This window comes from Peromyscus eremicus, chromosome 10 (assembly GCF_949786415.1).
Source record: "Peromyscus eremicus chromosome 10, PerEre_H2_v1, whole genome shotgun sequence".
NCBI lineage: Eukaryota > Metazoa > Chordata > Mammalia > Rodentia > Cricetidae > Peromyscus > Peromyscus eremicus.
The window spans coordinates 30,277,471-30,396,446 of NC_081426.1; the positions used below are offsets into that span (position 1 = coordinate 30,277,471).

General features: G+C 49.2%; 1 protein-coding gene across 4 annotated transcripts; it reads left to right on the forward strand.

Annotated features, from left to right (window-relative positions):
• Positions 1-6,427: 6,427 nt before the first annotated feature.
• Positions 6,428-118,231, forward strand: Afap1 (actin filament associated protein 1). 4 transcript variants are annotated; one of them, XM_059275757.1, is made up of 19 exons: positions 6,428-6,600; positions 19,687-19,924; positions 50,077-50,205; positions 50,558-50,652; positions 57,563-57,671; positions 62,282-62,493; positions 64,918-65,097; positions 78,332-78,433; positions 78,934-79,015; positions 84,616-84,765; positions 91,245-91,456; positions 96,453-96,598; positions 103,838-103,955; positions 106,661-106,927; positions 108,972-109,086; positions 112,736-112,900; positions 114,252-114,442; positions 115,778-115,942; positions 118,017-118,231. In XM_059275757.1, the coding sequence occupies exons 2-19, from the start codon at positions 19,891-19,893 to the stop codon at positions 118,041-118,043; spliced, it is 2,499 nt and encodes an 832-aa protein (XP_059131740.1). In that variant the 5' UTR covers positions 6,428-6,600; positions 19,687-19,890; the 3' UTR covers positions 118,044-118,231. The 4 variants fall into 4 exon arrangements, with proteins under 4 accessions (XP_059131740.1, XP_059131742.1, XP_059131743.1 ...); XM_059275759.1 differs by having other exon boundaries at positions 106,661-106,714; XM_059275760.1 differs by lacking the exon at positions 106,661-106,927.
• Positions 118,232-118,976: the final 745 nt, after the last annotated feature.

Genomic DNA, 118,976 nt, shown 5'->3' on the forward strand with positions numbered 1-118,976 from the left:
GCAGCACTGATCTACGTATAAACACAACTATTTAGAAGGCAGCTTGACACCATACACATTTCACAAAGCAACAGTAGCTGGTTCTCACAGGGCCTAAGACCTCGCCAAACATGGGCTCCTGACCAGTTTGCAGCACCAAGCCTGAGTTCTCCACCTTATTTTTTAAGATAGGCTCTCTCACCAGGACTGGGGTTCACCGCTTAGGCTATAGTGGCTGGCTAGTGAGCACTGGGGAATCCTTCTGTCTCTTCCTCTCCGGTGCTAGGATTACAGCTTACTGCCATTCCTTTTTTTGTTTGTTTTTAAAATGGGTGCTGGGATGAAACACAGGCCCTCATAGGGCCTCATTTTTGCAGAGCAAGTACCTTTTGGAGCTCCTACACCCCCTGGAGGCACTTCATCAGTTCACTGACTGCATCCCTCCATTCAGCCCTAAGTCCGCAGGGGCAGACTTGCACATCACTAGCCCGATACACATAACGACTGTTCTAGGGTGTTTTATGACCAGATTGGCACCAAGCCACATCCTGTGCCCACTCCAAACTGTCACAAGGAATGGTGCTGCTAGACCAGCATGGTCCCCATTCTCCTGTGTGGTGATGGGAGTGTTCTAGAGCCATGCTGTCTGCCCTGCCACCTATCAATATGAAATATGACCATCGTGGCTTAATTTTAAATGACAATCAGCGTGAAGCTGAGTAGCCACATGTGGGCAGAGGATTCATAGTTCCACTGCCCTTACTTGGGCCAGGGCTCCTGCCCTTTCTGTTTAGCAGGAAGTATTTGCACAGCTGGTCCTCTGAGGGACAGAGATTGGCTGTCTAGGCAGCAGTCCTGAGTCGCTGAGGCCATGCCGGAGAGAGGGTGCTCATGAGAGCAGGAGCGGAGTAGGAGGATGCAGAACTGGAGAAGCCAGGAGAGCCAGAGCACAAGCCGGGGCAATCTCGGTGTTTGGTTCCTGTGCTCCTCACAGAGCCTGCTGCTGTGGAGCCAGCAGGGAAAGGAAACACTGAGGTGGAGGATGAACCAGGGACAATGGCTGCCAGGGTTCCCATTGCACCCACCCTGTGCTGGTGAGTTTTTTGTCAACCTGACACAAGGTAGAGTCATTCTGGGAAGAGGGAACCTCAACTGAGAAAATGCCTCCATACAATTGACTTCTAGGTAAGCTTATGGGGCATTTTCTTGATGATTGATTGACACAGGAGGGCCCAGCCCACTGGGGGTGGTGCCACCCCTGGATAGGTGGTCCTGGAGTACATAAACAATTTAGCTGAACAAGCCATGGGGAGCAAACCAGTAAGCACCTTCCTCCATGGTCTGTGCTTCAGTTCCTGCCTCCAAGTTTCTGCTTGCTCCTGCTCTGACTCCCTCAGTGACAGACTGTGACCAGGACATACTACCCATTCTCACCTCAAAGCTGGACCCGCCCCACCTGGGTAGATCTCGGTGAACCTGTTTGTTAGTTCACCTAAGGTTGTGTCTCCAGGACCAGGATGTGACCTGGCCTAGTGTATCATGCCATGTGGCTTGCCTCCTCCTCATTCCCTCTCAGGGGAAATGGGGTCCTCATAGGGACCTGAGAAAGGCACCACACACACACCTAGGGGTACCTAGCTGAGTATGTTGAAGAGATGCCTGTCCCCTCCTGAGCAGAGCCTGTCCTGTCGGTCACCCTTAGGCTGGCTATGGCTCCTGGATCTTTATATCACCTGCTAGAGAAGAACTTCATTTGCCTGGGTAGCAGGTCGTAGGAGGGGCTGGACATGTCCTGCAAGGCCACATCTTTCAAGATGCATGAGAAGGTGTCCTCACTTCCTACCAGAAGGTGACTTGGGTGAGGCTGGATTCTGGACTGCAGTTGTAGGGACATGTGGACATACCTAACAAGGGTGATGTCTATGTTCTGGGTGTCCAATGACATTTCTTCCAGGGAGCCCTGCCGTGGGGTCCTGAGCCTGCTTTGTTATGCGATTTTTTAAAACCTGAGATGACTCCAGTCCCAAAGGACACAATCATCTCTGAGGCTTCTTACAGCCATGCCTCTGTTGGGTGGATAGCCCCCTGGTCTTGAGCCCAGCTTCATCCTTCCCTGCCTCCATCCAAAGCTGCTGACCCTACCTTCACTCCAAGCCCCGCAGGCAGTCCTCTCATCCCTGTGTGTTCTGGCTTCTGGGAGCTGTTCTGGATCAGGTCTGCTCCCAGCTCTACTGACCTTTCAGGCTCCCTGGCTGCCTCTTCAGAGGTGAGGAAGACCACAGATCACACTCCCTCAGCTTCAGGCAAATTACATCAGTTGTGGATCCTTCCAGAAGCTAGGCTTTTCCTCCCAAAGCAGACAGAATTCTGGGGCGGGGAGATCTGCTCTCCTGTTCTGTTCAAGGGCTGAGTGGGGGCTGCCTGGTGCAGTCCCAGCTGAGAAGCCTGTTCCCAGCACAAGGGCACATCTGACCAAAAGAGGGAGGTTCGTGTGTCCCTGGGCACCCATGACTGAACCGGGCTTCAGGAATGACAGAGGTCACCTGCTTTCTTTCCTGAGCTGAACACCTACTAATGCCCCTCAAAACGAGTATGTTATGTGTATGGTATGCACACACGTGCGAGTGTGAGTGTGGCTGTGCATGTGTGGAGGCCAGAGGTCAACTTTGGATGTCATTACTTGTTTTTTGTTTTGTTTTGTTTTTTTTAGATTTACTTACTTTTGTGTCTGTATCTTGCCTGCATGTATGTCTGTGCAGCATCCGCATGCCTGGTGCCTGGTGCCTGTGTAGGTCAGAAGAGGCATTGATCACATGGCACCAGGGCTGCAGATGGTTATGAGCTGCTATGTGGGTGCTGGTAACCAAACCTGGGTCCTCTGCAAGAGCGAGCAGCCAATGTTCTTAACCACCCCACCACCTCTCTGCATCCTTGCCTTGGTTTTTGTTGTCGTTGAGACAAGGTCTCTCATTATCCTGAGGCTCACTGATTAGGCTAGGTCAGCTGACCAGTGTGCACATGGAATCCTCCTGCTTCTGCTTCCTCAGTGCTGAGATTACAAGTAAGATATATCTCATAACTATCTCTATAGACTGTTGTATTAGCTATGTACCATGAGGAAAGCCTTCACGTGTGCTTCTGTGCAAGTGCTCATGGAGTCCAGAAGAGGGCACTGAAGCGCTTGGAGCTAGAGTAGTGGTTCTCAAGTTGTGGGCCTTGACCCCTTCAGGGATCGCATATTGGAAATCCTGGGTATCAGATATTTACATTAAGATCCATAACAGTAGCAAAATCACAGTAATGAAGTACCAACAAAAATAATTTTATGGTTGAGGGTCACCACAACATGAGGAACTGTATTAAAGGGTTGTAGCATTAGGAAGGTTGAGAACCTCAGAGCTGGAGTTACAGGTATTTGTAAGTTAGTTACTGCAACTGAGCTCTGAACGCTGATCCTCTGTTAGAACATTCTTAACCACTGAGCCATCTCTCTAGCCCCTGGGGGAATCACTAAACTCTGAAAAATGGAAGTGGAATTGTATAAATGAACACAGCACACACATATTGCTTTAATTAGACAGTCATTTGCTGCATTGTCCCTGGGAGCAGCGAAGCATGACGTCATGGTTTTGCTAGCGTTCTCAGGAGTCCTGTTGTATTTGGGGTTGTGTCATATGAAATGTAATTAGAGAAGGGCAATATTCACAGGGCATTGGAATCTGAACTGACAATGCTATCTTCAAGAAACTAAGCTGGGCATGGTGGGTCACACCTCTGTCGCCTCTAATCCTGGCTCTTGGGAGGCTAAGGCAGAAGGATTGGGAGTTCAAGGTTATCCCTGATAAATGCAGAGTTCAAAGCCAGTTTGAGGTACACAGGGGAACCTGTTTCAAAAAAAAAAAAAAAAAGAAAAAGAAGCTGTGTTGGCCAGCATATAAGAGGCTGAGGCAGTTGACTGGTGAGATGTTGCAGCTTAGGGGAGTCATGAGACTCAAGCTGGGACTTGGGATCTCTAAGCCCTGCCCTCAGTTCCTGGCATTCTCCTCTTCTCTACCTTCCACAAGTCAAAGTCAGCAACACAGCATGTGGTGTGGCCATCGTTAGAGGTGGGTGGTGGGGAACAGCCAAAAGTAAACAATAGTTAGCACAAGTGTTTGTGTGCTGGTCAAGCAGCATAGCTCACCACTAATGCCAGGTCAACTTTGGCCAAATGTGTGTTTGGAAGGATGAAGAGCTTAACAGAGGAAGGATGGAGAATTTAACTGAGATCATCATGGTCCTCAGGGAAGCCAAGGCACAGGCATGGGCGGGGCCTCAGAGGCCTTCTTGTCCCTGGCTCGGGTTGTGAAGGAGGGAGCCTGAGCATGAAGGAGAAAGAGGTGACCTGCTCCCAGAGCCAGGACAGAGATTAATTAACGCCCTCCACCCTCAGTACGGCACAGACCAGAGTCAGTGCAGAGGGCTCAAACAGAAATGAGTAAAGGCATTTTGCATGAACTGTGACCCACTCTAGAAGGAAATATCTGCACTTAGGTTTGGAGCCTGGGGCACGGTCCACATCTGCATTGTATTGCTGTGGAGTGAGCTGGCCAGAAACCTGTGCAGATGTCAACCCCATCTGTCCTCTTAGAAAGAGTCATTCTGAAACTTAGGTTGCACTGCTTCAACTTCAGACAAAGTAGTGCGCGACGTTCTGGAGGACTCCTTCATAGCCAACCCTTTCTTGACTCCAGCCTGAACCAGCACCCCCACCCCCACCCTCCCTAGACTCCTGTCAGCTCACACAAAGCAGGCCTGAAGCCACTGGAGGACAGAACACCTCTTGATGACAGGATGATAGGCTAACACAGACTGGGTTGACTGGCTGTAGACATTCCCACACTTAAAATGTTCCAGGCCATAACAGCCACCTTTCCTGTCTCACGGCCACCCTGCCCTCTCTTCCCCTCCCTCAACTCCCTTTATCCCCCACCCCGCCACCCCGTTGTTCCCAAACATAGCTGCCCCCATTCTTGAGCCTAACAATTCAGCACTTTGCTGCTCTGTCCCAGCCCAGGCCCTTATAGCAGGAGGCTGTCCCCAAGTGTCACAGTTATTTTTCTAGTGCTGTGACAAAATATCCAGACAAAAGCAATCTAGGGAAGATAGGCTTGTTTGGGTCCACAGCTGGAGGGTTCAGCCCGTCGCTGTGGGGAAGTCACAGAGGCATCTGGTCACATCATACCCACCATCAGGAAGCAGAGGCTAATGAATACCTGAGCTCAGACAGTTCTCTCCAGGACCCGAGCCCAGTGAGTGGTGCTACCCACATTTAGTGTCGGTCTTCCCACCTCAACCATATCTTGGTACAGGTATGCCCAGAGATGAAATAAACCCTTCACAGGTCGTCCCATCAAATTGACAGTTAGCACCTACCACACCAATCAAACCCATCCCCAAGGATAGCTTTTCTTTTCTCAGAAGGGACTGTACTTAGAGGCCCCAGGGCCTGGTAAGCAGATCACCTGTTGATTGGTGGAGTCGGACAGGAGGACTGAGGCTCTACCTGGACTCCTGTATTCTGAAGAGGCAGCTCACCAAATAGGGGAAGCTGTTTTGGCAGTAAGCGGTTTTGATTTTTTGTGCAGTCCAGCTGGTGTCTGGTGGAGGTCACTGCTGGCTGGATTGGATCGCAGTGACCATGTATGTGGAAGGGGCTCCTGATCAGTGTATCCTACCAAGAGAAGGACGCTGGTTGCAGCCCTGGTAGCCCTGCTGTGTGTCAGAGGCAGAGGGGAAATCCTGGAGTTTGTGAGGTAGAGGGAAACCCACGATGTTTTAGGGATACCTTCCAGAAGAATCCTTTAAGGCTTACGCGAGTTTTAAAGACATGGGTAAATGGGGATGGTAAGTGGAGAGGGGTCATGCCTGGCAAGGGATTGCAAAACCCAAAGCTCTGAAGGGAAGGGACGAGATTAACGCTGGGCTCTTGAAGCATGGCAAAGAAACGGACCTGCTTGGCACAGCTCCTAAAGGGAGGACCCAAGTTCGCTTTCTTTCCACTCTTAACGATATCGACACCCTTCAAAATGTTTGCTGAGTGATCAGAAGATGACAAAGCTATGAGGATCGTAATACCAATGACAGGAGATCTTGCTCCCTGAGCCTCAGTTTTCCTTTCTGTCAAGCAGGCCTGTCTCTGGCTCTCAGCTTTAGAAACCAGAATTCTAGGTTTGGGATGAGCACTGAACGCAGCTGAGCCGAGTCCACGTGGGCGCTGAGTCCAGCGGCAAAAGCAGGTCAGCGAAGGGTCCTGGACGCTGGCCCTGACTCGCGGCCCCGCCCAACCTCTCTTTGTTCCTCAAGGCCCCGCCCACTCTGCGTAGCTCCTTCTTTATTGGCTAGAGGGCGGGGTCTAGAGGCTCAGAGGGGCGGGGCTCTGGCAGTGGGCGGGGCCTAGCGCGCCTGCGCAGAGTCCTCCGGCCACAGCTCGCACCGGCTGTCTCTGCGCCGGGCTCCGACAGGGAGGCGAGCACTGAGCCGCGCAGGGCCCCGCCCCGGGCTCCATTGTTGAGGCAGCCGGCTCTCCGCGGGCTGCGCTCCTCTCGGCCGCCCTGAGCGCACGAGCCACTAGATCCTGAGGTGAGGCGGCGGCGGCTTTGAACCCAAAAGGAGCCAGGTGTCCCAGGGTGTCCCTCGTCAAGGTCCCCAGGCAGGGCGCCCCAGACCGGGCAAGGTCCCTAGACAGGACTAGGTAGGGTCTTCATGGACGGGTAGGGTCCCCGAGGCCCTTCAGGGTGCTAGACAGGGCTGACCAGGGTCTCCTGACAGGGCAACGTCTCCGGACAGGGCAAGGTCCCTATACAGGACTACACAGGGTCTCCGGGGCCAAATAGGGTCCCTGGACAGGACAGAGTCCCCAGGGCCAGGTTGGGTCCCCGAGGCCCTGTAGGGTCCTCAGATAAGGCTGGGCAGGGTCGGCGGCCAGGGGTGGTTTTTTAGGGACTGGGCAAAAATCCTGGCATCGGAGACCTAAAGGGGCAGACCACGTCTTCGGACTCAGGGCAGTCGCTAGGCTGAACTGTGGTCTCTGGCTCGGCGGTCGGCCAAAGTCGGTCAGAGCGTGAGCTGCCGGGGTTGTGGCAGCTGCCTCGCGCTTCAGAGGGACAGGGACCCCTAGGGGACTAGACCAGATGGACCTGAGTACTCGCGAGTCCATGCGCCCTGGCATTGTCTCGCTGCCGGGTGGCACCCAGGGCTCCCATGTGTAGAGCTGGTTGACTGTCACCGAGAGGGACTTGGGAGGGACTCTTGTGTGAGGCCTCTCCTTCCTAGTCCCCTATGTGATGGGTGGCTCCGGAGGTAACTACGTGGACTTAGTGTATGGGGAAGCTTGTGGATGGGGAAGGCTGTTTCTGTCCTGTATTGATACGACTGATTCTTCGTGTGTCATTGAGGGTGACAGCGTGGACACGCACGCGTGGGATCCTGGTCCCCCCGCTAGTGTGTGGAGGTCTTTCCTGTGTCCCATGGCTTGTCCGCCCAGGCTTTGCCCACCCAGTCCCAGCCCCTGCTTTTGGGTGCGCACTGGACACTGGTGTTTCGGTGATAGGAGCCAAGCCCTGTGCGTGCTGGGCGCAGTTGGCCTAAAGTGGACCATGGCCACCGGGTCTTCAATGTATTGGTATTGTCCTTGCCCAGTGAGCTGAAGCGCCGCGGGGTGGGGGGGGGACAATGGTGGGGGCCGGGGGTGGGGTGGGTGGGGAGAGACACGCTGCTGCAGCGGGCTCCCGAGTAACCTGCCCACGGATCCCTGTCCTTCACCCTGAGGGTCCTGGGATGGGGCTGTCACTGTGCTGGGAGCCGCGAGTCCAGCCTTGGAGTTTCTTTACTCCAGCCCTAGGCTTGGCGACCCAGGAGCCCTGCTGATTGGAGGGAGTAGCGCCTCTCTGCCCTCTGCTTCTTGATTTCTTCCGTTGGGAAGGGAAAAAAAAAAAAGTCTGGAAAGCCAGAGTTGACTTTGTAGCTCCCAGCCAGCGCCTGGCAAGTGGAGGAAACTCTCCCAAGAACTTGGCGGGCTGCAGAGTGTGTTTGAATCAAGAAAACCCACACCCAGGGAACCAGGCCAAAGCAGTTACAGTTGGAGATCAGATTTATGAAGGCAGCCCTGGGGTGAGGTCTAGGATGCTGCCCCTCAGGCTGGGCCCTCCTCAGCTACTAACTAAAGTGGAAACCATTCATTAGTTACCGATTCTTCCAGTGCTTTAAAATCCGTTTGTCACGTCTCAGGGATGATTTGTGTGTGTGTGTGAGTGTGAGTGTGTGTGAGTGTGTGTGTGTGTGTGTGTGAGCGTGTGTGTGTGTTGAAATCAGGACAATGGTTTTCTAGGGTGTAGAGGGCAGGTGGCAGTTGGAGCAAGAAGTTTCAATAAGCAACCTGCAATGTATTCTTAAAGATAACCCATGTCTAACAGCAGGGGCACAATGCAAAACTGAGCTGCTAACCATCATGGTCTCCTTATAAGAGTCACACTTAGTCTCTGCTCTCACCTGCCTCTACCCTTCTACCAGCTCATCTCTGGGTGCTCAGCTGCAGTCAGCCCCTGCCTCTCAGTACTTTCTCTCTGAGACTTCCTGCGTTAGTCCTGTCCTTCAGGACCTAGCCTGTGAACTAAAGGGACATTGTGAGTTTGGACCAAAAGTGGTTTCCTGGCATAGCTTGCAACATGCTCTGATAGACACAGACCCGGTTTGTACCCAGAGCAGGCAGGAGGTGGGGCCAAATGAGAGGCCCTTTGTCTACACCACGAATCCAGGTATTTTCATGTTGTTTTAAAGCTACAAAGCCTTGACTCTCCAAAGTCGTTTAAATTTTTTTTTTTTCCTGTCTGACTGGGGTTTGTTTTATGGTGTAGAGTACTTGAACAGGTTTATTGAGTCTAATTTTGGCCCTGAAGTTGATTTACTGTCTGTTCCTGGGTAGTTTCTTCTTTATGTTTTAGCCTTCTCACCTTTAAGGGGCTTAAACTAGACAACTTTTAAGAACATTCTTGGCCCTTAAACCCTTCATTCTTTTAACCAAATATAGCAGAGGGAAGTTGGCCTATGGCAAAGGTATAAATAAAGGAGCTATTTGAAAAATGTAGTCTAAAGAGCAAGTTACTTCCTTGCTTTCCAGTTTCTTTTTACAAAGGTTGTACAAGGGCCAAGAGAGGCTCATGGTCAAGGGTGCTGGCTGCTCTTGCAGAGGACTGGGTGTGAGGTGAGTCCCTATACCCACATGGTCTAGCTCTAGGGTATCCAACGCCATCTCTGGCCTCTGTGGGCACTGCATGCATGTGGCACACAGACACACAGAGGCAAAACGCCCAGAAACATTAAGTAAAATAAATAAAAATAATTTTTTAAGGTGTTGGGTGTCTTGCACTTTAAGGTGATGGATTTTCTAAGGTGATGGAAGCTTGCACTTTTTGGTATTGTCTTGCATACTTTTTTAAAAATTAAAATTAAATTTTATTTTATTTTTGGCCTTTTTAAAGACTTACACACATACACTTCTGTGTGTGTGTGTGCACATGCTGGAATGTTTTCGGAGGTCAGAAGAGGGCATCAGATCCCCTGGATCTGGAATTGCAGGCAGATGTGAGCCTCCTGATGTGGGTGCTGGAAACCAAATTCTGTCCACCGGAAGAGCAGCAAGCACCGCTGACCATGAGCTGCCGCCTCTCAGTCACTGCTCCACTCTCCTCCCCAGCATCACTCCAGCCCTCTGCAAACCCTTTATTCTCGTGTTTTGTTGGCATCTTCACTGTATCACATTCCCCCCTTAATGAAGTCGTGGGGTGCAGCTCTGTTTCCTAGAGCATCTGCTCGTCTGTTGTCATATGAAGTCTGCCAACTGTGTGCATTTCCAGGTCCCAATTTATAGCTGAGATTGTATTTGGGAGACTCTGAAACAAATGGAATTTTGAGAGTACCCTGAGTGGATATCCCGAGCTCTGTCTAGATGTTGAAAACCTCATTTGATCCTAATGCATGTAAGATCAAATGACGAAGGGGTTCTAAGGAGCAGAAACCAGCCCTTCAATGCTAGTTCGTGTGTCTATGTGGTGAGGTGGGAATTCAATGTGCAGTGTTTCTTCTGGCTTGGTGTCGGTCTATAGAGAGGACATAGTTCTCTCTGCTGTTTAGACAATGACAGGGATTGAAAGTAATCATGGCAATTCTGTCCAAGGGTGATGCTCCTCACTGCAACATTTACTCAGGATACATATCTCCTTTTAATTTGAATTTCTTTGATCTGCTCAGTACTCCACATGATTTGCTGTGCTGGGCAAGTTTACTTTATGAGGCGTCTTTAAAGTCCACTGGATTTTCTCTGTGGTTTTCTTTTCTTTCTTCCTTTTTTAATATTTAGCTTAACTCTAGCCTTCTGAGGCCCATTGCAATGAGTACTTTCCATTCACAGCCGCCTTGATTTCTGTACAGAGAAAGCGATAGGGGTCTCTGTGGAGAGATTGTGCAGGGACAGGGGTAGATTTTGACTGTTTCGTTATTGTCCTTTGCCCATGTTCACCCATCACCTGAACATACCACGTGGGTTAGGTGCCATCTGTCCACACAATGTCTGGGAGATTTCTGGGGCTGCCAGGAGGGTTTTAAACCGTGATGTCACTTCCCTTTTTCTGTAGTTTGATACCTCTGTAATCACCATATATCCCTCACATAACAGCGGAGGAGTGATTTTTCTCAGACTGTATGTCTAAGTCACTACCACCCAGAGTTTCCCGGGTTACCTTTTCCATCATTAGGTTCCGGTGTCTGTTATTGTAGTTGGTCCCAGAAACTTCCTGTGTGTTGACAGGATGTAGATGTCAGTGGTGTTAAGGATAGCTTCCTGTAGTTCTCCAGGAGGAGACTTAAGTTAGATTTCGGCCCTAACAAGGCTTTTACAGTCAGGTTCTCTCAGCTTCAGTTCCTTGATCTGTGCAAGTGCATTAGGTCTTAGTAATGCCTTAAAAATAAACAAACAACAAGGAGTTTATTTGGATTATTCGGAAGATTCAATGCAATTATACATATAAAGGATATTTTAAGGTTGTAGAATACTACGTTGCCAAAGTTATAAAAGTATGCTGCACTAAGGATTGAATTCCTCTGCTTTTCTGTACATGCAGTGTCCTAGATGCGGTGTCAGGAAACTTAGCTTAGCATTGTTTTACATCCTGAATGATCAGTACCATTTGAGAGACATTTTGAGGAAATCATCAAGATTGAATTCCAATTTTATATGGCTCATATGAAAACGTGTGTGTGTGTGTGTGTGTGTGTGTGTGTGAGAGAGAGAGAGAGAGAGAGAGAGAGAGAGAGAGAGAGAGAGAGAGGCTGAGCTTTGATTGTTTCTACAAGCACATTTCTTTCTTTTTCTTCCCTCCCTCCCTCCCTCCCTCCTTTCTTTCTTTCTTTCTTTCTTTTTCTTTCTTTCTTCTTTCTTTCTTTGTTGAAACAGGGCTTCTCTGTGTAGTCCTGACTGTCTTGGAACTCACTCTATAGGCCTGGTTGACAGAGAACTCAAGAGATCCGCTTGCCTCTGCCTTCCAAGTGCTGAGGTTAAAGGCGTGTACCACCACCTGGTTTACAAGCATCTTCTTTTAATGGCTGATTTCTTCCTTCCTTCCTTCCTTCCTTCCTTCCTTCCTTCCTTCCTTCCTTCCTTCCTTCTTTCCTTCTTTCCTTCTTCCTTCCTTCTTTTTTTCCCTCCCTCCCTCCCTCCCTCCTTCCCTCCTTCCCCCCTCCCTCCCTTCCTTTCTTTTTTTCGAGACAGGGTTTCTCTGTGTAGCTTTGCGCCTTTCCTGGATCTCGCTCTGTAGACCAGGCTGGCCTCGAACTCACAGAGATCTGCCTGTCTCTGCTTCCCGAGTGCTGGGATTAAAGGCCTGAGCCACCACTGCCCCTCTGATTTATTTCTTGATGTTTTGGTTCCTAAGGGACCTTACTGGAGACTGGGGAAGGCAAAGGTCAGGGCAGTCAAAGGCCAAGGCCAGGAAAGTAGCCACTTGTTGCAACTCAGTATCCCACTAGTGAGGAGCAAGTGCCAGGGTGAGTCCAGCTCTTGTAACAGGTTTGCTTGGAGCAAGCCATCTTGGAAGGCATACAGTGTCTGAGGCCCAGCTGTGGGGCCTGTCCCCATTTCTTCACCGACTTCAAATGAACACTTTTGGGAATCTAGTGTTGCAACAGGAGAACACAGAGGCTCACAAACTCAGCAGTGGGCTTCAAATATTTCTGTTTAAAAATGCAAATATTAACATACACCATCCTGTGTGGCATCAACAGACACACAGAATTTCTGCGGTGTGTGGAAGCACAGTGCTGGGGCTCAGTACTGCGACCAGTCATTCAGACAGGAAGAACCAGGTTCAGTTCAGCAGGAGAGCAGACCTGGACTCCAGCAGAGCACGGCCAGCGTTTCCTATGGGGATTGATGCTTCAATTTCCCAGGAACACTGGTAATGCTGGACTTACAGGGTAAAGGAAAGGCAGTGCATTATGGGAAACTTAAAGTTTGTAATGCTCTAGGCAAATCAGAATTCCAGAAATCTGTGATGATAGGGAAGACTGAGATTTGTTGTTCTGGGTGGAATATTGCCATTCCTCCCTTTTGTGGTGTGTGTGTGTGTGTGTGTGTGTGTGTGTGTGTGTGTGTGTGTGCCTGAAGCTGAACCCAGGACTTTGGGCTTGCTAGGCAAGTGCTTTGCTGTTAAATGAAATCCTAGCCCCCAGCCCTGCCTCTAGCTTTAAGGAAGTTACTGAATACCACACTGCTGGATGCTCTAGTTATTTCACAACTGATATCACTGGATTAGTTTCCTGTTGCTGCTCTGACTACCACACAGTTAACCACGTCAACTAACACACACACACACACAGTCTCACACTGTTCCTGCAGAAGTTGGCAGGGTAGCGCTGCTCAGCCCCACAAGAGTTGCTGGAGCTCAGTGTGTTGTTGGCCCTTAGGTGTTTCTTGAAACCATAGGAGTAGGTTCCCATTTCTCCCGCCAGCTCTGAAAAGCCCTTCCTTCCTTCCTTCCTTCCTTCCTTCCTTCCTTCCTTCCTTCCTTCCTTCCTTCCCTGCCACATGTGACCTTCAGATCAGACTGTGGCTTCCTGTCAAAGATGTGTGATATTCCTTATGCACATTGGTCTTCTACCCAGAGAAAGTTCCAAAGTCGATTTGAAGGCTGATGTGTTTAGATTGACCACCTAGATAATCCAGGAAGAGTCCGTTTGCCTTGTATTGTGACAGTCACAGTTTCCAGGGTTTGGGCATGGGTGACTGTAGCAGTTAGACCACTGAAGTCTCCTGGTCCTCTGACTGCAGCAGCCTGTAAGATTGCTTTGTTACTCACCATTCACAGACATGTAAACTGAGGCACCAACACTTTAAACAAATTGTCAAGGACACAGAGATTCCATTGTGTTTGTATGTATGAGTGTATGTGTGTGTGTGTGTGTGTGTGTGTGTGTGTGTGTGTGTGTCTGTATCTGTGTCTGTGTATGCATGAGGACAACTTTCCGGAGTTGGTTTGCCCTTCCCATGCTGGGATCTGAGGATCAAACTCGGGTTGTCAGGCTTTTGTAGCAAGGCTTTTTACCCTGGAGGCAGAGGCAGGATGTCGTGAGTTCCAGGCCCCCTGGGCTACATTGAGAGTTTGAGGCCAGGTTACATAGGGAGACCCTGTTTTGAAAACAAAGACATATTGTTCTGACTTTCTGTGGAGGTTTACAGTATTGGAGATAGATCAGCCATGTTCAGCTTGGGTTTGTTTTGGAGCACTGATGTGGCCTGCTGAGATCGGAGTTTTGCCAAGAAGTCCTTAGAGAGATTCTGTTGGAAGAAACACCCAGGTGGGGAATTTGGGACCTTGCCTGCTTGCGGTTTAGATGGAGGACCCTTGTTTCTGGAATGGACTCAGCTTAGTCAGCTCAGCTGTCGGTCACACTCCAAGGGTCGGTCGGCATGTCCGCTGTTTCAAGGTGGAAGGGAAGCCCGGTAAATAATGCCTGGGTCTCCTTAATGGGAGGGAGTCAGTGTGTCTCTGGGCAAGGGGGCACTCGAGAGGACCACCAAGTGTAAGACCAAGCATGGCCCTTTTGATTGTTTCTCATATATCCAGTTCCTTGCCCACTCCTGTCTCTGTGTAGTAAAGGACAGCTCTGCTCTGAAAGGAATTTTAGGAGGAACCAGAATCAACCGGAATCTGGGCTGGGGTGTAGCTCAGCAGTGCAATGCTTGCCTAGGGTACACGATGCCCTGGGTCTCACCCTCACCTCTGTAAGGAAGAAAAAAAAGAATAGCAATAATAAAAAGAGCCCAGACCCTTTAATTTTAAGATAGAACCCAAGCTTCATGGACTGAGGAATGCCCTGAACTCCTGTGCAGATGTTTTGCGTGTGGGCGTGTGTTTCCTGGGAGAGGATTTACAGCTTTCCACATGTCTTCAAAGTGGCTGGGCTCCCTAAAGTTTAGGAATGCACACTTAGTACTATCATCTTGTCGGTCAAGTCTCAGATTTTTGTTTAAACATCAAATACCCATTTTAAACACAGTTACACAAGCGCACAGTTTTAAGAGTCAAAAGTTCTTCAAAGCTTAAAACAAAAACATAGCAGTCAACCCTACCCTTGTCCACCCCAGCTCTGATCCCTAGGGGCTATCGCTTTGAATGTTTTAGCAGAGCAGGGCAGGGAAAGAGAGGAGAGGCAGAAGGGAGAGAGGAGAAGAGAAGAAGGGGGACAGCGGAGAGAGGAGAGGGAGGAGAGAAGCAGGGAGTGGGAGCAGAGAGAGAGGAGGAGAGCATGTGAGAATGTGACCCTGGAAGGGGAGGGTTGGGGCTACCCCCTATGTCCCCAACCCCCGATGCCTACTTCTTTGCCCCGCATCCTCCTAAGTATAGTTCTATGGAGTAAGAAATCCGGACTTGGATCTTGTTTTGGTTCTTGGTTCTGAGCGATGGAGGTGATAGGAACATCTTCTTCTAATACCCCATCTCAGTGCCCGGAGCATCCAAGGCCCTTGGCATTACTGGAGCGATAGGATTGCATAACAGGGAGATTGGCGGCTTCAGGCTCAGGGCTGGCTGCCAGGAGCTTCGGGGCAGGATGAGGGTGGAGAATCTCAGCCCCACCCCCAGCCTCTGGGGAGCACGGGCTAGAGGCTGAGCTGCTCAGCAATGACCAGTGCTGTAACTAGTCAGCCTCCATGATGGAACCTCTACAAATGCCCCAACAATGGACTTGCCAAGCTCGAGCTCGCCTGCTGTAGATGTCTGGGGATAACAGGGAGGCAGCTGCGCCCAAGGAGTCCTTGGAGCACTGTGAATTCCTTTTTAGGAAGATCTTCTCAACTTTTCCTCTAGATCCTTGTGTGAAATGTTTACCATTATGTTTTAAATTTCAAAAACTCCTATAGTCCTCGTAGGGGGAAGATATGTGGTATATGCGTACACATGTACACGCACAGGCACACGCACAGGCATACACACACATACCATCCTGGCTTCAAAGATACAGTCAGGTTCCTTAAAAGCTACTTTATTTTCTATTTGCATGTAAAATGTCTGCACTTTTAAATTTTTATGTGTCAGCCTTAGTATGGTCCGCTCCTCAGTGCAACTCCTTTGCTGACTTTCGTTGTTGTTACAAAGATTTCTGTGAAGTGTGTGACTTGGAAGGGTTCTTCCTGATGTGTCTGTCAACTGGGACTCAGTGATGCTGGAAACAGAACACAGTGTTCTGCGGGGCTGGCGAGACAGCTTAGTGGTGAAGAGCACTTGCTGCTCCTGCAGAGGCTGGAGTTCAGTTCCCAGCACACACATGATGCACTTGCAACCCTCTGTAACTCTGCTTCTAGGGGACCCAGTATCCTCTTCCGGCCCCTGCCAGTACCAGGCACAAACATGACACACAGACAAACCATGCAGGCAGTTTTAGTACTTTCCATTGCTGTGATAAAGCACCATGAACAAGGCAACTTACAGAACAGCGCTTCTCAATCTTCCTAATGCTGCGACCCTTTAATACAGTCCCTCGTGTTGTGGTGACCTCAGCCATAAAATTATTTTCATTGCTACTTCATAACTGTGATTTTGCCCCTGTTATGAATCCTGGTGTAAATGTCTGATAGGCAAGATATCTGATATGTGACCCCTATGAAAGGATCATTCAACCCAAAGTGGTCACGACCCACAAGTTGAGAACCAATGTTATAGAAGACAATGTTTGTTTGGACTTAAAGTTCCAGAGGGATAAGAAACTATTATAGTAGGGAAATGTGGCACTAAGTGGCAGGAATGGGGGCTGGAGTAGGAGGCTGACAGCTCACGTCTTCAACTGCAAGAGTGAAGCAAAGTGTGAACTGGAAGAGGCATGAGGCTTTAGATCTCAAAACCCGCTTTCAGTGACATACTTCCTCCAGCAAGGCTGTTCCACTTAATGATCCCAAACAGTGCCACCAACTGAGGACCAGGTGTTCAAATGCCCAAGACTATTTCAGGGGACATTTCTCATTCAAATTGCTACACAGGCAAAATCTCATACACATAAAAATGAAAATAAAATAATTTAAAAAAGAACATAGACACTCTGACACAGTGGAATTACGAGAAGGCAATTGTGTGGCCGGTAGTGATATTGGTTTGTGACTAACTTCTTTTTTTGTTTGAGTCAGGGTCTTGTAGAACCCAGGATGGCCTCTAGCTTATTTTGTAGCCCAAGCTGGCCTTATTCCTGATATTCCTGTCTCTACTTCCCAAGTGGGGGTGTAGTGGGCATGTGCTACCATGCCAGGCTGACATTTCATTTATCTCTGACTCCAAATCTTCTCAGACATTTATCATTGATTGGCTCTTGTATGTCATCAGATAATAAAGGGATCAGTGTGTTGTTCACTTACAGGCACATTATTTTTTTTATTCCTTTTTTTTTTTTTTTTTTTTTAGGCATTATTGAAAGGAGGGAACTGGCCCTTGTGCTCTCTCCCATGCTAATGATGAATCCCTAACGCCAGTGTAGTGAATGTTACTAGCAGGTGGGGGCTCTGCTAATCACGGGCTAGATGAGATGGGGAGGCGTTTCTGATGAGGTCGGTTCCCTGATGGGAAGAGACTCAAGAGAGCATTCTTTGCCTCCATACATCCAGGCTTCCAGATGCTGAGAAATATATTTCTGTTGTTCAGCCACCCGGAGTGTGAGATTTTGTTATGGCAGCTGGTAGACAGATATAGACACGGTTCTAGAATATTGATAGTGCCCTAAAAATAGATACAGCTTTACATTCTTTTGTCTATAAAGATGGCAGAGTGAAACCAGGCTCTCTGCATCAGACAGCTTCCTGTCTTCTCTTTTCCTATTGATGATCTACAGCTAAGTCATACGTGATGTGTGTGTGTGTGTGTGTGTCTAGCATCCCTCAGTCTTTTCCACTGTTGAGGTGCAGGGTAGAGTTGCAAGCCTGCTTCAAGGCTCATAATCTGGGTGTAGACTCCAAGTTAGCATTCAGCTTCTTAGTCACCATCATCAACTCATAGTCAAGCCAGTAGCTTCAACCTTTTTCTAAAGCACTTAGTGGCTCGTGCTTTTCAGTGCCCCTGTCCTGGCATGTGCTGCTTCTGCCCTTTCATCCTTTATCACCGTTCATGCCTTTACCACCATTCAACATTGCTCTGTGATGTCCCAGTCAGAGCTGCCTCTGAGCGTGCCGCGTCCTTAAGCCTTCAACTGTGCCTCTTTGGACAGCACTTACCTGTGAGCTGGACTAGTGTAGTGCTTCTGCCTGTGAGGCAGTATTAGATTCTGTCATTATGATAAAGCACTGACTCTTGTGTCAAATGCCTTGACTCTAAGCAGCGTAGCAGCAGTCTCAAGGCCTTTCTGGGCTGCTCTGGAATCCTTGCTGCTTCCTTTTGAATGCATCCAGGAGGCTATATTCAGCTGAGCATCCGTGGAGGAGTGTGTTCATTCATTGTGTTACTGTAGAGTTGCATGGTCTCCCTGGACCATCCCTGGAAAGGTCATTCCCATTCTTCTGGAATAAGAGGCTGTGCTATGCTGCTCCTAGTTCTCATGAATTAATGGCTATGTCTGTGGACTGAATTCCTAGGGGTGGAATCCAAGGATGCACACATGCACAATTTTGATTGGCACGGGCAGATTCCCTTTATCAGGTTCTGTTTTATTCTCAGAATGTGGGACTGCCTGTTTCCTATCCCTTGACCAAATGTTTTATTCTTTGCCATGTTATAGGTGGAAAATTAGAGAACACAATAATTTTATGGGTCTTGTAGTGTGTGTTAGACTAGGACCTGAGTTTGTCTTATAATTTCAGAACTTGTTTGCCTCCTGAATGCTGCTGTGAAACGAATATATTGCCCTGATGGGTCAATAACTGGTGAATTTAGGTGTGTGTGTGTGTGTGTGTGTGTGTGTGTGTGTGTGTGTGTGTGTGTATGTGTGTGTGTGCATGCGTGTACATGTGGAGATCAGAGGTCAACCCCAGGTGTTTCTTAGAAGCCTTTCAATTTATCTTTGGAGACCAGGTCTCTCATTGAACCTGGAGCCCACTGACTTGGCCAGTCTGTCTGGCCTTTGAGCCCCAAGGATCCTCCTGGCTCTACCCCCATGTGCTGGGATTTTAAGAGTGTGCCATCACCTGGCTCTTTTATGTTGTTGCTGGAGATGGAGCTGTGTCCTGTCCTCCTGCTTTCATGGTTACTGAATGAGCTGTTTCCCATCTTCTCTTCTAGAGTGCAAACATTTTTTTTTTTTTCTAAAAGGTAATTTCAGATTTAGAGAATTAAAAAAAAATAAAAAAACATTAGGTACAGACTTGAAAATGCACATCTGATAACTAGACAGTAGGGCTGAGACACCTGTCAGTGCATGCAGACCAGTGCCTGGGGCTCCCCAGCTCTGAGAAGTCTTTCTGAAACATTGCGATTTACCCTGCCTGTACTAGTGGCCACCGCTTGCCCTGCAGGCTTCATGGGGCAGCCCCTGTATGAAATGCATGACATCAGTTTTTGCTACTGAGTATTTACAGTAGCTGGAGCCTCCTCCGTGGGTCACTTTTGTGCTGTGGTTTCCTGGAGGAAATTGTCTGCGGCTCTCCTGTCCAAACCACATAGCCTATGTCAAGGTGTTGCTGATTTTTGCACACTGTCAAAGAGGTGGCCTAGGTAGGTGAAGTTGGTTGTGAGGAGGTCCTGCCATGGTAGGATGGGTGATTGGTGATCAAGAAGTCATGGACGGGTGTTGTGAAGGCAGTTGTCCCTCAACCCACTCTCTCTCCTCCCAAACCATCTCTTCCCATGCTTTAAAAAACACTTTTTTTTCCTTGAATTAAAATCAAACAACCATTTGGCTGTTTTGTATGCTCTTCTTTGCTGATTATCTGAACAGAAAGTGTGGAAGCTTCTGTGTGGCTCCAGTTAAGACACAAACTGCTCTTAACTAAGACACTGACACAATCACCCTGCCTTGTCATCCTCCCTGCCAGGCTTCCAGTCCACCTGAGGCAAGGGGCATTTATCCTGATAGCAATGAGACAGTATACCCTTGTGGTTAAAGGAACTTCCCAGCCCCATGGTCCACAAGTAGCACAGTAGACGAAACACAGAAGGGTGGAATCTGATAGGTCTTGATCCCAAATGGACTCTTTCACCCATGCAGGTGGGGCTTGACTGACTGTGAGGTACCAGCATTTGGAGGCAGGCTGGAGTGAAATATGCACATCACACCTGACAGGAGAGAACTGCGTACTGGTCACTGCCTTCCTCTGACCTTTTCTTCTTTGATGTTGACACCAAGCCGCTCTATCTTTAGAGAGTGTGAAGCACCTGACCAAATGTTCAGGGTTCAGCTGCACAGTGTGTAATGCAGAGACACAACCTTCTGGAAGCAGCTCATGGTGATGACTTCTGTGGATTAAGTGGGAAATTAAACCCTAATAAATACACATGTTTGTTAAGAGAATACAAGGGCAGATACATCCTGGAAGAAAAAAATGCAAATAGTATATTGAATAGAGGATTAGTATATCTAGTACATAAAGAATCCCCAAAATTCAACAGTGAAACAAACCATTCAATTAGAAAATGTAAAAAAATAAAAACAAAAAATAGAGAGATAGTTCACCAAAGAGGATGTGCAGGTAACCAGTAAGCACACAAAAGACAACCATCGTGGGCTGGGGATATGTCTCAGTGGGAGAGTCCTTGCCTAGTACGTGTGAGGCTCTGGGTTTAAAACTTCAGAAAAACAAAACCCACAACAACAATACCAAAACTCTCCACAGTTAGCTATCACTAAAATAAAAAATAGTAATAGTAAATGCTGTGTGAAGTTGGGTCACAGGTGCTGGTAGGAAAGGAAAGTGGGGCGGCTCTCCAGAGACATGTTGGCAGTCTCCTTGAAAGCGAAATCGGGAGTTGTGTGAATGGGCAGCTGCACTTGAGGCCATTTATCTCAGAGAAGAAAAGATATGGTCACTCAAAACCTGTTCATGTGTATGCACAGTAGTTTTATTCTGGAAGCATCTGGATACCATTCAAGGGCAATGGTGAGACAAAACAACCGTGGTCCGTGTGCGTGGTGGATGGGAGACGGGTCGAGTCCTCCTGTCTTTCAAACCTCTGGCACTCTTTTTTTTTTTTTAAAGATGATTTAGTTTCAATCATGCACGTGTGTGTGTGTGCGTGTGTGTGCGTGTGTGTGTGTGTGTGTGTGTGTGCGCACACGTGTGCACATGTAAGTGTGTATGTGCATGTGAGTATGTTGTCTGAGGAGGCCAGAGCTGTCAGATGCCCTGGAGCTGGAGTTAAAGGTGGTTATGAGTGACCTGACATGGGTGCTGGGAACGGAACTCAGGTCCTCTTTAAGAACAGTATGTGCTTTTCACCTCTCAGCCATCTCACCAGAAGCCGCATTGTTTTTTCTCCCCCTTCTCATGTCTGTGTTTGATTGGACTTCGTGTTACCTTTCCTCAAATACATCTTTTTAGGGATGCATGTGGCTGTGACAGCTGATGCCACTTTTTGTCTCTCTACCTCAGCAAAAACCTCACAGTCGTCCCCCACCCCCCACCCCACTGCGTTAGGACAGTCTGTCTAAGACACAAAGGAAGGAACCTTGGAAAGTTATGAACTTTTCCAAATACAGTTGGAAATTCATAAATTGCTTTCTGTGAGGAAGCTGTGAGAGATTTCTGTTTGCAGTTTTAAAGTCAGGAAAGACTCCCAGCCCCACAGGGATTGTGTGGCACAAAGTATTGGCTCTAGAGTCAAAAGATCTTTATGTCTTGCTTCTAACAAGAGGGGGTATTCTTGGAAAACTCACTGAATTTTTGTGAATTTGGTGTTTTTATTTTATTTTAAACTATGTGTGTGTGTGTGTGGGGGGGAGGTTATTGCATGTGAGTGCAAAGTCTTCAGAGGTAAGAAGAGGGTGTTGGGTCCCCCTGGAGCCAGAGTTCCAAGCAGTTGTGAGATGTCGCATGTGGGTGCTGGGAACCAAACTTGGGTCTTCTACAAGAGCAGGAAGTGCTCTTAACTGCTGAGCCCTTTCTCATCCTCTTGGTTTTGTTCTCAATGAAACTGGAGCTAATGAAGCAGTGTGTCCCTTGAGATCACAGGAACAGCAGGTGAGATACACCGTGACACTGCTCTGCAGCCTGTAAGGCACCGCATCTATGGGGAATACAGCTGTGTAAACAACTTTCCCGGAACTTGAAGAAAGCACATCACTGCCTGAAGACCTGAAAGGTACGAGGTGGTCTTGCCTGTGACCCCCTGGGTGAAGTCCAGCCTGAGACAGCCCACTTAGGTCTTCGTGGCAAGCTGCACTGACCTCAGACACCTGCCCCACAGTACAGCCTGTGTGTGGTGGGGTGCCTCGAGTGGGGCGGGGCAGGCATGCACATTGTGCCTTGCAGATAAAGGCCCTCTCAATCTCCCTGCTCTCCAGGCAGTCTGCACTCCTAGGAAGGAGGACAGGAGAGAGGAGTCAATTTCTGGTAACCTGCCAAAGCCTTCCTCAGCCAGTCTGCTCACAGAGTGACCCGCATGACAAGTAGAAGACTGTGAGAGGCAGATGGATCATGTCAGCTCAGTGCTTTGTGGCTTTTGTGGCCTCAGAGCAGTCAGTGACAGGGCTGCCAGCTTGTTAGCTTTCCGGGGAATGCTGGGTCAGCCAAGAGGCTGAGAACTGAAGGGAACACAGGTGCCAGGGGGTGGGGTGGGGTGGCATCCAGGGGGACACCAGAGCCCTCTCTTCTTATATTAATACATGTCTTAGCCAGCCCAGGCCTCATCTGTGGCAGTCCCTGACAGCAAAGGGCCTCTAGAAAGATTAGTGATGCAGGAGAAGGTGTGAGGTTTGCAAGAAATGAAGGCTTGCATTATTATTTGTGGAACACATGCAGGTGTGAAACACCTTAAATGTTCCCTCAGCTGGTGTGTGTGTGTGTGTGTGTGTGTGTGTGTGTGTGTGTGTGTGTGTGTGTGTGTCCACTTCCCTTTCCATCTCCTAAGAACGGAGAAAGTGACTCCTCACTTACTTCCTGGTCGGTGGCTGGAATTCCTTCAGTAGCCCCTCTGTTCTGAGTTAGACTCTGCAGCTACAGTACCATCAGCATTTCTGTTTTGTGCCCTCCTTTGTCTGTCCCCGGGGCTCAGACCAGAGCCAGGACTCACACCGAGGGAGTAGAGTGAGCAGAGCTGTCTCGTTTTGTGCCGCTCTGCCCTCCATATCCACCCTGTTTAACACGTAGATCTGAACTGTTGCTGTGCTTTGGGATGTGTGTAGGCAGTGTACTTTCCCTGTGGTTCAGACATGAATTTCCTCTCAGAATTCCTCAGGCTCAGTTAGTCCCCAGGCTTCTGGCAGGGAGCAACAGGAAGTATTTTGTGTAGAAGCCTACACTCAAATCTCTCTTCACCTGCGAGTTTATTTGGTTTGGACTGGAATAAATCGAAGACCCTGGTTTCTTTATCCCAAAGAAGAGAGCAAACACTCATGAGGCTGCCTTGTCTGAGCCATTCTCTAGTGCTCAGAATCTCAATGAGCATGTTGAGCTGGGCCAAGTGTGTGAGCGCCTGGGATGAGGGCTTGTAACCCTGGCTTCATCTGGGGGTTTCTGAGAAAAGCACTCTTGCCTATATGGCAGGCCAGGGGAGGTAGAATCTTTGAATGTGGAGTGTAGGGAGCTGTTGCTTTTAGGGTCTCTAGATGGTTCCTGTGTATACCAGAGGCTGAGAACACTTGGTCTGAGGTGAGCTGGTGTCACAGGTAAAGGCATTGCTACTGCCTTTCCCCAGCTGTTCCTTGCCTCAAGTGATGCCAGCATTATGCAGACAACGTGGGAACAGCTTACCACTCTATTCTGCTGGAATCTTCTCTGAGCACACTCACTGACTTTCACTCTGTTCTGACCCCTCTCCCCTCTTTCCACAGAGGAGAAAGTTGTTCATTTTGCAGGACCACCATGCATCCCACTTCAATGGTGCAGGATAGCCCTGAGTATGAAGTGCTCAGCAGATGTTTACTGCACTCCTGTCCCCCCAGCACTGTGTGGGACAGTTTATAAACAACAGTACTGCCTTAGCAAGCACTGGTCCTCAGCCTCGCCAAATGCCGTGTAATTTTAGGTTTAAGCTTGTCTACACCTCATTGCTTCATCTATGAAATGGGTAACGGGCCGTGGCTGTCCAACAGGCTTGTCTGAGGCCTTTCCTGCAAATGTGTATAAACCACTCAACTCAGTGCCAGCCCCGGAAGCACTCAGTGAGGGTGTCGTGGCCCCACCACCCTACTCATCCTTGTCATTTTCCAACATAAATACTGAGAATTTGTTTTAGTTTTCTTTCTGTTGCTGTGATGAACACCAGGAGCCAAAGCAACCTGAGGAAGAAAAGGGTTTGTTTGGCTTACGCTTCCAGGTTCAAGTCCATCACTGAGGGAAGTCAGGGTAGGAGCGCAGGCAGGAACCTAGAACAGGAAGCGTGGAGGAATGCTGCCTGCTAGCTCGCTCACTGGCTCACAATCAGCTTCCTTTCTTACACAGCCCAGACACACCTGCCTAGGGGTGGTGCTACCCACAGTGTGCTGGGCCCTCCCATATCCATCTCAAACCAAGACAGCCTCTCCCAGACACAACAATAAACCAATTGGATTGAGGCAATCAATGAGGTTCCTTCTTCCTAGGTGACTCTAGGTTGTGTAAAGTTGGCGATAAAACCAAACAGGTCAGAGGAAATAAACTTGTTAAAGATAACACATCCTTAGCTCTTGAACCGTATTTTTATTTTAAATTTTAGCTGGTAGCTTGGTTTACTACTAAAATATTGTACTCTAGAATACTTGAATTTTTAAACAAATATATCTGAAGGATTTTATAATTGGGCAATTGCTACTAAAAGCTGATTTTAACCTTCATGAGTGAGCAGCCTGACATTTGGTTCATTGCTTTGCTTTCTTCTCCTGAACTATGTGCTGTGAGCTCCTTGACTAATGTCTTTGTTGATGTTATATTTCTGTGAAGAGACACCATGACCATGATAACTCTTTTTTTTGGGGGGGGGTCTGAGTGAGACAGGGTTCCTCTGTGTAGGTTTGGAGCCTGTCCTGGAACTCGCTTTGTAGACCAGGATGACCAGATCTGCCTGCCTCTGCCTCCTGAGTGCTAGGATTAAAGATGTGTGCCACCTGGCTAGTCTTATAAAGGAAAATATTAATTGGGGCGTGTTTACAGTTTCAGAGGCTTAGTCCATTATCGTCATGGTGGGAAGCATGGTGACATGCAGGCAGACATGGTGCTGGAGAGGTAACTGAAAATTCTACATCTGATTGGGCAGGTGTCAGGAAGAAAGAGAGATGCTGGGATTGGCTTGAGCATTTGAAACTTCAAAGCCCACCCTCAGTGACACACTTCCTCCAACAAGGCCACACCTTCTAATCCCTATCAAGTAGCACCACTCCCTAATGACCGAGCATTCAAATTTATGAACCTATGGGGGCCATTCCTCTTTAAATCACCACAACCATGAATCCTGGAACATTGTGTGTTCATGAAGGAGTTCGTGAAGAGAGCGCAGGAGAGGCTATTGGTGAAAGAGCAAGCCAGTAAGCAGCACACCTCCATGACCTGTGCATCAGCTCCTGTCTCTTGCCCTGAGTGCCTGCCCTGCCCTGACTTCCTCCCCATGAAGGACTGTGATCAGGACATGTAAGCTGAAATAAACCCTTTCCTCCCCAAGTTGCTTTTGGTCACTGTTTTATCACAGCAACGGAAATCCTCACTAAGACACTGTGGAAGCCTGAAGAGGTTATCAGTTCTCCTGGAACTGGAGTTACAGATGGTTGTGAGCCTCCAGGTGTGGGTGCTGGGAACTGAACCTGAGTCCTCTGCAAGAGCAGCAAATGCCCTTTAGTATTGAGCCATCTTTCCAGAGCTCTCTGTGTGTTTTTGTTTTGTTTTGACTGAGACTCATGTCTGTCCCCCTCAGGAGAGGACAAAGGACATGATAGCCAGAGAATTGTTTTCTGCATTTACTTCCCGAACTTGGCAGCCTGTGTCAGGGCGAGATCATCTTCAGTGAGCCGGAGGCAGGTGTTGGTGGTATGCAGTTGCACTGAGGTGCCTGGTGTCTGTTAGGAGTGTTCTGAAGAGGGCAGTTGAATGGGGTTGTCTGGAAAGGAGAGGCACACTGTGGCAGCTTACACCCAGTGCATCGGAAGTGAAGTCACTATGTCTTTTTTTTTTTTTTTTTGGTAGATTTTTTTTTTAAGGATTCCAGCCCTGTATTTCTCTGGGTTGTGCTCAGGAAATTTAATGCCATCATGTGACATCTTTGACCTTTGCTAAGAGCATGTGCACAGGCTAACTAAAGCATTTAATGGTGGAAAACATCTAATTGCTTCACTGTGTGCTAAGTTTGGGTGACATTGTGGGAAATAATAACAAATTTAAGAGACTCGTGAAATGAAGCAATTTTTAGTACACCATTCTGCAGAAAGAGAAATCAGCTGAGAGAAAAGGGCAAAAATGGCCAGTGTGCTGATATGGTGCAAGTCCTGCCTCTTCCTCCACAGGCCGGACTTGCCCTAGCCCCAGATTCTCCATCCTATTGGCTCAGAACACAGCCTTATCTTATGAATAACGTGGGGCTCACGACTCCTCTGATCCTGGGCTCAGTCAGTTGTACCTTTCCATCCTCAGAGTCCTGAGACAAGCAGCCGCCAAACACAGGGGAGGGACCCAGTGCCTCTTGTTTATCTGTGGCTCTGATGAACTCTAAGTGCACCCCATGCTGAAAATGCGCTATAACCATCTGCTTCTTATAACATCAAAACCATCAGAAAAAGATGCCTCTTCCATTGAACCCTCATTTCTGAGTGAGCACTTGGAGGGATAAATCAATGGGAGGAGGTGGGTGTTGGCGTCACCCAGGCTTCTTATAGACCACCATGCTTGGCTACGTGCATGGTTACATGCTACTTTCCTTTGTTGGGGAGGAAAATGCTCTGATCTCATCTCACCCTGTTGCTATTAATGGCAATGGTGATTTCTTACAGACTTTTAAAACCCAAGATCTTATCTCCTGCCCCAAGGAGTTCTGTGAGAAGGACAGGACAGGCCTCCTCCTCCTTTCTACATGGTTTTCCTATGGCTCACAGAAGCTGCCGGCCTAGGGTCCTGGTGGAGCTTGGAATAGGACTGGAATTTGGCCTGAAATTCCTAGGGCCCCAAATTCTTAGAGCCAAAACAGGTATTGCTGTAAGCCAGTGGTTCTTAACCTTCCTAATGCTGTGAACCTCAACCATAAAATTATTTTGTTACTACTTCATAACTGTAATTTTGCTACTGTTACCTGTCATAATGTAAATACCTGATATGCAGGATATCTGATACATGACCCCTGTGAAAGGGTCATTCGACCAAAAGGGGGTCGTGACTCCTGTGGGTTGATTGCACCTGAGTGATGCATCCCTACCCAATCCTCCCTTGTGAAGTGTCAGCTGCTGTAGTCATCTGCATTGCTGTAGTGCCTGGCTTTGTCCCACCAAAGTGTATATGTCATCAGAATGTGCTGTCTTGTGAGTCAGATAAGACATTCGACCCAGAAAAACTAAACCAAGCCAACCAACCAACTAACCAACCAACCAAACCAAACCAACCAACCAACCAACCAACCAAACCAACCAACCAACCAACCAACCAACCAAACCAAACCAACCAATCAACCAACCAATCAACCAACCAACCAACCAACCAACCAACCAAACCAAACCAACCAATCAACCAACCAATCAACCAACCAACCAACCAACCAACCAACCAAACCAAACCAACCAATCAACCAAGCAACCAGAAAACCCAGTTAAAGGAATCTTTACATGGGACATTTTCTTTTTTAAATCTCTTTCCATTAGTTGATCTGTTTGTCCCTTGCAATTCAGTTTCAGCTCAGAAGAGCAGCTGTGTGCCCAGAGGGCTTTGGGACTTGAGCCTCTGAGAGATGAACTTAATTTGTTGCTGTGTGAGTGTGCTTTCCTTCTGTGGTTTTCTCAGACCTTCCTTCCAAGTGGAGTAGATGGTTCTGTAAAAGCCACACTGTCTTCTTGAAAAGGGTGACACTAGTTTTATGGGATGATCTCTCAAAAGATGACCTGCTAGTGGTCGAGCATGGTGCTCCAGGCACCCACCTCGGATTCCTGCCTTGGCAGTCCAGGAGAGAGGCCTCTGAGGGCTGTGAATGAAGCGGTTGGGTTCTGCGGGCCCGTGGCTCTAGGTCATTATTCTGAGTCTAGGTCGCCGTTTCTCCTGATGTTTAGGAGTAAAACTGGTGTGAGGCTAGAGTGCGGGAGAAAGACGGTAACTCCCTGCCTGCCAGTAAGTCACAGGGTCTCCAGGCCCCCTGTCTTCATCGTGCTGTCTTAGGAGAGGTGTTCCAAGGGTCAAAAAGATAACGTCTGCGACAGGGCTTTGTACTTTTCATTCTGGAAAATTCCAAACCTGCTTGTGCTTTTGAAGCCTTTTTAGGTGCAATCGAGCCCCACACCGTGATGTCTGAACTGATTTAATGTCACTCTAGGCCATGAGAACCATACCCTGCTGTGATTAGCCTTGTTTTGCAGATAAGGAACGGGAGGCACAGCAGAGTTAGGCACCTTGCCTAAGGCCACAGAACACTTTGCAAACAATTATGTATTCATTTATTTTGACCTTTTTGAGACCGAGTGTCATCTGGCCCAGTCTGGCCTCTAACTTGCTAAGAAGCTAAGGCTGGCCTTGATCCTCCTGCCTCTACCTCTCAAGTTTTGGGATCACAGGCATGGTCCACCACACCAGGCCTTCCATTTTATTTGTAATGGACACATAGTAATTATAGTTACATGTGGAGCAAGGTGACGTTGCAGCACGTGTGTCTAATATTCAGACCTGCATGACCAGCTCGTCTGTCACCATGGATGTACCATTTCTTTGTGTTGGGAACATTCAAAGCCCTCTGCTTGGCTGTTTTCAAATGCTAAGTTGACTGTTATCAACCCTAGTGTCACAGAACCCTCAAGTGGTCGTTCTGGGGCTTGGACCCAGGCTTCTGGCTCCAGTTGTCTCTACTACTGAAGCAGCCTTCTCCTCACCTAAAATTCCTTCTTCGCTGATGATCTAAGGCACAGCAGGCCCTTGAGCTCTGGGACCCTTTTGTTTCACTCAGTCTCCAGTCTCCTGTGTCCCCAAGGCTTGACCCTATAACTTGGCACACAGTAGGCACTGCTGAAAGGCTATGTGAAGGTTTTCCAGTATTGACAACTTACTGTTATTGAACAGAACTCATACGTGTCCGTGTCTTCATTTGGCCCTTGCAGCTATGAGACAGGCAGTGTTTTCCTCCCTTTCATGGATAAGAAGATTAACCCCGAGCGTGGATTCATGGCTGGACTCTGGCTTCTCTACTCCAGCACCATGCACCTTCACCCCGAACTTTGAGGCTGCCTGAAATCCTCTTTTCTCGTGCAGGTTGTCAGAAGGAAGTACAGGAAGAAAGGGCTGTGGTCGTAGAGCAGTGAGGGCTGTAAGGAAGATGCATCCCGCTGACCACTGGAATAGTTGTGATGCCCGCCATAGGTCCATCCCTGGAGGTCTGTGTGCCGTTGAAGGTCCGCCCCCACGGAATCCTGGCATTTTTCCTCGGATGGTGGGAACCTCGGTGACAGTTCACATTTCACCTGTCCTGCACCTCTTTTCTTCCATCCCACGTGACTCTTTGGCTTCTTCTCTGGCATTCTGGTTTGCCTTCTCCCTTTCTGCATTTCTCTGATGTCTTTTACTGTTTTTGAAGATCAGAATTTCATATTTTTCCTGTGCAAAAACCTCTGAGAATTGGCTCACTCTTTCTTAGTTATTAAGGAAGACCTGCTGCGGGAAGGCTGGGAACAGATGAGGTGAAGAAGACAGGATGCATAGGCACAAGCTGACGTGAGTGCCAGGGTCCTGAGTGGGGTAGTGGAGAGACCTCATGGCAGTGGACCCCCATCAGGTGAGGCCCATGTGTGAGGGGGGCTGCTGGCTGTGTCTGGAAACCTGGATTGGGGATGATGCCTCATCTGACTGGAGGGAAGGGGTTCCCTGGGCCTCTGCTGACTGTGTAGACAATGTAGTTTTTGCCCACGCTTGCTTTCTTTTGGGGAGTCTGCAGTTTTAGTGTGAGCTGCCCTAGTGATAACCCTGAACTCTGAGCCACTGCTGGGCAACTGTTGGGATATCTTATATGTGCTGTCACAGCTCATTGCTGGAGAGACTTAGGTGTGTCCTGTGTGATTCCCCTGTGAGAAGATTCTAGAAGTTTGCTCCTGGTTTCCTGAGCATACCCATACCTACCCTCTGCTGATTTTGCATTGAGTCTCTTCATTGTAAAGAAACTTAGGCTGGGTGAGAGTCTATGCTCACCAGGGGTGTCTGTGGATCACTGCCCTGGATGGTCTTAGGGACCCTGACAAAGACCGCCCCAAGAACACCTGTTTGCACACATTGTCCTGCTTGCTGGGATGTTATGCTCTTCTCTTCAGGGTGTCCTTTACAGTGTGTGTGTGTGTGTGTGTGTGTGTGTGTGTGTGTGTGTGTGTGTGTGTGTTGTACAAAGAGCCATCTAATCTTGCATAGTTACAGTTCTAGCTCAGAACTGGTAGTGGGGAGATGAAGAGAAGAATGGAGGATGTCAAAGATGTTTCCAGGAGGAGAAAAGCTGCCGTAAGTGGAGTCTCTGGAGGCAGGTGATGAAGGGATCGGTGCCAGGAAGTGAAGGCAGGAGGAAGCAGTTGGGGCAGAGATAGCTGTGGTCTGTGCCATGGGCCTGGCAGAGCCTGGGCCTGCAGCTATGTCTAGGACACGGTGTTCCCACCCGTGTGTTGACCCACGGGCCAGCATGGCCCAGCTTTGACCCCTCCTTTACTCGGGACAGGAAATTGGTGGCTTTGCGAGAGTGTCACCCATGCTGGGGCCGGCATGGCTCTTCAGGGCAGCACATCCTTCCTTGTGGAGGAATCTGGATGACACAGCCTTGCCAAGCACAGATAACAGTTACTTCTGGATGCTGTAGGGAAATAGGGCTGGAATCTGCAGCCACGTGAGTGATGGTAGGAAGGGGCCCCTGGCGTGGAGCCTCGTCTTTCTGCGTTGTTCCGCGACTGTAGGAGGGAGAAGTCAGCAAGCAGAGAACAGGTCCGGTGTGGATCTTCTTCACTTAGGTATGTGTAGTTATTTCTAAATGCACAGAAAGGCTCCTGAGGAAAATTCAGCATGCTGCTAACCTTGGCTGTCTCTGAGGAGGTGTCGGGTAGTGATTACAGGGAAGGGACAGTTTCACTGTTGGGTATGCTTTTTAATTTTTATTGTTGCTATAGTGTTATTTCATATTGATTTTTAAAGGTTATTTTCATCTGTGTCTTATTTTCACGTCTGTGGGAGCTTTGCCTGTGGGTGTGTTGGTGCACCACTCGCATGCCTTGTGCCCTCACAGGCCAAGAGATGTCAGGTCTGGAACTGGAGGTACAGGGAGTTGTGAAGCATCACATGGATGAATTGATCCTTGGTCCTCTGGAAGAGCAGCCAGCTCTCTTACCACTGAGCCATCTCTCCAGCCCCTGGTGTTTGTTATTTTTATGTTTGGTTAGCATGTAATTAAGGGAATATTTGCTTTTGAGTATCTTCCAATTTGAGCATCCTGAGAGGTGTTCATGGATGGCTTCCTTTCTGTATGGGCCTCAGTTTTCTCATCAGTAAATGGGGGATGAAGCGCAGCACTGTCCCAGAATCGTGGTGAGCATGAGGAGGATGAAGCTGAGCCCAGCATGGCGAGTGCTAGCCCGGGTGATCATTTCAGCATTGTCAGAGGAACAGAACCCTGACTGGTCTTTGTGACTTCACACAGTGTGTCTGCAGTAGCTAATCCGGTGGTCAATTTGACACATCTGGGAAGAGGAACCCCATGGCTTGTTTGTGAAGCATTTTCTGAATTGCTAATTGATGTGGGAGGGTCCAGCCCCCTGTGAACCTGGTAGGGCCCTGGGGTGCAGAAGCAAGGAGGCTGAGTGAGCCTCAGGGAGCAAGCCATTGAGCAGTGTTCCTCCAAGGCCTCTGCTTCAGTGCCTGCCTTGAGCTCCTGCTCTGGCTCCCCTGATGATGGATTGTGATCTGTGATCTGAAATAGATTATTTCCCACCCAGGGTGCCTTTGGTCATGATGCCCATCGCAGCAACAAAAAGCCAACCAGGACAGCGTCCCTGGACTTGCTCTTGGAAGGGACTTGAATCTCATCTTGACAGTGTGATGGGGAAGGTGTTTGAGGCTTTGCCTTTGCTGTAGATTAGAGCCTCTTTTGGCCCGATGTCTTGGACAGTGTATTCAAGTCTCCATTCCTTGTGTCTGCAAAATGAGCTCAGTAGCACTTTTATATTCCTGTGGGGAATTCCAGGATGCGTGACTACATGAAATCTCACTGGACGTGACAGGCAGACCAACACAGAGCCAGCAAGTGTCTGTCTGCCGAACAAAGGAATCGTCTGTCTTTGCGGGGAGCAAGTTGCTTCCTTCTCCCGGCTGTCATAGGAATGCGAGGCAGCTTTGTGGCATCCACTGCAAGGCCTGGATCGCCTCTCCTGGCCTTGGCAGTTGTCATGTACTGCCGTCACAGCAGAGCCAAGTGTAGGCACAGCTTGCCTTGATTTACATTCTCGGGTGTGGGGTGCTATTTATAAACAATTAAGAAAAGATGGCAGAAGCCTGTTTATGGCAAGCTGGCAAAGTCAGCCAAATACGGAGAAATCTGTTAGTGCAGTCTGCTCCCGTGCAAGCACAAAGCACTTAAATAAACATGCACACTTGCCTGCATTTAAAGCTTCCTCTTAAAAAAAAATGACATTCTGTCCTTGGCCAGATGGTTTACAGAGCCTTATCCGAAAAGGGCAGAAATATGCCTATCAGACATCTGAAATCCGAGCTGTCTTTAAAACAGGAACTGTGATGTCTCCCCTACCTTTCGGGCTGTTTATGGGGAGTGCAAGAGGGAGGGGAGAAAGGTGTCTTCTTACAAAGACTGATTCAGTGCCATCCTTTTTTTTTTTTAAAGATATATTTATTTTTATTTTAAAGTGTGTGTGTGTGTGTGTGTGTGTGTGTGTGTGTGTGTGTGCCTGCATGAGAGTGCAGGTGCTTGTGAAGGGTTGGAGGGTGCCAGATCTCCCTTGGCGCTGGGGCTACAGGCAGTTATGACTGGCCGAATGTGGGTGCTAGGAACTGAGTTCAGGTCTTCTGCAAGAGCAGTTCATGCAGTTAGCCACTGAGCTGTCCTCTCCTGCCCCGTCTTCCCCTTGTAGCCTCTGTTTTCATCCATGTCAACATCCATCACAGCGACATGGCAGGGACTTTCTTGCTGTGTATTTCTCTGTAGTCTTGACCGGCTCCTGTGTTTTGGTTGGTCTGTGTCCCCAGATATTTCTCAGGCTGGACAGTGGTGGTGCACACTTTTCACCCAGCCCTCAGTTTTAATCCCAGCCCTCAGGAGGCAGAGACAGACAAATTTCTGAGTTCGACACTAGCTTGGTCTAGAGAAACCCTGTCTTGAAAAATAAACAAAAAACAAAAAAGAAAAGAAAAAAGGAAAAGATTTCTCACTATATAGCCAGCTGCCCTGGCACAGAGAATACTTAATAACCATTTGTTGAATGATTTCGTGAATGGACTGAAAGAGGCTTGACCTTTCTTCTGTCCCTTCTTGGCAGGTGCTGTCATATGATCAGGGACTATAGTAAGTTGAGCCCCTCCCCCTCCAGGTCACTCTGGGTGGCTGACTCTCCTCAGGTGCTTAGCAGCAAGGTGTGGCTCTAGCCTAGAGATCTAGAGGGAACACCCTCAGAGAGGAAGATGTGGGTCCCATGAGACATGATATATGCATGGGAGTCACAGCCTGCAGTCATGGGTATAGCTGAAGTTTTCTTGTGTCCCAGCCTGCCGGCAGTGGGACAAATCTCTCTCACTCGAGTCCCCAAGTAAACACACAGAGACTTATATTACTTATAAACTGTATGGCCGAGGCAGGCTTCTTGCTATCTGTTTTTATATCTTAAATAAACCGGTTTTTTATAAATCTATACCTTGCCACATGGCTCATGGCTTACCGGTATCATGCCTCTCTCATGCTTCTCCTCGTGGCGGCTAGCAGCATCTCCCTGCCTCAGTCTTCACCTCCCAGAATTCTCCTCTCTCCTTGTCCTGCCTACACTATCCTTCCTGCCTGGCTACTGGCCAATCAGCGTTTTATTTATCAGTCAATCATAGCAACACATGGGTGGAGGTCTCTGTACTCATAGAGAAGTGACAGCTAAGGCACAACTTGGCTGCGTGTCACCTGGGTGCAGTTCTACTCTGCTGTGCTGGGACTGAACCCAAGGCTGTGTGATGCTAAGCAGAGGTCCTGTTCCTGTTCCCTGAAGCTTCTCAGCCACTTGGCTTTTCCCCACACTTTTCCTAGTTATGAGCTCCTGTCCTTCCTCTGATGTGTAGCAATGAGAGGACACTGTGCTGTGCACTACAGATTCAGAAAGGAAACCTGCCAGCTAGAAATGCCCATATGTCTTGGGTCTCAAGAAGGCAGCCATTTACAAGGCCCTTTAACTCCACTTTTCTTGTGCCTTCTATCGACAGATAAAAACACAGAGGGAGTTTTGGAGAAGACAGTTTTAGTAAAGGGGGGGGACCAACCCAGAATATTAGAGTTTCTGTTTATTCTTGGTCTAGAATCAAAGTACGTTAGGCTCCTGTTTAAGGTACAACTTGAATCTATTAGTCACCATTGTGTGAGCCTTAGAATGACAGATGCAGCTCCTAGCTCTGTCTCAAGACAGGGCACATTATTTAAATTTGCATGAGGGAGAAGCAGATGGTGTGGTGAGTAAGTGGTCAGATGCCTGGTCATTGATAGCTTTTTCCTTCCACACATCGCCCTGGGAGTTGGGACCAAGAGCCCACTGAGAACTGATTATCATCCGTCCCAACCAGCTGGGTTCTCTTTCATGCCTGGCTCAGAAAGATTGCTCTTTTTTAGGCAGTGAAGATGCATTGTTGATTTTCTTGGAATCATGAAAAATTTAATTATTCCACCCCAAATTCTAGAAGTAGAGCTGTCCAAAGATGATCCTCTATATTCTTTTTTTAAAAGTCATTTTCTTTTTTTTAAGTATATAAGCAAGTTGAGGTCTTTCTTATGCTCAACTTAGTAGTTTGTAAGTTTAAAAATTGTGTGTGTGTGTGTGTGTGTGAGAGTGTGTATGTGTGCGCGTGCGCACGTGCGCAAGCACAGGTGCCTGTAGAAGCCAGAGGAGTATCAGGTCCTGGAGCTACAGTTACAGGCAGTTATGAGCCACCTGATGTGGATGCTGGGAACCTAACTTGGGTCCTCTGCAAGAGCAGAAGGTGCTCTCAACCTGAGTCATGTCTCCACTCCCAGCCAGTGGTTTTTGATGGGAATGAGAGGGTGGGTTCCGCTGCAGCATCTCCAGGATGCTGGCATCTAAGAGGCTGGAGAATGATGGTGCCTGCAGGATTCTGAGCTTTGTGGACGTTAGTGTCTCTGTTTATGTGAAGAGTTCAGAATTTGCATCTTTATCAGTGGAGCCTCTCTTAACTGAAGTGCTTGGGGCCAGAGTGCCTCAGATATAGCGTTTTGGTTTTGGATTTTGAAATACTTGCCTCGACTTCACTGGTCAAAGATTCCTCATGCAGAACTCCACAGTGGAGCTGCATGAAGTTAGAAAATTAGGAATTTGGGAGCATTTCAGATTTCGGAGTTCCAGCCTTCACTGCTCCAGCTGTATCTAGGAAAATGACAGAACCTGGAGGAACATTCTTGCTCGTCCAGTCTAGCCATCCAGGGGCTCAAGGGGAGGGTATGTTTGGCATGCTGCCTGCCTAGGATGAGGCATCTTTCCCTGACCCCAGGGTCTGCCCTGGCTGGTGCTGTCTTCTTATCCCCTTCCTACCTCTTCCCTCACACCCAGGTGGCATCACAATGCTCCAGAAGGGGCTTTTCCTGCAGCTCTGAGACTGTGGGATGACAGAGGGAGGCATTTCGAGTGGTTGTACAAATGAGAGCTGGAAATAATGGTCCCAGTGATGGTCTAGTCAGAGTGTTCTGGTGGAAAGCATAGGCATGTGATACCATTTAATTTAGAGAAGTTGGGGTGTAGCAGGCCCCTTAGCTTTATTAAATTTTACTTGTCCATCTCCCTACTGGGCACACTCTGCCTGTTTCTTTGTTAGTCAGTATACCTTGTGAGCAGGCTTCCAGCACTCTTCCTCAACAGTAGGCCTCAGACTGCATTCCTCTCAGAAACTATTCTTGGTATAAAGAGAATACTTTCACTATCAAGGGGGAGGGCATTGCTAAGGTCTGGGATGGACTCCCAGCAAAGGAGCCTGACAGCAGCAAGGCTTTGCCAGCAAGGCAGGCAAAGTTGTTAACTGATGAAAGCAGAGTTGGGATCAGGCACGGACTCCCTGAAGGCGCTGGCGGTGTTCTTGGCTTTTGATGCAAGCTAGTCCATAGCCCTTCCTCTGCCTGCGACCCATGCTTCTCCTGGCTGCTGTGCCACGTGCCCCTGCCATCCACTCCTTTGCTTCAGTGAATCCTTGCATCGGTGCCAGATTATGGCAGCTGGGATGGAAAACACAGCTCCTGTCTTTCCCAGGTTTTCAGTTGTTCATAGGAGTTGGGCTCTGGTCCTTGTTGGTTGAAGGTCTTGTTTCAGAAGCCATTTGTTTGGGGTATGTACACTTAGTGCTTTTCAGGCTGGCGTGGTTAGGGTCAAGTGAAGGGGCCAGTGGCGGTTGGTGACAGCTGTCTTCTTCATGTGGAGAGTGCCTCTGTGTTGCAGCCCTCACCCCCCCCCCCCCCAGCCGGTTCATTTTCCTGGAATCTGCACATTCCATCTTTCTTTGGTATCCTTGGCCACTTCAATACTCAGTTTCAGGCTCTGAAAAAGAATGAACATTTTGGAGAGGAAAAGACCATTTGCCAATAAACAATTGTCCTGGGGAAGCAGGGTGGGTGCATTCTGGATATGTGGCTGTTATCTCGTGCTTCTCTCCGATTGCAGGTTTTCATGGCTTAGTAATAACTGGAGTCACTGAGAATGTTATTCTTGCAAGATTTATTCAGTGTTACTTTGTTAGAGACAGCTAAGTTTCCAGCCAAATGGATTTGTGGGGCTATCACTATTGTCTGGTCTGAAGGGAGGCATGTGAGTGTGAAGACCATGCCAATCATTGAGAGTGAAAACACATCTGAGGCTTTTTGCCATGCCATTTATTACTTATTTGGTTTTTTGAGACAGTGTTTCTCCATGTAGCCTTTTGCCATGCTGTCTGTCTGTCGGTCTGTCTGTCTGTCTGTCGGTCTGTCGATCTATCTATCTATTTATTTATCTATCTATCCATCTATCTACCTACCTACCTATCTGGTTTTTCTTTTTTTTTTCTTTCCAAGACAGGGTTTCTCTGTGTGGCTTTGCGTCTTTTCCTGGAACTCACTTGGTAGCCCACGCTGGCCTCGAACTCACAGAGATCCGCCTGGCTCTGCCTCCCGAGTGCTGGGATTAAAGGCGTGCACCACCACCGCCCGGCCCTATCTGGTTTTTCAAGACAGGGTTTCTTCATATAGCCCTGGCTGTCCCAGAACTCGCTCTGCCGATTAGGCTGGCCTCAACCTCACAGAGATCCCCCTGCCTCTGCCTCTCGAGTGCTGGAATTAAAGATGTGCACCACCACCGCCCAGTTTGCCATGTTGGTTATTAGTCACAGAGGTAATGATGCATTCTTGAGCTGTCTCCTCCAGGCATACTCCCTTTGCTTTCTCTTAAGCTCCCAGCCACTACCAGTTGACTGGTGTTTTGAAACCTATTTGCCATCTTGCTTCAAGGCTGTCACCCACCCACCACTTGCTGCGATACTCATTTTGCTAGACCCGGTTACCTTCTGCTTTTCTTAGGTCCCGTGAGGTTCCAGAATGGTGAGCAGAAGCCACCACACACTTATTTGGGGTTTCAGAAGAGGCGGAGGCTCATTAGTTTGCAGGCCATTGATAAAGATGAGGTCTTGTGCTGTAGAATGAAGACCTTTTTGATGTCTGTCCTTCTTGGAAAAAGATAATTTTTGTTCCTATCCTTTCCCAACAGGAAAACTCCAGTTTGCTGTAGCGTTTCTGTGATAGATAATTGAGTGGTAAAATGTCATCCCCGACTCAGACACTAGTTATCAGGTGGTACATGTGAGCCTATTGTAGTGTGACCGTGCTCAGCTCTGGAGTGACCCTCGTGGGACTTGCGGTCCAGGGAAGGCATATATACACTCTGGGAAATTCCGTGAGTGCATCAGTAGTGAGCCTTCCAGGTGCAAATCTTGACTCATGCCTCCCAGGCCAGGGAGGTTCACATCTTCTCAGCATGCTCCACCCTCTATCCCAGCGTCAAAGTACTCTAAATGTTTCCTGACAAGTCTCCATTTATGTGTATTTTATTGTTGTGAAATTGAGATTATGCAAAGGACAAACAGTGGGGGATATATCCTCCTTATATATCCTTAAAATGTGTGTGTATATCCTCATATTGCTAACACTGTCAAGCCCAGATCCTTTATGGAATTTCCTCAGCTCACAGTATTGTGGCTGAAAGTTGGTGATCCGGTGGCCTTGAATTCCCAGTAAATGGCATCATGGAAACATGTAGGATAACTTGGATGAGCCAGGGAGCCAGGGAAAGACTATGGAGGAGCCAGAATGACCTTCTGGGCTCCACTTCATAAAGGTTTACTCAGCCATGCAGAGGACAGAGCTCCCAACACATGAACCCCTGTGGCCACCCTTGAACCTTACCCAAACTATAGAAGGTAAAGACTTCTTAGTGTTTCCTTTTAAAAAAAGGATGGTCTGAATGGGGAGAGTCCTGGCCAAGAGAATAGGATGGTCATGAAGAGGGATGGTGGGTTTCCCCTTTTTTTATTTTGAAATAATTCAGGCATTTGGAAAAGGTCTCGAAAGGAGTACAGAGGGTTTTTGCTTGCCCTTCACCCGGGGTCCCCAAACATGGCCCTTTCTCTCTCTGTGTGTTTTCTTAGGTGTTTGAGTGTGAAGCCAATGTGCAGAGGTGGGAGGAAAAGAGGACATTTGCGAGAGTGACCTGAGTGGAGGGGGAGGGAGGGAGGGACAGAGAGAGAGGGAGGGAGGGAGAACGATGGGCTAGCTTAGGGCAGTGTGAGGGAGCAGACTGACTGCATTTGGAAGGAGAGCCTAGTGAGACTTGTCTCTGGGCTGGGTGATAGGTAGATAATGGCCAGAGCTGCCCTAGCTCTGCTTTGCCTCTGTGAAGTTAGGCCCCAGTCACTGTCCGACTTCCTGCTCTGAGTAACCGGGCAGAATCTTGCTTGAAAGCCCTGTTTTCCCTCTAGTTCCTAAGCCCTTGGAGGCCTGATTTCTGTAATGCTTTCTCACTGCCCCAGGCTGCCCAGGGTGTCTCGCACCTGTGATTAGTCATTGCCACAGCATTCCACAGTGGTTGTGTCTGAGTTCTCCACAGAAGGCCCTTGGAAATGGGAGCTGGAATCCAGGGCAGGGGTCTAAACTGAGTCAAACATCTGGGAAGAACCATGTGTAGATGGTATTGAACGTGTGTGTGTGTGTGTGTGTGTGTGTGTGTGTGTGTGTACACGTGTGTGTGCGTGTGTGTGCGTGTGCGTGTGTGCGTGTGTGTGTGTGTGTGTGTGTGTGTGTGTGTGTGTGTGTGTGTGTTGCATCTGTATTTGTAATATGTATAAAATTCCTGATGTTCCTAACACTGTCGAGCCTGGATACTTTGTGAAGTTTCCTTACTGTCTTATGAAGTGGTGCTGTCTTCTCATCACAATTCATTCCTGTTAAAAAGGAGCCACGTGTTTGGAGGAGCAGCTTCCTTGTAAAGCACATGGGAGACTAACGTGGGTTCTGAGGGGTGGCAAGAGCCATGGTGTGGTGAACCCTGACTGGCGGCCATGGAAGGGGCAGGCTGCATATTACCTGTCTTTAATCTTTCCACCTGCTCTTTGCGTGGAGAGGAACCCATGATAAACTTCTTTGGTGTAGAAGAAGATCATACCAGTAATGAAAGTGCCAGTTGCCAGGATTTGCTGAAGATCTATTCTGTGTCCAAGACTGTGCCAAGCTCTACACATAGGACATTTAACAAAATAACATCTCAGCCAAGCCTCTGGCCACCCCAGCTTTACAGAGTACGGTCAAGGCTACATCCAAAGAGCTGTAAGCAGAACTTCCAGAGCCGGGGTTTCACATCCCAGAGGAACCTGGCTCTCACCCATCCTGTGAGTGCAGCAGCTCCAGTCCCTGAAGCGCAGCCCATGAGACAAGCCTCGCCTCTAATTTGCTTCCATTAACACCCTGGCATATGTTACCCAGAACGAGGTGCCCACCGCCCTGCCTCCTGTTCCCACATGCTCAGGGGGGAAAACCATCTGCTTGGGGATCCAGGAGGAGAGACAGATGCCAGCTTTCAGCCTCCACTCCCTCGAGAGCCTTGGCCCTTCCTCCTTGGAGCTTTAAGGCTGTCTCACGCCTGCTGTTGGGAGCCCCAGGCTTTTCCTTCTAGCTGTCAGAAGAGACTCAATGACACAGTCCCTGGCCCCAGCACCTTCTGATGACCGGATGAGAGGAGCCAGCAGGGTCTAGAAGCTCCGCTGCAGGCTCTGTGACAGCTGTACTGCAGGGGCCAGTGAGAGAGGTCCCGAGACTCCTGAGGACGGACTTCCTGTAAAGGCCTAGGGCAGCTCTTTGAGAAAGCCACCACATGCACTGGTGGGGCTTCCCAGGGCCTCTCGGGCCTGTAGTTCTCTTTGCTTCTGTTTTACCTTCCCAGGGCTTTCCGCCATGTTAGAACAGTGTGCTTTACCTTGGCTTTCAAGCCTTCCTTTTTGGAGTTTATGTCCATGAACCCAGAGCAGATGCAGGGGAGCTTTGGTGTGTAGGCTCTTTTCCTGGTTTGCAAACAATCTAGCCATTCTGAGGCTGGTGGAATATTCTGATGGGTGGTTGTGGAACAGAGAGGGAGGTGGCACTCTAAAGGTTCCTTATCTCCTGCAGCAGCAGGTCTGCCCTACTCAGGGGTCATGCTGCCTATGACTTTGCCTTGGCTTTCCTACAGTGGAAGTGTGATTGAGCCTGCACAGGGCTTGGGAGGCAGCTGGTGTTTTCCCAACATGATCCAAAGTCATTTTCTGGATAGAAAAGGGATGCCAGGCCCATTGTGTTCCTCGGCCCTGTCCCTACAGGGATATAGAGTGTGAGTAGCCCTTTATCTATTGCTGGCCCTTGCACCCTTAAATACGCCTCAGACAGTTGTGGAACAATGCAAAGAGGTGTGAACTCATCAGATATACCAGAGAAAACCCATGTGTCCCGCCACCTCCTGTGGTATGACTGGCAGGTCTTGTGACCCCTTGACACATTTGTTTTCTTGTGTTATGGAAAGTGTCTGTGACATAATGTGGAGGCCTTCCTGGATTATGATTGTGCCTTCTCTCCTTCTGCCAACTAGGGAGTACTGTGGACCCTCCCCCACTTTCTCCTTGACTGGAAGGCTGGCTGGGGTGGGTGTAGGAAATGTGGCAGGAAACAGTCTAGGGAGTTTCAGACGACAGAGGCTTACTTAGCAGGAAGCCTGTTGTCTCAGGATTCTGGAAGATTCTGCTTCCACTGTATCCCTCACATCCTACGTTGTAGTTTTTGTAAATTGTATTTTTATTTATTTTATGTGCATGTGAGCGGCAGGGGTGTGTGTACTGCATATGTATGTGGAGTACAGGACAACTTGCAGGAGTTAGTTTTCTCCCTCCACATTTGGGTCCTGTGGATGGAACTTAGGTCATTAAGCTTGGTAACAGATGCCTATACTCACTGAGCCATCTCGACAGTCCCCAAAGTTGTAGTTTTGAGAACTTAATTAGATTAGGCTTTTTATTTAATAAAGCAGTGGCAAGTCACATGATCATGTTGGAACTGGTTAGCTGTCTGGAGGTCCTCATGGCTCTGGATGTCTCCCTTGGAGATGGCAGAAGGTCTGTGGAAGCTGCCAGCCAACGTCCCTCCTGCATAGAGCCTGCTGTCCCTGTGGTCAGGTGGTGCCAGCTGGAGTGTGGGCTTAGTACAGGGGCTGTGTGTGTCACAGGCTCTCAGGGTACATGATTGCTCATTTCTTTCTCCTGAGTGGCTTTCAGTGCGATTGTTCCTCTGTTTAGAGATGGTACCAGGGCCATTGTGCCCATGTGCCCTGTCACTGCAGGAATATAGAGTGTGAGTAATTCATTATGCCAGGGTGTTGAACCTTGTGCCCTTGAACCTGCCTTTCATCTCTAGGCTTTAGTGTCTGCTTGGTTACAACCATAGTGTGGTGCATAGGACACCTCTGCTTGTCCCTGTGACTTAGAAGCTTGTCACTGTGAAGGAAGCGAGTCAATGGGATTCGAGAGGACCACAAAGGATGTAATACTCTAGCACCTGACCTCTGTACCATTCAGCATGCCCAGGGCTAGGCAGTTCTTCCTCTCTCCAAATGCTGCACCCTGTGGGCCAACACTTCATGCATTCCTGACCTTCTCCCCGACCTGGCCAGCTGTATTTCATCAGGATCTTGGAATCCTTGGATGAAGACAGAACTGGTTTGACCTGATGACTCCTGTTCTTTCGATCTATGTGAGCTGTTCCTCTCTCTAAACTTCATTTTCCTCACCAACCAGATGAGAAAGTCCTCTGACTATTGTTTTATTTGGCTCCATGCTTTCCTTTGTGTTTGAGTGTGTTTTCTCAGTCCCTCAAGGCTTGGAAGAACCCCATTTCTGAGTGCCAGGCCCTGAGTGGTGGTGAGGAGGGGCCCTTGCTTCCCTGATGCCTGTGGCAGAACCTGCCTGCCTTCCTCCTGTGGGAAGCCAACCAAGCTCCCTATCCCTGCTTCTAATCCTTTTATTGCTGCCAGCCAGTAGTCTTTTCCTAAAATTATATTTATGTGGATCTAATTTTACCAGATAAAATAGTGTTTCCTGTTTAACCTGGTTACCTTGACCTGTTGAGTTTCTCCAGATCTTTGCTACTGTGACTCACAGAGCCTCAATCTGTGAGTTCAGAACTCTTCTCCAGCCCTGGAGTCACCTGGCCAAACTCCCTACACCCTGATCTGGAGCAGCCCTGATCAGCTCTGTGGCCAGGCACAGTGGCTGCCTCTGGGATTTTGTTCGCTGGGATTTCATTTTATGGATGGGTGTTCTCTACATGTAGCTCTCTTGGTAGATTTACCTGGGCTTGCTCACTTTATTTATTTATTTATTTATTTATTTATTTATTTATTTATTTATTTATTTATTTATTCATTCATTCATTCATTTATTTAGTTATTTAGTTAGTCAGTTAGTTAGTGTTTTTTTGAGACAGAGTTTCTCTGTGTAGCCTTGGCTGTCCTAGAACTCACTCCGGAGACCAGGCTGGCCTTGAACTCACAGAGATCTGCCTGCCTCTGCCTCTGCCAAGTGCTGGGAATAAATAAATGCACCACCACTGCCTGGCTTATTCACCTGAGTTTTATGTGTGTGTTTATTTCTTTTTATTGCTGAGGGTAATTCTGGACTGAACACAGTGTAACATATTTAGGCCTGGCCTTGGGCCTTGTTAATGGTCCTTTAGATTAGGCTTAGTTTGGGTTGTTTTGAATAAAGTTACCAACATTCTGGTGTGGATGTGTGCAGTTATGTGTCTTGTGTGAATCCCTGGGCACGGGTTCCTGGGCACATGGTGGGGGCATCTTTAACCTTAGGATGCTGTCACACTGTCCTCTGAGGGTTAGGAGTGGAATAAGGCTCCCTGTCCCCTCCCACTGGGGAAATGTATTTCTGTCATTTAATCTTTAGTTGGCTGGTAAATGTAGGAATGCCACGGTGGTTTGGTGTGTGCATCTGTGACGAGGGACTGCAGCGCCTTCCTACACATTCAGTGGCCATTTGCAACTTTCATGGAAAAATGTCATAACTCCTTGGCTTACTCATTACTGGGCTGTTTGCCTTTGTACGTTCTTGGTGTTCAGTGTAGTGGCAGAAACACTTTGTCAGACACATCTCCTCTATGTAGTCTCTTGGTTTAAAAAAATAATCTTTTTCATTTCTGGTTTTTAAACAGAAAAAAGAAAAGAAAAGAAAAAAGAGATCAAGATCAAAAGGCCTTGAAAAAACTGACAGAGAACTGTTGGCTAGATGCTTATTGTTTTGTTTTTATGGTGCTAGGTGTTGAATCCAGGGCCTCTAGCATGCAAAACAAAGCCCTCTGCCACTGATCTGTAGCCTGGCCTACTTGCTTTTTTGTAGTAATCACAGTTATGGCTCTGTGTGTGCATGTGTGTGTGCATGTGTGTGTGTGTGTGCATGTGTGTGTATGTGTGTGTATGTGTGTGTGTGTGTATGTGTGTGTGCGCGCGCGCGTGTGTGTGTGTGTGTGTGTGTGTGTGTGTGTGTGTGTGTGTGTGTGTGTGGGCTGCTTGCTTGTTTCTTCATTTGAGTGTATGGGATTGTATACTGTCCACCCTGTCCTTGGTACCCAGATCTTTGCATTGAGTTTCTAGTTCTGTAATGTTTAAACATTCTTACAATGACTGGAGCATAACCATGCCCTTCCCATGCTGTGGAGATGGCCTAGTGGTTAATGTGCCTGCCCCACAGATGTGAGGACCTGAGTTTGGATCCCTAGAATCCATGTAAAGTCTGGATGAGTGTGGCAGCCACCTTTAATTCTAACCTGGGAAGGTAGAGAAGGGGTTCCCAGAGTATAATGCTAGTGAGACTAGCTGTTAAGTAAGATCCTGATTTGATTGACAGACCCTGCCTCAATGAATAAGGCAGAAGAGAGATTAAGGATGAGACTGGACATCAACCTCCATAAACCCAGACATGTGTGCCCACATACATGCAAACATGCACACACATGAAAATGGAAAAAGAGAAAAAGCAGCATAACACCCCTCCCTCTGTCCTTACACTATCAGTAGTCATCTCTTCCCTCATCTGACTGTGCCTATTTGAGCTCCAACCTTTCACTATCGCTGCTCAGCTTCATGAATTATCCATGTTGGGAAGAAAATCTATTTGTAGGAGCATGGCTATGGTTCTGGGTATCATCTTTATTCTCAGATTATCTTTTCAAAATGGAGAGAAATCAAGACCACTTTTTCTAAAATCCTTTACCATGCCTGTTCCTGGTGCTACAGTTCCCTGTGTTGTGTGGCTCTGGATTGTGGAAGCACAGATGCCCAGGACTGGATCTTGCTGGTCTTTAAATTTTGAATACAACCTTGTGAGCATAGTGTTAGACAACTAGTTAATTAAATTGAAGTGAATTAAACTGGACAGATGTGGAGGGTGGAATGCCATGCTTCCTGTGTCATGTCTGCACTCCACTGCGTGACCTGTGAGCTTCATATGACTCTTCATACGAGTAAGAAAGTCTTGCCCTGTGGTGCTCTGAGGTGACTTGCACTATGGTGATCACATCCAGATCCTGACTGCCTTAGCTTCCAACAAACCAATGGAAGGGTATTTTCTCTTAGGACTTCCTTGAATTAATCCAATTTGAAGTATCATAATACTTCCTGGAAAGGATGAGTTCTGGGGATTTTCACACCAGTCCTTGGGAACTTCTCCTGACCTGGTTCTAAGGCACTTGGCAAGGATGATACCCAGAACCATAACCATGCTCCTACAAATAGACTTTCTTCCCAACATGGATGAATATTCCTAAGACTCTTGCAGCATCTGTCCGAGACTCAGCAAATTGTCGCGGGTTCTGTTCACACAGGAGCTAAGGACAGCTTCAGGTTACATTCTCACCAGTGGCTGGGCTGAGGATCTGATTTATAGTCCCCAGGATCTTTCCAGCAGCATGGATGGGCAGCTGACCGTTCAGATTCTGACATCACAGATTAGAAAACTGAAAAGAAGCATTTTAGTGACTCTCATTCACAGTCACCCAGACATTCAGATGATGGCCATCTTGATTATTAAAGACCATCAGATGCTGTCCTCCGGCTGAGGGGAACTAAAAGCTCAGCTGCTGCTTCTGGGAGCTCGAGGCCAACCTAGAAGCAGCTTCCTTAGATTATCTGCCGAGGCCTGGGGAAATGTTTGGAAGAAGCTGCTGGAGGAGACTGAACTGTAACCCTATAAGGGAAAATATGCATGGCCATACTCGGGTGGTGGCTGCTTCCCTTCCCTGCCACTGGAGTGCTGGGTCCCTTCAGCACACGCCTGAGAACATGCTCCAGCAGATGAGGCCCTGCCAGGTGTGGTAACCGCCCAAGAAAAGGGCCGTGTCCCAGTTGGCCTCCCGCCATGCTTCTCTTCAGTTCTAAAGATGTCACAGAAGACACAGTTGCTATTCAGGGACAGCATTTTTTTTTCCCTCTGCAATTTTCTCTTTAAGACACACACAGCTCAGGGATCCTGCCTGTTAAGGAGACTGGAAATTCACCAGTGAGTTGACTTAGCACACAGAGCAGGTACCCGGCAGGCATCATGCTAGACATTCCTGCTGAGAGACACACGAGGTGGTTCTTGGCTGCAAATTGCCTCCTGCCTGGGGGAAGAGACAGACTATGAGCCTTGGGTGCAGTGTCAAGTAGAATGGAATGAGGGTATTTCGGGGGAATTTTTTGTGGGGAGGCTAGCAGTTCTTAGGTCCTTGACCCCAGTCTGTGTTCAGTGACCACCATTCCATCCAGCGTAGGGTGCTGGGTTTCAGGGCTGGAGTGTCTGATGAAGGCAGGGCTCCCTGTGCAGAGAGTTCCTCCTCAGCCTGTGCCGCAGGCCAGTCACCTGCTGTTTTTAATCTCATTTCTGCCACCTGTTTCAGAGAGGATAAGATCATGAGGGGCCCATGAGGAAAGAGCTTGAAAAATGCTCAGGTTTTAGGAGGCCACTAGTTAGTGTGGGTGCAGTCCTCTGGCCAGGGTCCAGCAGGAAGAATGGACTGCATCCTTGAGCAAAACTTTCAGTCCTCTAAGGGAAACAGTTTCAACTGAAAAATTAATTGCTCAGATCAGATTGGCCCTTGACTGTGTCCATGAGGCATTTCCTTAACTGCTAATTGAGGTGGGAGGCCCAGCCCACCATGGGCAGTGCCATTCCCAGGTGTAAGCAAGGTGGGAGTTGCCATAGCTAGGCGGGTGAGCCTGGGCCGTGTAAGAAAGGTAGCTGAGTAAGCCCGAGAGAGCGAGCCAGTAAGCAGTGTTCCTCCGTGGTCTCTGCTTCAGTTCTTGCCTTGGCTTCCCTTGGTGAGGGACTGGAAGGCATAAAATGAAATAAATCCTTTCCTCCCCAAGATGCTTTCGGTGATGGTGTTTATCACAACAGTAGAAAGCAAGCCGGGACTGGCGAATTGGACATCTTTCCAATAGACTCTGTCTTGAAGAAGGATTTGCAAAGTGCTGAGCAAAGCTCAGCTGGAGGGTTGGTCTTAAAGGACGTGACTGTGGAGCTAAACCTTCGGTGTTGTGGTGATAGGGTTCTTTGTTATCTCAGAAGAGTTAATGTCTCTCACGCAAAGAGCAGAATTCCGTATGAAGGGAGGGCTGGGAGGCCTACTCCCCAGTCTGCCCGCTGCAACTCCTGGTTGGGCTCCTGTTTTTACCTGATGCCTTTGGCCAGGACTCTCTCCTCCCATCTCCAGATGGTGAGGCAGGGCCTGTCGTCTCAGGGCTGAAGCAGGGGCCTCCAGCAAGCATGGGCACACTCATTCCCTTGGCCCCCCAGAACCATGGCCTCTCCTAGTGAGCCAGGCAGGCCATGTGCTCAGGTGCTCGTCAGTGTTTAGCATCTGTGTTCTGAGAGGGGCCTTCTTGGTGTTTGCCCAGGAGTTACCCGAATCACTCACCCTTCTCACTGTGAGGCACAGGTGGCTTCTCCAGGTCACAGTGGGATTCTTGCTTCAGCCCCCTGACTCTTCCAGCCCCGTTCGTCCCCTTTTGCCACGAGACCTGACTGTTGTCCCTGTAAAGTACTGTGCCCCCACTCCCTGGTGTCTTACAGATGACCCAGACATACCAAGTAGTTACTGAGAACTGAACAAGATGCCACGTGCCCTCACAGTGACTTGGGTAGGCACAGTTTGCCTTTCCTGTAAGAGCTATCAGTGAATGTCCTATGCCATTCCTCAGTGACATTCCAGTGCTTTCTGTGTGGACTGCGCTTTAGGTTTCTAGAGGTAAGCAAAGAATAAACTGGCTCTCACCAGCCGATGAGGCTTTGCCCACTGTGCTGTGCCATTGGTCCATAGCTAAGAGTTTGGAGATACTTGTTAATGTATTAAACACCAGTCAGCATCACATAGTAACACATATGAGATAGATTTAGGGAAAATGTCTCCATTTACCAGAACAAGACAAGTAGAGATATTGCTCACTGCTTTTGCTGGTCTGCTTGACATTGGGCTCAGTGGAAGACAGCTGAGTTCTCATCTATATCCAGACTGAGGGGAGGATGCCTTTAAGGTGGAGGTGCCCTCAATTGGCTAGATAGCCAGGAAAGAGGGTTTTCAGTGGCCTTTACAGGAAATGGTGACCGCTCTCTTTGCACTAGAAGCTTGGTGACTGTATTTCTGATGCTATCTGGCTCTGGTTGACAGGAGACACTGTCAGGTCATTTGGCATTTCAGGTGGTCCGTCGCCCACACTTGCTGTACAGTACCTGAGCTGCACGGATCTTTCACTGTGGACAGGTGACATTGTGTGGCACCCAAATGTAATGTTTCTCAAAATCCCTCTGACCTTGTTAGAAAAGCAGTCTCGGGGGCTGTCGCATTCACAGTGTCTGACACAGACTCCAAAATTCTTAATGGAGCCTCAAAAAGGTCATTGAAAAAAAAAAAAACCTATCAGTTGTTTCTTTAGAAGTAGTGAGTGCAGTTATCTTGTTTCTGAGATGTGTCTGGAAAGTGCTGAATGGGTAGGCCTGGGGTGTGGCTCAGTGCATACAGGAGCTTGAGAAAAAAAGAACGTGTGAATGAATAGTTGTAGCAGGCCTGTTATTCATTCCAGTTAGGTGACACAGGGGGCTCTAGCCACCTGCAGAGGGGCTTCCTGAGCTACAGCAGGGAAAGGGCCAGTCCCAAGGGTTGAGACTTGATACAAGCAATGGTTTTTACTACCTGAGTAGTGTCAAGAATGTTTCAAGGGCACTCTTCAGGGAGAGTGGTTCTCAGGTGTGAGGAACACCATGCCACTCATGAGGCTAGGTGCCAGTCCTTGAGGCTAGGTGCTAGTACTTGAAGCTTAGTGTCAGTACTTGAGGCTAGGTGCCAGTGCTTGAGGCTGGGTGCTAGTACTTGAAGCTTAGTGTCAGTACTTGAGGCTAGGTGCCAGTATTTGAAATTTAATGTCAGTACTTGAGGCTAGGTGCCAGTGCTTGAAGCTAGGTGCTAGTACTTGAAGCTTAGTGTCAGTACTTGAGGCTAGGTGCCAGTATTTGAAATTTAGTGTCAGTACTTGAGGCTAGGTGCCAGTGCTTGAAGCTAGGTGCTAGTACTTGAAGCTTAGTGTCAGTACTTGAGGCTAGGTGCCAGTATTTGAAGCTTAGTGTCAGTACTTGAGGCTAGGTGCCAGTGCTTTAGGCTAGGTGCTAGTACTTGAAGCTTTGTGCCAGTGCTTAAGGCTAGGTGCCAGTTCTTGAAGCTTTGTGCCAGCACTCGAGGCTAGATGCCAATGCTTGACATGTGTGTATGCACGCAGTTCACCCTTGTATTTATCTGCCCCATCACTGCAGCATTAGGAAGACAGGGTCTCCCTGTTGTGAAACTGTTGTGGACCTGCCAACCCTGCAAAGGGTTCTGGACAGCCCTAGAGCGCACACAATCAGTTAGAAGTTGCTGATACAACCCTGAATTCCAGTCTTGTGCAAAATGTCAATGTCTGCCATCATTTTAGTGCGAAGGACATGGGGGCAGGGAGTCACCACTCGAACTTGAACTCTCGCTGCCCTGACACCTGGTATCCTTGCTGCAGTGTGTATAGCATCCCTGTTGTCCTGGTGACGGAGGCGGCTCAGAAGAGCAAGTTGGGGCTGTGTTTTGTAACCTGTGTGCTGATGGCTATTTGAAACTGATGTTTTGAACTCTGATCTTTTTCTGGACACTGAAATTCAGCATCACACACTGACATGGAATAACGTCTACTCTGGGGCTGCTCCATTGTTGACTTTGGCTCTGGCTCTTCTCCAGTTGAGCTTTGCTGCCTTGAAGTGAGGGTGAAGGAGTCATGCGTGTGTGGGGAGGATCATGAGGCTGTAGTGCGTCTGGCTTAGCAAGCTCACTGTGTAAGAATGTAGAATACTTAAATCATCCGGTGATCAGATTGAATGTGAGCCATTGGGGAGAAGCTCACACTCCATATGACACCTGCAAACCCTCAGCCTAATGGGCCTCTTCCTCCTCTCTCCTTTCTTTCCAGCAATGGAAGAGTTAATAGTTGAACTTCGTCTCTTCCTGGAGCTCCTGGACCATGAGTACCTCACATCAACTGTCAGAGAGAAAAAGGCAGTGCTCACCAACATCCTGCTGCGAATGCAGTCATCCAAGGGTGAGTCATAGGCCACTGGGCATCCTTGGTCCAGATTCCTAGGCTTCCGAACCCTCTTTAGTTCTACCGTATTTCTAAACTGTATTCATTTGTTCTCTTCCAATATATCCTCTGACACTATCCCCTTCATGAATTCTTCCTGCAGCTCCTCTCTCTCCTCTTCCTTGACGTCTGGTCTGGTCTTAGGTAGACCCTTCACAGTTAAGTGGAAAAGCATGATGCCCCCCTTGCAAGATTGCTGTAAAGGGTCAGAGAGAATAAATATTTGCACTGTTCTCTAGAAGACTCAGGAAAGGCGACCGCTGGTGTCCTCCTCCTCACCCGCATCTGTGGTTTTGGTTAATCCTTACAGGCTTTGAAGTGAAGGACCATGCTCAGAAGGCAGAGGCCAACAGCCTGCCGGCACCCCCCCAGATGCCTCTGCCTGAGATTCCTCAGCCATGGCTGGTGAGTTGACATCTACCCACCATCCACACTGCCCCTGCAGGCCTAGGTTCATGTGCCTGTCAGGCCTGTGATGGAAGCCAGAAGGTAAAAGGCTTCTCTGTGCCTGAGGTGCTCCTGGGAGTGTGTTCCAGGGGCCCCGAGGCTGCTTATAACTGAAGGAGCTATGTTTCTTTGTAGAGTCCTGGAAACACAGGTTCTTAGAAATCTGTTAAGATAGATGTAGGGGAATCAGAAGATGCAGTGGGCAGAATTATGTCTGCAGAGCCTGAGGATGCCACCCTCTTTCTGCATGACCTGTGACCTTCATTGCTGTATTCCAGGCTGAAATCTTGCTTTTTCCCCAAGAAAGAAAAATGTGCATATTCCAGAAATGTACACTTCAGTTGAGTTTATGTATTTCAAATGGGTTCAGGATTCTTTTTTTGCATATATTTCCAAACTAGGGGATGCCCTTATATGCCATTGCCATCTCCCTTCAGCTCTTTCTGTGTCTTTATATTCTGCAGCTTGCTTAATCAGGGGAATTTGACTTTCATGCAAACGATGGCAAAGTGATCACTTGGCTGCTTCTTTCTACATTTGCTGTGTCAGATGTAGGGTCATTGTATTGGTGGTGGTGGTGCCTGGAGTTGTATTGTCCTGGCTGTCCTGAAACCCTGTAGACCAGGCTGGCCTTGAATTCACAGAGATCTACCTGTCTCTGCCACCTGAGTGCTGGGATTAAAGTTCTAGCTAGGTCATGTATTTTTTCTGCTGGGGTCTGAACCGGAAGAGGCAGGATTCCGTCTTGTCTGTCTCCACAGCTGTATTTGTTCCCCATGCTGTGGCCCCTTGGCCATGGTGCCCCTTGCACAGTGCTGCACCTTTCTCTGGCTTTACTTTCTTCTGTTTGGACAGACTTCTGAATAGCTTAATTTATGACTGGGTAGAGTGAGATGACAACGGCAATATGAATACTAATAATAAACAGTAATTATAACAATGTGCTGTGGTAAAGGGATTTAAAACTTAGTGGTTATTTATAGAACTTTACACATAATGCTTTTCCTTGACTATAGACAACTAGGACTGAAGAATGTGGTAACCACAGACAGGGGGACAGCTGTTAGTGTGTATAATCCTCTTGGCGAGGCTTTTGAAAACTCTAGAACACTTGATAGCAGCGGTTCTCAACCTGTGTGTTGTTCAACCCCCAAAGGGACAACCCTTTCACAGGGGTCACCCAAGACAGTTGGAAAACCCAGATATTTACATTATGAGTCATAACAGTAGCAAAATTACAGTTAGGAAGTAGCAATGAAAATAATTTTATGGTTGGGGGGTCACCACAACCTGAGGAACTGTATTAAAGGGTCGAGGCATTAGAAAGGTTGAGAACCACTGCTTTTTAGCATTCAAGGAGTGTAGCTACCAATTTTTTGGAAGAGGTTTTTGAGGATGTGTGTGATTTACTGAAGGTTACTTGATAATCAGGAGAGTAGAAATTGTTCTCTGGCACGGCCCATAGGTGGGAGAAGCCTGTCAGGCTTGGACCTGTGCCCTGAATGGGATATGTGCCATGGAAAGGGTAGAGGTTAGAGGACAACTTGCAGGAGTCAGTTTATTCCTTCCAGGATGTGGGCTCTAACTCAGGCCATCAGGCTTGAGGACATTGTCTTTACCTTCAGAGCTGCCTTGTTAGACCATACACTTATTTTTAATTATTGCTTTCTTTTCCTTTCCTGTGGCAGGAACTTTACATTGTCTATTATTATTATTATTATCATTATTATTAATTATTGTATCATTTACTATTTTTAGCTACATGAAATCATATTCCAAAAGTATTTCATTTAATAATGTCAGTACTTTTTACTGGTAAATTGTTTTTCCAAAATATGAGCTGGATGGAAAACAGTGGCCCATTATTTCCTGCTTTAAATGTTTTGCTCTAGGCTTGTCTTGAACCCGTGGCACTCTGTGGCAGGCCAACATGCCATACCTTCTATCCCATCATCACATGTTGTGTCTTGGGAGCATCTTAGGATGGAGGGGGAGAAATGCACATCTAGACGCAGGCAGGAGAGTAGTAGTAGCTATAGGGACTTCGTGGCTCCTCCTGTGAAGCCTCCAGCTGGTCTGCCCTGGACTACATATCCTGCAGGCCACCTGGAGGGACAGAGGAGCCCTCTGGATGCCAGTTTCAGAACAAGCATTCCCACTGATGGGTCAGCACTTTGTGCCATTGCATTCCTGAGGTCTTCCCCTCCAATCCAGTTTACCTAGTGACAGATTGGTCGGTAATTTAGAGAAGAGCCTGCCAGCCATGAACGTTTAGCATTGTGTGACCACCCATCTGGTCATTTTTCAGAAGGACTAGATGATATCTATGTCAACCCATGACATTCAGTGTTTGGCTAAGACACTCTAGGACATTTTTATGAGGGTTTTTGGAGGGTACAGGGAGCTAGGTCCCTGTCTGTAGCCCAGAATTAGTTGGGATTCACTGTATATGCTAAGTTGGACTGGAATTTGTAAACCTCCTGCTTCCACTTCCCAGTGCTGGGATCACAGACACACTCTAACATGCCTGTCTTTCTTAGGGTGTTTAGTGGAAATTATGTCAGTCAGTAAACTCATGTAGTACCTGTGAGTGGGTAGATGCTGGAATTTGGGTGGGTAATGCCTAGAGGAGGCTGCAGTGCTGGGCAGGCTGATTGGCAGGAGCTGTGAGTCTGTCAGGAGAAAGCACAATGTCTGTCTTGGTTTGCTTTCTATTGTAGTGATAGACACCTGACCAACTTAGTGGGGAGAGGGTTTCTCTTATGTGTCCCAATAACCCAGGGGGAAAAAAGGAACAAAACTCCCAGTGTAACATAGGACTTAGATCAGCTACAATTATTTCCCATGTTCGCAAACTGATTGTGTTCTGTTTTTTGCCTTTTTGTGGCTTGTAGCATTGGATACTGTCTTCTGCCTGTTGCTATAAATACTCGTTGCTGTGATAAAATGACCATGCTGTTCTCAGGGAATAATCTAGAAGACTTTGGAATTTTCAGCTGGAAAGCCATTGGATGCTCAGAGCTGAATGGGCCATCCTTGTAGGGGCTTGGAGGGTGGTGAGAGTTAGGTGGACAGTGTTAGGAGGCTCTGGCTGTGTTTCAGAGAGAAGCAAGGACTCCATGAGGAATTGGGCCAGAAGCCCGTCTCGTGGTGTTTTGACTAAGAACCTGTGCATGCTCATAATGCTCATGAAGAAGCAGCGGCCAGGCAGCCTCGACTTCCCCAGTGATGGACTGGAACTTGGGATTGAAGGCAATGAAAACCTTTCTTTTCCATGTCGATTTCTATCAGGATATTTTTACCACAGCAATAGAAACAAAGTTCACTACTACTAAAGATTATTTAAATAATCTGTCCCTTTGGTGTATCCTAATACACCAGCTTTCTGCAGTTACTACCTCTTGACATTTTTCAAGTAAATTAAAATTAAAGCTTTCGAAGATGGCTTATGGTCAGCAGGGGTCTGTGATTTGGATGAGAATGTCCCCCACAGGCTCGTGTCTTAGGGTTTCTGTTGCTGTGAAGAGACATTATGACCATGGCAACTCTTATAAAGGGAAGCATTTAATTGGGGCTTGCGTACAGCTCAGAGGTTTGGTCCACTATTGTCATAGTGGCCTTAGTGTGATCATTCAGTCTTCCGCCCTTCTCTGCTCAACATCACAATGGTGAATACTGACGGGCTCACATCTACCTTTAACTTCATCTCTGGGGTCTGATGCCCTCTTCTGCCCTCTGCAGGCACTGACATCCATGACACACACAGGTGCAGAAATGTTTACACACACATAATTGAAAATGAAATAATTTGGATTCCTAACGGTGGTAACAGGGGCTGTCTCTGACTTTTTCACTGGCTTTTGGGACCCTACTCCTCATACTGGGTCACCTTGCCCAGCCTTAATACAAAGGGAGGTGCTTAGTCTTACTGCAACTTGATATGCCATGTTTTGTTGATGTCCATGGGACAGAGGAGGAGTGGACTGGGGGGTGGGAACAGAGTGGGAGCGGAGGAAAGGGACTGGGAGGAGAGGAGGGAAACTGTGGCCAGGGTGTAAAACAAACAAACAAACAAATATGTTTTAAAAAAGAAAAAAATGACAGTAAAAATGTGATAAATATTATATTAAAAATGTAAGTTATGCAGACACATGTAAGAAAGGTAACTTTGTGTTAACACTTTTGGTGAGCAGCCACCTGCCTTAAGAATCTAGAAAGGGGTCAGGGCCACCACATTCTTTCACTCATCAGTGCTGACTGGGCTTTTTCAAGTCGGTGATTCCAGGCTGCACTGCACTGTGTGGCAGTTCATCTGTCTTCTTTTTAAAAAAAATTAATTTCTATTTATTGTTTGTGTGTGAGTATGGCACATGTGCCAGGTCAGAGGTCAAATTCTCTCCTTCCTCTCGGGGTTCTGGGATTGTACTCAGTTTTTGAGGCTTGCACAGTGTACTGGTTAGGGTTTTTTTTGTTTTGTTTTGTTAATTTTTTGGTTAACTTGACATGAGCTGTGGTCATCTGGGAGGACGGAACATCCATTGAGGAGATGCCTCCATAAGATCTGATTGTAGGCAAGTCTGTAAGGCATTTTCTTGATTGATGATTGATGTGGGAGATCCCAACCCACTGCAGATGGGCCTCCCTGGGCAGGTGGTCCTGGGAAATATAAGGAAGTGGGCTGAGCAAGCTTATGAGGAGCAAGCCAGTAAGCAGCCTTCCACCATGGCCTCTGCCTCAGCTCCTGTCTCCAGGTTCCTGCCTTGTCTTGTCTTCATGGTGAACTGTGGCTGTCAGATGAAATAAGCCCCGTCCTCCCTAAGCTGCTTTTGGCCATGGTATTTATCACGCAACAGAAAGCACACCAAGACACCTTCCAAGTGCTTTTACCTGCTGGGCCAACTTACTGGCCAGAATTCTTCTTTTGATGGTTTTTTTTTTTCCAGAAACTTGTTGAGGTTCTTGAGCTTGTTTTTTTTTTCCTCATTGGCCCATAGGATCTTCCTGTGGTGTTTCTAGAGGTGGGACCACGAGGTCTAAAGTGTGTCTCTCTGAAGGCTGTGTCCTCAATGGCTTGACTGTATCTGTTCACAAACCCCACCCATAGACACCAGCCTTTCTCACCTCTCTCCTACTCACAACTCTTTGGAGGGAGGTCTGACCTGGATACATACTGACATAGGTTTGACTCAGCTCTTTGAAACAGTCCAGGGTGTGGGCAGGCAGTTTCACCAAGCTCAGAGGAAAGTGGAACCCCTGCCTTCTCATGCATGAAACACTCAGTGAATCAAACAGCTCTCCCAAGCAGCTGCAGGAGTCTAGGCTGGATGTCTGGCTTCACCCAGTGCCAAGCACAGCATGTCAGGTCCCTTAGGACAGACTCCTAGGGAGGACAGGAAGACTTTGGATGAGCCAGCATGGGCTCTGGGACAGCTCTGAAGTATATCTCCTCCAGTGAGTGATGGCTGCCTACAAGGTTGTCCTTTAACTTGTAAGTAGATGGCAGGATTGTGATCACCCAGGGAGTAAGGTAGGGCTAGGAGGGAACTGGAGGTGTTTCTGCAGGGAAGAGGCCTGGGTGGTTGGGTAATAGTATTCAGCTAGCTGAACTGGAATCAATCCTCTCTCCAGCTGCAGGCGGGGGAGGTAGGGTGGGCGTGCAGTGGCCATTAGTCACTCACAAAGGATTTTTTGGACGGAGAGTTAGTGGAAAGTGATGGAGTCACATTCTGGAGGGTTTGCATAAGAATAAAAAACAAAGCCCTGATGTCAGTGGAGCAGTGTCCGAGCTGGATGGAATTTGTCACTTCCTGGTTATTTACAGAACATAGATAGTGTGAATCAGCTATGCACAGAGGAGAGGGGGACATTAGAAAAGGCCTTTAACAGATGTCAGGGTGTCTGAAAACCCAACCATGGCAGGAGCAAGGCTGATTTTGACCAGCGTGCTTTAGATTCTGGGCCTTGCTCTCTGCATTTGCACAGTGTGAGGCCACTTGGTAGCATTCCTGCAGGGCTCCCGTCCAGGCTGATGGCTGGGACCTGTGAGCAGTGAAGCTGTAGTGCATTGCCAGGCAGGGAGCAGGGGCCCTGGTGCACCAGACCTCCTTCCGTTGTCCTTTTCTCTCAGCAGAAGGACCAGCAAGGACAATGACCAGCAGGGTCCCATGGATGAGCAAAGAAGGGGTTGGCATGAATTAGTGGTCAGGAAAGTTCAGGAAGAAGGGATTGGAGCTGCATCTTGCAGGCTGGTAGGCTCTGGTTTGGGCTAAGGCTAAGGAACTCCTACCTCTTCGATGGCCTAAAGTTGAAGTGCAGATAGTGGAACAGTCTGAGTTTGTAGGGAATTCTGATGGAATGATTAGTAAAGAACAGATGCTGTCTCCAGGCAGAGGCAGGCCGGGAGTGGTTCATGGACCAGCACAGCGTTAGTCCCATTGTCCAGCACTCAGGGAATACCTAGCAGTGGGCACACACTTCCTCTGTTCTTGGTGCTGTCTGTAGGGGGCACCCAGTCATGGAGTGTCTGGGGGGCCTTATGAGGGTGAAGAAGAACAGAGAGACCCCGCCTCAGCTGGAGAGGGGCTCAGAGGGCAAGTGTGAGTCAGCCCAGATGGATTTGGGGGTAGGCTTCTGATGGCTCACTGTGTGCCAGTTAGGTGAGATGTCCGTATGTGAAGGTGGAACTCCCTCCAGGTACTGGTGGGAGCTGCGTAGTCAGTGACCAGCCAGGGTGAAGCTGGGGGGTTGGACGTGAGCAGGAAAAGTGGTGGAGGTCCTGGTGGGTGAACCTTGAACCCCTCTATAGCAGAGATGCGGGGTTGCCTTCAGCAGCCACACTAACCCAGCACGGTTTTCCTTTTGCCCTCAGCCTCCTGACAGTGGGCCTCCACCCTTACCGACGTCCTCTCTCCCGGAGGGTTACTATGAGGAAGCCGTGCCGCTGAGTCCTGGAAAAGCTCCCGAGTACATCACCTCAAGTGAGTGGCAGCTGCCCATCAGGGTGGTCCCTTCATTCACGGGAGCGGTGCTGAGCCAAGGCACTGGGTGTGGAGGAGACAGGGCTGAACATCACCAGAGAAATGTGGGTGTATAGATTTGGGACCTAAGGAAGGCAATGACTATAACTTATGGTTAGTCAGGTTAGAGGTGCCTTGTGCCACATGCCAGGTGTGGACAGATGAGGTTCCCTGAGGTCGAGAGAGAAGTGGTCCTGTGGCACACTCATGTGTGCCCCACCCTGCCCTCTCTTGATCATCACAAAGCGCAGCCCTGCAGGCTGAGGTTTCTTCCAGGCTGCCTGTTGGGTGCAGGCTTTTCTTTTGTGGTAAGGAGAGCCGGTTTTACTGGACAATTTTTGCTGACGTTATGGTCCTCAGGCTCCTGATGCCAACCTCAGTAATTTTCCTTTTAAACCCAGCAGCACACTGACACTGTGAGGCTGACACCTTCTCTAACTACCCCTGAAATTCAGATGTCATTACTGATGCTGTCCTCTCCTCCCGTGTCAGGTACTGTTGCACTCTCAGTGGGATGCCGGGTGGAGCATCTCAGTGTGTGCTCAGGAAAAAGATGGATCATGTAGGAAAGAGAGTGACTGCTAATTAGGGTCACGAGGTCTCCAGGGCATCAATAGTCCACGCCATGGTCTCTCCCCTCTTCTGTCTTCCTGTGAAGTCATGTGAGTCACCCAAGCCTCTGCTCCATAGAGACCTGACCCTTTTCTATCCTTAGCAATAATTTTCAGTGAAGCAGCATCTACTGTGATGTGGGAAGGTGACTGTGTTGGGAGGTTAGGAAGGGGAAGGGGTCAGTGTAGCAGCAGCCTGAGTGATGCCTGAGGACAAGGGCCTTCCCAGTTCCCCATCCAGCTGCAGACCCCGGCCCCTGCACTGTGCATGCCGTGAACACTGGGAGCTCCTGGAAAGCAGAGGGTAGCTCTGACCTGCAGGGTGGTCACTTTAGACTGGGCACCTGTACACCACAGGGTTCTCCTTCATTTAAAAAGTGCTTGGTGCAGGCGGTGGTGGCGCACACCTTTGATCCCAGCACTCAGGAGGCAGAGGCAGGTGGATCTCTGTGAGTGTGAGGCCAGCCTGGTCTACAGAGTGAGTTCCAGGACAGCCAGGGGGGTTACAGAGAAACCCTGTCTCAAAAACAAACAAACAAACAACAACAACAAAACAAACAAACAGAAACAACCAATCAATCAATAAAAAATAAAATGTGCTTGGCAAAATGTATTCAGGTGATTCTGAGTGTCCACCATGATATTAGGTTAATTTTCAAACATGAAAAGGAAGTGTTTCCTGACGGCATTGCCCAGCTCCAGCCTCCCCCGCTCCCTGCCCTCCACACCTTGGGTAAGACAAGTGTCCCTTTGCCTGGAGGCCTGTAGACTTTTGCCCTGAGAAGCTGCATGTAGCCTGTGCTGCAGGGAAACCCTCCCTGGGTTGCTGTTGCAGAACACATGACCTCTTGTGCCTCCACCTCCACTTGGCTCTGCTTCAAGCTGTGACATCCTATGTTCCTGTGCTCAGCTCTAAAACTCCTTTCGTTGTGAACTACTTATTAAAAAGAGTATAAAAAATGTCCTTGTAGGGCACTTGCCATCAAATCTGATGACCTGAGTTTGATCCCCAGGACCTACATGGTGGAAAGAGAGAGTGAACTCCCCCAGAAGAAAGGACAATGGAAGAGCTCGCAAACCTGGGGAGGTGGCAGTGACCAGAGTCACCGTGTCCCTTTGAGCAAGTGTCTCATCTCAGTGTTACCAGTGACTTGTGGTGTGGCTGTCCCTCCATCCAGAACTATACCAAGGGCGGCCTCAACAGGGATGCACAGGGTCTGCACTTTTCCAGCAAAGCAGGGACTCGGAGGCAGTTGGATGAGCCTGCGTCAGGTGCAGATTTGTTAGAGAAAGAGTGTTATGAAGGCCTTAAAGAGTTTCGTGAGGGAGTGACCCCACACGTGCCACAGCTGGTGAACAGTCCTGTGGAAGTCTCCCAGCCTGGTCTGGTGGTCTGGCCATCAGGAAGAGTGTCGGTGAGGACTAGGGAAGCTGCAGAGCAGACAGGAAACACTGCTCTCCTCCTCCTCTGATGCCCCAGGTTGAGGGAGTGAGCTCAGCAGGTCTCACTCACAGCTGACTTACCCCGTGTTCTCAATGTCTGTTCATCACATGTTTGCTGAGCTTCGGTGCTCTAGGAATTGGGGTGAACCCTGAGAACCCCACGGTCTCCAACGTATGTGAGAATGATTCTTCTTAACTAAAAGCATGGCCATGTCCACTGCCGGTCTTGATTGGTCCATGCAATGGCACATGACCTCTTGTGCCTCCACCTCCACTTGGCTCTGCTTCAAGCTGTGACATCCTATGTTCCTGTGCTCAGCTCTAAAACTCCTTTCGTTGTGAACTACTTATTAAAAAGAGTATAAAAAATGTCCTTGTAGGGCACTTGCCATCAAATCTGATGACCTGAGTTTGATCCCCAGGACCTACATGGTGGAAAGAGAGAGTGAACTCCCCCATTTGCCCTCTGACCTCCACACCTGTACCATGGCATATGTGCCTCCCCAGTAAATAAGCAAAATAGTTATTTAAAACTTTTTAAGTGTCCGTGAACTCCCAACACTTGGTCCTAAAGCAAGCTGTCTTGGTGACAGGCTCCTAGGGGCAGAGTATAGCACGGGCTAACAGTCCTGTCCACCGCCACCTGCCCCATGCTGCTCAAGGGTTTCTATACCATTGCCAATACCAAGTAGCCACATGCTCTGGGAACTGGTGTTTCCCAGGGTGTCTTTGTTTCTGGCACTCTTCTCAGACTTCTGGCTGGCTGCCAGCAGCTTCTCCGGGGTCTGAGTGACAGTCTCGTTCTCCCAGTGTCTGGTACATCTGGCTCTTAGTTCCCTGTCTCTGACAGCATGGGTCTCTCTAGATGCTATGCTCTCCTCCACCATGTTGGTGACAGAGGCCGTGTTCTGTTGTACGGTGTCCACACAGTCATAGGCTTTGGGACCCTTGAACTATATGTGAACATGGGAAGTTCAAGGCTTAATTCCTTAATTTTAACAAAAATGAAGATTGAAATGTTCCTTTGTGGCTGCCATGTAAAGAGGGGGTGTTGGGCAGATGCAGACATTGGGAGCAGCCACTTGCTGATGTGTCGGAGGGGAGAGATGAGAGAGAAAGGCTGCTGGTCTGAGGCTGGCAGGGGGAGCCTGGCCTGTCTGCCATTCTCTGCGCATGGTGTGTGCAAACTGAAGCCTCATTTCTGAATGGTCACACTTCTGAGACCAGTTTCAACCCTACACCCCCAGGCCTGTTGCCGCTCCCCAGGTGATGTGTTCATCTGTCACTTCTACTCCAGCCTGCCCCTGCCCTGAATGTGCCACTGTTGCTCTGAAGGGTCTGCATGTGTGGCTGAATTCATGTGACCTCTCGTCCTTCTCTGACTGTGCCCAGGAAACAAGATGGTCCCCTTTCCACAGGCTCACAGCCTGACATGGATGGCTGACCTGTGTGCACAGTGACGAGTCTGGTAGGCTGTGTGCAGTGTTGCAAGGGCCTTTGACACAGTGTGTTACGTTGGCCTGTTCAGGCTGCTGCCACAGATCACCCTCAGGCCCCGGGGGCCGGAATGCCGAAGTTCATAGGAAATGCTGGAATTTTCGGCCTACCTTCCCAGTGGCTTATCCTACAGGTGACCTATCTTAGAGGTGTTGCCCTCTGGCTGTGTCCTCAGTCCTGTCTTGACAGCGTGCTTTCTTCCTCCCTCCCTCTTTCCCTTGTCCTCTCTCTCCACTCCCACTGGATTAGGACTCTACCCTTACGGTCATAGCCATATTGACAATAGATTTCATCTCAAGTATAACCCCAAAGCCCCATCTCCAAATGCAGTCATGTTAGCCTGAAGGCCTCAGCACATGAGTACCAGGGAATCATTCTTGAGCCCGTGGCATGGGCTTTGATATCAAGGAGTGCTCGCCAGGAGAAGTTATGAGCTTAATACTAGTAATGAGCACACGTTATACCAGCAGAGGGAGGAGATGGGGGCAGCTTGTGGTATGTGCAGAGAGCCCAAGGGAAGAGAGCAGGAGATGTGTGCAGAAACTGTAACCCGAGCCGATGCGTCTTTGTGTGAAGGGCATTCTGTCAGAAAGATGGGACAAATCCCATCACAGATTCCAAGGTGACCCTGCGGGGAGTGGTCTCTGGTGGATCCCGAGTGCTCTGAATGGTCTGTGGGCAGCAGTGTCAGCAGGCAGGCTTGGGGGTAGTTAATAAAGGCCAGATTAAGAGTAGACACCCTATCTGGACAAGGTTCCCGAGTGGCCACCCTAGGCAGAGTGCAGCTAACGTTGCCATCAGGGTGACATCACCCTGTCTATGTGAAAGAGTGTAGAGACTTTAAAATAAATTTCGGTGTTTTAGTCATTGCCTTTGAAGCATTTTGTTGGGTTTCCACTGCCCGAGTCTTGGAGTCTCATTCTCAGGGCAGAAGCCCTTCTCACTGAAGCCCACAGTGGTTGGAAATGTGGCCAGGTGAGGTGAGTCTGCCCCTCACCTCTGCCCTTTTCTCCTGCACAGATTATGACTCTGACGCTATGAGCAGTTCCTACGAGTCATACGACGAAGAGGAGGAGGACGCAAAAGGGGAGAAAACCAGGCACCAGTGGCCTTCGGAGGAGGCCTCTATGGACCTGGTGAGAGACGCCAAGATCTGCGCCTTCCTGCTGCGCAAGAAACGCTTTGGCCAGTGGACCAAGCTGCTCTGTGTTATCAAGGACACCAAGTTGCTGGTGAGGAGCCCAGCGGGGCTGCGCCATGGGCAGTCTGAAGTACAGGATGGCAGCTGGTACATGCAGATGCTACCACAGGGCAGGCAAGCCCCGGAACCTTTTTGAGAGCCAGGGGTGGGCCCAGCCCAGCCAGGCTGGCACCTCAGCAGAGAGGACTCACGGTTCCCCCACACCCAAGTCCTTCCCATCCTGCTGGGCTGTGGCTTGTGTCAGTGGAAACGAGCAGTGTTGAGACTTGCCAGAAGCGGCAAGATAGACTTTCTCATTTGTAGTGAGTCAGTAAATTCCTCCCAGCCAGGTCACAGCAGAGGCCCGGAGCCTGTGGAGGCGCCTTGGGGAGGGAAGAGGGAAGGGACATTCTTTTGGAAAGCCTAAAGCTTTCCAAAGAGAAGATTTTTTGTTTTGTTTTGTTTTGGGTTTGATTTTGAAGCAAACAGGAAGGTAGAGTAAGTCCAGGAGCAGGGTGTGGAAGGTACAGAACTCTGGCCACACGTGCAGTTCCCTTGGGGGCTCTAAGACAGAGCAGCCTTGGAGACTGTGTTCCTGCACCACCCCCTCTTCCTTCAGAAACCTTGGCTGGTCACTAGGTCAGGGGCTTTACTGTACAGCTTATGCCTTTTGTCTTTCAAGTTAATCTCAGGAAACAATTGCTCAAAAGTGAGTCATTAAAACAGAAAATCTGAGTTTCTGTTTCCGCACATTTAGAGGAGCAGATAACACTGTAAAGATCCTGGTCCCCAGTGAATTATGGGTTTCTTACTGGCGTAGGCTCTTAGGACATTGTATGTGCTTCATGTTTTTGCTCAACTTTTTAAAACAAAGTGCATATTTTTTCCACATGTGTGGCCTGAATTTCTTCCAAATATAGAATATGCCAAAAATGATGCCATCGGGGATTTTAAAGCATGAAAAATATTAACAGCCCTTATTTATAATCTGATGCAATAGCTGCAAGATGGTGACAAGCTATATAAAATACTTCAAAATGCACTCAACTCTCATGTGAAAGAGAACTTTTATTTCGAATGTAGGTGGCCCCAGGGCTGATGCAGTGTCAGCATTTTGGGGCCCAGGTTCCTGGTCCCTGTCCCACACTCATTTGTTGTCTTCCTCTTCCCCTGCTTTTTTTCCTGCACTTGGGCCTCCTCTGAGATCCCTCTCTCTGCCCCATGATGGTAACAACTTCCACAGAGACTAGCTTAATTACCGAGGAAATAAATAGAAGATGAGGGAAGACACTATGCAAGACAAAATACAAGATGGAACTTTGGCTTTGTTATGACAAGAGTCTTGCTATATAGCTCAGGTTAGCCTCAAACTCACTACATAGCCCAGGCTAGCCTTGAGCTCTCAATCTTCCCTCCTCCATCTCCTGAAAGATGAGATTATAGGCAGGCACTACCACGTTTGGCTTAAAGTTGTTGTGTGTGTGTTTTATTTTCCTTAAGAAATAATCCAAGACTCTACTACTCAGATGACAGAAAGCATGCTTTTTCTTCTTCAGGCATGCTGTCTGGCCTCCTGTGGGTGTCACCACTACCTGCTTTATTGACTCCATCTCTAGGCCTTTATTTTCATGCCCAGACAATTTTGTAGCCACTCAGGCAGCCCCCTGAGACTGAAGCACCCATTCCCTAGCAAATGGGTAGCCCTGGGAAAGCTGCCTCCATTGAGGGAACTCTGAGGCCAGGTCACCCTTCTTCCCCAGGAACTGCCTGTATCTGGTGCTGAGAGAGTCAAGGCCAGCCTCTCTGGGCACACCCAGTGAGGCTTTCTAACTCCAGGGCCTGTGAGTTCCCCATGCATTTCACTTGAACCAAGTCCTACCTGTTTGCCCTTCCTCAGGCTCTTAGTGGCAGCCCTGGATGAGTCCTGTCTGGAGGCAGCCTGAGCTTGCCTCTTCCAGATCTCCAGACAGTACTGGAGTTACAGGTGGTTGTGAACCAACCGATGTGGATGCTGGGACCCAAGCTGAGGTTCTCAACAAGAGCAGTGTGCGTTCTTAAGTGCTAAGCCATCTCTCCAGCTCCAAGCATCTTCATTATTGCACTAGCTGCCCACAGTAGGTCTCTGTAGTTGCAACAGATCCTTTTATATATCTCATATTCACATAAAAATAAATGTAATTTTCTGAAGATGCTTCAATGGAACACAGGCTAGATCAGTGTCTTCTCAGTAGTGGCCTAGATGCTTCATAGACCTCGGCTGAATTAACATCCACCTGTGTGTGCCAGATGTAGACAGAGAGTGGGTCGGCAGCAGACTCTGTATATGTCACACCTGTTAGCTGGCTGTTGAGCCATCCCTCTGTCTCAACACCTCCTGAAACCTGGCCAGCACTGGAGGTTTGGTTGTACTGGGTTTCATCATTGTTTCTGATCACATGTCCTCATGGCATCAATTGGTCTGTTTTGTTCCATGCAGTGCTATAAAAGTTCCAAGGACCAGCAGCCTCAGATGGAGCTGCCCCTGCAAGGCTGCAGCATCACGTACATCCCGAGAGACAGTAAGAAGAAGAAGCATGAGCTGAAAATCACCCAGCAAGGCACAGACCCGCTGGTTCTTGCCGTCCAGAGCAAGGAGCAGGCTGAGCAGTGGCTGAAGGTAGGCCATCTGCCATGGCTCTGAGCCTCCTTCACTTCCAGACCTCTTCCTGGGCTCTTGTTCATTTGGTTGATAATTTGCCAAAAACCTGGGAGCTTTGTCTTTTTCAAAAAATTAAGTTACATTTTTATTTTGCACACACACATACAGGTGTGGGTGTACACACATACACACACACGCACACGCACACACGCACGCACGCACGCACGCACGCATACACACAGGGCATGGCATGCATATGGAGGTCAGAGGACAACTTTTGAAAACTGATTCTCTGTTCCCCCCATGTGGGTCTCTGGGATTGAACCTAAGTCGTCAGACTTGGCAGTTAATGCCTTTACCCACTGTTGTTTTGAAGTTCGGGTTGTGAGCCTTAGCCTTTAACAGCTGAGCTATTCCTTGTTTTGTTTTTGATAGTGAACACTCATTGGTCTCACTCACTTGACTCCCAGCTGCAGGAGGCTGTCTGTCCCAGGAGGCTGTCCATCTGTCCTGCTGTTGTTTTTAGTATTGCTTTGATCTATCTGCCAGTCTCAGAAATGATATTTAAATGAGAGCGCTTCTTACTTTGTACTCTCTGTCCTTATCCCCCTTTGGTCTGACTTACTTATTTCTTGGTCTTGTTCAATTCTCTTTCCTTGTTTCTGGTCTGTTTGGTCCCTCTGCTGCTGTGTTGTAATTTTGGTTTTGGGATCTGTCTTACTCTGCTCAGGCTGCTCTGCTGAAATGCTCCAGGTGGGGTGGCCTTTAACAGCAACAATTTATTTCTGAGCTCTGGAGGCTGGAAAGTGTAAGTCAAGGTAGCTGCAGATTTGGCCTCTGATTAGACCTTTTCATTGTCCTCATGTGGTGAAGAGGGAGGCACCTACCTGCAGCCTCTTTTATGGGGCACCGATGGGCACTAATCCCACCCATGAGTGTTCTACCCCACATCCTCTTTGCAGCTCAAATGCCGAGCCTCCTAACACTGCTGTATTGGAGCTTAGGGGTCCATAGTTTTAAGCCCTAGGACTTCTAGCTGTTTCTTTTTCAATTTGGAAATGTCTCTTTTACAGTCTTAAATTTCTCTTAAAATGCTGGTTTGGTTTTTACCTCTGAATGAGATGGGCATGGGGCTCTGACCCTGGCTTCTACTTGAACAGTATGGGCATGGGGCTCTGACCCTGGCTTCTACTTGAACAGTATGGGCATGGGGCTCTGATCCTGGCTCTACTTGAACAGTATGGGCATGGGGCTCTGACCCTGGCTCTACTTGAACAGTATGGGCATGGGGCTCTGACCTGGCCTTTGCAAGAGCTCGTCACTTGTTCTCTTTGTCTATTGTGTTTGTTCTATGCTCATGCTGGCCACGGTATTTGGGAAGAAAATATATTGAAATAATGCTTACAGCAGCAATATTGGGTACAACTCATATAACCATAAACCACCCTTTTAAAGCAAATATAATTCCACGATCCCTTTGAGTTTCCATGCTCCATGGCCCTTGGAAATGATTCTGTAACCACAGCAGCTCCTCATGCCCTTAGGAAGAAGCTGTGCATGTCTGTCTTCCCAAGGTTTCAGTTCATCATGGCCTGTGGTGAGGGCTGGGCTGGAAAGAGGTGACATGTACTTGGACATCTATGACCACCGTTCCTCTTTCCTCACTCACTTCTGTGACAAAATAACCTGACAAGCTCAACTAAAGAAAGGAAGGGCTTGTCTTGGCTCACAGCTTGAAGTTGTCATCCATCATGGTGGTGAAGGCATGGTGACAGGTGTGAGGGTCATCTGTCGCCAGCAAGCAGAGATGGTTGCTGGTGCTCAGTTTATTTTCTGCTTTTATTAAGACAGGCCTCCGGCCCATGGGATGGTACCACCCACATTTAGAGTGAGTCTTCTCTCTTCTGTTAATCCTCTTGGGAAACATCCCCAAACACATGCCCAGAGTTGGGTCTCAGGTGGTTCCAAACCCAGCAACTTGAACACACACCATATCTGGGGAACCCTGAACCTCGATTCCTCATGGCTCCCAGGAGCACACAGTCAGACTCCAGGGCCGTGAAGAAGCTTTGTTGGCTGCCCAGAGAATCACACAGAGGTGGCCTGTCTCACTCTGTCAGCAGTGGCTGTGGCTCTCCTGAAATTTGTGACACCCAGGTGGTTGGGAAGAGTTTTTTCTGGGTTCCCTTCCTGCAAGCCTCAGGCTCAGGAATCTCTCCTGGGAGTTTGTGTAGTCTTCCAGACTGAGAGTTTCACCATGCTGCTGGAGCTCTAGAGACTTCAAGATTTACAGAGACTTCTCCATCTCATTGACTCATGCTGCCTGTGTGCGTGTGTGTGTGTTTGTGTGTGTGCGCGCGCATGTGTGCCTGTGTGCCTGTGAGTGATACATGGAACATGTGCATGTGAAGGCCAGAGGACATGCTCAGATGTCATTCCTCAGGTACCACCCACCTTGCTTTTCTGAGACAGGGCCTCCCACTTATAACCAGCCTAGACCTCAGAGAAGGTTAGACTGGCTGACCAGCCAGCCTCAGGGAACCACCTCACTACCTCCCCAGTGCTGTGGTTACAAGCACACAATCCTGCACCTAGCTTTTTTTTTGTGGGTCCTCATATTTATCACCCCAGACACTCATGGTTTCCTAGAGTCTCAGGTCACATGCTGTTACGTTCTACAGGGATCCATCCAGGCACCAAGTTCAGGGTTTTTGGTTTGACTTCGGTTCACTCTTGTTTGAGTGATTGACACCTGGCCCTTCTGTCTTTCCTCCCTCTTCCCATGATCTTAGCCTGTCTGTTCACTAAAGGAGAAAGGACAGTTGCGGAGTGAGAAGCTTTCCTGGTGACTGTTTCTTTCTCTGAGTTCCTTTCCTGGCTGCCTGGACTCTCCTTCCCATGCTTGGTGCTCACTGTTCCCTATGGGAAGCTTGGGACGACCACCCCGAATCTCGGACGGTTCCTACTTCCCCTCTGTCCTGCAGCCTTAGATACTCAGCGTGCTGAGCTCCCTTCTAACTGCTGAGCATCTGACATGAAGTCACTCTGAGTCCTTGAGCAGCTGGCAAACAGACAAGTGGAACAACATGCTTCTAAGATGCTGATGGAGTGAAATAACCTTGACGACTACGTCCCCGTGTGTGAGCTACTTACTGACTGAGGCACTTAGCTAATTATAGCATGACAGCTCCACTCATGAATGGCAGTTAATTGCAGGAATTTTAATTTTAGTGTGTTTCTTACAAGGGAAGTAAATAGTATAAGGCAGATAATCTTTTTCTGAAGAGTTTGAATAGATTACTCTAGTTAATAATTGTGCTGTCATTTCCGTAGTACCAGAGCTTAAGGAGCCCTAGAAATGAAAGTCAAAATGTCCGTGGAGCACTCAGCCCTAGTGGGGTGTCTGTATCCCCCTCTCAAATTCAGAGAACATTGTGGAAGAGGGGGTGGGAAGACCGGAAGATCTAGAGGGAGAGTGCAGGGGCTCACGGAGCCCGGCTTCTCCTTATGGATTTATAGGTAAGGTCTGCCAGTGGGGAGGATGTGATACTCTGCTCTTTTTCTGAGGATCTATGAGCAGTTAATGGTTACCCTGGGGCAGAAGGGACATTTTCTCCAGCTGTGTACCACTGATACTGTGCCAGTATCTGTGTGAGTTACTACTCATGTTCCTGTAGCTAGCCATGATGAAGTTCATTAGGTCACAAGAAAAAAAAGATATGGAAGTAGAGGAGCTAGTTAGGAAGGGAGGGGACAGCAGAGCAGGAGAAGAGAGGACAGCAGGGTGACTATGGTAAAAAATGTATGCATGTGTGACAAGCTCACTAAGAAATCTATTACATGTAATTAACAATAGATGCTAATAAAACAACGAGAGTCAAGTAACAAAGGGGTTTCAGTCATAGGATTTTAATTGTCTCAGTGTAGCAGAGCCTAAGCTAGTTTCTTCCAGATCCATCATTAGATCAGTTACCTTATCAGAACCATGATTTTAATTATTTATTATTTTATTATTATTATTTATTAGTGTGTGGTGTGTGTGTGTGCGCGCGTGCGTGCTGAAGGTCAGAGGACTACAGTCATTTCTCTTCTTCTGCCGTGGGATCCTGGAATTGAACTCAGGTTGTCAAGTTTGTGCTGTAGATGCCTTAACCTACCTGCTGAGCCACAGAGGTGGTGGAGGTTTTCAAAACAAGATTCCGAATAATTCAGATTTGTTGGATGCCTAAAGTCTTTACATTTTTTTCTTTGTATCTTTCTAAGTCCCTAAATGCTGCCCTGTGCTGATGGGATTGAGAGATGCTTCCCCTGCTTAACTCTCTCTTCTCAGGGAACTTCGGTTTTAGTGTCTAGAACCATGAACTCCTGATTCTCCTGCCTGAGAAGGAGACAGAGAAGTGGGTCTATGCCTGGGTCTTCATTCATTCTTGGATATGAGCCTCCATCCTGCGTCATTTCCTTTTCCTCCAAAGAAGTTGGGCTGGAAAGATGGCTCAGTGGTTAAGAACACATACTGCTCTTGCAGAGGACTCAAGTTCAGTTTGAAGTCCCTATATGATGTCTCACAGCTGCCTGTAACTCCAGCTGCAGGGGACATGACACATCTGGCCTCCATGGCCATCTGCACTCATGTACTTATACACACCAGAGGTACACACAAAGTGAGCATTTTTTAATTAAGTAGAAGATGTTTGAAAGCCCATTTCCTACACCGAAAATGGACTCCCAGGTGGTGTGAAAGCCACTGACTGTCTGCTCTGCTTCCAGAGAAGCCAACCCTGTCCACAGCCATTGTTCCCAAGTTTGGTGTCACTGTCACTGGAGCCTCTAAAGTTGCTTTATTCCTGGGCTTCCAGCAGGTGAGCCTGCGGTATTGGTGCAGAGGGTCGGCCTTCCTGGTCTTCGTCTGTCATCTGTCCCACAGATGCTGCCTCTCATTGGCTTTGACGCAGTTGGGCCACCGTCCTTTCCAAGGATGTCTGCCTTTCTCCCCTCCTTTGGCAGCTCCATTGTTGGGTATCTCTCGTCGGATACTCCCACAGACTTGGGGTTCCCTGTCTGCAGCTCTTCACCCCTGTGGCCTGCTGGCTGTGTGCTCCTCATGGCCTGTCCTCACTGTTTTGGAAGCTTCTGGCCCAGCGTGCCTCATGGCCACTTCAATCTTGGATCCCAGTTTCCATTCTAGCACTTTCCCATCTTTCTCTGTATGTCATCTGTCTGAAATCCCACCTGTCTGTGCGCCACCCCCCACGTCCTTGGCTGTTTCAGCATTCTGTCACAGCACTGGGGCCATCTCTGGGATTGCTTCCGATTGCCCCAGGAGTCTGCACAGGCTTTGGAATGAGTGGAAGGAAACCGCAGAGACTGCCCTCTGCCATTTCCCCAGAGTCAGGTGCAGCCCTTGGGTCTCTTGTTGGGCACAGTAGAATTGTGGCCATGTTGCTTTGCTTCACTCCACTCTTGCCTTCAGAATGAGTACTAGGTTTTCACAGGGGCACGACTGGGGACCGGAGAGCTGGCAAGAGGCCTGAGGTCTCTCGTGTGCTGGGGACAAGCTTTCTGAGCAGCCTGTGGGTCTCCTTAGGTCTAGCCTGGCAGACTGTCTGCTTTGGGCTCAGCCTCAGCTGGTGGCTTTGGCTTCCCTTTGGTCCTGGAAGCTGGAACCTTCCTGGTGAGCACTCACTGTGCATCTGGAGTTCCCTGGCAAAGCAGACACCTTGCCCTGAATGCAGTGCCCTGCATCTCAGGATGCCGACCCCACCTCCTCCCTGCCTGCCTTTTGGACCCTCCTTATCCTTTCAGGGAAGATGGGAGGGCTGAGAACTGGCTCCTTCAGGCCCAGGGCTACCCTGCCATCCCCTTTCCCCATCTACCTGCCAGGAGGGCAGCTGTGGGGGAGCCTCTTTCCTCCAAGGCCCCTTCATCTTTAGAGTTTCCTTCACTGTGGCCTCTTGGCACCCCCATGCTCAGATGGCTTTGAAAAGTGCTATGGCTGTGTTTTGGTTTTTGGTTTTTTGGTTTCTCTAGCTTGTTTTGTGTTGTCAGGGTGAGGGTGGTGGTTTTATGTGCTCTTCTGTGTGGGAAAGTTGAAATACTGTGTGCCCTCTTCATTTGTCTCGGTTTTGTTTGTCATATAATAAACAAACCTTTCGATCAGCTGATTTTTCTACAATAAGACTATTTCCCACTTTATTTGTTTATTATTATTATTTTTTTTTAAATTCATTTGCTTGTTTTTTAAGACAATGCCTTAGCAAGTAACCTTGGCTGGCCCAGTACCACATTTACTGGCCCAAGACACTATAAAGTTAAGGCCCCAGGAACATACCTTAGGGTCCCAGGCTCCTATGTGGGCATTGAGTCCATGGCCTCACATGCGCTAGAGATACTCTCCCACTGAGTGATCCCATCGTCACTGTGAGTCCCTATGGAAAGGCTCTTCCACTCTTTACTAGGAATTGTTTTATAAACAAAGACAAGTGTCTCATCACCCAAGACTACTGCTATCAAAGCTTGTTCAGAGTTTATGATCCAGGTGCAGACATTTGGAAATAACAATTAAACTATAACAAGTAAAAAATCCTTGCCCTTACAAAGTATGATAAACACAAGGCAGCATTTGACCGGCACGTGATGTTGATCCTTCTGCAGGAAGCATCACCAGAACCACATGTCCTATCTGCCTGTTACATCCATCATCCATAGGCTTGCCAGAAGCCTCTGTGTGTGTGTGTGTGTGTGTGTGTGTGTGTGTGTGTGTGTGTGTATCCACATAAATGTACGTGTGTGTGCAGAAGCTGCAGACAGGAGCCTCTGTGCAGAGGTCAAACACAAGACAAGAGCCAGCGTTCCCAGAAGCAGCATGATCGGGTTTCCATAAAAATGTGCAGAGGTTGTGTTTCTGGGGTGGAGGGCTTCAGTTAAAAGCAAACAAAAATACCGCAGAGTATTTTGTTGTGTGGAGGAGTTGTGATTTTTCAATTCGAATCCCATTCTCTTAAGTACATGTTGAACTTATACTACTCTTTGCATAGACATACGCCAAGAGGTCTCTAAGTACCCTGAGTGGCAGAGCCTCTGTTTATCATTTTGGAGGGGACCCCACAGGTGCCTTTGGGAGATGCAGAGGACAGTGAATGAAGCAGCTTGATTTCTCCCACTGGTGGGAACCCTGTGGGAACAAGGCCAACTGTGCTTACCTTCTCTCAGGTGCTTTCTCTGTGGTCTGGACAGTTTGGTCTTGAGACTAGGGAAAGACAGAGTCTCACACCAAGATGCCTTCTGTGCTCTTGGCCTGCCCGAGGTGGATGTCTGGGTCTCTCTGGGTTGCTGAATGCCCATCCCAGCACTGTGCAGCACATGGCTCCTCTCCACAAGGGACTGAGTTCTAGTTGAGAGAGAAATGAATCATGGGAGAAGCGAGTGTGACACTCTGTTTCCAGTGTGTGAGGTAGGCTCATGGACGCTTGGGAAGAGGTTGTCAGGAGCCAGCTTTGATAGCCAGGTGTTGTCGCCTTCCTCTGGAGAGCTCGGCCTGGTCCGGAAGGAAGAGGTGGCAGTGTGTATGTGCCAGCTGGCTCTTTCTCTGTGCTTTTGTGATTCTTGACATGAGGGCAAAGGACTAGTGGACTTTGCCGCACGGCTTTCACTTTAGTGGCAGTCTCTAGTCTTTCCGTGTTTTTTATTGGTTCAGTTAAAACATATTTATAGAAAATCTCAAGTCTAGTTTTTTCTTATTGCATAGTTTCCCTTTTAATAAGACCTCCAAAGTTGTTGCTGCTAGGCATAATGTCGAATACCTTTAATCCCAGCACTCAGGAGGCAGAGGCAGGCAGATCTCTATGAGTTCAAGGTCAGCCTAGTCTGCATACTGAGTTCCAGGACAGCCAAAGCTACATAAGTGAGGACCTGTCTAAAAAAATAAATAAATAAAGTTGTTGCTACGGGCATCTGTCCATGCATAGAAACTGTATATAAGACAGATCCAGTGAACTTGTTCTAATGGATCAACATCTAACTGCCTCTGGGCAGATGTGGACGTGTGCAGACCTGGGGGAGTGTTTCAGTCAGTTTTCTGCTACTGTGACAAAATGCCTGAGTGAAACCCTTTGAAGGAGGGCAAGTTTATTTTTGGCTCAGTGTTTCAGTTCATGGTCAGTTGGTTCCACTGCTTTCAGGCTTGTGGCAGAGTTAACAGTCATGGCTGGAGCCAATGGTAGAGGAAGCTGCTTACTTTGGGGCAGTTAGGAAGAGAGCAGTGGGTGGAGGTGAGGGGCACACTATGCCCTTCAAGTTAGTGACCTAATTTCCCCCTGCTAGGCTCCATCTTGTAAGGTTTCATCACTTCCCAATGAAGTCCCAGGCTGATGATCAAGCTTCAACATGTGGTCTCCGGAGACATTTAAGACTCGGCCTACAGCAGGTGGCTGGAGCAGGATGCCTGGAGGAGAGAGGAGGCCGCCTTCTGGAGGATGAGCTGAACTGAGTCAAAAGACTGCACAGCTCCTCCAGGGGCAGCACACACAGCCACACAGGCCTACGGGCATGCAGAGAGCTCCACAGACAGACACACGTGCAGAGTCACAGAGACAGGCAAACATAGTGTCAGACCAGCACACTTGCACAAACAGACAAGCAGACACACACACAGAGCCACACAGACAGACAGACACACATGTGCACACAGACAGGCAGACACATATGCAAACACATAGCACCTGTCTCCACCAGGACTGGTAGGAATAGGTGAAATGTGCTACCACGTGCTTCTCCTATGGGCAGGGAAAACCAAAGAGAAAGGAAGACAACGTAGCTTTGCTGGATCGTGCCTCTGCAGCCTCTGGAGTGCAGGCTTTAGTGAGAACGAAGACCTCATCAAGTTCAGGGTTGTTTGTAATTGCAGCCAATTTCCTTAGTTAAAGCTTCAATTACAAGCTCAGGTTACTGGAGGACTGGTACAGAAGTGCTGGCTGGGACACTTCTCAGCTGCCCACCACAGGGATGCCCACCACAGGGATGCCCATCTCAGCCTTTCCTTTGGCTGTTGCTTTGTGAGATTTAGCTAAAGAGAGTAAGGCTTAGTAAAAGGCATGGCCTTGCTCAGGTGGTGAGTGGCGGAGCGGGGCTAGACTTGAGCTGTAGAGCTCAGAACTTACCCCTTCCAGTATGTTCCTTCTCCAGAGAAAGGACAGTCTTGTCCTTAATGCAGACATGCCTGTCGCTTGAAGGTTTAGTCACTGCCTGGGGCAGAAGGAAAGGGAACCTGAAAAGGGAGCCAGAGGCCTAGTTGAGGGGTGAGGAAAGCTGATCTTCCCCCCTCTTGTTGCCTGGGTGAAGGGTCCCCACAGGCTTTTCCCTCAGAAGTCATGGGAGGAGAGTCTTGCAGTGAGGCGTTGGCCTCTCCCATTTTCTTCCCATCTTAAGTGTGGGCATTCTGTTTTTTCCTGGGAAAGCTGAGCGGCAGAGTGGCTGGGAACAGACCCCAGTCCTGCTGATTCTTGGGTCAGATCCCAGCACCAGTGAAGCGACAGGGATGGGACTGGCTGTGGAAGCTGATTTGCCTGCCACTGTGCAGACTGGGGACATCGTGTTTCTGTTTGCCCAGGAGTCTGGGTTTGAGTCCCAGTGCATCTTAGTCCCCAGATGAACAAGGGTATTCTAAAAGAGCCACTTGCTGACTGCAGAGATGAGGGGTGTAAGCCCCACGTGCACTGGACTTCATACCACTGGACCTCATGAACCCAGTGACATGCAGGGGGTGGCCGAGAAGCCACTTATGCTGGGACTGTGACCCATAGTCTGGCAGTTCCTGCCTCTGTAGCTCAGGGTCACAGTCTGAGCTCTCAGCATGAGTCAGAAGACTGCTCACACTAGTGACAGCACTGATATCACCAAGGCTGCCACCTGTGAAATGCTGAAAGCTGTCCTGCAAGATGGGGCTTCTCAGTTCCACCCTTTGCTAGTGAGGAAATGGAGGTTTGGGATGATTTGTTTCTTTCCCCCAAGGCCACAAAGCTGGTGACTGGTGTTCTGTCCCCCTGATTCACTGGGGGAGTAGAATCAGATAAGTTTTCTCAAACCCCTGTGTGACCAGCTTTCCTGAGTCCCCACCTGCTCTGTGCTCAGTTCCTCCTGACAGAGGGGAGGGAGGAGCCCCCTCCCCTGCCCTCTGCTTCCCCTAGACCAGTGGTTCTCAACCCTCCTGATGCTGCGACCCTTTAATACAGTTCCTCTAGTTATGTTGATCCCCAACCATAAAATTATTTTAATTGCTACTTCAAACTGTAATTTTGCTACTGTTATAATTCATAATATAAATATCTGATATGTGATCCCCCAAAGGGGTCATGACCCATAGGTTGAGAACCACTGCTAGAGAGACCCAGGATACCTGGCTGCTGTCCATTCTCTACTTCCCTCCTTCCTGAACTTCCTTCTCCTTGCTCCTAAGGCCAATCCTCTTACTTGCTTCCTGCCTTCCTATCCCATCATGCTTGAACTCCCAGTTTCTCTTCATTCATTCATTCATTCATTTTTGGTTTTTGGAGACAGGGTTTCTCTATGTAGCCCTGACTGACCTAGAACTCACTATGTAGACCAGCCTGGCCTCAAACCCAGAGATCTACCTGTCTCTGCCTCCCAAGTGCTGGTATTAAAGGTGTGCACCACCACCAATCAGCACCCAGTTTCTCTCCTTTAACTACCCTTAAGTGCAGGATAGAAGGGAAGAGCATGCTTGGTCTTCTTCCCCTATTACCTGGCTGCCCTCTTCCCAGGGAGTGCAACACTCTACTTATTTTGACATCTGACTGAGATGTGCCTCTGGATCCAGGCTTATCGCCCACACCCCCTGTATGTCTTTCCTGTCACCCCAATGCTGAGGATAGAAATACAGGAGTGTGCCCAGACCCCAAGTGAGTCTACAAGAAATGGCCACTGCTGTCTCAGGCAATGCCTGCATGCCTCATCCCCACCCCACCTCTGCATCCTGACTGTCACCTCTGCATCCTGACTGTCACCTCTGCATCCTGACTGTCACCTCTGCATCCTGACTGTCACCTCTGCATCCTGACTGTCACCTGTGCATCCTCACTGTCACCTCTGCATCCTCACTGTCCCCTCTGCATCCTCACTGTCCCCTCTGCATCCTCACTGTCCCCTCTGCAGCCTCACTGTCACCTCTGCAGCCTCACTGTCCCCTCTGCAGCCTCACTGTCCCCTCTGCAGCCTCACTGTCCCCTCTGCAGCCTCACTGTCCCCTCTGCAGCCTCACTGTCCCCTCTGCAGCCTCACTGTCACCTCTGCAGCCTCACTGTCCCCTCTGCATCCTCACTGTCCCCTCTGCATCCTCACTGTCCCCTCTGCAGCCTCACTGTCCCCTCTGCAGCCTCACTGTCCCCTCTGCAGCCTCACTGTCCCCTCTGCAGCCTCACTGTCCCTGTCCTGTCACTGTCCCCTGTCCTATCACTGTCCCCTGTGCTGTCACTGCCCTTCCCTCTTCTCAGTTCCTCATTGTGCTCACCCAAGTTCCCCACACTGGTTTTCTTTGGCTTCTGTGTAATTCCCTTTCTTCAACAATTCGCACACGCTGTGTTCTGGGCGTTGTCTGAGGGACTTGGTCTATAGAAGTGGTGTCTTTATTTCTGATAAAAACAACTTAGGGGAGGAAGGATGGATGGCAGCTCACAGTTCCTTCATTCCAGGCAAGTTAAGGCAACCTGAAGCAGACGGTCACATCACACCCACAGCCAAAAGCAGCGAGCAATGAATGGCTTGCTCGCTTGTGCTCAGGCCTCTCTGTACTTACAAAGTCTAGAACACAAATTTAAAGAATGGTGTCGCCCACCGTGGGTGGGCCATCCCACTTCAATCAATGGAATCAGAACAGTCTGGCTAGACAGGTCCACCTGGTCTAGACAGTCCCTCCTTGAGACGTCCTTCCCTGGCAACTCTACATTGTGTCAAAGTGACAATTTAAGGTAGTGTCACGGGTTTAGTCCATTCCTGTTGCTTTAACAAGATGCTTCACATCGGTCATCCATAAACAAATTTATCTCTCACAGTTCTAGGGGTGGGAAGTCCGTGATCCAGGTGCTGGGAGCCTGGGAGCCTGGTGGAGGCCTGTGCTCTGCTTCCTAGATGGTGCTCAGTTGCTGTGTCCTATACACAGAAGCATGGAAGCTCTTCTCTGAGGTCTGAGCCCTTCATAGAGGCTCAGATCCCCTGACTCTGCTGCCTTCCAAACCACCCCTCCATTCCAAGACTGCTGCTTTGGGGTTTAATTTTTAACATGAATTTGGAAGAATAGAAGCATCTAGAACATTTATGCTCCTTAGAGGAAGAGGCGGTTCAGGCTCCGAACAGTTCATTATTCCGCCAAGGTGAAAGCCAGGCCGCAGAGCCGTTCACCCTGGCTGTGGAGCTCCTACTCACACTGTGATCCTTCCATCTCTCCTTCCACTGATCAAGTTCAGTCTCCTCACCGGGCCTGAAGGGGACATAGGACTAGATTTTTACACCCCCCCCCATCCACTCCCTACTCCCCTGTCCTCTCCTCCCCCACTCTCTGGGGCTCCTTAAACACATGTCACCTCCTGCAGGGCCTTTGAACTGCTATCCACTCTGCCCAGGAGCTTTTCTGTCAGTTCACATGGCCAGAGCCTTGTGATACTCACTTACAGCTTGTGTGTCATCCTGGGACAGTCCCCAATTTTCTTGCTCTAAGGTAGTTGACACCTTCTTGTGAAAGGATCATGCTTTGTTCTTGTAGTACTTTAGTTTTCCAGACATCACCTTTTTTAAAAAAAAAAGATTTATTTTTATTTTTAATTATGTGTATGTGTACGTGAGTGTAGGCACCCAAGGAGGCCAGAAGGGTGTCGAATCCCCTGCAGTTGGAATTACAGGTGAGCTACCTGTCAGGTACAGGAGCAGTACATGCTCTTAAATGCTGAGAACCTTTCCAGTCCCTCACTTTTTGGATGACCCTCATTGCTTATGATGACATCCCAGTGCTGTGGGAGAGAACTTCCAGAGAGGACCTGGAGTATATTTTCCTGCCATTTCCCAGTGTAGTTCCAGGACTGGACAGGTGATTTGGAGAGCAGATGAGTGAACAAAGTCAAGTCCATGTGAGTTCAAACGCCAGGTGCTGTTGACCCCTCGGGTTCCCCTGCCTGCCCACACAGGACTCAACGCATCACCTGGGTACCGTTGCCTCTGGGCATGCTCAGACTGTGTCTCACTCCCACAGGTGATCAAAGAGGCCTACAGTGGCTGCGGCGGCCCTGTGGATCCAGAGTGTTCCCCACCACCCAGTGCCAGTGCCCCCGTGAACAAGGCAGAACTGGAGAAGGTGAGAGATGTCAGCTCTCATGAAGCCTTTTGTTTTGCTGATGGTTTTTATTTTCTGTGCAGATGAATTGTACATGTGTGCAGTGTATTGGTTAGCCAGGGTATCCCTCATGTCTGCCCCCTTAGACCTCCATCCTTTCATTCGTAATTACTGGTTTTAATAACACTCTGCGAGAACTGCAGCCCTTCAGTAGGCACGTCTGCAGTTCTGCCCCTGTCCATTTTCAGTGCCTGCTTTGGACTGAGCCCCAAGGAATCATCTCACAGACCCTGTGGCTTGTTTTATTACCAATGAAGGATGAAGGTGCGGACTTAAAGGAGTGAATGGCCTGGTTCATTCATAGCTCTTAAATGAGGTCCGAATGCAGTGTATCTACTTGCAGCGCTCAGTAGGTCTGTGCTGGTCTGCAAAGTGTTCAGAGATAATGCTTCATTTTCCATCGTACCTCACCAGGTCTGCATGACCACTGTGGGAATAACGTGATCCTTGTGTCCTTATAGAAATTGTCTTCAGAGAGGCCCAGCTCCGATGGAGAAGGTGCTGTGGAAAATGGAGTCACCACGTGTAATGGAAAAGAACAAGGTGAGATTCTAACACACATGCCAAGAATATCTGAGCTCAAAAAACCGGTTGCAGTGAGACTGTGTGGGAAGCCACTGTGCCTCAGCCATGTAGGCATCACCACCCTTCTGTTCCCCTGGAACACAGGAAGGCCTTTGGATTTACAATGGCCCAGAACCTTCCTCTCTTGTCCTACCTGCATCTCAATTATTGTTAAACCATGGAAAATACAGATACCACAGAATTTATAATTTCCCACCATTTTAAAGTGTCCTGTGGACATTAAACACACAGAGTGCTGTGTAGCCATCACCTGTGTCCATCTCTGGAACTTTCTGTCTTCACAAATCAAAACCTTGTTTCCATGAAACTCAAGTCCCTCACTCCTTCCCCAGCCCCACAAATCACCATTCTACTTTCCATCTCTGTGGATTCCACACACTGGGACCTCACTCAAGTGAAATCCTGTGGTACTTCCCCATTTACAACTGCCTTATTTCATCCAGTACAGTGTCTTGAAGGTTCATCCATATTGTAGTGTGTGTGAGCCTTTCCTTCCTTTTCAAGACTGAATAACATTCTGTTATGTGGACTGCATCTTGCTGTCCATTCGTCTACCAGTGGTACTTGTGGTGCTTCTGACCCTCAGCTCTTGAGAGCAGAACTTCTGTGAACCTAGATGCGCAGGGGGTAAAGCCTCTTGTTTTTAAACTTGACTTTATAGCAATATAGATGACATTCAGTAAAACACGACAGCTGTGACTTAACCCTTCTTTGAGCTTTAACATATACCTCCAGCAGGTAACCATCAGCACAATCAAGAGAGCATTTCTGTCACCCCAGTGTTCCTTTGCCCTCCTCTCTGTCACCTCTGCCCCCTCACCCCTGGTAGTTGCTGCTGTTTCCTGCCTTCACTTGGGATGCAAGGTGTACCACCTCTCGCGGGTCCCTTCCCCACATCTCAGTGCACCTTGATCCACAGTGTGAGAGATGCTGCACAGCCTTCCCTGTGGAGATGAATTCTGCTAACCATCCACTGACTGATCTCAGGACACACAGTGACTCTAGGGACATTCTGACTCCCAGGTGGGACACACTGGACTGTAGAGACATTCTAACTTTCAGGTAGAACATTTGGGGACTTGTGGGGACATTCTGAATCCCAGATAGGACATATGGAAACTGTGAGGACATTCTGGCACCACACAGGCCTGGCATGTGGGAACGATGGGGACATTCCGACTCTCCGGTAGGAATTTGCGTCCCTAAGGACCTCTCTAGAAGTGGGGTTGCAAGCCCATACATTCTTGTGGGCTTGCTGTCCCTGTCTGGCCTGCAGTCTTTACCTGGTATTGCATAGGTGTGTGGTGGTGTGCAGCTCTAGCCTCCCCAGTGGTGAGCAGTTTAACATTCTTGTTGCCTATATATCTCTCTAGAAGGATGTCTCCACAGACCCTTTGCCCATATTCCTATGGGGTTGTTTCTTTTTGAGCTTTTGGAGGCTCTTCACATACTCTTCCTGTAAGCCATTTATGAAATATCTGTTTCCTAAAGATTGTCCCCCATCTGTGTGGCTGAACATTTTATTCCGAGTATGCACTGGAGTGAGGGGTAGGACTTGAGAGTATGTGGAGAGAGCTCTACATGGACCCAAGACCTTGCTCAGGGTGCCTGGGCCCTCATCTGTGCGGCTCATATGTGATGAGCTTTCCTACCTGGGAATGAGTCATGTCCTGCAGCAGCAGCAGCTGTCCCAGCCCTGAGAACTCTGAGGCCCAGACAGTGGGACAGTTCACTCCGGAAGGTCACACTGTCTGTTTCTTCATTGTGGCTTTCTAATGCAGTCTGGTCCACATGTAATTTTAGTCTTGCCCTTTGCCCAGAACTGCTCTTGAGTGGAAGCTCCTACCAGCCATGTTCTGTGTAATGAAGAGCTCAGCCTGGGAAGCTATCTTTACCTTTTGCTCTGAGGCAGGATGCCCTGTGGCTCCTGTTTTGCTGTGTGTCTCATGTCTTTGTTTTCAGTTTGGGCTTTTGTTCTTTTTGTTGTGAGATACTCTCCTTGGACAGGCTAATCTCAGCCTCATGGACTCAAGCAGCCTTCCAGCCTTAGCCTCCCAAGCTGGGACCTCAGAGGTGCCACACACCAGGTTACTGTTTCACTGCTGAGGTACAACAGCTCGGTCGACAGCCCAGTTTTCTTGCTTCATGTCCCCAAGCCTCTGGGAACCTGTGTGATTAGGGTCTATGGAGTAATGTGTCTGTTTGATGTTCACGTCCCTAGGAATCTCCTCTTCACTCATTAAAAAGAAAATTATTTGTTATTTATATGAGAGTATGTGCACATGTGTGTGCAGGTGCCCGTGGAGGCCAGAAGACGGCTTTGGATCTCTGGGGTTAGAGGCGAGGCACCTGAAATAGTGCTGAGATCTGAACTCAGGTCCTCTGTAAGAGAAGCACATGCTCTTAACTGCCAGGTGGTCTCTGCAGCCCCTCCTGTTCTCTTTTGAACAAAGACAGCTTTATGTGTTTGGGAATGGGCAGGTGACCTGGCTCACACATGTTCCTTTTGTGTGACACTGTGCCTGGTGTGTTATAGTCGCTCGCTCGTTGAAGATCACAAAGGAACTTCACGGTCCAGATGCGCCCTAAGCTCCCTTACCCTTCTTCTTGGTCCTTACTGCTCTCTACTCTGCATTGGAGAAATGGGGGTTGGCTTTCCTCAGCTTAGCCCTTCCGTGATGGATTTTGTGGTGGTCACAGAGAGGAAGCCTGAGCGCCTCCACACTGTGGTCTCACCAGAGAAGGCAGCAAGCAAAGCTGTAGCTCTCTGAGATGCCTGTTTTCTCTTTCAGGATGAACCCTGGGGAGTCAGTGACTGTCCCATAGCAGATGTGGGGAAAGACGATGGAAGTCCTAGACTGCAGAAACTGTGCTGCCCACACCCAGTGCTCTGTGCCTTTCAGACAGAGTCCTCAATGGGGTGTCCGTGGGTGGACCTCTTGAACCCAGGGTCTGATGATATCACCTCCCCCTCCCCTGCTACCCCTAGACTACAGAAAATCCCTTCATTTCCATCGCTGTAGGAGAAAGTGGGCCTGCCTAGCTTTGTCATTTACACACTGAAATACGAACGTTCTCTTTCCGTCTCTGTCATGAGGACATTGGTCTTGGCCATTTGTGCTCTTTGAACCCTCCCACCGTTCTGCCATGTAACCTCACTGAGTTGAGAGTTCTCTATCGACTTTTGCATTTGATAATGTGCTAAATCCTGCCCCTTCCCCACTGAATAGCCTCAAAGGGTCCTTGATGGCTTTCCTGTCATGTTCCCACATGGGGACCTTTCTTCCAAGGATGACCTAGGATGTGATTATTCTCTGCCTTAGAGTCTGGAGTCCAGCAAGTACTCTGCTGGCAGGAGCTGGGCTCACTTATGCTGAGACTCCGAATCCTACTCTCTCAGGGACCAGTCTCCTCACTTCCAGCTAGCCTGGGAATAGGAGGCAATGAAGCTCATCTCTGGGTTCCTGGCAAGCCACTGATGGAGCCCAACACTGTCACTCCCACCCCCTGTGGCTTGGCTGGACTGGAGGAGAAATGACCCAGATCTCTTGCCCTGGGCTTCTGTCTGGTAGAGGAGGAAGTGCTGGGTCTTCCCACTGAGGCTTTGGATAGGTTCTCAGTACTCAGTAAGTAAATGTGTGTCTAAGAGCATGGAAAAGGGGGTGCACAGACATTCTCATGGGTATTTCCCCTAAGATCTCAGGAGGCCTTAACCTAGTTTATTTAAAATAAGTCAAAAATGTCTGTGTTCTAAAAACACATGCTACAGACTGGGGTGCAAACAGCAGAGGCTGCAGATCAAGGCCACGGGCAGGGCTGGTCCCTGGGGGCCTTTCTTCCCGGCTTGTGTCTTCACGTGTTCTGTGAAGTCTATAAAAGGGCACTACTTTTTGGATCAATCATCCACACCACATGGCCTCATGTAACCTTTATTAGGACTCCCATCTCCAAATACAGCTACTCTTGGGGTCAGAATTCCTGGGCTAAGGCAGGAACATTCAGTATAGAATGTTGTCTGTCCTCAAATTCTTCATGGCTTCATCTTTGGCTACAGTATAGCAGCTCTTTCCTCAGACACTGCTACTTGCTTTTACGCCAGAGGGGAGGCAGGAATTCACCCACTGATCTTATTGGGGTGGGAGACAGGTAGAAGTAGAAATGGGGAGCTTTTCCTCCTCTTCACCAGAGAGGACTGAAAAGGCATTTGTGAGTGAGCATGTGTGTTTAGAGGAGGGGTTGGAGAATTATTCCACAGTGTGTCACATGTTTCTGGATGTTCCGTCTCTGAAATAATTCATGTGATGGACTGGGGTTTAGTTGTTTCTGAAAAGGGAGAATGGAGCCTGGCTACCTGTTGCATTCCAAAAGGGTTTGTGTTGCCTAAATGGTTGTCACAAACGGTTAAAGGGTTGTACTAGAAGTATGTAGGGAGCGAGGTGATGTTGTATTGGTCTTGATGCAGAAGTGCACCCCAAGTGAGGCTGTGTCCACTGGCAGAGACCCTTGGGGAAGGGCCTTGCAATCTGGCTCTAGCACATGGCATCCTTAAGAGACTGACATGTAAGGATCAGGTCCCTCTGGTCCAAGTGTGTCCTTACACATCCATCCTCACTTCTCTGAGCCTCATCCCTGGGTTCATGGATGAAGTCTGAGGGTAGGAGAGGGGGGGTACACATGGCTGAGTAGGAGCAGATGCAGGACACCAGTTGGCAGTCAACCCCCCCACCCCCCGGAATAGTGTGAGGGATGTGAACTGCCCTATGGCAGCACTTGGAGCTGTTATCGCCTACATGGACTCTGCATCAAGATGATTTCCAGGTCTTCTGGTCTTGCTGGGGACACCAAAAATTCTTTTTATGCAAAATGTTTCTAGATTTATATATTGACAGTTTCTAGCCATCACTGTCTTGGCCAAATGAAAGATGGTAGTCTGAAAGGTAGGCCTCTGATCTGAGAACTCTGGACAGGGAAGCTTAGAGTAGTGTCCAAAATGGACAGAGACCCCTAATGAGGACCCACTTCCCTTCCCTCCTTGAAGACCTGCCCCTTGTCAGCCGGCCTGCTGCTGCAAGGGCACCAGCTTCCCTTGGTTTCTTGGGCACCTCCATCTTCCCCACACTGATGGTATGTGTCAACCTATCTTCCTACCTGGGCTTTGCTGCCTCTGGGACAGACAGAATTCATTCCTTATGTCTGAGCAGTCAGCCAGGGCAGGCTCTATCTGACCACTCAGCTACTCTCCCAGTCATTCCCATCTCCACATGGTTCTTGCCTTTATTTGCCATCCTTTGTTGCCTTCAGCACATCATGTGTGCCTGATAATGCATATGTGTCTGTATGCACATGTGTACATGCCATAGCTGGTCCTCCCTGGAGTATAGGCTTTCTGGGTGCAGCCATACCCTTCTGTGACCCCAACATCTGGACCCGCAGCTGGTTCATCACAGATGTTCATGTGCATGATGAGTAACAGTTTGCGGGGAAAGAACGGCCTGGTGATTAATGCTGTGATTTTCCCACTCGACATGAATGGTTAAGACACACTTTTGTGTTGACAGTGAAGAGGAAGAAAACCCCCAAGTCAGATGGCAAGGGAACTGTGTCCAAGGTCACCGGGAAGAAAATCACCAAGATCATTGGTCTGGGGAAGAAGAAGCCATCCACAGATGAACAGACATCGTCAGCGGAGGAAGACGTGCCTACCTGTGGTAAGACCCTGTCACGTGCCAGCAGCAGAGCAACAGACTGTCCCTGGGTGTGCTCTGGGGCCGTCTGAACTGTGGAAAGCACACTCAGGTTTTAGTAGTGGAAGAATCTTCAGGGGTATGCAATGCTCTTCTCGGTTCTTTCAAGGTTAAAAAACAATGTTCTCTGTTGCATGATGACACCTCCCCAGTTCCACTCCAGCGTTTCCAGACACAGGTACAAGCCAAGCCAAAGCTCTAGCACCAAGTCTCCTCTGCATCAGACTTCTAGATCCAGAGACAGCTGTCCATCCTACAGTTTGTCTTCTGTCCTTTTTTTTGGGGGGGGGCTGCTTTGTCAGGGATTGGGTAAAGCATGTGGTCTATAGCAGCAACCAAGTCAGCCCAGCCCACCATGGCCTCTGGGCTAGGGGATAAAGAAAGGAACCAAACGGAAACAAACCAGAAAAATGCATGTGTAACAGCCAGCGGTGACCACCGTGGGAAAGCAAAGAGGTGGAGGGTGCTGTTATAGCACCTAAGTTAGGCTGTGGCCAGGCCGCTAGGGACAGCCTCCATGAGAGTGGAAGCGACATCATACTGTAATAGCCCCGTTACCATACGGAATTCTTTCGAGGAGGAAAACTTCATAAGTGGAAAGAGAGCTGTTTGTCTTTTGATTTTGTTTTGTTTTACAGTACTAGAGATGTTCTAGGCTGGTTGATCTACCACCAGGCCCTTTCCTTTCTTAAAAAAAAAAAAAAATCAAGAATGGAGTCTGGCATGGAAGTACATTCCTATAATCCTAGTACCAAGGAGGCAGAAACTAGAGGGTTGCTGCCAATAAGGCTAGCCTGGGCTATGTAGTGAGTACTAACCAGGCAGGGCTGTGTAGTGAGTACTAACCAGGCAGGGCTATGTAGTGAGTACTAACCAGGCAGGGCTGTGTAGTGAGTACTAACCAGGCAGGGCTGTGTAGTGAGCACTAACCAGGCAGGGCTGTGTAGTGAGCACTAACCAGGCAGGGCTGTGTAGTGAGTACTAACCAGGCAGGGCTGTGTAGTAAGACCCTCTATCGGAAAAACAGAAATGAAAACAAGAAAGGGCTGTAACTGTCCTTGTGGATCACTGTTGCAGACTCCACTTCCCATCGGTGTGAACACACAATTCCCTCATTCCAAGTCACTCTGCTTACAGTCCCCTCTGCCCCCGCTGAGCACCCTCCTTGGGGGCTGATTCAGGAAAGAATCGTGGCATCTGTAGGTACCAGGAGCCTGGTGCAGCCCAGACTCCCCCTCTCATCAAGTGGCTGTTGAGGACAAGAAGGACAGAATCAGGGCAGCTGGTGATGGTGGTTTCCACATCACAGTCCCTTCCAAGAGGAGAGAATTTGGCTGCAGTAAAGCCAACCGAACAGAACTGCGACAGTGGGGAGGGTCTGGGGACCCTGCGACACTGCTCCTGGCCAACCTCCATCTTCCTGGAGCTCTTAGGGATGTAGTCCTTCTTCCTGCTTTGGCCATCAACCCTTGTGATGACTGAAGTCGGGAGTTATAGCGAGTTTTGCTTCTGTTTTTTTTTTTTTTTTTTTTTAACAGTTCTAGGTCAGTGGAGGAAATAGAAATTAATTTTTTTGAGACAGGGTCTCACTATGTAAACCAGGCTGGCCTTGAACTCACAGAGATCTGACTGCCTCTGTCTCCTGAGTGCTGGATTAAAGGCCCGACTAGAGGTTAAAAAAAAAAATGCTTTTAGGAGGAATGGTTGCGTATTAACAAGGCGGGCAAGTGAAGGTGGGGTCTGGAGCCTCCTCTGGCCAAAGAGAACACTGATGCTCAGGGAGGGGTGTGACTTCCTCCGAGTCTCGGAGCTCCGTGAAGGCAGAATGGGTGACCCCCACCCCTACGAACATTTCCTGACTCCCTGTAACTCGTGTCCTCGCCTGTATGTCCTTATCAGAAGAGCACAGCCTTGCAGGCCTCCCCATAAGCTGCTGCTGGCCCTGGCACTCTCACACAGTGGCTCATCTCTATGCTGGTCACTTCCTTGAGAGTGTGGGTGATCCCAAGAGCAGGGGCCCGAGGCATCTGCCACACAACTCTAAAACTGCCAAGCAGCTCTTTGCCAGACCAGGAGTAAGGGGAAGTGTCTCTAGGAGAACAGGGAACAATGGCCATTTTCAGCCCTTCAGTGCAGCTGCAGGGCTCTGGGCAGAGGAAAGGAGCTGGACGCAGGCCCGGGGGACCGACCCTGCCAAGCTGAGCCCCTGCAGCTGCTGGGAGACAGCACTAAGCTGATGGGCCAGAAGGGCGGAGCAGCTGAGCAGTCAGAAGAGACTCCCTGGAGTTACTGAGCTGAGCCTGGTGCTTGTCTGAGCACTGCAGTCTGGTTATGGTGGCTGGGGTGCTATGGCTTCCTGGGTGCCCTTTCAGGGCTTTCAGGAGCTGAGGAGCAGACCTGCAGATGCAGCTAGGCTGCCCTAGGTTCTGTCTCTGTCCTCCTGAGAGGTCTTTGAGGAATGCATTAGTGTTGGTTTGGGCAGCTTTTCCCATAGCCCTCCAGGTAATGTACCCCAGAGATTGCACCAAGACTCCACACCCAAGGTGGTTGTCATCAGGCCTTCCGTGGGCTGATGTAGTCCTGGGGTTCTTGTTACTTTATGGAAGTGCGCCCTCCTTCCAGTTCTCCCTTCTGTCAACTCCCCCCTACCACCGCCTACCACAGGCACCTTCCACTAGTCACACCATCCTGGGCACAAACGTAGAGACCTTCACTTGCTACACACCTGGGGTCTCAGTCTTGTCCAAGCCTCCCATTGCATTACTAGAGTATGACACTGCTCTGCTGGGTCCCCATCACCCAGCATGGGGCCCAGCACATGGTAGCCGAGTCACTGCTTTGGAGATTCAGGTTGCTTGTCTGGGACATGGGCTCTGGCAGGTCCTTGGTTTCTGTGGGAGTGGAAGATGAGCTGTGCAAGCCCTGAGTGCCTACGTTACTTCACTGTCCATTCTTCACCTGCCATGCCTTAAAGTCAACATGACACATCCACATCCCAGCCCTGCCCAGGGTCAGGAGAAAAGAGTGTAGAATCTCGGGCCTGTAAAGTTAGCTTTGTAATTCTAATGAAGCCTTGTTTATTCTTGCCTTTCTTTCTGTAGAATTTGGAGTGGAAAGAATCTCAAAATATTAAACTGAAATTACCCAGTTTTTAAGATATGTTAGCACCTTACTATAATATGAGTGAGATTTAAAACAAAACAAACAAACAAACAAACAAAAAACAATCAAGCTGGGCATTGGTGGTACACGCCTTTAATCTCAGCACTCAGATGGCAGAGGTAGGTGGATCTCAATGAGTTCCAGACCAGCCTGGTCTACAGAGCGAGTTCTAGAACAGCCAGGGCTACAAAGAGAAACCCTGTTTTCAAAAACCAAAAACGAAACAAAAAAAAAAACACAAAACACACACAAAAAAACCTACTAAAATCAAAACAACAAAACCCTTGTGTAATTGTTTATGTAAAGCTTGGGATACAGTTCCCTGAAGCCCCGTGCCTGTCCAGAGTCCAGGCCTTTAGGTCCTGGCTGCACTCTGGCACCCTCTGGTGGCAGATGTCTGCTTCAGCTCGCAGACCTGGCTCATCCCCCTCAGCAAGGCAGGGGGTGTTGGTACCAAGAGTGGGACCTACCCTTTGACTCCAGATCCCTGCCTGGGGAGCTCTGCCATTCTCTGCCTGGCCTCGCTCATCTCTGTGTTCCCTCCCCCAAGAAAACAAAAAGTTGGGAACCCCCTTTTTAAAAAAGTGGGGTATCACCGAGGCCAGTTGACAAGCACAGAACCATGGACACGTCTAAGAGCTTCCTGTTTATGTAAGCCAGGCCTGTTATCCAGGGAGACTTACTTTCTCTCTCTCTGAAACTTAAATCCCAAGAATGTATTAAATATGGTAATGTCCCATGAAGTCATGGTCTAAATTAAGGGAGGACCTGTCTCATGCAATCATTCCTCCGTGGCTAAAATGTTGGGCAAGCTACGGCATCTGGTGACTGTGGCCAGATTCTGTCTGGAGAGAGGGCACGGCAGAGCCAGTGCTGCCGTCTGTTCAGATGGTGGGCGGTGTCCAGAGACAGCTGTGTGCACGTGGGGAAGCTGCTGCCTGTGAGCCCTCACTCAGAGTCATGGGCGGTTCAGGGGCGTTGCTGCTAAGTTCTCCAGGTGCGCATTGGTCTCTCACTAGTCTCACGATGGACACAATGCCTTAGTACCTTCTGCCCAGTCTGCTGGCTGAGGCTACCTGCCTGTCCTGGTGTCTGAGGCTCTCTACAGTGTGGTCACTGGGGATCCTGTGCCTCTATATCTTCTACTCCTTGCCGAGGCCCAGCTAAGGGCAGCTCAGCTGCTGGTTCTGCAGACCTTCATGACATATCCTTTTCCTACCTGGCAGCTCCATGGCTCCCATGATGACGTAGAGTTCAGTGCTTTTTTTTTTTTTAAATAGGGTCTCCCGTACCATCCAGGTTGATCTTGAACTCGTGTCCTCCTACATCTACCTCCTGAGTGCTGAAAATATATTCATGTATTCCCACACTGGTCAGTTTTTATTGTTGAGACAGGGTCTTACTATATAGTCCAGGCTGGCCTTGAACTCTTGATCCTCCCTGCCCCTCACTGCTGCATGCTGGGATCACAGGCGTGTGCTGTCACTCCCGGGGAGGGTGGCTCCTTTAACAGTGGTTAAACAGTTGCTGTGTGTGTGTGAGCCTTGCCTACGGAGTACATCAAGTGACCCGAGGGCTTCCTGTCGTCCTGTTTGTGGACTTGTGCTCCGAAAACACTTAGGCTCTGTTGACACAGGTGACATCTACTCAGAAGTCCAGCATGTGGCTTTCAGCATGACTGAGGCCTGTAGGTGGTGTTCACAATACTGAGAGCGACGGGTCCACTAAGATGTTCCTCTGACTGCATTTTAAAGTGGGCCTTTCCTTTTAAAATAGTATCAAACCAGAATGGTTCTATCTACACATGAAAAGCCTTTAAAAGAGCAGTATTAGTAACTATGGTGGTCTACAGAATGAAGATCCGGTGAGGCCTGCAGCCATGCTAGGAATAACCTTCCTTATCCATCTCCTCTGCTTTCATATAGGCATTGGGTCTGACTGTGACCTCTGGTAGGGCTCCCCGCACCTGAGGGTGCCTCCTCCTTCCCAGGTGGCCCTTGGAGACCATGTTTAAAAGCTGCCTGAACACAAGAGAGCAGCAAGTCCCCTGTTCCAGAGCCCACAGGCTTCTGTCCCTGTGTCTGTGACCTCACAGATTTCATCAAGAGGTACACTTTAGGGTGTGTGGGTACAGGCGATCCACACCTAGATGAGGACCCACACTTTGCAGATGTGAGTATTCATGGAGTAATATCTTGAAAACATGCATCAGAGATGTACAAAACTCTGCCTGGGCCCTGAGTATGTGAGCATACATGTACAAGGACTGAAAGAGGCTGAGTGACACCCAGCATTCTTCACCGCCTTCCCGCACCGCTGCTACCCTTTCCCACTGTCTAATCCTCTTCTAATCTCTGAGTGGTGGGATCTGCAGTGTGGAACAGTTGGAGCCCATAGTGGCCACAACGGCCACAGCTGCCACAGTCACCATGGAACCTCCAACTCATGCCTCAGTATTTCTAAAAAGTGTGCTTTGTGTTTATGATAGTCCCAAATTGTCGTTTCCATGTGTTTGAGGATTTTTCTCTGATAGGGGATAATTCTCCCTGTAATTTTGTCACGTGTGACATCACACCTCTGTGTGATACACTGAAGATACAGTATCATGACAGGTACACCAGGAACACCATCACACAGACCCAGACTCAGGCAGTCAGGTTTCATCTGCGTTAGTCTCCCCATGAGATGAAGCCCTCGCCTCCACATGTGGGGATGGAACATAGAGACCAGGAGGAGGCCTCGGGCCTGTGGGTGGGGAGCTCATACCAGCCACGTTCCGTCACTTGCTGGAACACATCCAGCGCTGGAGAGCTCACCACTCCCCAAGCCTCCCACTTCCTGGAGGATTTTCATCTTCAGACACTTTTCTTTCTCTGTCTTCCATGCCCTGCTCACAGTGTTTGCAGTTAGATCTGTTTTCATGCGATTTCTCTTCTGTTACATGCAGGTGGCTGTCAGTCCCCACTGCCTTCTACACATTCCACATCCACTGTCACTGTCTCAGGGTGGGTTCCAGGTTTCCATGTAAGCAGCAAGCAGCTGAAACTGGTTCTTACACCATAAAATGGCTTCTGCACCAGTGAAAAGCCTCTAGGTCCTGTGGAGAACTAGCCGTGTAATAATGGCTCTTCTCTCTTTGTTAACATTTCAGACCCAGGGTGTGAGCATGTGTTTCACGCATGGCACTTCCCTGTAAGAGACCACAGACAAGGGACCTGGGTAGATCTCGCTTGTGCCTTGGCTTGCTCAGGAGGCTGAGCTGTGGCGTCCTCTCCTTACAGGGTACCTAAACGTGCTCTCCAACAGCCGCTGGCGGGAGCGCTGGTGCAGAGTGAAGGACAGCAAGCTCATTTTCCACAAGGACAGGGCTGACCTGAAGACCCACATCGTCTCCATCCCTCTCCGTGGCTGCGAGGTGATTCCGGGCTTGGATTCTAAGCACCCACTGACCTTCCGGCTGCTTCGCAATGGACAGGAGGTGGCCGTGCTAGAGGTATGGGATTCCCTGGGGCCCCTGTCCAGAGAGGTGTGCACATGCTGTCAACAACGCCATGATTAGGTCCTTTGCAGAAGACCCTAGCTCCCTGCAGAATCGGACTTTGATTCAGCCCCTTCCCTCCTTTGGCCCATCCTGTTTTGAGCTATCCTCTGGTATCTCTTTTGGAGAATCAGGAACTGCACAGGCTGCCTAGGGTACTGTGCATGACAACTTTGCTTGCCAGAGTTAAATGCCCAGCTCCAAATAATGGGTCACTTTCTCAAAGTGCCCAGGCAATAACTTGTTGAAAAATCTCCATTAAATAAAATACTTCTTCTAAGCATAGGCTACTGGGGCACATGGGGTCTATTTCCTTCACTTGTCTTTTGGAAAGCTCTCTACCTGTTTTCTAGTTGAAAAGGCATTTTGGGGTCCCTGGTACCCTGCGGCAGGGTCAGTGAGCTGCACAACACAGGAGCAGGAGTACCTTCAGCTTCCCAAGCTGTGGCTGCTGCTGCTGTTCCTCCTGTTCCTCCTCCTCCTCCTCCTCCTTCTCTTCCTCCTCCTTTCTTCTTTTTCAAGGCAGGGTTTCTCTGTGTAGCCCTGTAGCCTTGGCTGTCCTGGAATTTGCTCTGTAGCCCAGGCTGGCCTCAAACTCAAAGATCTCCCTGCCTCTGCCTCCCGAGTGTTGGGATTAAAGGCGTGTACCACCACCGCCGGGCTGCTTGGCTCCCTTTGAAGGACTAATTCACCAATCCTCCGTCTTGTTATTTTCTACCTGCCATTAATCCAGACTTATTTTTCCTATTTCCTTCTCTTATTATGAGTATCCTTATTATGAGTATCACACACACACACACACACACACACACACACACACACACACACACCATCTATCCGCAGATGTCAAGACTGTTGGTTTTCCAGGGTACATGTCAGTGTGTTCATGCTGCGAGGGCAGCAGAAGTGACTTTGTGTTTGACAGTGGGCTGACATGCAAGCTGTCCACCAGATGCAGAGCCAAATCTTAAATGGCTGTGGTGTGGGGCTCTGACCAGGGTCAAGGTGTCAAATCAAGCAGTCAATGAGATCTGGAGTTTCAAAATGTGGGTGCTTATTTCCACAATTGCTTTCACAGTAGGTTTTCTCGTTTGGTTTAGTTTTTGTTAGACCAGGACCTGCGTTCTCCCTTCAGAGCTCACTGGTCCCTGTAGTCTCAGGAACCAAATGATGACTGCGCCCCCTGGTGGCTGCTGTGCAGCAACCCATGTCCCAGAAGGCCTGCAGTAGTCCAGGTCTGGGATGCTGTGTCTACCCCTGCCGACAGCAGCCAAGTCTGGTTTTCCTCTTGGCCTCTTACCTGCCTGTGAAAACCAGGAATAGGTGAGAGTCAGAGTCCTTTGCAAACCTCTGTGTGGTCTGAGGCCTTTGAGTAATGACAGCTGAGACCTTGGTGGGAGCTGTCCTCAGAGCAGATGCAGGTCTCGGGAAGCTTCAGCAGCAGATGCCAGAGCCCCAGGGAAGAAGAGGCAGGGGCTGGCACAGGAGGATGAGAACTGGACCAGGTGTCTGGACAAGAAGAGGAGCTCAGGATGGGGTGGGTGGGAGCTACCTCTGTGAGTGTCCTTAATGCTGAGTCCATGAAGAGCAGAAAGTTCGATAGCTTCCAGAATACCTGCAGCCCTAGCAGGTGCGTGTTCCTCCAGCATGGTGGAGAATGCATTTATTCCCCTGAAGAACAGCAAGAACTTGTTTAACTGGCATCTCCCCAAGTCAGCAGCTGTTGCTACAGGGCTGAGGTGACTTAGTGCTCACACACAGGGCTGTGGGGCTGAGGTGACTTAGTACTCACACACAGGGCTGTGGGCCTGAGGTGACCTAATGCTCACACACAGGGCTGTGGGGCTGAGGTGACTTAGTGCTCACACACAGGGCTGTGGGGCTGAAGTGACTTAAGGCTCACAGGGCTGTGGGGGCTGAGGTGACTTAGTGCTCACACACAGGGCTGTGGGCCTGAGGTGACTTAAGGCTCACACACAGGGCTGTGAGGCTGAGGTGACTTAGTGCTCACACACAGGGCTGTGAGGCTGAGGTGACTTAGTGCTCACACACAGGGCTGTGGGGCTGAGGTGACTTAGTGCTCACACACAGGGCTGTGGAGCTGAGGTGACTTAAGGCTCACACACAGGGCTGTGGGCCTGAGGTGACTTAGTGCTCACACACAGGGCTGTGGGGCTGAGGTGACTTAGTGCTCACACACAGGGCTGTGGGGCTGAGGTGACTTAGTGCTCACACACAGGGCTGTGGGGCTGAGGTGACTTAGTGCTCACACACAGGGCTGTGAGGCTGAGGTGACTTAGTGCTCACACACAGGGCTGTGGGGCTGAGGTGACTTAGTGCTCACACACAGGGCTGTGGGGCTGAGGTGACTTAGTGCTCACACACAGGGCTGTGGGCCTGAGGTGACTTAGTGCTCACACACAGGGCTGTGGGGCTGAGGTGACTTAGGGCTCACACACAGGGCTGTGAGGCTGAGGTGACTTAAGGCTCACACACAGGGCTGTGGGCCTGAGGTGACTTAGTGCTCACACACAGGGCTGTGGGGCTGAGGTGACTTAAGGCTCACACACAGGGCTGTGGGGCTGAGGTGACTTAGTGCTCACACACAGGGCTGTGAGGCTGAGGTGACTTAGTGCTCACACACAGGGCTGTGGGGCTGAGGTGACTTAGTGCTCACTCACAGGGCTGTGGGGCTGAGGTGACTTAGTGCTCACACACAGGGCTGTGAGGCTGAGGTGACTTAGTGCTCACACACAGGGCTGTGGGGCTGAGGTGACTTAGTGCTCACACACAGGGCTGTGAGGCTGAGGTGACTTAGTGCTCACACACAGGGCTGTGGGGCTGAGGTGACTTAAGGCTCACACACAGGGCTAGGGATATAGCTCACTTGTCTAGCACGTTCGAGGCCCTGGGTTCCATCCCCAAAACCACACACAAAAAGCCATTTGAGTCACACATACACACACACACACACACACACACACACACACACACACACACACACACCCCTTACTGATGGTCATGCAGTGGGCCAGCAATGCAGGCTGAAGGCTGTTGCCTGTGCTTCCTCACATTTTTTGGGAATTACAGAACCAGTGTAAAGAAGGGCCACATGTCCTTCCCCACTGTGGTGTTTCCTAATGTCCCAACACACAGATTTCCATACCCTTTTGTGGACCCCCCCCCCCCCCCCGCTCTACTCTTAAATAATTCAATATGTGTTTGGAAAAAATAAAAACAAAAGTAAGGGCCACTGCTTTGCTAGAACCACAGTGATGGCAAGAAGGGATGCCTAGGTCTTAATCTGAATTTCCCAATTATGGCAGCATGGCCCTAGTTCCTGATGTATATCTGAAAACCCTGTGGCGGTTTATCCCCCAAATCTCCCAGTCTCTCCATCTAGTTCATGCTGTGGATACTCCCCAGAACATGGGCCTGATAGACTATAGAAGATCCTTCCTTTGGAGTGTACCTTCCCCTCCTGACACTGGGCTATCCTGGCACCCTTAGCAGGAGCCAGATGGAAGTGGTGTCACTGTATGGTGTGACCTGTAGGGAGGTGCTTGCTGTCATGTGTCTCACTAATGACGTGATTCATCTCAACACTATTAGTTACTTTTCTATTGCTATGATAAAATGCCATGACCAAGGCAACTGAGAGAAGAAAGAATATGTTTGGGTTTAGAGTTCCAGAGCAGCAAGAGCCCATCATGTGGGGGAGGGATGGCAGCAAGCAGCAGACATCGCCATTGGAGCAGAAAACTGAGCTCACATCCTTCATCAAAACGGAAGTTTATGAGGCTTTTTTCTTTCTAAGCCTGTCCCCAGTAACATAGTTCCTCCATCCAGGCTGCACCACTTAAACCTCCCCAAACAGCTTACCTTAGAGATCATTCTCTATTTATAAAAACAATATTTTTATACAAAACTCTCTCCAACTTCTTTAAATCAAATTAGTTAAAATTTTCAAATACCACCAGGCGGTGGTGGCGTACGCTTGTAATCCCAGCACTCGGGAGGCAGAGCCAGGCGGATCTCTGTGAGTTCGAGGCCAGCCTGGGCTACTAAGTGAGTCCCAGGAAAGGCGCAAAGCTACACAGAGAAACCCTGTCTCGAAAAACCAAAAAAAAAAAAAAAAAAAAAAAATCAAATACCATCTTAAAAGGTAATGGAGTTTCTAAAGCACTCACAAGGACGGCTTACAATTGTTTTTTTGGTTTTTTTTGGTTTTTCTTTTCGAGACAGGGTTTCTCTGTGTAGCTTTGCGCCTCTCCTAGAACTCACTTGGTAGCCCAGGCTGGCCTCGAACTCACAGAGATCCTCCTGGCTCTGCCTCCCGAGTGCTGGGATTAAAGGCGTGTGCCACCACCGCCCGGACGGCTTACAATTTTAAAGGTAGTCTGAGAAATACATTAAAGAGGTCATAAGGTCTAGCACCTCCAGATGTCTTAAAAACATACAGAGCCGGTGAGAACCACAGAATAGTGTTACTCCTGCAGAGATGCAGTGGACATGGTAAGTCGCCTTCTTGTTCTTTTAAATAGTATCTTGATAAGAGAAACATGCTCAGCCTCTCAGACCACACCAGCTGTAGCCAGGACATCTGGGAGCTGTGGGGGAGAGCACCCTCATGTTTCTGAAGCCAGGCCCTCAGCAGAGTTTGTGACAATGCGTTGTGCCTCAGATGCCTGTGAATCTCTAAGTCTTCCAGTTGGGTGCCCTCTCCCGGATAATAGGGAGGCACCTTGATAGCTCAGACTTTTAGTTCCTTCCATAATTTTCTTATAACCTCTAGCTCTCTGGCCTAGTGTGAACACAAGGCCAGTCTTCTCACTCAGGCCATGCATGTGGCTCTTTTCTCGGCCACACTTGGGGCTCCATGTTTTCTTTCCCTTCCTGTCACACGTCTCTGTCTTTGGTTAAAGGAATCACACTTTCTTCCCCATGGCAGGCATCATCTTCTGAAGACATGGGCAGATGGATTGGCATCTTACTGGCTGAGACGGGGTCATCAACAGACCCAGGAGCCCTGCACTATGATTACATAGACGTGGAGATGTCAGCAAATGTCATCCAGACAGCCAAACAGACCTTCTGGTAAGACTCATGCATAGCCTGTGGAAGTCCTGATCTAGCAGCAGCCTCTTCTAAGACCTGTCTGACAGTAGGTGCTGGGTGAGCATGCAAACCGGAAGCATGCCTGAGGGCTTTTCCTTGGTGGGGTGCCGCCCCTGATGGCCCTGATGTTGGTCATTTCAGCCCCCTGGGATTTCTGCTAGAGCAGGCTTGTCAAACTTGTCCAAAGATGGTGGTACTGGCTTCGTGGCCCAGATGGTCCCTGTTACAGTCACTTAGCTCTGCCCTTGCAGCCAGAGACAGTAAAGGATTGTGGCTGTTTTTATTTGCACCACCAGGTGCTAGTCCTGATTTTGTCCTGTGGGCAGCTGGGCAGCTGTTCCCAGCTTCTGTGTGATTAGGGGCCTTCTAGAAAGAATTCTGTATGTTGCTGAAATAAGGCCCAAGATTTTTTTGTTTTATTTTTTCATTTTGTTTTTTTGAGGCAGGGTTTCTCTGTGTAGCCTTGGCCATGCTGGAACTCTTTCTGGAGACCAGTTAGGCTTCAAACTCAGAGATTTAACTGCCTCTGGTTCCCAATTGCTGGGATTAAAGGCATGTGCCACCACCACCCAGCAAAGCCCAAGATCTTAAATCTGTCAGTGCAGCGCTTTCTAAATTTAAGTGGTGACAAATAATGCTACTTTGTGCAAAAGCATACTTTTGAGCCGGGATGCTTCCTGAACACAATAATAATGGGGGTTTATAGCAGCAGATCCCATGCTGGCGGTCAGCATCATGGGGGATTCAGCAGCACTGGGCATTCAGCATCATCAGCTGTCCCACGAGGGCCAAGTGTTTTCCATACTACCTGAGATGTGTTCTCCTTTCTCGATATTTTGACATGTGCGTTGTTGTCCAGGCTGTGATGATGAACAGGGTCCTCCACAGCGCTGTGCCCCTGGCATGCATCCACCTCATACACAGTGACAGTAGGGAATGCTGGATGCATTTGGGGTGACCTTGGTCTAGGAGGACTCCAGTTGCTCTGGTGTTCTGAGTGCCACAGTGAGCCCCACATGGCCCAGGGATGAAGAGCCGCACAGCAGACACAAGGAGAACTTCCAGGCAGTGAATTGCCCATGGGTTGCCTGGCTCCATTTCTAAATTCCTTGTTTTTACCTTGAAAGACAGTAGGAAGGGCTTAAATTCAGTAGGTAGTGGGCAGGAACTCTTCATAGAAGAGCTGAAACCAGTCATGAGTCCCTAAACACTAGGAAGTCTGAACAAAGCATCCTGGGCCAGTTGTGACGTGCCCAAATGCACTCAGACACATAGGTTAATCCCTGTATCTGACCTCTTTCTTTAACATTTATAAAGTACTTTAAAAATATTTTATGTAATATATTTTGATTGTATTTTTCTTCTTCCATAACTCCTCCAAGATCTTCCCATCCACTCAACTTTGTGTTCTCTCTCTCTCTCTCAAAACAAAGACAAAAAACAAAACAAAAAAAACAAAAAACAAAACAACAACAACAAAAAAAACCAAAGAAAACAAAACAAAGCCCAAAAGACAAAAACTACCAAACCATAACCAAAAAAGCACATACACAAAACCACCCAAGGTCCTTTTTGTGTTGGCAACTACTCCTGGGTGTGGGGCCAGGCCTAGAATGTGGTTGATATGCCTGCTGACACTCCATTGGAAAAAATGGATTTTCCCTTTCCTGGTTGGTATCAACTGCAAATAGCTTATTTTGAGGTGGGGGGGGCAGGGGTGTTGAGATAGGGTCTCTCTACATAGCTCTGGCTTCCCTGGAACTCACTCTGTAGACCAGGCTGATCTCAAACTCCACCTGCCTCTGCCTCCTGAGTGTTGAAATTAAAGGTGTGCTCCACCATACCCGGTACAAATAGCTCTTGGTTCATGGTGGAACCTTGTGTCTACTTTTCTTCCATGCTAGGGTTTTGTCTGGTTTAAACCTGTGCAGATCTTGTGTGTGCTGCCATAGTCTGTGTGAGTTCATACATGGATCAGTTCTGTTGTGTCTGGAAGACAGTTTCCTTGGAGTCATCCACCACCTCTGGCTCTTACAATCTTTCTGTCTCCTCTTCCTCATAGATCCATGAACCTTGAGGGAAGTTTGGTGAAAACATTCCATTTATAACTGAGTGCTCCAAAGTCTCTCACTCTCTATACATTGTCCAGTTGATGATCCTGCTTTAATTACCATCTACTGTAAGAAGCAGACTCACTGATGAGGGTTGAGCAATGTTCTGGTCTTTAGGTATAGCAGTATTTCATTAGGAGTCATTTTATTGCTATATTCCTTTAGCAGAATAATTGTTGTAGGTTTTCCCCTAGGACCTATTGACTCCCAGGTTCTTGGTCACTTTAGCAGTGATAGATATGAGTTCCATCTCATAGAGTGGGGCCTTAATGTCAATTAAAAAAATGATTGGTTACTACCATAACATTTGTGCCACTATCACACCAGTATGCAGACAGATTGCTGTTGTAGGTCAATGGGGTTTGTAGCTGGGCTATATTAATGATTTTTTTCTCCTCCTGTAGTGTGTATAGTACCTCCCAGCACTATGGACACTACTCAGTAGTGGTAAAACTTCTCTTAGGGCATTAACTCTATTTTTCCAGGTTTGATGAAATAAGTAAGTGGTATCTTCAGCAACAGGATATTACCATCAGGTTGTGGAAATAACTAGTAGCACTGGCAATAGCCTGTAACACTGGGGTGACTATGGGACCCCTTTGGCCAATGACTCAATAAGATGTAACCCACTCCTGCAACTGGGGGTTTTACTTGGTAGCATGAGATGTCTAGTTGGTGCATTGTCTCCCCCCTGTATGGTATCTCCATTTAAATTCTTTTTATGTATTTTAGGAAGCTTCTAGTGTAGGAGGGTTCCAAATGGCTTTTCAAAAGGTCTTCAGTGTTAGTCGTCCCTCCCATCTTCCCTCTTTTAGCCCTGCCCTCCCCCCCCCCACTTAATCCTCCTATTCTAGTTCTCCTTTATAACTCTATATCCTGTTTCCCCTTCCTTGGGACACTCCCCCGCAGTCCCTTACAAACTACCCAACTCCTATGTGGATATTTTAAATGAAAAAGATTTTGTACAGCAAAGGACACAATCATTCCTGCAATGTGGCGGCCTACAGAACCGGGGGAAAACTTTACCACTTACACATCTGACAAAAGGTTAGTATCTAGAAGATGCATAGATCTAAAAAAATCTGAACATCAAGAAAACAAATAAGCCAGTTTTTAAAACAGGGTATAGAAATATCTTAGGGTTCTTATGATAAAATATGGTGACCAAACACAGCTTGAGGAGGAAAGGGCTTATTTCAGCTTATAGTTTCACACCACAGCCCATCACTGAAGTCAAGGCTGGAACTCAAGCGGGGCACCTCATACTGTGAGGTCTCCACAGCTTGATAGATTAACAGTTGTTATCTGTACTTATGTGGAAGTTACTAAAATCTCCCAAATAAAGCTCACTTAATGTTGACTCTAGCCAGCAAACAGATCACCGCATTCAGGAGAAACCCTGAATTTCCCTCTGGACACAGCTCAGCTTTTCCTTTATAACTGAGCAGAATTTTAATCTAAACCAAATGTGGGGTGGCCACAGCTTGGGGAAAGGAATGCAGGTTGCTGTTTTGAACACTCTTCATTAGAAAGGCGCATGCCATAAACTTAGCCTAGGAATCTTTTTTTTTTTTTTACCTCATTAAAATCTTTTTAGGGATGTTAGCTAGCAATAAAGTTAATTTTCATGTTTTAGTTTTCTAGCCAAACATTCCCATAAAACTTAACAGAGAGGAGACTGAACAAGGAAACAGCCTTCAAAATGTGGTAGCTTGCCAAGGGGATAGATAGTCTGGGATTAAGTTAATTTTTCGCTTTTTATAACTTGGCAGCCATGTGGTGATTCTTTGCCAAACGATTATGAGAATTATCAGCAATTGTGTCTGACTGAAGGAACGAAGGTAATAATGTTCTGAAAAGGAACAGGAAGCAGAAACAAAAACCCTGCAGGACTCTCCCTGGAGAGTGGCACATCAGAGCGTGGATGGCGCTGGACACTGGAACACGTCCTGAGGCTGACCAAAGACCGTGGGTCAGGTGACAGGACCATGCCCTGGCACTTCCCCTGGACATCTCGCAAGTGTTGCCCATTGCAGACCCAGCAGAACGTGGTGGTGGTAATGATGCTTCTGCCTGACTAAAGAGGGACAGTGTGGGGAGAGCCACCTTCTGGCCACCATCTTCAGGCCCTTGCCGGTCTCTGCATTTACATACAACGTTCCCTAGGATGTCCTTATGTTTTAGATTTGGCATCTTTTCCACTTACACACTTGGCTGAAAGTCATTGTAGAAAGACCACTGGAGGTGAAGGTAGGCCCCCTGCTTACTCTTGGCTCAGCATGAGTTCTCTTTACTGGCCCTGGCCCGCTCTGTAAATTTTAGGATGTTCTGGCCAATGGAGAAGGCCTCTGCCAATGAGGACATGTGTGCATATGCTTTTTGAATCCTTTGGGCATCCCCGTTGAAGGGAGCAGAAATGTACCCACTGTACTCTGGTGACTGTCCTTGATCCTTCCTGATGTCTGTGCAGAGGTATTAAGTACTGGGCATGGTGCCAGAATCTGACGCCACAAAGCAAATATGAGGTCCCTGCCGTGTGGAGGAAAGAGCTATATGAACACAATGCAGTGCTGGGTGTTCGGCAGTGGCTGTGCTCACCACCAGCAGGTGCAGGCACACTAGCTGTCCTGCCGTTCTTCTGTTTATCTCACCTTCCCCAGACAGTCCTCAACTGAGCCTTAAACATGTATGTGAAACATGCAGGATCTCCCAAGTGGCTAGTGACTCTTCCCTTCTTGCACTTTCTCCTTCCCATGACTTTAACTTTCCTACACTTGATTTGATGTAGATTAAGTATAGAATAATTATAGCTTTGTTCATAAACTAAGAAGTCTGTTATTGCATCTGCCAGAGGAGCCGTGCTTGCTACCTTCTTCCAGAAGGTGGCGGCAGTGCACTGTGAGAGACGCAGCCATTAGGGTGTGCAGAGCCACACAGGTGGCTGGCTGTGTTGCCCCAAGCTACTTTCCTCAGAGAAAGGAAGTTTTGGGGAAAATGCTTTGTCGGTTAATTTTCTGTGATTTTAGTTTCCCCATTTAGGAGAAAATGCTACCCTTGGTTCTTTCTTCCTGGGTTTTTACAGTTCTCCTAAAACAAGCCCAGCTTCCTGAAGCTTCCTGAGAGTCCAGCCCACCGCTCCTCCATTGTGCTCTGGAGACTGGAGTGGCAAAACACTTCAGACGCTTGTGTTCTGGTGGGGAGAGGCAGATGAGGAGCAGGTGCAGAATAGGCTAGGTCGGGATACAAAAGGAAGAAAGTCAGCATTGCAGAGGGAGTCTCCTTCTTGCTCACCGTCAGGGAAGACCCCTCGGTGCATGCAGGACACTCCTAAGAGCTGCATCCTGGGTGGGAGAAGGGACAGTGGAGAAGTGGAAGATGCTGAAGAGGCCCTGAGCAGTCCTGACACATGCAGGCTGGGAAGCAGGAAGCCAGAGGAGCCAGGGTTGGAGCTGGAGTCTGGTGAATGCAGCCCGCTCTGGACAGTGTTTCTCTTGATTTTTCTTGGTGACTTTTTTTTTTTCATTTTTCTTTATTAAGAAATGTTCTACTCACTCCACATGCTATCCACAGACCCCCCTCCTCCCTCCTCCCACCCCCAGCCCTTTTTCCCAAGCCACCCCACATCCCCACATCCCCCAAATCGAGGTCTCCTATGGGGAGTCAGCAAAGCCCAGCACACTGAGCCTAGGCAGGTTCTTGGTGACTTTTGAAGCCTCTGGGTAGTGGTAGGCAGAGGGTTCCTGTGCTCTGGCTCTCTGGGGAGCATGGATGGGGAGGAGAGACAAATTGTCCTTTCCCTATATGCGCAGACTCTTGTCTCCACCTCTGGCCACCAGGTATGGGCTCTTCTCACAGCAGGAGATACCCCAGTTCTCTGTGAACTCCAGCAGGGGGCTACTGTACGACAATTCTGACACTGTCCAACAGGACACAGTGTCAGGCCCTGAAGATCAAGAGCTCTGTCCCCAGGACTCTGTCCATTTCAGACGTCATTCACAAATCCATACTTGTTAAAGAGCAGGTGTTAATTTGAGGTTCTCACAACCCCCACAGGCCCTTCTTAGACCCCAGGAAGTGGTTTGTTTGCTAGGTGTGTGTTAGGAATCCACCAGCATGGAACTAACTCTTGGGTAGGAGGGGCAGAGGGTCAGCTCTGGGATACAGGAGCCCTGTACCTCTTCCCTGGCTACACTGCTCTCCCTGGATCTGGCAGCTTCCTTGGGTAATGCCTTCTCTTAGGGATGGTGACATCCCTGGGTGTAGCACTTTCCTGGATACAGTGCTCTCCCAGAGTGAACACCTTCCCTGGGTACAGCTTCTTCCTGATGAACTGCCTTCCTGGTGCCTCCAATCCAGAAGCTCTTCCACCCTATCCTCTCAGAGCTGAAAGTCTCTGACTGATCATATAGCACCCCCATCCCCAAACACTTCAGACTTTCCAGGGGTAGTGAGCAGCTCATTATGATGGACAAAGATAGCCTGTCTCCCATCATCATTAGGAAATCCCAAGATTTTAGGGGCTTTGGCCAAGTAAAGGAACCAAGACCCAAGCATGTACGTCATATGTGTAGCAGCAGCACAGGCTTCTGAAGCCTTTGCATGGCTATTCTCAGGGCTTTCAGAAGATCAGGGGCCAGCTGAAGGTGTGCGGTGTGGCTGCCAGAGCTCAGTGAGCATTTGATGGACAGCCACAAACATCCCACAGAAGGCCAGGGAGTGGTGGAGGCCACGTCCCCTGCCTTTGGGAGTGGCCAGACTCTGCAGACAGGTTGATACTGGCTCATTGCTGTGAGAGGACCAGCCCATTAGAAAGAGCTGTGTGCCCTCCCGGGATGTATGTTTTCCCTGGCCATGTGAAAATGGTGAGACCTGTCTGGCCCCCTCCACTTGTAGGTGCTGCTACATATCCAAATACATGGTATCCATAGTCTGTGCTGGGGCCTGTGTTTGCTCTGGGTGAGGACTGGCCCCAGTCCCTGGAGATGACATGTACATCTTTCTAAGGGTCCTAAGGGTTCTGCCTCTGAGCCTGACATAGCCTTTGGTACATCAAGGTTCACAGAGGCCCTGCTGATTAACTGGCGTGTCCATGTTTTCTCTCTCTCAGCTTTATGAACAGGCGGGCAGTGTCCACGAGCCCATACCTGGGGAGCATCTCCAATGGCTACGCCCACCCCAGTGGGACAGCACTACACTACGATGATGTCCCCTGTGTCAACGGCTCGGTGAGTGTCCTTCCAGAGCCAATGGTCAGTTTTGTTAGAAGACAAATTGCTAGCTGGTCTGTCCTGCAGTGCCTAGTTTTCCATCCTAGTGAGTTGAGATTGGGAATTGTACCACTTCTCCCCCAAACCCTGGTCTCTGACACGAACAGCGGTCATGTGATCCGTAGTAGACAGCTCGTCTTCTCCTGTTACCATCATCACGCACATCTCATCACCGAGATACTGGCTAGAAGACAGTGGATTAAGTTAGAATAAGTAAATGGAGCTGAAAGAATATTCGGTTTTACAACTTGTGTCATTCAGACACAACACAGTGTAAGTTACCCTGACTAGTTATGCCCATTACAGCTGCAGCCACCATCCAGCCATCAGACAGAAACAGTACCCTGGAGTGACTGCCTTGTTGCACACTTGGATGGTTCCTGGCATGGCTGGTGTGGAGCATTCACATGTGGGGATGCTTTGTGGCAGTGTCATTGTGTGTCCGTCTATCCGTAGTTTTTATTTTTTCTGTTTTGTCCAATGTTTCTGGGTCATTAGCAGAGCCCTGCTGGGTCTCTGTTGTTTGGCTGATGGCTGTGTACTGTGTACCTTTGGTGGTCAGGCCTGTGCCTGCCTATGTGGTGAGCAGGTGTGGCAGAGCATGTGTGGGAAGCCTTGTGCTGAGAGGAGCCAGTGTGTCTTAAGAGTTTCTCAGTCTTAGACTTGCATCCTTTCTGTTCCCATCTTCCTTCCTTCCCCAGTATTCTGATGACCCTGGGAGACCTGGTGCCCTCTGTCCTTTGCCCTGTAGCCCTGCGAACAGATCTGTACTTACTCTAGGGGCTATGCCTGGTGAGCGCTGTGTGCAGGGCTCTCAGCCCAGCCTGTGTGTCATTGTGCTCCCCTCATCCCCATTCTTGCTGTTGTCAAGGTGGGGCCTGGCTTCTGTGGCCTCCCTGTATCCGTGCAGTCCCAGCATCACTGCATGGGCCCTATACTCCAGAATCTAGGCTCCCCTCAAGGGTGAGCTGCCCTCCCTGCCTGCGGCCTCAGCAGCCTTCTGTAGGCCTTCCAGACAGGGACCCAGTCACCTGGGCAGTCCAGACACTGGCTGGCTCAGGTGCCCTCTGCGCTTCTCCCCAGGCTTACCCATGGTTTCGTGTGTGTTTGGAAATCAACAGCTCTGTGCTAAGGAATCCTCCCTACACACGTGCTGGGCCTTAGGGGCTGAGACATCATGCCCTGTGTGCATGTGTTCTGCCCTTTTGTTTCCTCATGGCTTCCCTGCTCAGGCTTCCTCAGCCTGTTTCCTGTGCACAGGCCTCTGTTACCACATGACTGCATTTTGGAGGCTTCATTTCTGAGTTCCGTAAAGTCTACACTTTATGACCAAATGCTCAGAGTATCAGTGTTATTTCCCCTATAAAAGTTTGGTTCATTCTGCACTCCCTTTGATTCCTTGAGAAGGAAGGGCTCTGCACACACTCACTCTTATTCTAGAAATTTCTGTGGGATTTCGTCACTGTTTACTAAGTATTCCACATGACTTGATCCTTGCTATTTTAGGAAAATGAGAGTCAAGTATAGGCCATTGTGTATCTGTGTGGCTGTCACTGAAATGCTCGATCCTGGCTTTTCTATGTTGTTTTAGGTTGTTCGCTTGTCCCCAGCATCACAAAAATAGACACTGATGTGGCTGCAGAAGAAGACACCCCCACCCTGGGATTTTAGGCCTTTCCTATTTTTATAACAAAGGGCTGTAATTATAGTCTGGCAGGAAGGAGCGCTGCACGGAGAACATAAAAAACAGGCTGAAATGGGCAGAATATATGAATTAATATTTCCTTTTATAATGTAGGGCAATTTACAAAGACCTTTAAAGTCTAAAGGGATCTGGCAGTGGTTAAGAGTTTGGGGTTTCTTTATGCTTTCCTGCCAGTGCTCCAGAGTCCCTGTGTCCTGAGAAGTGGCTTTGAACTGTTAACTCTTTGTTCAGGTCCTCTGCTAGCATAATGCCATTGTTCCATCGAAGTCTGAGGCATCCTGCATTATGTGATTACGTGACTTCTGTCTTCCGCAGACATTTTTGGCGGTGGCAATCTTTCCAGATGCTTAAGTGTAGCACTTAGATTATGGTGACCTTGATGGTGGATTTGCTGGCCACAAGGCAGCATGGATGAATTCAGGGTGTTCTTGATGGCAGTCATGTTCCTCCATCAGTGCCTGAGGTTCCATGACAGCACAATGTGTGGCCGTGGCTCGGCCCAGCTCAGCCTTTCCCCAGTTGTGTGAGCTGCCTTTGCCTCAGTTTCCCCTGTTTGCTAAGTGGACTCTATGATGTGTAAGCCAGTGTGTCCAGGGCACAGCAGGTGCCATGGCCCTTGACCGTGATCTCACATGCCTTCCTGTGCAGCAAAGAGCTCCAGGCTCTGCCCAACTCCCCCAACCTCACTTCCTGTGCATCAGCATTCTTCATTTTGAAAGACAGAACAAAAACGGTCATAATCTAATGACTCTGGAATGGTTTAAGGACAGAGAAACCTTCTCATTACTCCAAAGGCAAAGGGACCCTTATGAGGCCGCCCAGAGCTGTGGGAGTTTGTGCCTGCCATATGTGTGTATGAGTGACTGGTCATGAGAGTTTTGGGGGCTGCTAACATCTCACTATGCTGACCTTCTCTCTCCTCGTCTGGCCACTAACGAACAGGCTGTATGTGTTGCAGTGGGACATGGATGGCGGCTTTCCTGGCTGTGGGAGCAGAGGCCTGGCGGAAGAGGTGCTTTATGATAACGCGGGCCTCTACGATAACTTGCCATCGCCGACAATCTTTGCTCGCTCCTCTCCTGCTGACCGGAGGGCGTCTCGGACACCCGCTGACAGGCTGTCCTCTAACCACTACAAATCCCCCACCTCCTGCAGCCCACCCTGCTCCCCACCTGTCACTAACACCTCTTCTGTGGGGAGGGCATCTCTCGGGCCACACTCCCAGGTACAGATTGTGTTCCCAAACTCCCTGACATCACCAATGGACCTGCAATGGCCATGTGTGTACTCACCTCTCACATACCAAAGTGTCACAGTCTTCGGCCATAGCCTAATTCACAGTGAGCCACTGAGGGTCTAGAGAGACGTTTATGACCAGTTCCCAGCTTGTCTGGCTCCCCCCAACCCAACTCCTGGAGAATTTCCCAGTGTGCTTTCAGAATTATGTCAAAGATTATGAAGAGAGGCCATGCAACTTTCTAGACAGATTCTGGAATGGCAGGTTTCTCTAGTATATTCTACCTGTGTATAAGTGAGCAAGGGTTGCCCCCAGGGAGTGGTTAGTTCCTGTCTGTAAACGTGGTCAGCTCTATTCTGAGAGCCAGTGTGTTTTCTGGGAGAATATGACATGTGTCCTGCACCTGTGTGACAGGAGGGCTCTGATTCTGGGTGACAAATAGGCTTGTGGCTGAACTCTTGTTCGCCCACTCTCTGTGACATGCATCAACATTTCAGAGCAGACACTAACCACCTTCATGAATTTTTAAACTAAGCATTTTGTATGTTCTGCCTGGAGTCCTAGTGCCTCATTTAAGAACACTCTGAGAAAAAGCAAGAGGCCAGACTTTCCACATTCCGTTCCATTCTTTGGGTAGTTTTGAGAAAATAACAAACACCAGGCAAGGTCCAGGCTTCCAGGTAGTGGTGACTCACTGTGGCACCTCCAGACATTGCTTTGTTAGAACTGACACACAAGGCTTGAACAATTATATAATGTGTCAGGCACAATTATTCAGATGCCAGCCCTGGAGAGTCTGACTCTGGGAGTCTGAGGGGTGTGGACCGCTGAGTGACCAGTGTGAGCACCATTGGCCTCTACCAGTGTCACGAGGATCCCCACCCAGACCTGGCCCATGTGTCCTACCTATGTCTCGATCCATTTGCTGCTCTCATAGTTGTCTTTTGGTTAGCCTAGTAAATGTGCCACCTGTGCATTTGGATTGTCCCTTCCTAGGCAGGAATCAGGTGATGCACGGTGTGGCACTGCCACTGTTCCTCAGCCTAGTTTCAAACAGGAAACAGTCCCAGGCTGAATTCTAGTGCCTCTGCTTGTCCCATCCTTGTGTGGCCATTCTTTTAGGAGCCTGTTGGTGGCGAGGCCACACACTCAGAGAGCTCCTGGATGCCATCTTGTGCATGGCTGTGCAGTGTCATTAGGAGTCCTGTGGGAGGTGCCAGTGTCTTTACATTTTTAAGTGAGCAAACAGAGGTTCAGGAAGTTTTGAAGGCTGGCTCAGGGTTCCCTAAATGACAAGCCAGAACTGCAGCTAGATCTGTATGCAGCCCCACAGTGCCTCGAACAGAAGGAGAGGCAGGCAGTGGGAGTTAGGAATGACAGGGCCTAGGTGTCAAGTTCCCTCTATATCGAGCTCACTGCCTGGCATACAGTGTCACCTGACAGATAAGGAGCTGTGGCTTGCAGAGTGAGCAGGAGACTGTTGAGTTTTTTTAAGCCTGTATCTAGTCAAGGCTTTGTATATGTTTACGCTACTTCTGTATATGTCTCTTGCATCCTTCCTCAGACTCATCAGTGGTCTGAAAGGAGGTTATGTATCCCATTACTGTATCACTCAGTTAAGGGCAAGAACCTCCCTGCAGAGCCAGGCCCGTCCCCTAGAAGCAGCCCAGTAATGGAAAAATGACTTAGCTCTAGAAACACAGGTTCCCAGGCTCTCAGAGGTTGCTGCTGCATACCCATGCGTGGTCACTTAGAGCTGCTTTCTTATCAGCACTTGAGGTCCCAGCAGAAACATAGCATCCTTCCCATTGCAGACTTCCTGGTCGTCCAGGTGTCCAGGCTTCAGTGCTGGAAGCTCCCAGCTGTCATAGGGACATTACAGAAGCCCATCAGCTGGAACCTGAGTTTGTTCCCTTTGCCCTTTGACCGTGCTGGTAGGCTGTGCTTAACATTCAAAAACTAAAAGAAATAACTTCAGGCAAAAGGGTGCTTTTGTTGGATTAGTTTTAATTTTCTCTGTGTGTTTCAACAGTTGAAGAGCAAAAAACCTCCAGTGGCATCTAATGGGGTTCCTGGAAAGGGGAAGGCTCCAAGCAGCCAGCAGAAAAAGGTGGACTCTGCAGGTGGCGTGAAACGGACAGCATCAAGTGAGTTTCCCCTCTGGCTCCTTTGCTTTCTGCTTTGGTACAGTTTGTCAGCTTGAGGCCGGCTGAACCACTCCTGCAGGAGATGCTGGGCTTGAGGTGTGTTGGGAGGGGGAGCAATGTGCATCCTTCCTCCCCCCCACACTCCACTGGCTGGGATCTTTAACCCAGCCTCTGGGACTGTTGCTTGGCTACTTGGTATGACATTCAACCATGAGGCACTGGGGCTTTGGTCCAGGAGACTCCAGTTTGTGTCCCTAGAACTCCATTGACAAGTCACATAGCCTGAGTGCAGCCCCTTCATCTGTCAGATGTGCAAACGGCCGACCACTGTGGTGGATATGGTGGCAGGGGTGCTGTTGGGCACTGAAAGCACAGCCCCTGGTAGAACATGACAGCCAGAGGTCTCACAGCAGGCCAGCCACTGAGCTAGAACACAGGCCAGGCCTTCAGACTTGAGAGCCAACTGTATAGACCAAACAGAGAGAGACATAGCCCGCCCGGGAGCTGAGCGGCTCTCCTTCATCTGCAGCTACATTTGGGTGTGCTAGCTTCTTGAGTTGGTGTTTGCCCTGCCCTCATGCTTTGGGTGGTCCACCATTCAGCCAGCCAGCCGGTCGGTGGGATGTATTCCTTCAGGACATTCCACTTGTGGCTGAGGATGTAGTGAGAAGATCACGCCAGCTTTAAAAGCAGGCCTAGGGGCTGCAAGGGGCCCTGCTGGTCCTGGAGCTCCTCCATCAGCCTGAACTAAGCAGGGAAGTGTCCATGCCACATCATGACAAGTCACTATCACTTGGGATTTCTACCTGAGCATTCCAGTCTGTGGCCATGCAGTTGGTAGACCAGCCTCTGTGACAGTGTAGATGAGGCTAGCATCCTTCACCTGGGGTCCTCCACACCTACCTGGTGCAGGAGGGGAAAGGCCTCAGACCTGCACATGCTGGCTTCTGTTTTAGAGTCAGCGTGCACAAGGACGCAGAAAGGCTGTCTTTTCCATAGTCGAAGCATGGATGAGCCTTGGGACTTCAGCAACACTTGACTGCTTCAGCCCCAGGGAACCCTTTGCATTCTTGACAGGAGCTTGTCTATGCCTCTGCTTGCAAACCTGCATTTCAAACAGGCAGGTCAGGGGCTGTCAGGCTGCCTCCTGATTGTCACCGACTTCCTTTGGCCCTCTCTCTGTAATTTCATTCCCTGATGCCTTGGATGTGTTTACACTCTTGTTCTTAGTGCTGTTCATTCAGGGAGGTGCAGGAGCCAGAGGGATGAGTCGGCCTAAAATGCCTTGTTAAGCAAGATCTGAATCCCACGTGGGCTCCTTCAGCCAGGCATTTCTCGCAGCCCTCTGCTCGCTTTATTTTATGGATGATTTATCCCAATATCTGGTGGGACCTTCTGTAGGGAATGTTTTATTAACTTTGGTGACATCTAATGGAAACAAAAGAGAAAAATAATTGCATCCTGTGCTTTTGCAGAGTTCAGCCAATTGCATTACAGTTGTATAGAGTTTATTGCGTGGGGACCGAATGGGGGCGAAATTTATAAGCTGTCATCTGTAGGTTTGTTGGGGGGCATATTGGTGTAGACAGTGGAGTTTGTACAGTTTGGCGTGGAATTTTCTGGAAGTGCTTTGGTTACACGAGACAAGTTGGTTAGCCTTGGGCTGCAGATCTGGCAATGTCAGTCTATGGGGATCTTTTTGGTGAGGGGAGTAATGCTGATTGGACATAGAAATGCACAAATCTCCATGAGTATGGCACATTGTGGAAGAAGTGATGGTAGGCAGGTACTGCATGAGCAAGCCTCTGATGAGCCAGTCATTTCTGGTTATCATGGGGGCTGCCTGTGTCTACTCCATCCCAGGCACCTTAGCACACAGTTATCTGTGTTAGGGACATGCATCTACTTTCAAAGACTCACATAACAGCCCTTGTCCTCCCATGGCTTCTACTTTGAAACAGACTGACATGTAAATGGGCAGTGACAGAGGGGCAGGTAGGGTGGCAGAGGGGCACCCTTGGAGCTGGAAATGATACAGCGACAGAAGCCTCACAGTGGGGTCTGGCCAGTCACGTTAGGCTCTCCAGCCCTTCGGCATCTTTTCCAGAGAGGTTTTTCCTAAATTCCTAGCTGGCTGCTTTAAGTTCCTGCTGTGACTTCCCCATAACAACACGCTGTAGCTTAAACTGCAGGCCAGACTGAAGAGACTGTGGGGCCTGGGTTCAACACTGAACTGCTATTCGGGCAGCCAGGATGCTGGGTTTCCCCCCACCCCTACCCCCTGAAGCTTTTACTTATTCACTCATTCATTGTTCATTCATTCATTAAATGCAACAGCTATTTATAGAGGACTCATTTGGAGAGTTACTTTAAATGCTTTGTAAATATTAATTGAATTCTTACAGCTGCCTATGAATGAGCTGCTCTTATCCCCATTTCACAGGAGGAGAAACTGGGGCACAGGTTTGTTCTAGGTCACAGGGTTCCAAGATTGTCCTCTAGATAGTAGGTCTCCAAGCACCATGCACTGCTTTTCTGTCTTTTCATTCAGTGGAGAAGCTCTCCCTATCTGCTTCTGCCAGGCGAGAATCTCAGGCCAAGGAGATGTCTTCCCTCCAGCCAGGGTGAGGTGTTCTTGTAAGAACAGAAGTGGGGGTGAGGAGAGGCTTTGCACATAGAGAGGACTACATAAACTCTAGAAGGTTCGTTGTTGTTGTCCTATTTCACTTTCTGTGTGTGTTTGCCTATGTGTATATCTGTGCACCCTGTGTGTGCCTGGCGACCAAGGAGGGCAGAAGAGGGTGTTGGACCCCCTGGCACTGGAGTGACAGATAACTGTGAGCTGCCATGTGGGTGCTGAGACTCGAATTCCGGTCCTCTAGAAGAGCAGCTGGTGCTCTTAACCACTGAGCCATCCCTCCAGCCCCAATAGAGGTTGTTGTTGACGGTAACAGATACTCTGCTCTAGTTTCATTTCTTCTGCTGTAACAAACACCCCAACAAAAGCAGTTTGGGGAAGACAGAGTTCATTTGGCTGACGTTACAGGTTACAGTGTGTTACTGTGGGAAAGTCAGGCAGGGACTTAAAGCGGCCAGTCACTTCACATTCACAGTCAAACACAGAGAGAATAGATACATGGCCATCTGCTTGATAGCTAGTACCCAGCCAGCTTTCTCTGCTCTTACACATCCCAGGGCCCAGCTCACGTGCCACCCACACTGAGGGTGTATCTTCCCACCTCAGTTAATAATCAAGATACTCCCTCACAGACATGGCCATAGGTCAAGCTGATCCAGATAATACCTCATTAAGATGCTCTTCCCAGATGACTCTAGATTGTATAGGGTTGGCAGTTCAAACTGTCCAGGTCACTGCCTGCCCAGGGTGCAGAATCTTCACTTTGACTCTTACTGGCAATTATTTGAAAGCTGAGGGGAGGAGCCCTGAAGGGATTCCCCAGTATTCCTCTCCATTTGTAAACGTGCAGATCAAAGTATTAGAGGATTGGAAGCAGGTGGAGCCCCAAGCCTCTCTTTCCCCTCAGGAGCATCCAGGAGCAGCTCTGCGGTACACTGAAGAGCCGCTGAGCCACAGGCCTTGGCAGCCTGACCCCTCTGGTCGTGCTAACTCTTGGTGCTCCTTATTCAGATGCTGACCAGTACAAATACGGTAAGAACCGAGTGGAAGCAGACGCCAAGCTGTTACAGTCCAAAGAGGAGGAGCTGCTGAAGAGGAAAGAGGCCCTGCGGAACAGGCTAGCACAGCTCCGGAAGGAGAGGAAGGACCTGAGGGCTGCCATCGAAGTGAATGCAGGTGTGGGGGGTTGGCTCTGATAGCCCGGGTACCTGTGTCCCCTGGAGTTCTAGAGTCATTCAGCTCACCTTCAGACCTGTGAGCCGCAAGGTGGCATTGCTCCTGGGGTGCTGGCCTTGTGGGGAGCCCAGGGCAGCACAGGGTTGGTTGAGGCATGAGTGCCACCATAGGCAAGGGCTGTGACCTGACCCCAGCAATTTCAGCCTCAGCTGCTAAGAGCCAAGAAGGTTGGCAGGGTTTGTTCCTTGTCTGAGGTAACTCTGTGGGGCTTCTGTGAAGGAGGGCAGCCCCCAGGGCTGAGAAGTTTTCTCAGGGCTCTGCCTGGGAAGAAGCAGCTCTCTATTCTTAGGAAGGCCTGGGGAGAGCAAGGCTGCACCTGGGTTTGAGGACCAGGGGAAAAGACTGTGTTAGTGATCCTGGAAGAGGGACAGTGAGCAAGGAACAGCTGTCAGGGTAGCGGTGTCTGGAGATGAGTGGTACCCAGGCCCAGGCTGTGCCTTCCTCCTGCCAGATCTCCCAATCTGGGATGGAAACTGACATCTCCCCCTGATCCTGGCTAGCACCCCCGCAGGGGCATGGCTGACTTTTTAGATTTAGCTTCTGCCAGCTGAGAAGGGGAGATGTGCAGTGGATAGGGAAGACTGGGGGTGGGGGGGAGCACTAGCTTCCAGGAGGTTTCAATGCTGGCTGAGGTGGTGTATATGCCCATCATAGTTAACCAGAACTGAACTCTGTCTGAATTATGGGAAGTGATTTGGGGAGCAGAGAACAGGAAGGGGGTGCAGGTGGGCCCGTTAGGATAGTCTGTGGGAGCAGGTTGGGCAGGGTGTCAGTATCAGGCTACCTGGGAGAGATGGAAAGCTGAGTCTGTGACATGGAGGGAGCGTGGATTGACCAGCTTCTTCACCTGCCTGTGTCAAGGCACATGACAGATGCCGAAGGGTTACAGCATGGTCCCTCAGAGGCCAGGCTCCCTGCTTCCTGTGTTTGGCCACCTCCCTGACTCGGTTTCTTCTCTGCCCACCTCTGTGCATTTCCTGCCCTTGTTGGTCATCGCGCCAAATTTCAAATAAATAAGTTAACTGACAAGCCCTAGAGAAATGCATGGCAAGTCCCACAGAGACATGGACCATGTTGTTGTTGCTGCTGCTGCTGTTTTTTAAACCACAGCAGCTTATACAATAGCCCACACAAAACTGGTAGAATTTGAGACCTCCCAGTCAGGGGCCCCATTGGACGCCGTACCCTTTAAGTGAGTGTCCTGAGGCCCCTCAAGCTTGTGGGCAAGACCTGGCAGAACTCAGCTCTGTCAGCGCCTCTGTGAGGTGACCATGTGTCCCTGGGATTTTAGGCAGGAAGCCCCAGGTGGCCCTGGAGGACAAGCTGAAGAGGCTGGAAGAAGAATGTAAGCAGAGGGAGGCGGAGCGGGTCAGCCTGGAGCTGGAGCTGACGGAGGTCAAGGAGAGCCTGAAGAAGGCCTTGGCAGGTGGCGTCACCCTAGGACTGGCCATCGAGCCCAAGTCAGGGACATCGAGTCCACAGGTAAGTGTCCTGAAGGCACAGCACAGGGAAGTGCCCCGTGGTCTCTCAGGCAGCTCGCTCACTGCCATGAGTGGTATCAGGCTAATGTTTGTACTGTGCCCCAGTGTGTGAAACATTGGCCTCTCTTATGTTCACAGAGTATTTAAAGGCAGTACCGAGTCCATGTCCCTCCTCTGCATGGTCAGATCTGACTCGATGCCAGCTTGTTAGGCAGAAACTCACCCCCAGCACTCCCTGACAGTGCTACCAGGGCTCTGGAAGCTGCTGTGACAGTAACACGATCTAGTCCCTAAATCTGGCATGAGGGCGTCAATGTGTCAAGTCTGAGCCCTGACCTTTAGTCATGGCTCCTCATCCTCACCTGACTCAGCTGCTGGGACTTGCTGTTGTCCCCAACTGTCCCCTGGCCAGGAGTAAGCATGGCCTTCAGAGGCTCAGGCCTGGATGGCCATGCTCTAGGGCCTGCTGTGTTCCTGAGGGTCCTGTCTCTGCACTGTGGCTGTCATCACCTCCTGGCATTGGTGGCAGCACTCTGTGTAACTGTAACAGGCCACTTCCTCAGCAGGGCGGCTTGTCGGGCAGGTGCTTCTGTCGCAGACAGCCTACTGCCTGGCCACCCCCAGAGACACCCTCTTGCACCAGCAACCAACACCCACCCAGAGCCAATGCTGCCTCTGATGTCCAAGGGAAGATCCATGCCATCAAAACATTGAGCCGGGAGCGCCCTAGTCAGGAGCCCCCCCAGGAGTTCTGGGCTGACATCCTGCACATCCCAATGTGTTTCGGTGCTCTGTGTTATTGATGATAACGTGGTCTCCATAGTGCTGTGCTTTCCCAAAGGACGGTTTGCGATCCTTTGTGGAAGAGCCAGCAAGCCAAAGTCAGGCCCAAGGCAGCTGGAGAGATAAGTTGTTTCATTTTAAGCTTTCCAGAAATTTCTCTCCAGCATGTGCAAAGGGAGAGTGGTCACAGACCCTCAGTGCCACTTGGGGGCCCCTCGTTGTCCCTGGTCACCAGCCTAGTGCTGTCTGGTGACCAGGGACAATGGCAGCTTCTACTACCAGGCCGGACCCATTCAGTAGCAGGCAGCTCCAGGAAACACTTGCAAACTTAGACGAGAGGCGGTGAGGGGAGGAGTGTGGGCCTGGATCCGCCCCTTGGCCGCAGCTTTTCTTTCTTACTTGCACTGTCCAAAGGTGCTCAGGCCCTGGCTGTGGTGCTCCTTCCTAGTTTTGCCCATTTCCAAACCAATTTCTTCTTAACCAAACTGTTTTTCCCTGAGAAATGCCAGTGGCCGAGAACCACCCTCACGCAGGGCTCCCCTCTCCTTGACAGTCTCCTGTGTTTCGGCATCGGACTCTGGAAAGTTCTCCCATCTCCAGCTGTGATACAAGTGATGCTGAGGGGCCCCTGCCTGTGAACAGTGCAGCCGTCCTGAAGAAGATCCAGCCATCCTCGGGCAGCTCGCCTTGCCGTGGGCATGTGCTGCAGAAGGCCAAGGTGAGCCTCCTGGCAGGGCCGGGTACCCGAGCAAAGTGAACCCCACTGCACTTGGCACTCAGCCTCTTCCAGCTCCCATGCATACCCTTAGGGACTGGGGTTCAAAGACAACCACCAAACCGGGAACCCCAGAGCTTCAGGTCACCTCTCAAGTGGACAGACTGCACCCCCTTGGGCTTGCCCTCCTTTGGGCAGCACAGATTAGGCTGAGTGACTGAGTGACCACAACATCCTTTCTAGCACTTACATGCTGTGATTCTCCAAAGAAGAAAGAAAGAAAAAGCCAGAAAGGCATTTTTTCTTTCCAGGCTGTCCCCAGCACCCTGGCCATCAGCCCAGGGTCCCTCCTCTCCTGCAGTCACGGAGAGGAGCCACCAACAACCTTTGCCATGATTAAATCCTAGGGATTCTCAAAGCAAAATTTCCAGATAACCAGAGCCAGCACTTCTCATCCACGGTGACGGAAGCAGCTGTAGGTTGAACTGAGCTGAGCTGGGCATGGGACCTGAGTCTAGATGGTGTCCCTCTGTTCTGAGATGGAGGAGGCTGAGCATGCACCCTGCACCGTCTCGAGTCCTCGTAGTACTGGCACTGGGTCTCCCTCAGCAGGTCAAGCCCCTTTCCCAGGAGCTGGAAGCACTTTGCTTTCAGCAGGACAGCCTGCATGGAGGGCAAGGACTGTGCTATGTTCTTCGAGTATCCTGGGATGGTGTGCTTGCCCAGCCTCTTAGTGTGTGTGCTTCCCCAGCAAGCATGCTTTCTAGAAGGCTCCATGGCTAGTTGGGGAAGAAGGTTACTGAGCTGGCATTCCAGTGGCTTCCCTGAGCATCCATGAGGCCTTAGTCTATAGCCAGCTTCCGCTTTGCAGAGGATCATTTTGCCTGAGCTGTGTTAGAATGAAGCTGTGTGATCCCTCTCCCAGTTTCTTTACCATCAGAGAAGAGAGGGGAGAAGCCATGCCGTGGAAAAAAAGGAAGCCTGTGACTGCCAGTGTGAGACACAGCCACCTCCAGACAGTTCCCCTGCAGCACAGGAGGGGGTAGCTGCTTCTGGCCCAGCTGGAGCCAGCACACAGACAGGAGGTGTGGAGGCTCTTGTCACAGCAGCTGGCCTGACACAGCCTCAAGAGTGGCCTTGAGCAGGGTGGCCCTAGTGTCAGAGGGGCCCCCCTGGACATGAGGTTGGGTTGGGGACATACTGACTAGATTGGAATGTCTCTTGACATTTTTAGAATCAAAAGTTCAAGTGTAATTAATGGCTGATGGCACCACACTGGCAGAAATAAGAACCCTAGTGGAGTTGTTGGCAGAAACAAAAACACACACCAAGGCGAAGGAGGGGGCACGGGGCACCACAGGCTTGCCTGGTGGCTTGACTCTGCAAAGGAGCATGCCTGGCCAGATTCCCCATCTCAGCCTCCTCAGATACCTCCATGGTGGCTGAGAATAGGTGCTGAGAGGACCATGTCTGAGAGCAGCATTCAGGGCCTGCCACCATCCCTGGGAGTGTGTCCCCTCCACCCACCCATCCATCCATCCATCCACCCATCCATCCACACTTTCCAACGTTCACTTTCTTGTAAAATAAGCAAAGCCAACCTGACCTACTGGACATTTCCAAGTGTATGCCTCGTTAGCATCCACCTCCAGAACTTCATCTTCCTAGACTGTCCCTGACACACCAACACCACCTTCTTCCCTTGCCCCTGGTACCCACCACGATACTTGAACTTGACTGCCTTGGGCTAAATACGTGGTTCTATGTGGTCCTTACTTACATGGTATCCTGGAGATCATGATGTTCCAGGGTCAGCCCTCCCTTCCTTGTTCAGCCTGATGAGTGTCCCATGTCTGGAGACCACATTTACCTTTTGGCTCCTGTCAGGTATTTGGATTGTGTTTCTCCCTGACTGTCTCCATAGAAGCGAATGTGCTTGATGATTCTTTTGTTCAGGGGAAGCCTGCATTCTGTTGTCTGTGGCTGAGCCCCCACGCTGTGTAGGGCCATGGGGGCCTATGGAAGTTTGTGGTAGCCGAGATCAAACGGCCTGCATTCACACATGTTTCTTCTCCAGGAGTGGGAGCTGAAGAATGGGACCTAGAGGGAGGCCAACCGCACCCAGACAGAGACTGCGTCCTGCCACCAGCCTCAAGTGTGACATGTGCGCCTCCCAAAGTGGCCTGAGCATGACTTCAGAAGTCTGGACTGAGTCTGACGCTGACCCTTGGCCAGCTTGCGTGCACGCTCTCTACTGTATGATGGTGCCCTTTAGAAAAGTTTACTTTAAGACTTTGGTGTCCAAACTTACTTTTTAAAAAACAGAAACAAAAGGGGTCAACAAGTTGTTTTGAAGCACCCTCTGGCAGATGGGGCAGTCATGGTTCTGAGGACACCTCAACCCCAGCTTGCAGCCCATGAACCATGTACCCTTGTGAGATGGAGTGGCCCAAGTCTTCCCTGTGTGCGGCCAGAGCTGCACACATCACCCTGTTTGCCAGAGAGTCCTGCTCTGTGGCAGCATGAACTCCTTGTGTCTCTGCAGCACTCCCCCCCCCCCAGCCTGTCCCCTTGTCACTGGAGGTGAAGCCATGAGGAATAGTGCTGTGAAGCGATTTTTAAGGTTTGGTTTAGTTTTTGGATAGACATTTTGTCACCAGGATGGAAAAGTTGCCATTCTTTTTACTAGTGTTTTTTGTTTGTTCTCTTTTAAAGAAAACATCCCCCTTTATCATGTGCTATGATTAGATGTTAGGGACTTTTCAGAGACCCTGTTTCCCATTTTATGATGTATTTTGAGAGGCAGCACAGAGCTTTTGGTCCTTGGCTAGCAATTGTCCTTCCCCTTGACCTGAGACCCCAGCCTCCCCTGCTTCTGGCAGGAGCTCCTCAGCCCAGGAGACGTACAGTCACCATCTACCTGTGGATCTAATCGAGGCCAGAGCTTTCTTTGGAAACAGAGCAGGTTCGAGAACCTATAGTCAAGCCTGGAATGTCTTGGAACAGAGATGAATCCTTCCAGAGCACTTCCCTCCAG

Excerpts from the sequence above, each read along its gene's own strand:
- Afap1 (XM_059275757.1), top strand. The coding sequence starts at position 19,891 with ATGCAGAGACACAACCTTCTGGAAGCAGCTCATG. Across the intron at positions 65,098-78,331 it reads AGGCTGAGCAGTGGCTGAAG|GTGATCAAAGAGGCCTACAG; the intron begins GTAGGCCATCTG and ends TCACTCCCACAG. Across the intron at positions 91,457-96,452 it reads AGGAGGTGGCCGTGCTAGAG|GCATCATCTTCTGAAGACAT; the intron begins GTATGGGATTCC and ends TCCCCATGGCAG.